The 107419-nt window shown below is 36.9% G+C and overlaps 8 protein-coding genes and 1 long non-coding RNA gene across 19 annotated transcripts; 3 read left to right on the top strand and 6 right to left on the bottom strand.

Annotated features, from left to right (window-relative positions):
- Positions 1-3138: 3138 nt before the first annotated feature.
- Positions 3139-15646, bottom strand: lin28a (lin-28 homolog A). The gene is made up of 4 exons (XM_005796047.2): positions 15572-15646; positions 14497-14669; positions 7234-7418; positions 3139-3487 (listed from the first exon to the last, which is right to left on the bottom strand). The coding sequence occupies exons 1-4, from the start codon at positions 15579-15581 to the stop codon at positions 3268-3270; spliced, it is 588 nt and encodes a 195-aa protein (XP_005796104.1). The 5' UTR covers positions 15582-15646; the 3' UTR covers positions 3139-3267.
- A 4490-nt stretch (positions 15647-20136) lies between these two features.
- Positions 20137-32127, top strand: LOC102228175 (glycoprotein endo-alpha-1,2-mannosidase-like protein). Its single transcript, XM_005795947.3, has 4 exons — positions 20137-21010; positions 23349-23458; positions 29605-29681; positions 30981-32127. Exons 1-4 carry the CDS (start codon positions 20497-20499, stop codon positions 31615-31617), a joined length of 1338 nt encoding a protein of 445 aa, XP_005796004.2. The 5' UTR covers positions 20137-20496; the 3' UTR covers positions 31618-32127.
- Positions 32128-34105: 1978 nt separating this feature from the next.
- Positions 34106-39174, bottom strand: LOC102230704 (yrdC domain-containing protein, mitochondrial). Its single transcript, XM_005796048.3, has 6 exons — positions 38934-39174; positions 37226-37421; positions 36969-37083; positions 36756-36875; positions 36549-36679; positions 34106-35529 (listed from the first exon to the last, which is right to left on the bottom strand). Exons 1-6 carry the CDS (start codon positions 39148-39150, stop codon positions 35460-35462), a joined length of 849 nt encoding a protein of 282 aa, XP_005796105.3. The 5' UTR covers positions 39151-39174; the 3' UTR covers positions 34106-35459.
- Positions 39175-40079: 905 nt separating this feature from the next.
- Positions 40080-40683, top strand: LOC111608163. Of its 2 annotated transcripts, none has more exons than XR_002752566.1 (4): positions 40080-40099; positions 40177-40220; positions 40408-40506; positions 40579-40683. It is a non-coding gene; the product is annotated as an uncharacterized LOC111608163 (long non-coding RNA). The 2 variants fall into 2 exon arrangements; XR_002752567.1 differs by having other exon boundaries at positions 40083-40099; positions 40174-40220.
- Positions 40684-40733: 50 nt separating this feature from the next.
- mtf1 (metal regulatory transcription factor 1) lies at positions 40734-58454 on the bottom strand. Of its 3 annotated transcripts, none has more exons than XM_023331367.1 (12): positions 58384-58454; positions 55179-55263; positions 54159-54685; positions 51595-51833; positions 49683-49814; positions 49365-49438; positions 48789-48922; positions 47972-48049; positions 47109-47211; positions 46393-47024; positions 45294-45363; positions 40734-44484 (listed from the first exon to the last, which is right to left on the bottom strand). In XM_023331367.1, exons 3-12 carry the CDS (start codon positions 54663-54665, stop codon positions 44003-44005), a joined length of 2451 nt encoding a protein of 816 aa, XP_023187135.1. In that variant the 5' UTR covers positions 54666-54685; positions 55179-55263; positions 58384-58454; the 3' UTR covers positions 40734-44002. The 3 variants fall into 3 exon arrangements, with proteins under 3 accessions (XP_023187135.1, XP_023187136.1, XP_005796106.1); XM_023331368.1 differs by lacking the exon at positions 58384-58454 and adding an exon at positions 57867-57901; XM_005796049.2 differs by lacking the exon at positions 55179-55263 and having other exon boundaries at positions 58384-58447.
- An 820-nt stretch (positions 58455-59274) lies between these two features.
- On the bottom strand, positions 59275-75020 carry inpp5b (inositol polyphosphate-5-phosphatase B). Of its 4 annotated transcripts, XM_014472227.2 has the most exons (22): positions 74943-75020; positions 74648-74745; positions 73663-73692; positions 73435-73545; positions 72901-73044; positions 68585-68675; positions 67381-67551; positions 65692-65793; positions 65316-65430; positions 64660-64776; positions 63691-63878; positions 63429-63540; positions 63229-63338; positions 62556-62691; positions 61986-62096; positions 61669-61834; positions 61330-61565; positions 61132-61239; positions 60408-60492; positions 59950-60077; positions 59745-59856; positions 59275-59650 (listed from the first exon to the last, which is right to left on the bottom strand). In XM_014472227.2, exons 2-22 carry the CDS (start codon positions 74718-74720, stop codon positions 59553-59555), a joined length of 2544 nt encoding a protein of 847 aa, XP_014327713.1. In that variant the 5' UTR covers positions 74721-74745; positions 74943-75020; the 3' UTR covers positions 59275-59552. The 4 variants fall into 4 exon arrangements, with proteins under 4 accessions (XP_014327713.1, XP_023186901.1, XP_023186900.1 ...); XM_023331133.1 differs by lacking the exons at positions 73435-73545; positions 73663-73692; positions 74648-74745; positions 74943-75020 and adding an exon at positions 71830-71962 and having other exon boundaries at positions 72901-72969; XM_023331132.1 differs by lacking the exons at positions 72901-73044; positions 73435-73545; positions 73663-73692; positions 74648-74745; positions 74943-75020 and adding an exon at positions 71830-72876.
- Positions 75021-77311: 2291 nt separating this feature from the next.
- On the bottom strand, positions 77312-85990 carry LOC111608075 (putative protein TPRXL). 4 transcript variants are annotated; one of them, XM_023330489.1, is made up of 10 exons: positions 85836-85990; positions 84155-84224; positions 82005-82592; positions 81819-81908; positions 80119-80171; positions 79921-80016; positions 79628-79790; positions 79426-79490; positions 79160-79255; positions 77312-78288 (listed from the first exon to the last, which is right to left on the bottom strand). In XM_023330489.1, the coding sequence occupies exons 2-10, from the start codon at positions 84183-84185 to the stop codon at positions 78040-78042; spliced, it is 1431 nt and encodes a 476-aa protein (XP_023186257.1). In that variant the 5' UTR covers positions 84186-84224; positions 85836-85990; the 3' UTR covers positions 77312-78039. The 4 variants fall into 4 exon arrangements, with proteins under 4 accessions (XP_023186257.1, XP_023186258.1, XP_023186256.1 ...); XM_023330490.1 differs by having other exon boundaries at positions 81819-81863; positions 82146-82592; XM_023330488.1 differs by having other exon boundaries at positions 81819-82592.
- A 4605-nt stretch (positions 85991-90595) lies between these two features.
- LOC111608170 (CAP-Gly domain-containing linker protein 1-like) lies at positions 90596-94579 on the top strand. Of its 2 annotated transcripts, XM_023331406.1 has the most exons (8): positions 90596-90682; positions 90770-90854; positions 91131-91315; positions 91386-91470; positions 91559-91694; positions 93428-93667; positions 93777-93866; positions 93963-94033. In XM_023331406.1, the coding sequence occupies exons 1-7, from the start codon at positions 90608-90610 to the stop codon at positions 93817-93819; spliced, it is 849 nt and encodes a 282-aa protein (XP_023187174.1). In that variant the 5' UTR covers positions 90596-90607; the 3' UTR covers positions 93820-93866; positions 93963-94033. The 2 variants fall into 2 exon arrangements, with proteins under 2 accessions (XP_023187174.1, XP_023187173.1); XM_023331405.1 differs by lacking the exons at positions 93777-93866; positions 93963-94033 and adding an exon at positions 94228-94579.
- A 300-nt stretch (positions 94580-94879) lies between these two features.
- LOC102231225 (endoribonuclease ZC3H12A) lies at positions 94880-103682 on the bottom strand. Its single transcript, XM_005796050.3, has 6 exons — positions 103579-103682; positions 101707-102153; positions 100236-100375; positions 98074-98308; positions 97819-97925; positions 94880-97427 (listed from the first exon to the last, which is right to left on the bottom strand). Exons 2-6 carry the CDS (start codon positions 102075-102077, stop codon positions 96406-96408), a joined length of 1875 nt encoding a protein of 624 aa, XP_005796107.2. The 5' UTR covers positions 102078-102153; positions 103579-103682; the 3' UTR covers positions 94880-96405.
- Between the last annotated feature and the right edge of the window lie 3737 nt (positions 103683-107419).

The following is a 107419-nucleotide window of genomic DNA, read 5'->3' as shown; positions in this document are numbered from 1 at the left end:
ACATGAATACAAAAAGAAAAACTATTAAAATGCCTTGATTTGCTTCAAACGTTACCCTGGGCTAGTCGTACAAGCTGATGCACTTTAAAGGAACCAAGTACTTGACAATAAATTTGTAGGTTTTTATAACTTCTGAGGTTCAATGTTATAATTTGAGATAGCAAAGTACAACTAATTAATTCCTAACCCTTAATAGCAGTTTAACTTACTCCAAATTTGAGAATTACATGTAAACATTGCCTAAGTCAGTTTAACAAATGAAGTTCAGTGCTCAGATAAGTGACAAATAAGGAAAAGAGAGTGAATTGCTAAAATTGATGTATATACTGGCACTGTAAATGAAAGATATTCACTTAATGTAAGGTCTTGCATTCCAATAATTCTTGAGTGAAATGATTCAACAACTAAATCATACTTTTGAATGATTTAACGTCACACATTCTGAATTTGTGGAAAATCCACTTGGAATCAAATAAGTTATTTGTGTGTTAAGTCATTTGTGGCACATTCTTTTTGTCATAAGCATTGATAGTCTGAAACACCAATTATCAACGTGTTGAGATGAGACAACGATTATATACTACTAGCCCCAGTCCCTTTAAAATATCCTACTTTTATCCCAATCTACAACGATTACAGAGGAAAGAATACAACAATAGTAGAACACTTTCTTCATATTAGGCAAAGGAGATGTAAAAAACACCATTACTCTGTGTTGATATACAATGTTAGGGCAAGATTGCTTTCCTGACCAAAAGTTTTAAAAATTTGCCAATAAATTTTCACCATGTTTAAAAAAACAAAATGAGCATCAAGACACTCACAAAGCCATTTTCAGTAGTTTGGCTTCTTTGTTACATTTTTCACATTTTGTTAAATGAGCATTTAATCCTAGCTTGTTCTGGAGTGAACACTGACTCCTCAAATTCAATCTAAAACCATCCCTGAGTTTTCAGATTAACAATTCCTGAGGTGAGCTTAAGAGGAGGTATTTTCATAGCATGTAAAAACATTAAAATCTTATATAAAAACATTAAACATGTCCAGGCGCAACAAAAATGAAATATAGAAAACATATTAATGCATCTTACACATGATTAGAGCAGAGTGGCATTGCATTGGGTTTGGCATAGATAGGAATAACAATGAGCTTTTCTCCTAAAAGGCTCATTGAGCATAAAAAATAATATACTAAAACAAAACAACAAAACAACAAGGATAAACAAGAAAAAGAAAATCCTCACAGTTTAGATCAGTCTTCATTATTCTATGTACCTGCACAGTATGTATTGCATATTCATATTCTTATGTTGCAATATAGTACTGTTACCTTGCATTCAGGCCAAATTAAATTAAGGGAATGATCTTTCAAGCACATATGTACACAGCAGCAAGAGTACCATGATGTTAAGATTGTAAACCAGATCTTTTTCAAGCTTTCACCGACCCATTTGTGTTTTATATGATGATCTCTACTCAAACATTCATTGCTGGCAGGCTTCAAAAGGAGCACAGGGTGAAGATGCACTGCTTTCGGATGAAAATAAATAAGTAGTATGCATTTCTTAAAAAGGCTCTAGAATAATTTTACATATATATTAATTGGGTGTTAAAGTATCAGTCAGCATCTCCTGTAAAATGGGAGTAATATGCTGTTTGACTAGCTAGGTCTACATGCTTCTCCTTGCAGGCTGGGTGCTCCTGAGTTAAAAGCCTACACAGTGTCTTAAATATCTACCTAGAAATAGATCAAACTGGACATAAAAAAATAACAGCAGCAGCTAGCTCACAAGAAACATCATGTCCGATTTTTGCCTCATTTCTGTTTTTAATTTTAAGCATCTAGAGTAAAGCTGGAGCCCTCACTCAGTAACTCAGTAGAAGCTCAAATATTTATGCTATGTACGTATAATTCAATCCTGAGAAAATTCAGTCAAATCCAACTTAAAATAGTCATAAAGCAACGGACTTTTACAGATCAGCCAGTAAAGACAGAAAGAGAGATGTTCAAAGAGAGATGAAAGTGTCTAAGAAAACTCAGAAATGAAGACTAACTGAATTCAAGCCAAACAGCAGCATTGTGCTGCCCTCTGTAGGCCAGGGATCATATAATTTTAAACATTGTCAGGACATCGGGGACTTTTCTGCAAGCTTCTGATGTTTGGACATCGTGACAGGAAACAAATCAACAGAATGAGACTCTGATGAGGTGAGAATATTGGTTTTGTGCTGTCAAGATTTGGCTGAAATGAAAAGAGTGCTGTAGAAGTCTATTGACCACATGGTTTTACCCAACAACCACAAGGTGGTTTTAATTTCTCAGGTCTTAAAATACACGCGAACAGTGCAGCAGAGTGTGAAATTGAATCGCTGCAGGTCAGGTTGATGAGTTACTCTTTATGATGGTATATGATGGATAGTTTTCATCCTGTATACATTCTGTAGTGCAAAAAGGATTTGATTTAATCCCAACTAAAATCAGATATCTATAAATATCAGACCTAACATGCACTAGTGAGGTAGACCAGAACAGCCAGCAAAATGCTGAGTACTAAAAAGATAAAAATCAAAGTATAAAAAAAAAAATAACTGACCAAAACCCAGAAAACACTTTTTGGTCTGACATTCATTTGGCCCCAGAAATCTGGATGGTCAACAGCAATATTGGCAAATCTCACAACAGTGCATTGCCTATACCTATACCCTTAAACCCGTTTTGTGTTTTTTTGTTTTTTTGTTTCCAAATCAACACCCCGTCCCTCCCTCCCCACACAACCCATTAGCTAACATTCATCACAGGGACACTGTCCGGTACATCTGTGCTTTGTCGACAGAAAGGTGTAACAGTCAGGAAGGATACTGAATAGTAAGGCAGCAAAAGTTTAGGTCTATTCTCAACACATTGAGTATAATGCAAACAAAATTGATTAATACAGCTCACAAGGGAAGTGCAGTTACATAAAAGAAATCTGCAAATGCCTGTGAATACCATTCAGTATTATCTCCATGTATTCCAATGTTTTTGGAATACCTTTCCTGGTAGCAAGAATTCATACATTTAAACTTCCTGAGTGCAACAATGAAGCATTATTCCTGAGTGTTACACCAAATAAAAAAATAATAAAGAAAACATTCTTCATGAGTGTTTTTAACCTGAGGGAATTCCAAAAACAGCTTCAACAGCTAGGGAGGAGAATTGTGTCCCCTCTCTCAACCGTCGAAGCAATTTGATTGGCTTCTGTGCTTCGGCGAGGCTCAATCTCCCATTTAATCAGAGGTTTCAGGAGGTGGCGCCGGCTGGCTGTGTTCCTCCTCGTCTCCTTTCAAGGGGGACGGTTTTCCCTGAGAAACCGGTGAGGACTGTTGTGCTTTTACTGGACAGCTGGCGACCATGTGCTCGATGCTCTGGCAGAAGTGGCACCTCTTGGGCTGGGGTGGTAACTTGCACTCTTTGGCGTGATGATCCAGGCCTCCGCAGTTATAACATCTACAAGAGAATGCATGAAGTTTACCTTTGACATAAACCTGAGAAAGAACAGATTGTGAGCATCCAATGGAATGAAATTGCTGTTTTGAGAAAGTATGGACACTATAAGATGCGAAACATGTCAGAACGTTTTGTTGGGTTTACATCATCATGACATGTAAGGGTTTTGCATGTTGGGTTAGCTGTGAATCTCTGCAACACCACTTTCTCAGCTTCTCTAACTAATGTTCTCCTCCTTAGCTCCATCTGTTTGGTTGGATGGCCATATCTTGGTAGCTTTGCAGGTGTAGGATTCTCTTTCTGTTTTTGGATAATGGGTTGGGAAGTCAACACTGAGATGCCCCAAGCTTGGGATATTGTTTTCATAACTCACTTCGGTGTGTTAAACGTCTCGACATTATCCCTGACCTTCATCATGCCATTTCTATATTTGCAGAACAGCTGTAATTAAACTTACAACAAATTACACAGAAATTACTTACAAGGTAAGTGACTTCTGAAGGCACTCGATTTTATTTAAGCATATCAGAGTAAAGCTGGATCAACAGCGGTGCACTTTGCACTTTTCAGATTTTTATGTTAAAGAAAAAATATGTATCTTGTTCCTTCAACTGTTATTATTACAACAAATCCAAGTACATACAATCTTGTGGTTAAATTTTGTGGTTGTAAATGGAAAAAATGCAAAAAAATCTGAAGAGGCGTGTATATTTGAGCCTTTTTCTTTGTAAAAGCAGATTTTTGCCAAGCTGGCCACAAAATTACAATAATATTTCAATAATGCAAACCAGCACCATAAGCTAATTTCACCAGTATCAGGGCCGAGTTAGCATATCTTGAAGTTGCTATTAATATAATATTTTAATGCAATAAATTATGCAATATTAATCATAGATGCCTCAAAGAGACATTTTACTTTTCTATTTGTGTGTTTTACAGAAAACATTATCGCAACTTTCCTTTAAAATCTCCCCCAAATTTTCTACTTTACTAAAAAAAAATTTTATTAAGTCAAAAAATACGTAAATCTTCCTGAAGAAACATTTCAATAAAGTAACTTGGGGCCGTTTTTACTCAAGGATTCTAAATTATACATTTCCGCCTCTAGATGGCAATATTCCACCTGCTAAACCCTAGCTTGAATTTTTACATAACTCACCAATTCAAAGGGCATTTGAGGGGATGGTGCAGAACTTCATGAGAACAAGATTTAAGAAAATTTCAAAACTGTTTGTCACTGAAATAATCGCAGGTTAGGAAACAACTGCAATTAAAGGCAATATTTTAGCAAGCAGTTTGGCGAAGTTACTGGAGGCTTTTCTTTAAGTTGTACAGTTTGTGCTATTTGTCAGCTTGTCACCCAGAGAAGCTTCCAGTTGAGGCCAGTTCAATCAAAGTGTGGCACAAGTGTCATCACCATTGAACTTTAGTTAGACTCTATGCATGGGGGTCAGCTGAAGGCATCAGGCTGCCATCGGCCACCGCTGTTTGGACATCATTTATAGAATGGCCACGCGTACAGGGGTGGAAGACAGATGGGTGGTAGGCGTGGGGCAGTTACTCGGTGCCTCCCTGGACCCCCCGGCCACCTTTGTGGCAGCAGATGAGGTTTGGACGGTGCGGCTGCTGAGGGGTCAGGTTGGCTTTGTGGCCCTGGCTGTTTGAGTGGTGTCAAGGTCTATACCGTCACCATCACAGAGGCTCCTCACATCAGCATCCATCAGGAGGAAAGTGGAAGTGGTCCCTTTGTCTAAAAAAGCTGCAGTAATGACCTCTGAACCCTGACCTCCAACCTCCCTCCAATCCCATCCAAGCCCCCAGCCCTCTTCCTTTTATTCATACACGGTTGCTATGACAACTATGACCCTTAACGCCCCTTTCCTGGGCTCCTGCATCTGTTATCAATTAAATGAACAGGAACTTTTCTCGTTTGCAAAGTGATATGTGAGTTTATCAGTGATCTGAACCAAGCTAGAACAGCGACTCTCTCTAAATAAGATACAAAGTCAGAACTGCTTCACAGATGCTTCACAGTGCTTCTATTTTATATACAAACAGACTGTTTTTTAATTAAAGGTCATCAGTTAATCACATCCCAATTCATGGAGTACAATCCAGTGTTGCATAACACAAAGTGATGAAGAGAAAACGCACCTTATCCATGAATCAGAGAGGTCTGTGGCGAAGTATTGAACCATGACGGCCTCCCAGGACTCTTTGAGGCCATAATGATCTCTGTTCTCACACTCACTTCGCTCTGGTTGTAATCACAACTGACATGTGGTGAAGTTGATACACCTCTAACCTTGCATCATACTGACGCTCGGAGTGATCTGCAAACACTGATCTCTTTAGCTCCTTCAGTTTCTCCTGATAAGAGCCACATAGTTACCTTGTAGTCCATCTTTGGATCTTAAGATAAAGCTACATTTTAATTCTGGCTTTGTAAATGAATCCCTTTATGCTATTTCTGCCTTTGCACCAGTTAGATTAAATCTTTCTTTTTACTCTCAAAACATGGATTTGGATAAAGTTACAGTGTGTGAGTTGTTTGCTGGATTATTGGATACCTCCATGTGTGCATCAAGTTAAATCCAAACAAAATCACCTATACTAATCAACAAACTTGCATCTTATCTTGAGAAAAGTAAAAGGGAAATCTAAAGTCTGTCTTTGCATGATTAATTTTGGATTTAGAGAAAAACTTCTGTGCATTGAGGAGGGTTGGTAGGAAGAGGGAGAAAGTGGGCAGATCTGAATTCACCAGGGACGAGCAGATTTAAACAGTTATTGATCCAGGTCACACGTCAGGCCCTGCTGATGTGACCCTCGGTAGAGCTCAAAGCGGGGGGTTGGGATCCAGGGAAAGCCACAAAAGTGAAGAGAAACTACAACACCATTGTACATCAGATCCAAGCAGAACACAAAAAAATCACTTTACACTTTACAACAACACAATTGTATGCGAATCTCAGTTCAAAAGACTATTTCGTCCCTGACTGAGGTCTTAGTATTGCATTATGCCTTAGCCAGTTATTGTCTTTAATGAAATTCTTCCAAGATTAGGACACATGAAGTAATTATTCATTGCAAAAAGACTAAATGTTTCACAGAAAGTCTGAAGTGAAATTGTGAGTCTAATTATTTAACTTAACAGGCTTTAAAGAAAAACAATGTTTTGCCCAAAGGGTTGTATTGAATGTACAACCCAATTTATAACATGTAGATACATCTTGATATCGGTGCCTTCAGGTAATAAAGGGTTAAAACTAGGAAACCACAATAAAAGGATGTGCAATCATTTTTGCCTTATTGTGGGAAATATTGCCGTTTTAATGGACTGTTTGGACATCGTATTATATTTCGAGATCAACAGATTCAAGCTCTGCCAATTGATGATATATGTAATCAGCAGGATATCAGCCATTAATGTCAACACTCAATGTGTATTTTTAATGGCTAAGGTGCTAAAGCTTATGGAGAGTGGTCAGCACACAGAAATGGTCAAGGAAAATGAGTCTGAAAAATGTGATTGATATTGTCACTGAAATTTTCAGGCATAGTATTTAGGAATATTTCTTTTCCTGTGCAGCATCTTTAAAACCCTCCCTTTGGGGTCATTTTCTCCATTTCTGAGGTTTGATGTAGTCCTTTTTTTTCAAATTACCCTCACTCTCTTTTATTCAAAACCTTGAAATAGTTAAAACCTCTGTTGTGTTAAAACCTCCCAGTTTGCCAGTACGTACCTGTCTCCCTTTGAGCGGCGCTTTTGGACCTTTTTGCCTTTGGGTCTCCGCTCGCTGCCCACACAGTGGATGCCACCCGGTCCAGTAACCCGCTGCGACTCGAGGCCCTTCGATGACTTCTTGAAGGTAAACTCGACCGCTTCGCCTTCCTTCAGGCTGCGGAAACCTTCCATGTGCAGCTTGCTCTGAAAGGCAACAAAACAGGAGCTCATTCAACTTTAACATCTTGTGGTTTGGGAAACTCCAGGTGTGGAAATCATTTATCTCACAGTAAATCTGAAAGAAGGGGTGCTTGATTTCTCTTCAACTCATTTGTGTGGGAAAAATTGAAGATGATTTTGCCCATATTGACTAGCTCACGGCTACCATTGGCTTGTACAAACTCTGACCACCAAACATTTATCCCAGTTTAAAATCAGAACCCAACCGCTCTTATCAAGTATCTGGTATGTTATGCCTATAACCAGATAAGCAAGCCATAAAAAGCTCATCATTCCTTCTCCACAGCTAGTTTTCACATCACCATGCACTACAAAAGTGATGGAGACCCAATGCTGAATTTCCGTATTATTTTTCTGCATTTAGGAGAAAAAACTGATGAGGATAATCTTCAATCACCCCCCTCTACTCTTCCTCATCCCCCATCCTCACCGGAGGAGCAGCATTCCACACTGCCGCCCCCACCCCCACCTTTTTTTCCCACCCACATCACAAAGCTCCACTAACACACTGACCACCACCACTAACCCTAAACTACAGGATGCAGGGGTTGGTGCTCGAGTTGGGGGTGGGGTGACACGGCAAGCAAGGCATCTCTCTATGAAGGCTGGGGGTCAGGGTGACATTCCTCGGATAGTTGTTTGGCAGAAAGATGTGAAAAGATATAAACTGACAAGGAGCACAAATGACTAATATCTCACTTTGATACCATCGTTTTCACTCAAGATCTTTGTGGAAAGGAGCTGATAACTTCACTTTGTTATAAGTTTGATGACATTAGGTGGATCTGCTTACTTAATAAACAATGGGCCTGCAGGCTTGAATGTTTAACTGCCTTTTTATTGATGCCACAGTCACCTGAAGAGAAAAGAGTCCTCTCCTTAACATGTGCAAAGAGCATTTCCACCTCCAAAACAAATGCATAAAAGATAAAACAGAAAAAAGGTGTGGCACAGGTTTGTGGATAAATACCTCAGACTGGTTAAAGCATCATGGGAAGCCCCTCAAAAAACAAATCCCTAGGTGGGATTGTAAGATTATATTGTCACGCAGGCCGCAAACTGTTGACATAAGAACAGCCAGCCGTAATTTAGCAAATCTGCTTTGATAAAACGGTAATCCTGTTTCTTTGATTTTATTTTGGAGCAAAGCTTCATCCTTTTGTGTCTTATAACTAAACGTCTGGATTCTTTGTAGGTCAAAACTCATTGGAACCCAACAAAACATTCAATTCATTGTAATGGGAGTCATTTTGGAAATGGGCTTCTAAAAGACAAGGATTAAATCTTTATACGCTGCTCTTGAAAAATACAATCAGAGGTTTTGGTGAACTGCAAACCCCTCACCCAGTCCCATTTGAAAAACAAGCTGTATGTCTGTATAATATTTTACATTTTGAACACTATTTGTGAGAAATGACATCTGATTGGCAACATGGACGTCCCAGTACCACTCTTCACCCGGTGACCGTTAATCCATTTCCTCTCTCAAACGTGTGAACATCCCCACCCCCATAACTCACCCTCAACCTACCACATGGCCACTCTCACACAGGTAAAGCATCAGGATGGGGGGTTTCTTTTCTTCTTTTTATCCTTCGAGGACCTGATGTGGAGGTGCTATTTGTGGGGTCTAGAGTAAACTACATTAGAATATGTCTGGAAGCGAAGCAAGGCAAAGAAAGACATCAGAGTGGAGAGGGACAATAGAAAGACTTCTGCTGGGACAAAGAGGGGCTCGGGGCACGGCTGAGGGGTGCTTGATTCGGATGCATGGCTCTATTGTCCACCAGCACAAAGGCCAGCGAACCGTGGGACTTAATTTTTCCTCGACGCGTGGCCACTAATTTTAGGATGCATGGCTTTACTTTTTGTCAGATTCTCTGCATCAATTTTCTCTAATGAAAAAAGTCAACATTACTACTTTTTCGATCAATGCAACTCACAAACCTGCGTTTAACTCAGCAGGTTATTTTTATTTATGGCTTATTAACCTTATAAACACCATCATTTTTGGATGCACATTGCTGAGGCTTCTGCCTCTTTAAAATGCTTTTACTTTGCCTTTCCTGCTGTATCACATTCCATTCTCATCTTCTAGCCTCTTATTGAAGACCAAAGTCCAAGATGGCCACATGTGACTTAACTGAAACAACAGTAGATATTTTAAAGAAATCTGTGATGAAAGTCTGCATATTACTTGTGATACCTTAGGTATTCAGGTGTATTTTAAAGGTCAGTGTAGTGAATCAGGTGCTTGTAGATACATTTGGTAAGGGAAAATGGGATGAATACACAATGAGAAAAGCTTAATGTATCAATCATGACATATTGAAATCAATTGCAAAAGCGGTTTTGTTAGAAGATTTAAATAATCTGTTCAGATTTTTAAGACTGCATTTTCTTATTTTTCATATCCTGCTTTTAATAACTTATGGTTAATAGAAATACATGGTCACCATTCTAAAAGCCAGTGAGCTGAAGCTGATGTGAGATGACCATTAAAAAAACCCAACCTGAGTAAAGTTTGCAGAAAAATAATTTTATTCCACCTTAAATATCTAATTTCTTTCAAGCTTGCCATTCAGTGTGAGACTTTACTCCATTAGACCAAATGCATGAATTTTGATGCACATATTTCTGCAAACTCTGCCTCTTGAACAAAGTTGCTACTGCTTTCAAAAAAATTGCTTTGTTACGTCTTGCATTTGTCTTCTACTCCCAGGTAGAAAATTTAAATCAATAATGGACACAAACATCTTTTAAGAAGAGGTTTTTGTGGAGTTAAAGGCCCTTTCAAATGCTTACAAGGAAATAAAATATTTAAAAAATGGATTACCAGTAAAAATTGTCTTTCATAATGTGGTATAATAAAAATTATAAGTTCTTTAGAAGGGAGTAGGGACCAGTGCATCAAATGTTTTTGTATTAGGTTTATGCTATTAAAAATATGCAATCCATGTCTTTTTGGTTGAGGAGGACACAATACATGATAATAACAAAATGCTGAATGTATCAATTATGATACAATAAAAAAAAATCCAGGTATTGTTTCATTTAAAACAATCCAATATAAAATGTTTAGCTTTTAAAAGGTTGAATGTCTGTGCTATTAATTATTTTTTCCAGTCTTTTTCCAGTTCCAACCCTTCAGTTCCCTCTGAAGGGTTAGTAAATTAAATTAGTAATACCAAAGCTTATAAATGGAAATTGATAAAGGATTGGATGCTGGCAAATGGGGACTTTGCAGAATAATATATTAATACAACTTCAAATGACTTTAACTCTCTAACTAGTGAAGATCTAAACGGCAGGTTCCTATCATCTGTTGTTTAAGAGTATGAGTAATGAAGTACCCAGCTTCCTGTAGCTTTCAATTAAAACTCACAACTATAATTCTGCAAGCATCATCATAGTCAGATGGTAGTAAGACTGAATCAGGGGCTGCATGTGAAATCATGCAAACTTCATGCAAGTGGCTGTTTTCACAGCCCAAGATAGATTGTTGGTACATAAACAAGAAAAGGCACCTAAAAATAGTCCTTTTCAAAGAAGGGTTTAGCAATAAATTGTAGTGTACCTCTATACTGCCAACACACACACAGACACGGGGAGGAGGGTGGAAGGGTTGACCAGACAGCAGAGACCCTTTAATCATTTTATGACAGGAACTCTGAGGTGAATGAGCAGCTTGTAGGGATTCCTCTCATTCACATGCTAAACGTCATCTTATCAGACAGAAGATGGAGGTGCCCTCTCACAGATGAGGCCAAGGCAGAAACTTGTTGCTGACAAAGTTTAAAGTAGTTGTCTTAACTTTTATAATCAAGTCAGACAGAAAAAAGTGTAAACAAGAAAAGTAGTGATATTTAACAGTCTATTCAAGGTGTTTCATGGATCACAAATCTAATCGGCAAACCATTATTCAATTCAGAAGAAAGGCACTGTCTTAAATTACATTAAAATATTTTTTAAAAAGATTATTTAGTTTTCATTGCCATAAATATGTTCACACATTTCTGGGAGGACAATAAAGATTATCATTTGTTCTCCGTTTTTGTGCAGCTTTGTTCTATGTCTGTTAGGTGTGTAAGCCAAGCCAGACTTAAGCAAGGGCTTACTGGGAAAGTACTTGAAGTTTTGGGAACCTCAAAAAATATAATTTTAAATAAGTGGATGTTATGTTAACAGTATTCCAGAAGTGTCCATGTGGAACACTTTTCTAATGGCAAAAAATCAGTTGTTAGATTTTTCTGCCGATAATTAATATGCAACTATTTGAAAACAGGTATCTCACAAACTAAAACTTTTGACCTTAGACACATCTTCATAATGGACATTTCACCCTTTTGGTTGTTTGGTACCTGACTGTTTGGGGTACAAATTGGAGCCACAGGAGTTAGTTTTTTTTTTCCTTTTTCTTCCCCAGTCAACCATGTACTTTTACAACCAATGATTTAATTCATTTTTAGATTTTACTCGTAATCTACTAAAGGGAAACTAAATCTAGCAGCAGGACAGATGGGTCATAATTTCTCACATTTTTGCAACCAGCTAAACCAAACAGCTATCAGAAAATGGAAATGGGAGTAGATTATGCAGTTAAATTATATGTAGTATTTTAGCATTTGTATGATCTTTAATCTTTGTAAAATAACCTCTGATTAGCAATGCTTAAACAACATACATACGCAATTGTAGTATTGGACAAAAATAAGAAAATCTGGGTTTGAAAAGTGGAATTCACCTGAAGCTGCTTTAAGCAAAAGCTCAATGTGTCTTCCTTTGTTTTTAGTGTATTTTAGTGAATTCATCACATTGTCATAAATAGGCCTGACACAGACAGTTGGACATTTTTGGATGATATTTCCTGACTTTTCTGGAAATAATGCCATACTTGTAGTAAACTATTTAAAAACAAGAAATGCAATGACTAAAAATCATTGTGGACAAGGCCAAAAAACTTTGAAGCTGATGTGCACCTTACTATCAATCTACTGTACTTTGCATGAGTAAAAGACACCTAAAGAAAAAGATAAAAAGTAACTTTGAACCAGTGTCCCTGCCTAATGTGTGTTCAGTCTCTTCCACAACCCAGTAGTAGCAGATGGATGATGATAATAATGACCATCTATCCATAATAATGAGGGTTTTCTCTGTTTAATACCATTAATTTCCACTCTTGCTCTGTTTCTGTAAAGTCTCAATGCAATGGGCCCAGCTTACTTAGCCTAACATTATATGATTAACTGACTTTGACTGTGCTGTATTATAATTAAGATCAAATAGGAATTTGATCAAACCATTCTAACACACACACTTTGATGTAAACCATTCTATTACAGCTTTATTTGTGTTTAGGGTTGTTGTCCTGCCCCAATATTTTGCAGCCTCTAGCAGGTTTTCTTCCAAGATTTTCCAGCTTTTCTCTAAAACTATCTTCTTATCAACTCAAACCGGCTCCCCTGTCCACGCTGAATAAAAGCATCTCCACAGCATAATGCTGCTACCATCCTGTTTCTCATTGGGAATGATGTGTTCAGTGCTGTGCACAATTTTACTTCTCCACCAAACTGGTTTTGCTGCTAAGCTGATGTTTGATTCTTGCGTGGCATCAGTCCCTGCTGCTCCTGATAAACTAACACAAATAAATGATCTTTTACAGTACCAAGTCTGAGTCGGGACAGAAGAACCTCTTTCATCAGAAGTTAGATCAAGACTCATGGAGACCAGCAGCCAATCAAAAGGCACCATGTTTAAAACTCCAGGGCTTTGTTTTTGCATTGATCCAATTCAAAATAACACTAAGCAACATTATTCAGAAAAAATGTCAGATTAATATTGGAGAAACACAAGCAATTTCAGTTCAGTTTATTTATATAGAACCAGGTCACAACACATCATCTCAAGACAATCAATCTTACCACTGTTTGTTTTTATGTCACTCATCACAGAGCTAAAGTAGATTTCTGACCTGCATTCATGCTGATGTTTTCCACTGATTTGATAAATGTAATTACCAACTAGTTTCTTTAACACTGTGTTATGTAAAGCATGCTGTAAATATTGCTCTTATCCCATTTTTTATGCTGCTGGTACTAGCGATCCATTGATTAGGGTTGTGTTCACAAACAACCCTCTTTTGTTTAAAAAAGAAACAAAGTAAATACATTATAGCAGCAATAAGGAGTCAAGAGTTTACAGGAATTAACAATCTGTTTTGTGTAGTCAAATTTTCTGCCCTACCATCCTCCACTAACATTGAAATAAAACATAAACTAGAGGGAGATGAGATGAGGCTCTGACTCAGATAATGGGTTGTAGAAAAAAGCAAACCATTTTTTTTAAAGAATCACTCTAGAACCAGCATTGGGACCAATTCAGTGAAAAAGTTCGCAAAGAGTTTTGCACATACATCAATTCCCATCTGTCAGCCTGACAACTGGACAAATTTCCAAATATATTCATGGATATAAAGTGGATCTTTTAGTCTTGTAAATTGCTTAGAGATGACATTGGTCGTTATTAGGATCTGTACAAAACACCTGAACCGAAACTTGTGAGTAGGGCACCAAAACTGCAGCCCAGAAACTCACATCCTGTTAAATCCGCCCCTGTGCCTCTTGTGATTCCATCGTGTTTTTTTTTTTCTTACTGCTCTAAAAAATTAACTAAAAAAAGCCAAGAGATGTTCTAATATTACAAAACATTTTTTTCCAAAAGAAAACTCCACGCCTTACAACAAACATCCATCTAAGTCAAGTAAATTAGTCTTTTCCTTTGATCAACCGCATGTTACACTGCAAAGCTGAGTCATTTTACAATCTATACATCTAAACGTGTCTCTTTTCAAAACTTTACAATCAATTGCTGCAAGAACTAAAAGAACAAAAATTAAGACACTCAAACTAACTGTGTTAAATTAGAAACGAGTAACGAGTGAGAAATAACGAATGATCAACGAGCTAAAAATGACCAGAAGAAAAGAAAAGAGGAGTCTGGAACTTCTTTGTTGGGATTCTGCAGGAAGAGCGGCCAGACCTACCTGATGGACAAACACATCAACCGGTTCATCCAGCGGCACTCCCTCTCTGTTGGTCATGGACAGGAACCCGAAGCCCATGCGGACGTTGAACCACTTGCACACCCCGACCCCGTGGAAGGACTGCGTGTCTTCCTCTGTGCTCGGTCCCTCATCTCCCTCAGTCTTGCACACTCCTGCAAATTCAACATTTGTTCACTCTTAAGTTCCAAATATAAAAATTACAACAACAACAACAACAACAAAAAAAAAAAAACTCTCCCGGCTTTAACCAACAAAAAGGAAAGCTGTAAATTTAAAAATGTTAATTTCTGCGGATCGGTAATCGATACGAATCAATGACTGAGCACGCCATGCTGAGGCTTCAGTAAATATGTTCGATTTAAAAACCAGCAGTTGCACAATATTGTTCAAGAAACACGCGCAAAACTTTTTAAAAAAAAAAAAAATATGCGTAAAACTTGCATTCAAATGTGCACAAAACTTTCAGAAAATGCAACTATTTAAAGGGTCAAATTTGAGTGCAATGCTCGTCACGTGTGCGAACAATGCCCTAAAACTCTCCTTTACAATCAGTGAGACAGTCGATCCGAAAACAGCTTAATTAACTCGGAACATTAACGTGCTGCTCATGAAGTTTACTCCACCTGGGAACTCCTGGTTAGAAACGGAACCCATGTCTTCTGCCTCAGCCTTGAGTCAAAAATTAGCACCCAAGATACAATATTTTCTTTCTTTTTTTTTTTATTTGTAGCCCTCAAGCTGGGTAATCCGCACAGACTGCCACTTTCATGCAAAATGCTGCGAAAAGCAGAAGCTGCGCAGCGAGAGGGAAAGCGGGAGAGGGAGGTAAACAAAAGGGGGCTGGCAACCTATCCCCCCCTCCTCTGCTCAACAATGAGAAGTGGGGAGGGGGAGAATTTTTGCTGAAGAATCTCCACCACCACCTCCACTTCCACTACCTCACACCCCAATAACATTCCAAACAATGCAACCAAAACCCTGCCCCTCCATAAGGCACTCCGAGCACGCTTTAAAGATAAAACTCTGCAAAAAGCATCCCGACGTTCAGGTTTACCTTCTGCCATGCCTGTGGGCCAGTTCGGTCCCAGTTCCCACTGCTGTTCTCTCCCGGATCGCTGCTTTTAGCTCCCCTGCAGTGGTCAGCACTGTTGGTCAATACAAATGACAATTTCTTATCCAACAAACCCCCCACGCACTCCCTCGGTCATGTCCACGTGATTCACGATTACAGTCCCCAAGGATGCATATGCATTGTGTGATGGAAGGACCAATCAACACAAAATGAATAAATTGATGTTCCATTCAGAGCTGGACTTGCAGCAGTGAGGTGGCTGTGGCAAACTGCAGCATCAGTTGGTCCACACATGCTGAATCCACTTTATTTTGTTCTTAAAGTGTCCTTTTGTGCAAAAAGGTCAGACATTTAACATTTAATATAGTTCAAAATACTTTCTCGGAATTTGTATTGTTTTATTTTATCCTAAATGTTTGCAACAAAAATGGCAATGTGATAAAATGACTGTGGATGAGCAGAGATTCTGAAAAATATCTTGTATTATTATTATCAAGTTTTATTCGATTTGTCTGAAACTGAAAATCGAACATTTATTAATGTTAGTACTATTATTATTTCACTCATATCTAATTCATTGTAGTACAAAAGCCCAAAAATTTGAGAAAATGCCTAATTTTACCTAATATGGGTGACATTATATTTAAAAATATATAAAAATATTAATGTTTCTACTGTTTTAAAATATTTTTTAATAATAATAATAATAATAATAATAATAATAATAATAATAATTATTATTATTATTATTATTATTATTGAATTTAGTGTCATTTAAATTTCATTTGACTGCTTTGAATTTAAAAGTCATATATTTGTGTGCTGATTTAAAAAAAAAGCCCAACTATGGCATTTATAAAGTAAACCCTTGTTCCTTTCCAGATGAAAAAGAAAAAAAAAACGTTTTGTAAAATCATCACGGTGCTGATTAAAACAAGCAAACGAATTCATGGATCAATAGTAATTGATCACATCAGCTTGAAACGTTGACTCTCGTCTTTTGTGGAGCGATGGACGCGTTAAAGAACGAGGATGTCAAAAACAAAAGAACTTCAAAATAAAATAGTACAAACTATCAAACGGAATTCGTTCAAATTGCATAAACACTTTACACACAGAAATGGAAAAGAGGGCAAAAATAATTCTCTAGTATAGTTTTCTTTTTCTTATTTAATCTTGTTCGTAAGGGGATATTTTGCAACAAAAGTAAAAAAGGAAACGTCCCCTGCACCGGGGATTTCTTTGAATTACTAGACCATTGTTAGGATACGAATAGAAATGTCACATGCGTTAAATACATCTAAAATGTCAAGTTATCACAAAAAGACTGAACAATATGTGAGTAAAGTTTATCATTGCGACCACAACGACCCCTTGTGGACCCGAAAAAACCGTAAGTGTTACATAATTGGCTTACACAGAAAATGAGAATGACACTAAAGATATGACAGAACAGAAAATCAGTTGGAATATACTTGTTTTCACGTTGAGCAGTGAAAAAAAGACACACAGAGAACAAATGATCGGAAATCTTATTTAAATCTAATTCAGTGAGGAAAAAAACTCCATGCTTATTACACAGAAAGTAATCATTTCACTTTGAATGAAGATGGCTTACAGCTGATGAAAACCCAAAGTTCTGTTTACCAGACAATTTGAACTTTACTCAAGATTAAATAAAAAAGGACATTTGTCATTTAATGATCTACACAACAATGTGGAAGATTGCTGACTTGGCAGTTTTCCAGCAGACATCCTGCATAAGGAGGGCATCCTACAAAATGCTAACGAAGCTGGCTGCTCTTCAGAGAGCTGCATCCAAACACCCAGTGTTATTTGAAATTTAAGTGGAAGGAAAAAGTGTGGCAAAATTTGGCCTTAAGCAATGGCTCCATCCTGAGCATTGCAAAATATCTCATATAATCTCATTATTATCACACTATTAATGCTTTTGCTTCATTGCAATACAGCAGTTGGAGTCAAATAATCACACAGACTGACATTCAAATTGACATCTTTGACAAAAATCATTTTTATGATGCACTATTAAAGTGTTTCCCAAACCTGGTCTTCAAGGAGGACTGTCCTGCATGTTTTAGTTCGACAATGGCTTGTTAATCAGCCATCAGTTAAAATGAGGGGTGCTGGAAGCATGAGTGTCCAGCTCCTGCCAGATTTAGATGAATCTCCTCCAACAAAGCTGACATAGTCCAACTAGATTCTGCAAATTATTATTTTTTTCCATAAATTATGCTATTCAAAACAACTTCAAAGAACTTGTCATAACTCCAGTAACATTGCAGTTCATAAATTAAATGTATTTCCAGTCTTTGCTTCATTTTAACTGTTTACTAATCACTTTTGACATTATAAAATATGATTCTGCTTTGATCTAATCCAATCCGTGCAGATCTGTATGCTCATGGTTTTCCTCTGGCGATTCTTGCTTGAATGAAATCATTATTCTGCTACCAAGAATTTGACAAGAAATTTAATTATTTAAACTTGTTTTTGAGACGGTCAAGTATCTTTATAGGGATGAAGATCAGTGAGGAATACCTCAAACCAGGTTTGAGTGATCTAAATAATGCAACTTTTGTGTTTGTCTCAATGGTAAAATTGAAAATATTTTTGGTTGTGTTTTCACAAGAAGACTAAAAGAATTCCTGCATCCCAAACCATGTTTTAGATTTTGACCGAGTAATCACATTCAATCCTGAATTGTAAAAAAACCCTGGAAAACCTCTTTAATTCAGTATAATTCAGATACCAACTTTATCATCTTTAGCTTACAGTGTTTACACTGTATAAAACACATATCCTCTATGAATGACAGGATCTGTCAGTAAGAATTTTAAAACTTGTTCAGTATTACCTTTTTCTTTTTTTGACTGTTTGTTCTGCCCCTAATGCAGCTGTGCTCTGGGTGAAGAACCATATTGCCTGTATAAGAAACTGCTGCTGGTTGTCCCACTGGAAGGTGAACCTCCTCCTCCTGAGATGCAAGTCTTGCAACCTCTAACACGTTTTCTTGCAGTATTTGCCCTTTATTGACCTTTATCATGGGATGGTATGTTTAGTGTGTTGTCAAGTGTTAATTTTTGCTCACATAGGCCAGAAAGTTAACTTTTAGAATAATCTCTCCAAAGCATCTTGTTTTGTATGATTACCAAGTCCTCTACATTGATTCTAGCAGATTTTAATCAAACTTTTAATTGCTTTCTTTCAACAACTTTCTTCTAGGCACCTTTTATTAGTAACCCAAAAGCTCATACGTCCTGTTTGTTTCCTAACAATTTCTGTTTCAACAACGTGAGCAATAATTATACACAACTATACTATGGAAGTGACTTTATATGCCCATGTACTGTCATTTCTAACTATAACATTTTTATTTTGTTTAATCTTATTGTCTGAGAAGCCAGTGAAATTAGATGATGGATTCAGTGCAGTGACAAATTAAAGCCTCCGGTGGTTTTATTTATTCTAAAGCGCTTATTGGATAAAAAAAATAATAAATTAATAGCATATCAGCATGTCAGCCCTTTCACACTGTGGTACATCAGTTCCTCTAAAATGCTGTCTAATGTCTCGGCCACAATCCAAGGCTTTCTGGACCACATAGCTAAATCTGAGCCAGCAGACAGAAAGGAACCACTTTGTTACATCACTTTATACACTATTAGGCCTTGCTGTTACCTATGCAATATCTCTCCGGGAACATTTTCATTTGAATGAAAAGTCTGTCGTCTCAATTGGAAAAAAACTCTGCTTTTGAACAAAAACAAACTCACACACACACAAATAGATCCAGTTCATTACTGAATGCGCCCTAAATGACATTCAACTTGGGGTTCTTCCAACTACTTTCAATCACTAAATATCCCAGCAGAATACAAAAAGAAATATCATCTTTACATTCTCCATTCTCCATTATATATCCACCATAATTATCATGACAATATAGTGATATTAGTTTCACGGTTTAGGTGATTATCCCATGAAAAGATGAGGAAAAAGGCTTCTTTTACAATGTTACCAAGCTGCTAATTTGCATATGACTAGAGTAGATTCTACTCACAGGACAGCATATTCCATCTCTGCTTATTATTATTATTTTTTTTTTATAACAACTAATACATTTAAACATATTAGGGTACCCCCAGTACACTAAAGTCGTCCATGGGGTACCCTAATAAGGTACTGGGGCGACTGTTCCATGAAATGACCACTAGATGGCAGTAAGAGGAAATGCCTAAAGTTTTAACACTGTAAAACTTATTTAATTTTACGAAAAAAAGTGTAACACACACACACACACGCCCGCACACACACAAAAAATTTTTTGTCAACAACTGCATATACTTTTAAACCTTTATCCTCAGCTGTTTTGTTTCCTTCTCGTCTTTAAATGCTGATGCGATGTCCTGGGTGTGCAGCAAAGGAGGCTGAGGCTAAAGCATGACGAGCCAGGCCACGCCCCTTTGGCGTCCAAAATAGAAACTGTAAACAAAAAGCAGCCAACCACAGAGGCTTTCAAACGCGACACTGTGCAGCATCACTGCTGCTGTGGGACACCGGTCATGTGTTGGATGTTAGGCGAATGGAGCCGCTGCTGCTGGAGCTCAGAGCAAGAGGAAACATGAGCGCTGTCTGTTTTTGAAGGGTGATTTTGTCTTCTTGTTATTATTTTTGACGCTCCTGATCCAGATTAGCAAAATGAGAGAGAAGGGGAGCAAAAGAAAGTTAAATATCTCCCAAACAAATGCGCCAGGCTGTCTGCTGCGATCGAACTGCAGCCATGCATAGTTCAGCAGAATTTCTATCGGGACACTTACAGAGAGTTGTTTGCAGATTCTTAGTTGTGCTTCACCTGAAAACTGGTATATTTGCGCCGTTTTCATCCCATGCAACCCTTACCAACCATGGCAAGGCTGCGGAGGAAGGCTTGCGTTGCCCTGTTTCTTTTCACCCTCTTCATTTTCGGGTCTCTGATGGGACTGAGGACCCTGAAACCTACTGACGGATTCTCAGATCTGGCTCCTGGCTTGGAGCTCTTGCCGATCTTAGGAGGGAGGATGTCCCGGGAAGCCACCGCGTCCCCAGTCCAAGCCCGCCCGCAAGGGGGAAACACAAAAGCAGTTCTGTCCAACTCTGGTCCAGAGGGGACAATATTCTACGATGTCCACATCTTTTACTACACTTGGTACGGCAGCCCTCATATGGACGGGAAATACATCCACTGGGACCACATCCTGGTCCCACACTGGGACCCCAAGGTCGCATCCAGCTACCCGAGAGGAAAACACATGCCGCCCGAGGACATCGCCTCCAGTTTCTACCCGGAGCTGAATTCGTACAGCTCCCGGGATCCGGACGTGTTGGAGTCCCACATGGAGCAGATCGGAGCCTCCGCGGCAGGTATGCAGCTCCGTGATGCTCCCTCGTTTGGTTTGGAGTTTCTCTTTACAAGTCTGATAGTACGCTGAACAGTTTTCAGCACCACAAATAGACTGGACAGCTCCGCAAACTCTCAGTCGATCTATTCCTGCGCTTATTGCTCTCAAGGATTTACAATGAAGTGCAAAAGTGTCCGTATTTCTTAACTGCTTCACTATTTTCGCCATGTTACATTCCAAAACATCAATGTATTTTATTGGGATTTTATTTTTTAGACATATACAACTCTTCTATAAAGACTTCAGAGGTTTGGTAGAGAACATTGAGGAGTAAACATCATTACAAGGAACATAAAAGGGACCAGAAAGGTCAAATATAAAAAATAGTTTGCTTAGAAAACTAACGACCAAACTTTGAAAATCTCAAATTGCTCACAGCTGGAACAAAATGCTGCAGCTCGGTTTTGACCAAGTCTCGTCCTCCACTGGCTTTTGAAATCTCATAACAGTTTGACTCCAGCAAGGTGGTAGGAGGCTTTTCTTCAGCAGAGCATAGCAGGTCAGAGTTGATGAGAAGATAAACCAAAAAACAGGGATATTCAGAAGACAACCTGTTAGAGACGTCAAAAAAGATACGGCAGAAATTTGTCTTCAAATAGGGGAACAATTTTAAACCAACAACCAGAGATACAATGAGATTTAGATGGAAGAATAGTCATGTTAGATGAGGACTAAGTTCAGACATAAATCCAGCTGAACCTGAGGCAGGACTTCAGTCGAACCGTAAAAGATAAAAAGCTCTAATCACAAAGGTGAGTCTACAAAGTATTGACTTTAGGGACTAAATACAAGTCCATGCCAAACGGAAAATTTCTATTAGTGAAAAACACATCGATCATTTTTTTTCAACATCACAACATTGTGTATTTTTGGCTGTCACAATAAATCCCAATAAAATGTCTTGAAGTTTGTGTTTGCACAGTGACAAAATGTGAAGCCCAATGCCTGCATGTTTTTACAAGGCACTGTAAATAGCCTCGCTTGAAAAGTAAAATAAAAAGAATCCATCAGCAGTAAAATGATACAAAGTATTAAATTATCAGCCAGATCCAGTGTCTCCAGTGTTGTGAACTTCAAGTACTTCTTGAAAAGTGTCATAAATTATAAATGCGTACATGTTGTTGCCTTTCCAAAAGCTTCTCCGACTCTAAAAGACATCTGAGGTCTGCTGCAGGGTGTCAAGTAACAGACTCGTGCGTTAGGCTACACGTGACAGACCCTGATGTTTCTGTCCCGCGGCTCACTGGGTTATTGTACACCATCCGGACTGATGAGCCCTTCATACAATCCTCTGAAAGCTCATCACTTTAACAGATGGACCAGTGGAGGGCTGGCTGCTAATGCTTAGTTAAAACAGCCCAATTAATTAGAAACATAAGTCAAACTATTAACACTTCCGCTTGAGCTGATAAATGATATTCTGCCACATCAATGTCGACAGCGAAAATGAATAGGAATAGCCACATTGCTTATACACATACATATGAGAGAGTGTTGTACTGTAATAACTTTAATTTATTATTATTTGCATATCTGACGTGCCAGTTCCTGTCTGACGCCAGTGACCAATGTAGTAGCTATAAAGTACCTTCCATTTTTCATATTAGAACTTCAATTTGTATTGTATTGGGGCATTTATAGGCAATAGTGACACCAAACTTTTATTTTCTTGCCATCTCTTTTTTTTGCTCACTGATGTGCATTGTTGTTGTTTTTTTCTATAATGATTAAGAATACTTTCTCTTTTGACTATGGTTTTCTTCCCATATATATTTTTTCATGACTAATAGTTGTTCAGCAAGATTCTCCAACCTGAGCTGAGGTTCTCTGCAGCTCCTCCAGAGTTACCGTTTAGCCTCTTACCTGCTTCTTTGATTTCTATTCTTCTTGAACTGATCTATTTAATGTGTTTCACTGAGCGAATGGAACAAGAAGAGGAACATAAAGAAAAGGAACATAAAAGATCTCTTCAATAATATTTTAAGTCATCGAGTGTGATATGGTTGTACATGGAAAAAAAAATCAGGAAAATTTGAAGAGGTACGAATACTTTTGCAAGGCTCGGCTAAGTCCTTTTTCTGCCAGCATCAATGAAGGATTCTGCATTATGCTTTTAAGTGCATGAGCTGTCAAAGCGCCTAAGTGTGCTGAGAGATTTCCTCCTAAACGCGACATGACAGGCTTAGATGAGAAATGCAGATGAGTAAATATAAATACCATGACTACTAGATGAGCAGGATGAAAACATGAAGACAGAAGCGCAGACAGATTTCCAGCCTGAATCATCTCTGTGTTTCCAGGGGTTCTGGTGCTGTCTTGGTATCCTCCCGGCCTCGCTGACGACAACGGGGAACCCGCTGAGGATTTGGTGCCAGCTGTACTGGATGCTGCATACAGACACAGCCTGAAGGTAAAATGCATCAGCACATTTTGTGAGAGCGGAAAAAGTGCTGAAAACTGGTGGAAGAGAAGCTCTGAGAGGAGCAATGTGCTGTAAAACACGGCATTCTTCTATATTTTTCACTGTGTATATCAAATTTGTTATTGCAAGAGTGAAGGTTTAATTTCTTTATTGATTGTGCTATTTAAAGTCGACACCTGCTGGTGGACAAGGTCATATTTCATCATTAATGCAGCTAAAGATTTTCCATCATGCTTAACCTTTAATCATGTGGATTCTTACTGAACAGAGCAAAAATAGGCCTATTTTTGCTTCTGTTCACATTTTAATTTGCTCTTTACCTCTGACACAGAAAAGATGAACCCCAAATCTGTTAAAAAATATGGTAATGCTGATACAAAAATGTCATTTTTAAAGATAAAACTTTTTAGTTTCTAGTAAAACTACACTGGTAATAAGAACAATGAGGCACTGGTTCAGATAATATATAATTTATAATATAATGTTATAATCCTGGACTTGATCAAATACAGTAACTGCATTGTGATCTTCCTTCTCCTCCACCCAATCAGCTTGTGAGCAGAAGAACAGGTTCAGTTTATTGTTGAGCAGGAAAAAATAAAAATAAACAAATTGCCCTTTGCAATTTTAATTTAAAAAATTATAATTAAAGCCTTGTGTCCCCCTGAATACGTTCAACTTGACATTATTTAAATAATTTATTTTTAACATTCTTTAACGTGTAACATTGTGTTAAGAAAAGATAACGATGGACCAACCTAAAAGTATCATAAACATGTCCATGGCTCTCAGAGCCTTCTCCTATTGAGTAACAGAGAATTGGACACTTACAGTTTATTTGCATTGATTTACAGAAGTGGACAAACCCCAACCAACTTCAGCAACACTACGGTCACATTTGGAATCATAGAAACTCCTTTTTGTCTTAATTCATATTTGGCCTAAAAAAAACCCCATAACTTTTATATTATGGTTCTAATTATTGCACTTTATTTTTATATTAGTAACTGATATGAACATAAATGAAAGCATGTCACGCCTACCTTCCTATCATTTTAAAATACTGTACTTGTTAATAATGTGCACTGTCTGACAAATAGACTAATATATTTGTTCCCACACGCAGTACGCCAAATGTGAAGATTCATAATTGGAAACCAGGTTTATGAAGCATTAGCAACCTGTGAACAGCTGCAAACTGTATCTGAATGGAGCTGTCGGTGATGAACTCCAGTTGGTAGAGCTGTGAAAATGAGGGTGGAAGTTGTTTTTAATCACACAGAAATTCTTACATAAGATTGGAAATGCCATATACAAATTGATGCTGGAAAGAGTTTCTCATAGTTCAAAGTGACTCTGAGAACATCATTAGACGTCAACAATTCCTGAAAAGCTTGAGCTGTTTTACTCTGATGTCCATTCTCCTCAACTTACACCTAAAGATGTTGTTTTTATGACATTTTTTTAATGTCATCCAGTTATTTTGGCTTATATAGACTAGAAAAATAAAGTTGAAACAAGACATTTACATGGGCTAAATAGAGAGACACACAGGCACAATCAAACATTACGGCCTTTATTTTCAGATGTCAGAAAAAATTAAATAGTCCTGAACTATTTTAGCTGCCTGCTTCCAGTTAGAGTATTGAATATTCACAGATAAACATTGACTTGTAAGGGTATAAAGTTCATGTGAGGAAATCGTTGAGAACAGAGGGAATGGAGGGAAAAGCTGTTGAAACATAAAAAATATAACAAAACCTATAGTTTACACATTACAGAATGTAATATAAAAAGGTACAGACACTTTGCAAGGAAGTGTGCATTTGCAGAGTTCCTTAATGTGATGATCTTTGATTGCAATTGTATCCCTTTTAGACAACTGTCATGAAGAAAATCTATACTACTTGAATTTCAAAAAACTAATTGTTTTTAAAAATTGGTGATATAATTATGAAGATGAATGATGGTGATGCAATCCCGGAAAATGACAGTTCATATCCTCACATGAGCATCCTGATAATTCATTTTTCAGCACAGATAAGAGTCCTCTCTATGCAGAGCTCTAGTGAGAAGCAATGGACTCAGGCCAGACTGTCAGATTTTATATCACATTTATGTCTTCAGTTATCTGGCTGGAGGCAAATAAATAAAGTAACTCCGGAGAGACAAGACAAGAACTACCAGAATAGACATGCAACAGTGGGCTTGTGAGGGTTTCACACATAATGCTGTCAGGAACAAAGCTAACAGATAGGGTTTATCACTACAATTTGCTGTCAGCTCTGCTCTGGTCAGTGTGGCATTTTCATTGAATGCAAGTGGAAAACAATAAGTGACATGCTTCAAAGCATTTTCATTCTGCAACATGTCAGCATCTTATTGAATCAGGAGATTTTTTCTTATAAGCTTGTGAATAAAAAAAAAAACATAGTGCAGTTTTTCTAAGTATCCTCCTACCAAGCTTCTTTCACTCTTTCTGCAGAGAGAAACATTTATTTTTGCACTGCTTCCTTTTGTGCAGTCTTAGAATTTCAGAGTGCAGAATGTTGGACTGAACCTTTTTTCCTGGGCTCAAAGAATCAAAAAAAAAAAAAAAAGACAAGTGAGGAGGGTGAATGCAACACTTTGGTGTGAGTTAGTATACTAACTCACACCAAAGTTGTAAGTTTCAGCATGAATGTTTTGATTTATAGAGTAGAGTAAATCCAAAGATAAATTAAAACATATGCACCTAATACTTAAAAAAATCACATATATTCATTCCACCTTATAGAAGAACATCTAAAATAAATCTTAGGATAGGATATCAATGCAGATGATGAGTGGGTGTAAACTTCTTTCAGAAAAAAGTGTGTTTTTGAAACTAAATATTGACATAAATGGCCAGGCACTGATGATTTGAAGGGACAAATATGCATTGCTCTCTGGCTTGCAATAACATTTTGCTGGACAAAAGAAAAGGAAAAACTTCTGTACACTCGACACCAATCATTCCAGCAATCCCACACTACACACCTAAAAAAAAACCTTCACCTATCTTTGGGTAACGTTACAAAAGAAACCAATGGAGTTTTCATTATATAAGGTGAAAGGTATTTTCAGCAGCTCCCACACACAGCTTGCGTGTTGTGCACAGTAGAGTTGGAAAGCTCTAAAGCACAACCACTGCTGCTGCTGATTCTCGACCTCAGCTCGAACCGGCGCCGAAATAGTCTCTCCGCCCCAGGGAGTGCATGGGGGTGGTTTGGTGGGGACAGGGTTTGTGGTGGTGGGGTGTCCTGGGAGCTGGGTGCAGGGAGGAAATGAGCAGAGGTGAAGTGAGCATCAAAGGTCCCATGAGTCAGTTTGTGCCTCTGAACAATCTGCACCCTGAGGGGCTATAAAAGTTCTGTCTCGTAAGTAGGCCATGTCAAGTGCACAGGGGAATACGGCCCCTGGGTGCCCTGTGATCAGACAGACTGTTTTATTTTTGTCTCTGGATGACAAAATTTTTTTCTTGTGTGACCCATTGTTATTGTGTCTGTCCACAGGGTGTGACCACAAAAGAAAGTGGCACTCTCAATTACAGAAATGTCCTAAGCTTAGTTGAAATGTATCTAATTATTGCAAAGATCTGTAGCTTTGTGTTTGCCCTAATCCCTCCCTTTGTGCTTTCTGCATGAGATGGCATTAAATTCCTCCCTGCTCAGCATAAATCATACTGCAGTTGTTCCAGGGTCATGCTGTCAGTGTTTATGAAGTATAATAATGCTTGAACTCATTTACTTAAAATTTACAGGAAATTTATTGGACAGTATTTGGGGAAATTAGTACTGTAGCGGGTCTACTCCTAGCTGCAGAGAAACAGATTTGTGTCTCCCCTTTGGGTGATAATCATGTGGCTTTATATCCTCAGCTTCTCAGAAGAGGTTCACACTAAAGGCTCACAAAGTCCAGAAAGTTATGGCTTCATAAACTTAGATTCAAAGCTATGATTTATACTTTCTAAGGTCTGCAGTTACAGAGAAATCAAAGCAACAGTTTTGTCGCCCATAAAGCCTGTCAGAATCCTGACAGATCATTCACAGGGTCTACAAAAGTCCTTCACACCATTTTTGTCACAATACAGCAGCAAATTTCATATTATTTCTATGTTTTATATTTTATATGATATTCCAACACAAAGTGTAAATGTCTGAAAACTCGGACATGCATTTTGGTTATGTACATTTTCCTCCATAAGTCAATACTTTGAAGAACAATATTCTCAGTTCACTGCAGTTCCTCCGGCTTTACTCCACTGCTCTTGGCTGCTTCTCTAATTAATGCTGGCTGAACGCTCTCTGTAAGTTAACATTTCTGTGGAAGCAAATATCCTGCTCCTTGCAGATTTCTCTTCTTGTGTCAAACGAACATGAGCCAGATCAACAAATGAATATTAATAGTTAAGCATGGACAATAATGAGGATTTTAAATGATGACCTTTTCATTAAGAGGAAAATGGCTATCAAAACAAAGCTGGCCCAGTTTGAAAAAGTAATTTGCCCCTGAAAGCAGCCAACTGCTATCAAGCATGCAGGATAACTGGCAATGAGTCTTCTACATCACTATGGGGTATTCTGACCCATCCTATCCAGACTTTAACAAGGCAACGTTTGGTTTGTTCTCTTTACATTCACTCAGACGGGACTTGCTGGTATGCTTTGGATCGTTGCTTTGCTACATGACCTAAATACGCTTGAGATTAAGGTCATAAACTAATGACTGGACATTGTCCTTCAGGATTAACAGAATTCATGATTCCAATAATGACCACATATTCATCAGGTTCAAAAGAAGCAATGAGGACTTGGACCATTATGCTATGTTTAATTATCTGTATTGATATTATTATTATTATTTACTGGAAAGTGTTAGCTTTGTGTCAGATGTAAAAGTTTAGCTTTTTTTCACAATACAGCCATGTCTTGACAGGTTGGCAGTTGGCCCAAATGATTTCCATTTTTAGATGAGATGCTTTGGTTTGTTTTAAAATGAACCACGCTTTATATTTCACAGATGGATCTATACTGGGACTAAACTGAACTCTACAAATTAAGTGACTGGGTTTTCTTTAGGGGCATCAGAGTAAATAGACTGAATGTAAATAAGCATCACACCTTTCATATTTCTTTTTGGTAAAGCAGCTTCAAAACTGGATATCATTTTGTGTGAAAGATACTTTTTAAGGCACTGTGCAAACATCCGCTTAGTTTCTTAGTGGACTTATGATGAATGCCATGTTGACAGTGGTTCCCAGAAGTGCTCCATATTTGTAATACAGTCTCCCACTGTGCCAAACAACAGTGATGTGCTTCAAAATCTAGCAAAGATTACATCTGATATAACACCAATGATGTACTAGACGCTCCACGGTACTTAAGGCTGAGCCCAGCTTTCTCACTGAGCTCCCTTCATGACATCCATTTAGTCGCTGCTGTCATTTTAAAAGGCCATTTTTCTCCTCACATTGTTCTCTGTGGATTTTCACTGCTTTTAAAGTGGTGTTTCAATCTGAATTATGCATCATCAAACTCACAGAATTTTCACTCCTCCTTTTAAAATATTCAGCTTTAGCACCTTTTGTGTACACGCCATGTCAGTTCTTTTGTAATATCACAGCTTTTTACTTTGCCATTAACTGAAAATTGATGTTTCTCTTAAAACACGGAAGTGTCTCAGAGGCCTTCCCAGGGGGTTCTGCACAGGATAAAAAAATAGATGTATACATTGTTGGGGAATTTGACATGAAAGCACAGGAGTTCAGTTAGTAGTTATTTTCTTTTTGGAATTATTGCCACAAAAATGCTATAATATGCTAGAAGGCAACATGAAGCGAATGTTCTTTATGCTTTTTTAACTTGGGGCAAAATCGTAACTTTGTTTTGAGGAAAAAGCAGTGGTAAAAGGATTTCTAAGTCTGATTACATTCAATAAAATTTGACTTTAAAAGCCTTGTACTGAGTTATTTCTGCTTAACCTCAGTAATACATTACTTTTAGCCCTATGCTCAAAAAGGTTAGCTATCTAAGGATCACTTAGATATTGGCAAAAGTTTGGACTGTGATATCAGTTAAAACACAATATGTATTCTCTCGTGTGCTTTTTTTCAGGTTGCATTTCAGATCCAACCCTACAGAGGAAGAAATGACCAGACTTTGCACGACAACATCAAGTACATAATTGACAGGTAGGTGCTTGTCTGGCTGCGCTTCATCACTGATGCAACTCAAACAGAAATCCATTAGATTTGCATGCATGGCTGAGGGAACAAGGGTCAAAACATAGAAAGACTTTTAGGTTGTTTTTCTAGATTATATAAGGCCAGGTTCATGACTTATAAATGGGTTCTTGATATGAAAGCAGTTTTCTTTTCAATCTTTTAGTATCAAAGAGGGCATAAGGAAAAGTGTGCATAAAGTACACTCTTAATTCAAAGCCCCCAACTTAAACCAAACTCTTACAGTTGTGCTGAAAATTGACATATTTTACCAAAGTTGGTGAGGATGTGTCAGGTAAAAAATGTACAACTTTCATTTGCTGGCAAACAAACTGTAAAGTAGTCTTTACTACTCTGTCACTGAAGGCGAATATTAATGTTTCAAATAACAGCAGACATTTCTATCATCTGACAATATAGCTCTTTGCATTAAAGCACTTAGAATCACTAAAAGCAATCCAAAGATTCATCACACTTCATCAGCATGGGGAACTGATGTAAAAGTTGTTCAGTAGATATTTAGTGACAGCCTTTACAAAGAGTTCAAGCCTCAAAAGATAATTGCTGAAGAAGTTAGTAATTCACAGAATTCTGTATTTAGGCAAACTACAGGAAAGTTGCATGGAAACAGAAGGTGTGGTATAGAAACAAAGGTGAGGTGCACATGCAAGGGAGATAATCAAAGCCTTTTGAGGAGGATGAAGGAAAACCCTTTCAAAAATTGTGGAGAATCACAAAGCGTGTTCTACTTGCTTCAAGAAGCACCTCAAACTGATAAAATCAATACATGGGCAAAAGTATCTGGCACCTTTCTACAATGCCATATGTACCAATATCTAGTTAAATGGCCACAATCTGCTTAATTTGCCCACAAAATCACTTTGCCTAAAATCCAGAGAATGAAGTATTCAACAGGGAGAGACAGCAGAGCCAATAATGCAGACGAACTGAAGGTCACTATTAAATAAACCTCAGCACAGCCAGTTTGATGATTTACCACACTGTTGCGGTAATTCATGCAAATGGAGCCCAGACTTAGCATTGAGTTGTAATAACAACATCGACGCGTTTTCATCGACGGCTGACAATTTAGAAAAATCATTTGTAATCTTATGTAATATTCTAACTGACCTCAGGGCTTTTATTTGCTGTAAACTGCAACAGAAATGCTTGAAATGTATCACTCTGTGCGTAATGTTTGACTTTTTGAATTAAATTACTGAAATAAATTGCCTTGCTGATGTTTTTGTCACATCCTCGTCTCTGAAGGTACGGTGATCATGGGGCCTTCTACAAGTTCACCTCCAGCACAGGGAAGAGTCTTCCTCTCTTCTACATCTATGACTCCTATCTGACTCCACCAGAGTCCTGGTCTGAATTTTTGACTCCCACCGGCTCCCACAGTGTGCGCGGCTCCCCATACGACTCCATGTTCATCGCTCTGATTGTTGAGGAGCGTCACAAGCATGACATCCTGGCAGGTGGCTTCGATGGAATGTACACTTACTTCGCCTCCAACGGCTTCTCCTTCGGCTCCTCCCACCAGAACTGGAAGGCCATTAAGGCCTTCTGTGACGGGAACAACCTCCTTTTCATCCCCAGCGTTGGGCCGGGTTACATCGACACCAGCATTCGACCTTGGAACAACCACAACACTCGCAACAGGGTGAACGGTCGCTACTATGAGACGGCTCTGCAGGCGGCACTCAACGTGAGGCCGGAGATCGTCACCATCACGTCTTTTAACGAATGGCATGAAGGGACGCAGATAGAGAGGGCCATGCCTAAGAAAACCGTGACCCGTGTGTACTTGGACTATCAGCCACATGGACCTGAACACTATCTGGAACTGACCCGCCGCTGGGCCGAGCAGTTCAATAAAGAGAAGCAGCAGTGGCTGATGTGAGCTTTAAACAGAATTATGCTCCACAGCATCAGAATGATCATGGTGGCAACAAATGCTCATTTTTGTGACTAAAACACAGTGTTCCGGGTCTTTTGGGAAAACGCTGAGAGAAAGTTTTGCTGAATACTCTAATAGTCCAGGACTCTGAAATGGGCATGTCGTATTTGTTCTCGCGCCTCTTAATCAAAAACAAAATGTGAAGTCCATCTCCACAGCGTACAGCTTTTCTCTTCATCACTAAAGGATTTTAATTGACTAGACTGAGATTATTTTTTTGTTTGTGCATGACTTGATTTGTATCACTTCTCTTAGACTAAGGTGTGGAGTTGAACATTTACTTGAAAACAATACAGAAGAAAATCACATTTATATATTAAACTGATGAAAAATCTAAATTAAGAGCATTCTTAGCCTTTATGTGGAATAACCATACAATATAAAACTTCAATAAATTTAAAAAAAAAACAAGAATCAGATTCACAAGCTTTGGTATATGTCAGCGTTTCCCAATTCCGGTCCTCAGTCCCCCCTGCTCTGCATGTTTTAGATGTGCCTCTATTCCAGAGCAGCTGATTCAAATGATTGCATGACCATCAAGTGCTGCAGAAACCTGTTGATCACCCATAGATTCAATCCAGGTGTGTAGCAGAAGGGAAACACCTAAAACATGCAGGGCAGGGAGGCCTGAGGACCGGAATTGGGAAACGCTGGTATATGTTAATTCACAAAGGATCAAATTGCCCCATAGCATCTCCATTATGTGCTTCATATAGCCATCAGGAAGGTTATTTAACCTGTGGCAGAAATTATTTAAATTGGTTGGTTTTCTGACATTGATCTAGCTATTGAGCCTAGTCCAGGTGCGCACAAAGCATGGCCTGAAAAATTATGTGCTGCTCTGAACCGCAACTGAAGAATGGTACAAATTGGGCCGGACAGCACAGATGATTAAAGTAGATTGGCATTTTTAAAAAAGTTTTAGGAGGAGATTTTCGCTGATAATAAGAAATCTTCTTTAAATTGAGAATGTTGAGTACAATACAAATTATTCATATTTTATCAAAAACGAGATTAGCATTTCTTATTACAAATATATAATTTCTGGCTCACGAGTCAGTATGAGGCTAGCCAGCATTTGAACAATGAACAAAGTGTTGAGAGGTGATATCATCATGGTGTGGGTTTTACTTCCAGAGACACATAGAAAAATGAAAGAGAGGAACTTCTTTCAAATTCTTGAATTTCACCTCAGCTTAGCAGATAGAAGATTGAAACTTGGACATAATGGGGTATCCCAACAGGGTAAATGATCCTGAATACACATAAAAACCTGCATTGGAAGGCATAAAGCAGGCTGACATTAAGAGAATAGCCATTTCAACAAGGACCTCAGTGTTGTTAAAAAAAATGTGCTGAGTTTGTGCCAGGAAACCAATCACATTAAATGAGCACGAATTCTGCCAAGAAAAGCGGCGAAACATGCCACCGCAGTTATGCCAAGAGAATGTTGATGACTACTAAGACTGTAAGATGGAGGGACAATGTTAGTGTGCATGTCTGAAAAAAATGTTTTTTATCTCTGAGTGAGTCACAGGTTATTGGAGACCATCTCTGCCATGACAGTAAAATAAATACAGCGCACTAGTAGCAAGTCAATGACAGGCCCAACACACAAATCTATTCACCATTTATATACGACGACTTAGAGGTAATTTACCTCAATACCACATCACTTCTGGTTTTTCTTCATCTGTTAGCAGAGGAACCTGCTGCCCTGCATTTACCTGATGTCTTTCTTTCCCTCCAAAACAGTTAAATAGGTGAATTCATCAGCATTGTCTGCTGAATGCAGAGTGACACTAATCAACCTGGATGGGAGGTGGCATAACACAAGAATATTGTCATCAGTTCAACTCAAATTTAAATTCAAAAACACTTCATTCATCACAAAGGGTAATTTAATTGTTCCTCAGGTAAGTAAAGCTCAGATAAAGTGTCTATAAATATTTTTATCTTCTATTCATTTTTTGTATAAGAAAAAGATGCACAAGACTAACAGTATCTTTTACTTAGCAAAAGAAGATTTAGTAGCTTATCAATGCTACAGTTTTTTTGGGTTTTTTACAATTAAAAAAAAGGACTTTGATATCTGTTAAAGCAAACCTTTCTGAATCAGTTGTTTGGGCTAACTTTAGTTTGGCTCTTTTGTGTATTGACTGATTTTCCACAAGGTCAGCATCAACAACTGATGTTGTTTGTAACACTTTCTTGTGAACTTTTAAAGTAATTATGAGCAATGTACCTCTAGATTGTCTAAAGGTCTTTCATACTTTTAGTTAACTTTTTTTTTTACTCAAACACTCCAGAAGGATAGGCTATTTATAGTTGAGACACTAAACTCTGTCCTAAAAATCCCCCTGGAATCAAATTTCTCTTAACACATTAACCACATTACTGTCAACTTATGAAATAGTCCATTTTTAAATACTGATTTTCAAGCAATTTATTAGTCATCAATAAAAAGATAATTGGTGAATACTTGGCGTACAGCAAATCATTGCCTCTGACATATTTTATAACAGGAACGATTTCACTAAATACCAGGATTAACACGGATATTTTAAAGCAATAGTACAACAGTAGTTGCATTTTTGCGTTATGTCACACACACAAAGTATCCAAAGATACCCCGTGACTGCTTGAAGAGTTACAGTATGTGTTCTGTTTTAACTCAAGTTTTAGGTTGGGTAAGCTGGTATGAACTAAGACTGCATTCAAATAAAATTCAACAAATTCTATATATATATATACAGTACAGACCAAAAGTTTGGACACACAGGTGTGTCTAAACTTTTGGTCTGTACTGTATATATATAATTCAGACCTGGAATATGAACAAATATATAACAATTAAAAGTTAGAAAGATGAACATAGTCATCACTGTCCACGTCAGGCTCACAGTCTGTCGTAGGAGTTTAACTTTGGCACAAAATACTTTAATCTTTCGGAAATCAAAATTAATAATCCTTCTTGTTTCATTTGACGTTAACAAAAAACGTAAACAACACTGGAATCATTTTTTTTGTGTGAAATCCATACGTTATGTGATTTTATTGTCCATGAATATTCGTCGAGAAATATGTACTTTATATATTCTTTAAAATGTTAGCAAAAATAATTTTAAAGGCTTATAAAGTTTTTAATATACAGTTAAAAGATAAATAAAGCTTTTATTATAGTAATATATTAAACAGATGATGAAATTAAGATACAAAAAAAAACGCAGGTCCAATTTAGGATGAAAGTAGACAAATGGAACAACAATTGGTACAAAAAAGAGGAACTGGAACAGCATCTAATAGATTATTAAACTTAATAACCATAGAGCGAATTTGAAACTGTCAGGTATAAAATATCTGTGGCTGAGTTACAATAAAACACAATTTATTGAAGTCTAATCCTTTCACTGTGCTACAAAGGATAATTTAGGCACACAGTAAAAACTTTCACAACATGAAGAGATTTAAAGAGAAAAATATTACAGAAGATTCAGCTTACTTCATTTATTGAATTCCTGAATAAAGAGACATGTTGAACCTCTACACCACATCATGATCAGAGGTTAAGCAAAAAATAAAAATAAAAAATAAAAAATTACAAAAAGAAAAAGCAACTCTCAGTTTAAGAGAGCCACCATTTGTGATGACAGACTTAGGTTTTCCCTACATGTTTTGTTTTCCATGGGAACGTCCAGCTCTTACATTCTTACTTCCCTGAGTACCTTTGGGTCAGAACAGGTTGTGCGTCTTAGCGTGCGTTTGGAGTGCGTAGAGTTTAAAGGTCATTCCTCCTTTGAGTTCTCTGACAGTCCGTATTTATGCTCCAACACGTCAAGCGTGGCAGAAAGGGCACTGAAAACAGAATTAGGGTCATTTGTCGTTTAACACACCAAGTCCACTTCAGAGGGAGCGTTGGAGGTTTTAGGAGAGGGGGACGGCGATGGAGCTCAGAGTCAGAGAGGCAAAAATAAACACAATGTGACGAGCTGACTCTGTGGTATTTAATCCAAGCTGGCAGGCATTTGTGGGGAGACTGTAGTAAGCTGAGGTTATGTTTTATCAGAGTAATTAATGTCAAACTGCTGATTAAAGTATGTCCTTAACTTTAATTGAAATTCCTATTCACAGCAGGATTTTTACTGAGTAGATTTTAACAATGTTGTAGTGAATTTTTATGAGAAAATAATATGAGCTCCTCTGTAAAATCCACACATCTGAAGCCAGTTTGCTTAGTTTAAAACTTTAAACACCTGTTTTAGAACATTAGACCACACTCTATTAATAGGAATTAATCTGCATAAATAAGAAAGGATGATGTGTTTGGAAATCCAGAAATGATTACTGCAGTTATTACCTAAAATAATACAGCAGAATTTCTACTAATTCTAGTGCTACTAATCATTGCTCAGGACATTTATTGGTACCCCTAGTAAAAATGCATAGAAAGTCTTAAATTCAAGTATAGCATTTTCTCACACATGTGAAATGGGAAAAAAAAATTGAGTATATTCATTCACAGAAAAAATAAATAAATTGTCATCAACAGTGGCACAATTATTATTATTATCCCTGTTGTCAATGTTGTACTGTCAACATTGAAGTTGACCATTTCACTTCATTCAATTTCTGCAGATCATCACTTCTGCTTCCCTGACTTCTGACTGTCTATGTATTATGTCTGTGATGGGCTAAATGTTAGCAGAGTGGGGAGCACTTGGTAAAAGGAAGCAAATATTAAGGGTGCCAATAAATGTGACAACCCTATCCCTCTACAGAAAAATCTAAACTTTGAGTAGAGAATGTGGTAGTAGTGAACAAAACTTCAAACAGCAATACTTAATCAAAAAACAACAACAACAACAAAAACTTACCAGCCTGATCTGATGACTCTGTATTTATCTAGTATCGACAGATCAATCACAGTTGACCCCTGCCGGGTCTGGTCTCCTATTGGTCCTCCATCCACCACCACAGCTAGTTTTGACCAGAGCTCCTGAAACTCCTTTAACAGGAAAACAGCCATATTCAGCTTACCAAATGCTGCACATGATTCAAAAAACAATGTTTCTGAGACTTACATGTACTTCCACTGTGCTGGTATTTGAGCTGATGTTGGCACTTGTCAGTGCCAATGGTTCCCCACACATCTGGCAGAGGCGCCTCATAAAGGCATGATCAGGAATACGAACGCCTACAAGCTAAAGGACAAAACAATAACAGCTGACAGCCTACAAGGACACATCACTTGGGATTTTATTTAAATGCTTGTCCAACTAAAGAAGAAGACTTACTGAAGTAAAAGGATTGAGATTTGTATTCAGCTTTTCAGATCTTTCAAACACAAGAGTGACGGGACCAGGCAGTAAATCACCTAGAAGATCCTCTTTCACCTTCACCTTACAGTACCTACTCAGGAAACAAGAGGTTAGTGGTTCCCTACTTCTTTAATAACTAAACAGAACATGCAGTGATTTCATGAGTCCAAAAGAGAGAATTAAAGGACTCTCCTAAGTCAGAGACTAATCAGAACTGAGATCAGCACACTCACTGATAGATATCCTGAATTTCTCCAACACAGATCGCCAGCGGCTTCTGTCCGTTCCGTTCTTTCACTTCGTAGATTTTTTTGACGGCCTCAGAGTTTTGGGCCAAACACGCCAGACCGTAGATAGTGTCTGTCGGCACTGCAACAATGTGACCGTCTTTCAGAGCTTTCACTGTGCAGCTCAGGATTTCAGAGTCATCTGAGAGGAAACAAAACCGTAAGCAGATATAATCAATAGCATGATCTACAGCTCTGATGAAAAGTTTACTTTTGTTTGTAACTGGCATTAATAAATACATTTTTTGGGCCTTTATGGGTGCATTGATCCATCTTTTGATCTTTTCTTCAGTAAAAGATGTATCATTATATTAACTGTCATTGAAAAATATATACATAACCACCCCTACAGTTTTTGATTAGTTATCCTATAGCAAGTTGCACCTACACTTTTTATAGCAATTCCCCTGCTACATCCAGTTTGGCCTGAATGGGAATCAGAACCAGTTCCAGTTTAATGGCCAAGATAGTGTGCACAAACAGAGAATTTGACTTCAGTTTCACACGTTCACAGCATACAGACATTAAAGATGAATATATAAACCTAAGAAGAGATAACAAGATGAAACAAACAATTACATACACATATGGGGATGTACAATGCAAAACTGCTGGAGCCATGAGTTTCTTCAAATAAGACTGGAAAATCACTTGTTCAGAGTTGCCTTTGATTGTAGATTAATTGTAGTTTTCTTTACAATATTCTATGATGATTTTTATGTCAACATTTAAGAAAATGTAAAGTTTCTTGTTTTATGTTTTCGTCCGGTAAAGCATCTTGAATTGCCTGTTACTGAAATGTACTTAAAGCAGATGGGTGACAGCAGCCGATCACATTGTGTAAAATTCACACAGACTCAACAAAATTAGACAACAGCGGATTGGAAAAACATGGACTCCTCTGATGATCAAATGATAGTCAAAGGTTGCCATAAAAACAACATGAAACCGCAGATCCAGCCTGCCTTGTGTCCATGGTTTATGCTGGTGGTTGCATAATTGTTTCGGGAGATTTTTCTTGGAACAATTTGAAACCCAAAGTTTAAAGGACATTACTATCCTTTAAGATACATTATGTATTCTATTTGAGCATTTCTGCTCACCATCTCCATCCCTACATGAGTCACAAAGCTCAAATCATAGCAAACCGGTTTCTTGAACGTGACAGTAGGTTCACAGTGTTCTGCAGTAGCTGTGCTGCCTATATATGCTAAACAGCAACAGAGTGATGACACCACACCAACAAGTAACTAACAAAGTGACCACTGAGTATATATTTTTGTCTAAAATGTTTGTGAATACTCTGACGCCGTGAAACCTTAGCAATATGGTCACCGTGAGAATGGCATAACATTCAAACTAAACTAAACATGGAAACAACAGACTGGACACAGTTATTGCTTAAAAAGTTATTTCCATTTTCCAATATTATGGTAAGACAGAGATTTCATCTTTAATTCACTTTGCCTTCGCAATGCTTGACTGAAAAGGGTCCATTAGATAAAAAAAAAATAAAATCAAAGTTAGCAACACTTTCAGAAAGCTAACGTGTTTTTTGGTCAAAAGTATGTGTGTTAGTTAAACTCTCCCCTGCTCAGCTACATCTACAATTTATATAAACTGACTGGGATACTCTTTTATTCCGAGTAGGTACCTGTTTGGGTCTCTCGATGAACCGTCGGCCCGTTGGAGGTTGGCGGGTACAAGCGGAGCAGTTTAGTCTTCGGTTCTTTACACATTTCGGTTCCGAGTCGACCAGCGACCGCTGAACAGTGAGATCCTCTATATTTGATCAACCCAGCAGCGACAAATCCAAACGAACGCATAAAATCAAGCTGAACTGAAACACACGCCGGATATTCCACTAACATGGAGCATGTTGATGCCTGATGCAATGACAGAGATTTTCCGGGTTACGCCTCTAAATTATGACGTCACTTTTTTTTAAAGGCACAACTGCCTATTTGACTAGAAACAAACTTGATAAGTCAGACAAGTTCTTTCATTACACTATTTTGTTCATGTTTTTTTAACAACACAAAAAGAACAAAATTAAAAAGAACATAAAAGTATTTTTCAAAGTCAGATAACTATTTAATTATTTATTACCCTAAAATTCACTTATTATCCATGCCAAGATATCCGCAGAACTGGAGAAGCAAAATTTGATAAGATTAAATTATTTATATCAAGGCCCAAAACTACAGAGCCCGCTTTTTTTCTCCTCCATGTCCCCTTATGCCGGGCTTCGAACAAAAGAGCTATAACCCACAAAATAAATAATTCCCAAAAAATATTTTGCATATACGATTATTTAATGTTGAAAATAAATAATAATAATAATAATAATAATAATAATAAATTATATTATGAATGTGTCAGTAAGTTACTAAAACAATTAACTAAATGCGGAAACCTTACATGAAAAAAACATTTTATATATCTGTAAAAATGTAACAGTATTTCTTTTAATATATAGTCCTCCATTTTTCTTTCTTAAACAGACCCTAACATTAACCTGCGCATAGTAGATTGACCGATCATGTACTAGTACTTTCCCCACCCACTGACCGACCCACAATATGCAGTTCAGTAATTTATGAAATGTGATTACTTAAATGTATTATTAAGTAATATTACTAGAAAACAAATACCTATATTAGCTATATATTTTTGCGTTTATTGGATTGTTTCACGTTTAGGCATTACGTCATCACGCGGTAGACCAATTAGGAAAATGTAAAGCACCTGTAACTGCTTTAATAAATACCGACGGACTAGGCCAGTGAGTTGTATGTACGGCCATGGATTCGGACACAGGTAAAATCAGTTTTCTTCGATAAACAAAATTAAAAACAGTAAGTAGTTTGTCATTGTAATTATGTTTACTTTAGCAGGTGTCTTAGAGGATGCTGTTGATCTCCTGGACTTGGTGCACCAGGTCAGTTCCAACATTAAGAGCTATCTGTCCAAACTGTTTCAGGAGGTGAAGGTAAATAAATGGGTTTAACTTTAAAACAACCGTTCTGGAGTCCAAGTGTTTAGTTATGATTATAGCTTGCAGGTGCTTTATAACCCAAAAATAATGCTTTCCATATACACAAACAAAATCTATCTCAATGCTGCAGGAAGTCAGTGAAATTTCTACCAGGATGGCTGCCCTGACAGACAGAGTAAATATGTGTAACGCTGTCTTGGATGACTTGAAAGCACTGAAGGTCTTACTGGTGAGTATTTATTTATTTTTAGCCCCCAATGTCTTTCTTGCATAACGTCTACTAATGCTGCTTTTTCTGCAGGACAAATCTCTACCAGATGCATACTTAAAGTCACAGCCAGAACCTGGAGAGCCACTTCCCAAAACGTCCCCATGAAATGTAACTGAATAAAAGTGGTCAATCCTGTTGGGTGTTGAGCAACAGTCAAAGCACACTGAATATGTAATGTGACATGAATAAGGTTTTATTAGTACTATATTGCTCTCAAGTCATAGGTATTTATCACTTTGTACGAAACAAGCAAAAGCAAACATTTTCACATTATACATTCTTTAAAAAATACATATCTGTAAGTTCTCTCTTTGGGTGTATGACATTCCTTTGGAAGCATATGGTTTCCTATGTTAAACTGGTCATTTGTGGGAGAACAAAATGAAACATTTTACACCCAGCATTCTGCTTCCAAATGTCAACAAATAAACCAATTTCTCATGTAGCTGTTAAACAAACCTGGGCTGTGAAACTATCGCTAATGTAAATATTGGCAGCATTAAGCTTTAGTTTGTAGGATAAAAGCTGACAAAGTATGTAGTCAAACGGATACGTTGACAAAATTCAAACACAGAGGACCGAAGAAGAGAAAGCTGTATGTTTGACTAATTCTTAAAACAGAATTCTTCTCTAAAGACCTCTTAAAATAAATCAATTTCTTTAATAAATCAAAGACAACTGCAAAATATATGGGCACTGTACCTGAAATACACTCTAAAGTCCATATTCACACTCTTCATGTCAATATGCACAAGTCTGCAGAAAACTCAGTTTTTGCCTAAGAACTGTATATGCAAATCATGTAGAAGGCAAAAAGAAGTCTTGAGTCAATATTTAAATTCCAAATGCCACCTTAAATTGCATAGTTTTGTACTATAAATTGACAGTACATGTAAAAATAAAAGTAATGGGTGCTTGGCTTTCTTGCAGTAGTTTTTAAGTGTGTCAGATTTTTTTCAGACATTTTCAAATGCAGGGAGTGATTTCAAGCACTATATCAGTGGGATTCTGAACACTGCAGTACAATATTAAAAAATGTAAGCCACACATTATTTGTATATTGCTTTAAATGAGTTTACTTCTGTTCAGGCCTTAAAGAACTGTTTAGCATGCTGGGGAGAAATGTTGCTTTGGGTTTGAGCCAACTACACTTAATATGCTTAAGGTAGAAGCAGATTCTTATTCAGCGCTCGACTAAAGTATAATTTGTGAAAGTAGGCACCTTTTAATGAACCGATACTAGGGGACAAAGTTGTTTGAAAGCCAAAACATTTAAATTTTTAAAAGTTACTTCCAAAGAGCTTTGAGCCAATACATCTTGTTTACACACCTGTTATAATTTAACATTTTTGACAACTATGTTGGATCTGTAATTTAATTTTCAAGCAGTTCTGATCACCAAAATGACTAGGACCAGCTTGAAAACAGTGAAAAGGCAACTTTTGAAAAACCTTTGCTTGAGTCCTTAAGCATGGTTACAAGAATATGTTCTGCTTTTACAAAAATACAAAAAAAGGGTGGCTTAACTTTTTCAGTACTACATTTAAATGAGTCCAGCATTGAGTTTACTGACTCAAGACAACATATCCTGATTATTGTGCCTCTCAAAGATGCTCTTAATTGATGTAAAATGGCCAAAAACTGCCAGATTTTCACATTTTAACTATGACCATGAATTAAAAGTCAGCTTTCTGTTCCATCATATAGCAATTCATTACATTCTTCCAAACATCCGTTGTAGAAAACAAAAACTAGACGTTGTGAAGAAACTTTTCCTGTTTTGGCCAAAGTGATCCATGCAAGAGATGAAAATCAATATTTTGACATGTTGAAGGAAAGATGATCAAGGCAAAGAGGCTTGTAGAATGGTTTGTTAGGCCAAGGAGCTTCCATATCAAAACCTGCTAGAAATAATGCCTTGGTTCTGTCATCATTGCATTGTGTCCCATGTGAAACAATACTTATTATTAAATTATACTCTTACCAAAAGGCTATAAGTTACATTTTTTGATACAAATGGTGACTGTACAGAAGCCCAGTTGGTTATAGAACAATTCAACTAAACAGCAAAAACTCTAAACTGCTCTACATAAATGTGATTGGGGTAGGGGGTGGGGAATGTAAAGATGCAGGATAGATTAGGTTCAAACTCTGAGCTCAAAATTCTATACAAAAATACAAATCCTGTAATCTACAAGGTTCTCAAAGAAGCTTACACTAAAATGTACTCTATCTACAGTTTCCAGACACCAGCTTTTAAATGCTACTTTACAGCAGTTGTATACAAAAAAGTCTGTAGTGGTGTCGCCTCAGCTAGCAAGCTGTGAAATTATTCTTTTTACAAGAAAGTGTGCAAAAAACAGGGAAGAGTGCAGCAAAACATAGGGCTACTGCAAGTGTGAGTCTTCTGAGAAAAAGAAACACGTCTAACGAACTCAGGGAACAGGGATCAGTTATGACTTGATGCATCCCTGAGAGGGTCACGGCCCTGAAAAAATGGGATGGTGACAGTAGTTGCAAACTAAGTGTGGTCATATCTTGGAGATCCTTGACAACAGTTTGCTTTACTGTGCATTAAACTAGAGGTTAATCTTTTCACAAACTTGCTTTCAGCAAAATTCGTTAAGCATGTCAGTAACCAAATAAGGAAAAAATAAAATAAAATTCAACTTAAAAGCAACCTGATTGAAATAAATTAGATTAATTTTCTACTCTAATAAAGTAGAATTTTACCTGTATATTAAAAGAATCAAGCATTTAAATAAATTAACATACAAAAAGTTAAGTTAGTTTAAGTTAGAGGCAACTTACAAATTGACTTAATGCCGTTTAAAAGACAGGCAGAACTAATCATAGGTTCTTCTCAATCAGTAATCACATTTTTCTGATTACATAAATTTTCCATTAAGAATGCTAAAGAAACCACTTCATACGAGCTATATGATGCTTTAAATCAAACATGATTAAAGTAAGAGCAAATTCCTCCAATATACAGTGCATTCTGGTCAGTTGCATACCAGTTTGAAGCGTTCGATACGGCCTACAGTACAGTACAAAGATATAGAAATATTTTTTTTCGTTCTGCTCAGTTACACAACCTTTTTATATTATCAGTGCTTTGACAACATTTCATCAGTTCATGAGTAGATATCAATAGGATTAATATATACAGGCAATGTTTTCCACAAAGGATCAACTGCTTCTTGTCAGAATTGATTTGCCTAAAGGCTGCTAAATCTCTGTGAGCAAACTAACTGCAACTACTGCAGAAATCGAAAACGTACTCCTAGTTTGTACAGGTTTGTATATATGCCACACAGTGCCATACAGAACAGAATGCACTGCACAGACAGAGGGTTGTACATGCACAAACTATACAGGGTGAAGGACGAGGCATCTGCTGGAAGAATCATTGGAGCTGTGGGTGGAAAAGTAAAACACGGTGGAAATTCTCCTAAGGACCGCTGTCAGTGGTCATGTTGAAGTCATCCGCAACCAGCAGCAGAGCTTCGATGTTAGCGGCTGTCTCGGGACTCTGCATGGACAGGAAGTCTGATACGTCCATATTGGCTAGCCCGTCTGATGTGGGTGGGTGGGTGGCAGTGTTGCTCACTATAGGGGAGAAACTCTGAGCTGCAGTGGAGGAGGAGGAAGAGGAAGAGGTGGGGGCTTCTGGTCTTGGCTCACCCACCTTGGAGGAAGACTTGGGAAGGCAGCAAGACGAAGATGAAGTGGTTGAGTGTGGTGGAGGCTCAGATGACAGCTGGGGAGTGGGCTCTACAGTTTGCTGCTGTGAAGGGGCTGAAATGACGGAGGAGGCACTCTTTGCAGTCTTGTCTTTCACAGAGTCCCTGCAGGCACACTGGCACTGGCAGGACTCCTCCTGTTTGATGATGATGACAGGCAGGCTGAGGCCAATCTGCTGGACAGAGTTACCTGAAAAAGAAACGGCTCCAACTCAGGCTGCTAATATAAACAAACAATTTACAAACTCAGTACCTTAGGGAGTCATTTAAAAATTCATTTTGGCAACTCCATTAAAAAGTAAAACTCTAAATCAGCCTTTTTAATTTGCTATCTTACTGTCACCAATTTATAGAACTCAAAGCAAAACTACATAAAATAGGTCCACATAAACCACATTTCTATTATTCAAAACTATCAAGACAGCATCTTGGTGGCCCACAGAATCAATACGTTGACTGACTATTTATTGATCCAGTATAAAAGATAGAGGTGGGTAGATTCATCCTAAATATTGATACCCTGTTGGTATAAGTGTTAATTCAATCCTAACTTGATAAGATCGATACATAAATTTCAGATTCCCTCTTAAAATATTTTTAGATTCGAATTGTAGTTTCTCAACTCTATCATACAAAAGATTTTGGTAAAAATTTGGCACTTAATTTAGAAAACAATGCATACAAATGTGTTTCATTTTTATATATCTGTCCTATACATATGTTATTAAAGTATTTTGTGGACACCTGTAAACGTTATCTAAATTCAGTTCTAGGTTTTAACAAAATAATCCAAAGGAAAAAACACAAAATGCCTGAAGGTCAGAAGTTTGATATGTAAATAGTAAGTATCAATATTTGTATCAATAACAGCAATACTGACCCTATTTTTTACTTAGTATCAGATTGACACATTCGCTACTGGATCACAAAACACATTCTTGATTTAATATTATTTTTAGCAGATGCCCCAAAATATACAGAACACATAAAAAGGCTTACCAGCAGTTCCTCCAACTGGTATGGCTGTAGTAAAGAAGACCTTTTCCACTTTTGGAGCTCCTTGGTGAGACTGTTAAACATCAAAACAGGGTTTTTCAAGATTTAATTTTTGGAAAATTTAGATTTTTTTCATCATGCACTATTTGTGTTTCTATCTTTCAGAGTAATGTCAGCAGACCCAGGGCTGCAATATTGTTTAAAAATCTTCTATTTATTTTCAGGTCAACTCTACGACATATTATGATATATTATTAGGGCCAGGCTAAGGTTTATTTATCTATTTTTTTAATTATGAGAGTAAAGTCATATTACAAGAATAGGATTATGGGACATTGTCAAAATAAAATGAGAATAAGTTTGTAATATTAGGAGAATAAAACAGCAATTTTATGAGAACTTCGCAACAAAAACCTAAAACACTAAAATGAAGAATGTTGAGCATCTTGTAAAGTTATAATTTGGTATTGGTTGTACAGATATGTTATTTAAATTTTAACACATCAGCATCAAATTATTACCAGTAGGAGAACTTTGAAACAATTGCGCAAACAAGCGAGTCTAATTTGAAGAAAAAGCCCACATGAACTAGGCCAGATCTCAGTAACTATAAGCTTTATTCCACTTTAACATTACTTTTTCTTGCAAGTTTAAGACTTCTGCTAAAAATTAACTTTGTTCTGTTCATTATATAACTATATTTTCATAATAAACAATTACACAAAAAAGTTGTATCCTGGCCCTAATACTTTGTTGTACAACTTTCAGAGGCGATGATAAAAGCCACTTTTTGAAAAATTTTTTGGTCATTTGTAATTTCTCTATAAGATAAGAAAGCAATTTAAAGAAAAAGTTAAAATCAAAAATCGGGTCTGGTATAAAAAAAATAAAATAAAACTGATTTTCTTTTTAGCCCATATCACCCAGAACTGGTCCAAGGTAAATGAGTGTCATAATAAAAAATTCCCAAAGACTTAGAGATGCTGAGCAGGCAACGTCTCTGTGGAAGCTAATCCTCAATGACTGCTACATTACTCTCAAAAAAGATTCAGCAAAAAAAGTGACATTTGTTATGTTAACCCTGGGTGTGTGCAGTACTCACTGCTTGCTCAGGGTTCTGCTGGCTGTTTGCAGCGCTGCTCAGGATCCATTGGAGGTTCTGGTCTGACATGACAAGGCTGGGCTGGAGCACGTTTGGGGTCGACGCTATGGTGATGGTGGCAGGAGCCGAAGCCTGGCCGGGGCCGGTGTTGGTGACAGCGCTGTTGGCCAAAGGCACAGGTTGAGGTGCAGCTGAAAGTCCATCAGCTGTGGAGGCTGCAGAAACTGGAGCTGCGGAGGTCAGAGCTGGAGAAGAGATGGGCTGCGGTAGAGGAGAAGTCTGAGTAGCACTTTCCGACTGGAGGAATGTAGGTGGCAGTGCCACATAGTGTTGAGAGGTGACATGGTTTGGTGCTTGGACAGGAGCCGGAGGCACATCTGAAATCTGCTGAGCCCCACTTTGCTGCATGAAAGGGGGGTTCTGTGTGGAGCTGACACTAGCAGTCACAGGGACAGGCGTGTGTGCCTGAGGGGAGGAGTTTTGAATATGTTGAGAAGAGGCCTCCAGGACAGCAGCGTTGTTGGAGCAGGATGATGAGGAGGTAGGATTGACAGAGAACGAGATTACAGACGAAACATCAGTCACGCGTGGTTGGATAGAGGTCTCTATGCAGAAGGTTTCACCTAAATTCTCTAAGGAAGAAAAAAAACCCAACTCAGCCATGACATCTATGTTTGTTACAGTTTAAACACACATTTTTGATTCTGAGATCTTACTGGTGGGATGTGGGTCATCTTGGCTGATGCTATTTTCAGGACTCTGGAACATGAGTTCAAAGATTTTTATAGGAGTCACGTTGTTGAGGTCCAGGTTTTGAGCCTGTAAAACAGATCCAGAAGCATCTCAACAAATTAAGAGGGTCATTCAAAGGTGTTTTTTCTCATAGTTATCAAATAAAAAAAATCAGACTCTTACAGTCATCACAAGTCTTCATTCTTGCTCATTGTAATATTTATCATTTACAGCTAATGAAAACCCAATATTTGGTTTCTCAGAAAATTTGAAGATTTTAAGACCAATAAACTCCATTGAAATAAAAATGCAATTTTCATCAAAGGTATATCTATGTTCTGTACAGCGTATGATTTAAATACTCAACATCAGACCTTGATATCTAAATGAAACTAAATTTACTTTCATCTGAACAGATGACTTTGGACCACTCGGCATCAATAATTTGTCAGCATAAGATGCTGACGTCTCTGGTTCAAGAGCAAACAAACGTAGTTCTGTGAAGAGCCAGCTTCTTTAGCAATGTCCTTATTATTGAATTGAATATTATAAGTAATATTCAAGTTATTTAAACTTATTTTTTAGATTTATTTACCTGTAAGCTAAATATTCAAAAAAATATAAAAGTGTATAATTCAAATACTGAAATAAAACAATTCTAGTTTGAGAAGAGCTTGCATCTACATATAATATCAATCAATAAATAAATCAGTAATTAATAGGAGAAAATCTAAGGTATCCAATTACCTGGCTCTGTAATACAGCCACTAATTTGTGATTATTTTGACAGATCCTCCATATTAATCCAAACTGCATTCAACAAAGATGAGACAACAGATCCACTTACATTATTGATGTTCTCTCGTAGCTCTGAGTCAGTAGAGATGAGACTTAAGTCACTGAGGCACAGTGAGTGATTTGCATCCTATAATAAAGGAATAAAGGGTCAATGAAAAAACAAAATCTGTTTTAAACCACATACTCTATTACATGATGATGCCACAATTTACATTTTACATCAGAAAACGTTTTTGAGAGACAAAAACTCAATTAGAATGGTGTTGCAATAACAGTGGAACTTTTAAGTACGATAAATCATTCATAAATCTGGGTCTTGTTGTACACTTCTTTTCTATTTTCAAAATCAGCCAACTGCCTCGACAAGATTATTTTCCCCCTACTATCAGACATTTGAACAAACATTTCTTTCCCCTTTCTCGAACCAGGAGAAGAGCTTACAGTTTCTAATTCTGTTTTAGTGACCATGACAAAATACTGTCAAAGTGAGAGATGTTAAGATAAAAATCTGAATCTGAATAAGCACTGGGTGACTGAGGACTTTGAGGGGACTGCATTGTGTAAGTAACTTTATTTATAAGTGTGGTACACCAGCTGGAAATAATAAATCAAATTAAAAGTGGTATAATGAAAAAAATTAATGATTCAAAAAAGGTTTTATTTAACCCCTAAAATACATCCCATTAAGTAATAAAGCTTCGCTTGTGAAATTCTTTATATTTGAAAATAAATTAACTCCATATTTACAGCTCATAAGCACACACACAATGATTTCAAACAGAGCCCAGCTAGATTCACACTTGTCCTGCACAACAAACTGCAAACAAGTGTTTCATATTCCAAGATGCTGCCGTGGAATGACTCACTTCAGAGTGTGGGTGTGTGAGGGTGACAGTGAACGGCTGTCCTTTGTCGTGGCCCCGGATGTGACTCTTCAGACTGTACTGAGTGCTAAACGTCTTTTCACAGCCATCACTGGGACAGTTGAAAGGCTTCTCGCCTAAAAAGAAAAACGTTTGAACAAGACAAAGGGTCTAATTATGTGCTCAGTAGGTTGTAAAGAATACACAGTGCCTTGCAAAATAATCCCTATGCTTTAAACATTTTTTTATTTATTCCATTGCAGATTTGACTACATTTTTCAGGTTTTAGATGAAACCTCTAGCAGTTTTTTTTTTCCAGGATTGTCCTTTATTTAGTACCAGTCATCTTCCTGTTATCTTGAACAACTTCCCTGTCTCTGCTATTTAAAACAATTTCCATAATATAATGTTGGGACCCCCATGTTTCATTGTGGGGATGATGTGTTCAGGTTTATATATTCCACCACTGGACTGTCCTGTCTTGTTACATTTACAATCATAGTTTACTCTTTCAGTTTCCACTTGATGGAGCTTCCATTGGACGTCCTGAGACGTCCAAAGTTTGGAATAAATATGTACCTGTGTGTGTTCGTACGTGTGTTTTGAGATGATGACTTGCAGCAAAGGCTTTCCCACATCCATCATGATCACACCTGTAAGAAATAACAGAAAATGACTCAGCACCTTAAAATAAACTATTGATTATTCATCCAGAATAGACCCAAGCCCATGTTGCCCATGTGTAAACATCAAAAACGTTCATTAAAAACAGTTTGTGAACACCAGCGAACAGTGATGCATCCTATCTCCACTGCCTTCGGGTGTCTATTAAAGCTTCAGTTCCCAAAGTTGTAGACAGAAAAGAAATAAAACTGTGGTTTTAATGGAGATTCTCACCGAAATGGCTTCTCCCCAGTGTGAGTACGAATGTGCTTCCTCAGGTCACTGAGTGTGGTAAAGTACTTTGTGCATCCCTCCGATTCGCAGTTGAATGTTTTGCCTGTGTGAAGTCTCTGGTGAGCTTTTAGCCTGCGAAAACAATCAAGTGTGACTTATTACACCTCTTTAATGGCAGACCTACAGAAAATAAATGAGGCAAAACATCAGTTTTATCCAGTATTTGTTTTTTTACCCAAAAACAGTTATTTTCACATATTAAATTTTTTTTACAATAGTTCAAATTTGGCAAACAAGAAAAGCATCAGTCCACACCCACTGACTGCAGTGTTACAGCATCTGGGTGGCAATAGGAGAAGACAGAGGAAATGAATGTCATTAAGGAGAGAATCCATCCAAGTGTTGCATGAGATGGTTCCCTGGGGTAACAGCCTCTGACACATAAGAGATGCTGACAACACATTGCCATCAAGAACAAGGCATTTATGCTACAGCATCTGGAGAAGCCAGGCGGCTATGGTGTGAGATGAGATGTACATCTCCAACTATTGGAATACAGTGAACCCTCGTTTTTCGTGGGGGTTGCATTCCAAAAAGAACCTGTGATAGGCGAAATCCGTGAAGTACCGGTAGTTACCTTTATTTTTTTACAATTATTATACAGCATAATTAAATATTCTACATTGAAACCAAAGAACAAAACCTGTTTTCAGGCCTAAGCATTTTTTTTAACAAATAGAACGCTTTCTTACAAATAACTACAGTAAAACAATCATTGTAATCATCAATACAAAGTACAGTAGGAGAAATTGTGACTCGTGTATTTCACTGTTCCTCTGACTGTGACGCTGTGGCCTGACTCTGCTCTCTAGTGTCTTTTTCTTCTGAAGCCTGAGGTGCAGGTGTGTTTTTTCAAGAAAAGAATATTGTTATCGGTAGTTGTTGTCGCTCTTTTTTCTTCTGGGCAAAAATATTTGCCAAAATTTGCCAAGCTGCATATTTAAATACCGTAACGTTATTGGCACACAGGTAGAAAAGAAGCGCGGAAACTGTTTAGCCAATCAGGACACAAAACACAAGGCACTGTGAAAAAAAAAAACTGCACAAAAAAACTCCACGAAGCAGAAAGGCCGTGAAAGGTGAACCGTGTTATAGCGAGGGTTCACTGTACTGTGAAAAATAGGTCTCTATTTTTTTCCAATCATTTCAGAAACTCACATCTTATATAGTCATTACATACAGTGAAATATTTCAAGCCTATTTTTCTAATAACTTTGATGGATATGGCAGACAAACTTATTTAATTCATTTGTAATGAATTAAAACACACAGGTGGACTGTTTATTAAATAGACGACTTCTGAAGGCAGTAAGTAAGGCTGCATATCAGAGTAAGGGGGGAAGGGAGTACAAATATGTTCTTTTCAGATTTTTACTTGCAAAAAAAAAATCAACAAACAAGTATAATGTTCCACTTCACAATTATCAGCCACTTTGTGCTGATAATTTATTCAAGAACATTTCAATAAAAGTTATTAAAGTTTCTTATTGTTACATAAGTAAAATGTGGTAAAGTTCAAGAGGTGTGACTATTTTTCCAAGACACTGCAAATACATTTAACCTATGATACATTTATTATATTATATAATATGATATACCGTATTTATTATATTGTAAAATCTTGGATATCATATCATATTTCTCAAACCTTTATATTTGTTTAAAAGGAAATAAAAATTGTATGTAATTCTGGATTAGGGATGTATACAAAAACATAGTGCAGTTATTCTTGCACGATGACTGGTTTGGCCTTTAAATGTAATGAGTTGCAAACAAAAAAGCAATGAACAAACAGCAGCAGGAAGAAGAACTAAACCTGGCACTAAAGAACTAAAGAAGGGTGGAAGCTCACCTGTATAGCGTGTTGAAGGCCTTTTCACAGCCCTGCACGTCACACTCGAAAGGTTTCTCCTTCGTGTGAACGCGGACATGGATTTTGAGACTATAAGAGGTGAGAAAGGCCTTTCCGCAGCCCTGCTGATTGCACACAAAAGTGTACTCGCCCCGGTGTGTTTTCTGGTGTGTCCGCAGGTTTCCTGCTGTGCTGTAGGTCCGAGTGCACCCTTCAAATGTGCACTGATAGCGTTTTACCTGAAGCAAAAAAGAGAAAAAAAGGCACAATATTCAAGCTTACTGAAATAACTGCCCAAGAAAGAGTCTGTGACTCATTTTTAAACTTCACTGAACAAAAAATAAAAGAAAAAAAACTGTAAACAGTTTGTTGACTCATCTCAAAAATACCAGACCATTATATAGGAAGTGACAATCTGTGACAGTGCGACCTTTCAGAGGAGACTTGAGCTGAATGATTCAGCCACATGTCAGTGTTCGAAGTGGTTGAGCGGAAAGGACAGCAAAGATGACCAACCTCCTATGCAACGCATCCATTCAATATTGTTTCACAGCACCAATGACCAGTGCAGCGCGGCAGTCTCATACAACTACCCCAGGGCCGCGTGAATAACAGCACTCTATTCACCGTTCAGAAAAACAAAACTACACTGTTGTGAACACAAAGCCAGGAAAAGAACCTTTACATTACAGATGGCCTCCCTGACAGAAAACTGACATCATCTCGTTTCATTTTCGTTCTCAAACTTATTTAAAGAGCTAAAACGTAACAACAGAACAATTACCACAAAAGCAGGACAAGAGAGGTTACTAAATGTGTAATGTGTCAAATGAGAAACTCACAATGCCGAGGCAACTTGTCCAGAACACAGAGTTATAGGGAAAAGAAAGTACACCCTTTGTTAGTTTTGAGGTTATAAAGTTAAATAATCAGGCAGATAAACAGATTTATAATATTGTTTCAATCAAGCCTAAGGTGCACAAAACCACACATCACAGACTCCACCATATTAAGGCTTCAACTAAAGATTATTTTACTAATTGATTATTCTGTTGATTATTCAGATGATTACTCAGAAAAAGAAAAAAGAAAAATTGGCACATTGTCCAGATTTTTTATGGAATCGTTTAAGCCTTTTTATACAATATTAGAAGTACATTAAAAATGCAAAAACAATGTTTTTAAATAAGAAAATAAACATTTTGTTGCCTAAAATGCAATAACAGCATTCCTTGGCCATTGTGGCAAAAGATCTGCATATGCAGCTAAAAAAATATACATATACATGTAACATCAACATGTGAAAAGATCTGCATTTCTGGTCAACTTAACATCAACACAGTGCAAGACTGATCTGTTGATTATTTATTAAGCAATTAATAAATGGACAGCAATAAAGGTGATTTCTATTTAAGAGAATCTGAACAAGGTGACGTTAAAACTAAGCCACTTGACTTTCTGGTTGCCCTTTTACTCTGTAAATCTGGGTATGGGTAAATCTGTAAATATTGGTAAAACATATTTACAAAGTTCTTTTTTAATTTTTTTACCTTAAATGTAATTTTTTTTTTCTACAGTTGGCTCTTTGAGCTACACTCTTTATCTTCACATGATTCACTGAAAAGTTTTCTGAGTAGTCCAAAACTCAGGGCATCATCTTGTAACCTAATCTTACTTCAAACTCCCCGATCTGTCTGTCGTGTTCCTTGGTTTTCACCACACTGTTTGTTCACGAATATTCTCTAACAAACTTCTTAACTTAACAGTACATAAAATACAGGTGCAATAATTACTCATTTAAGAGATAGTTGAAAAAAAATTGGTCACATTAAGACTACAAGTAACTGAGATTTTATATTCCGCCTGCTTGGATGATTAAAAGGTGAGACTACAAGTAAGATCTCCTTAATTTTGTTTTCAACCAAATCCAGACCTAAAATGTACGGGGATCTTATCTGGACTTAATGAATACCTGAGAGGATGAGGACAGCGCACCTGCTTAAGCTATTGTTGGAGTATTCACACTACAAGTATTGCAGCTTGTAGTTTGTTAATTAGACTTATATAATGTTTTTATGTCTCTGAGTCATTTCCTTTGAGATACGTGCCAAAACCATGGGGAGATTTACAGAGTAAATGAGCAACCAGGTTAGTTTCTGTCTTCCTGTTTGCTTCAAACCCTTCTTTGAGAAATTGCATTACAAACTCCAGGAGAACAAAAACAGCCTTGTATGTACTCATCCCACCTGCTATGTTATACGTATAATAAAATTAAGTGGGGAACACTCCCAGTTCACAACATGCATTTTTTTTGTTTGGAATTGAATTAAACCTGTCAGAAAAATCTTTAAGCCTTTCTAGTGGACCAATTAGCCACAAGTGCTGACAGATCTCATGCAAACAAAGAAAACCATTCCTTCAGCAAAAAACAACTAAAGCCATGTCCTACTTTAACAATAATCAATAAGAGACCCTACCCTAGTAAACATATCACACACAGGTTTGTCTGGAAACAACAGCGATACGTCCTTTACATTATAGAACATACATGTGTATCATCTTACCTCTCTCTGCTTGGTCTCTGGGCACTCAGAGTGCAAAGTGAGTGTAGCGCCCTCTATGTTGCGAGGCATCGGCGTGGAGCCTGGGTTTATGGTGAACTGGATCTGATCAGGAGAAATCGTGTGGTGCACATAACCCTGAGACATCCCGTCGGGGTCGGCCATGAAGACCAGAGATCCCTCCTCCTCGTCCGCATCGCCCTCCCCTTCAGTTAAAAAAGTGACTCCATCTTCATCGCCTCCACAATGCCCCTCCTCTTCGCCTTCCTCGTCGAGGCGGATGGGGTCTCGCTCGATGAGCACGGTGGTGCGGTCATAGACGCGCCCAGACGAGGATGACGGCTCGGCGATCAGGTCGTCGTCTTTGTCATAGTGGATCTTGTCGTCCTCTTCTTCGTCTTCCCGCTCCAGCTGGTCCACCTCCACCTTGAAGTACATTGGCGCCTCTGTTCGAGGGCCATTCTCACTCATGGTCCCTGTCGCCTTGCCTTCCTTTGCAAGAAGGACCATACAGTGGTTGAATGTGTTACCTGAAAAATGAGAGATAATTATATTTGGCCTTGATTAGTTGATAAGTTACTATAAGAAAAGGCGAGACCATAACATAATTAAAAAAAATATTGGATTTAATCAGAGTGACATTTCATTAAATAAAACTAAGTGTGTAACTATCATCAAGGCTGCAGGTGGCATTGACGGAGTATGTTACTTGCATGCCAATGTCTAGAAAATGCTCCATGTGTGCTATTTTAGGAATTTTCAATGAAAATGTAATGATACCAAGAACACATAACAACATAGTCAGAGATGACTGTTCATGTTTGATATGACTCTCAAACAGTGTTTGATTTGCACGAAGATGAGTACAACTATTTAAAATCAGCCAAATAATCTGTTAATTGATGGTGTCACCTGTAGGGCATACATCAAGAAAGTTGATACATAAACATATGCTTAGTTAGTTCACAAAAGATTTGGTTTCTTTTCAAAATTGCAAATAAATAATATTATTTTATGACTTGCCTGTAAAACTTTGTTTGGAATACAAATGCAAGCTGAAAATCTTTTAGTTTGACCACATAATATTCTCCATTCCACGTTAAAGAACCTTTAAAAGAAAATTACAAATATAATTGTTATTCTGTCCAGGAAAAACGTTTGATCATTTATTTAATGCTGCTAACCATTTCATGGCAACATATATTAAAAAAATCATTGGAGATGTAGATGTTTTTGTGATTTTTCAGCCCAACAATTGATAGGTCTCAAGTTATATTGAGGAGCAGAAATTACACAATATTTTTGGCTCTTTGGTGATCCTCATGTTTCAGGAAGACAATTCTGGTACTGAGAACATCCTTTGACACAAAATCTGTTCATCACATCCAGATTTGTAGATAAAATTCTTGCCAAGTTAACCTGCCAAGGTAAAGTCTCAGCCTGAACAGATGAAGCATTTTTCACATCCAAATTCACAGAAAGCACGCTTGTCATCTTACTGAACAAAGCCCAACAATGTGTTCTGTCTAAGAAAGAGGATGCACTAAGGCAACTTCAAGGATGCTATTTAGTGTTGTGTCCTTCCTGTAGTCCTGTTCTGAAATATTGTTAAAATATTTTGCACCATTTGTACAAAATACAATGAAATCCTATTGAAGGAGGAATTTGATCAAAATCAGGCAAAGATGGAAAAAAATAAAGAAAATCAACATATTCAAAATTGATATGAAAATAAATTGTTCTATGAAAAAATATATGATCCAAAAGAGCATTAAAAGAACTTGAAAGGACACCAGAATCATTAAAACCCAGCCAAAACACATGGCACTTGTAATAGCCCTTCTAAATGATCAAAATATCACATTTGTTACAGCTAAATATGACAATTTCACTACTAAAAACAGTGAGAGAGAACATTTGGCTTTGAGACAAAAATACATTTCATCTTTACCATTGGAAATACTTGAAACATGAAACAGTAAACATAGAAGTTGTTTTGGAAGAGACAGAGGAGCCGATTAAATAATTGCAATTCAAGTAGCAGGAGGCAGAAGCTCGCTGGTGGAAACACTGGGGTGTGAAAAAGTTTGTGTCCTTGTATTTTTCTGCTTTAGTTTTGAGTCACACTCAAATATTTTGGATCATATAGCAAATGTCAAAATCAGACAAAGATAATAAAAAAATAGACTTCAAATTGTGATAATTTATTATGGGCAAAAATGCTATCCAAACCAAATTATGTAGAAAGAAAAATTATAAATCCCCCCACTAACCTAGTAATTGTCTGTTATTAACTGTTTGCAATAACTTGCAATAGATTAGAAATTGCAAATTTTGGAACACTCTTCCCTACAGAATTGCTTAAGTTTAGATCAATTTCATCAAGATTCTTGAGAGGCTTCTCCAAAATATTATTTTTACTATCATTATTATTCATCTTTACTATTTTTTGAGCCATCCAGAAGTTAACTTGCTGCTATGCCTCGGATTGTTGTTCAACAGCGTCACAAAAAAAATATGCTGGAGCTTAAGGTCAGGATGTGATGGATAGAGATTCTCTACCTAGATTTCTGCTGAAAAGTAGAATTCATTCTGTCAATAATTGCAATTATACCACCGCACATAGTGGATCAATGCACAGTGGTTGGGTCACAGGTAAAATGTTGCAGCCCAACTTTTTAGCCGCAGATTATAATGAATGACATTTCAGTTAGTAGTATAAACAAAACAGCCAAATGCGACTCTAAACAACTGACTTTTTAGCCTTGATTAAAGTAACTCAGAGCACTGGCATTTTTTTTTTTTTTTGCAGATTTCTGGAAGTTTCTTCCAGATTAGTCAATCAATCAATCAATCAATCAAATTTTATTTGTATAGCACATTTCAGCAGCAAGGCATTTCAAAGTGATTAGTGGAGCATAAAAACTGAATGCTGCTTTTCCGTGTTTGGTTCTGTTTCATCCCGTGGTTTATAAACAAACTAAAGTATTTTGAAATCTTTTCTCTGAGCTACAATGAGCCAGTGTAATGACTTTAAAACTTGTTCTCCTTTTTAATAGTTTTAGTGAGAGCGTAAGCAGCAGCGCTGTGGATCAACTGCAGCTTGTCTGATTTTTTAGGCAGTCCTTTGAAGACACTGTAGCTGTAAGCAATTTACTAAAGATAAACACATGCATGAGTTTCTCAAGATCTTATTGAGACATTATTCTTTTAATCCTAGAAGTTTTCTCCAGCTGAGGTTGACTTTGTATATAGGTCAATGAAAGTTCAGGACTGAGTCCATCACAACACCTAAATTTGGAGCTGTCGTTTCTAGCTGTAATACCCAAAGCACTGTGCACTCTCGTGATATTGTTGTGTAATAATACAATTTCTTTTAAGAAATGAAACGTTGGAGAAACAGGAGAAATCTGTAAGGAGGCAAATGCATTTTCCCTACAGCATCTCTAGAGTGAGTTTAGCTGATTTTACAGAAACGTAGACAGTCAAATCAAAGTCTAGAACTTTCTAGAGCCAGTTGGGTAACAATTCAAACAGGGACTGGACACAACTAAAAACGATTTACAGTGTACTAAACCTCATTACAATCCCCAAAATGCAATTACTTTGAACCTTCGTTTCGATGTCCATTTCTCATGACAAGTAGAATCAACTATTTTCGCAAGCAAACGAGTAAAATGTTAGCTAAATATAAACATTTGGAAATCTCACCAGCAGCCACAACTGTTCAAAAGTTTGACAATGCAATTTCCTTGATTTCTCCAAATGTCAGAACTAAGGTTGTTAGCCAAACACCGTTAGTTAGCAAACTCTATAAGTAGCTAAGACAAACCTGATATCTCAATTTATTTACAGCGTTCCTCCGTTTTATTACTCAATTTAGCGCATTTGTGCGTTTTCCACGTGTAATAACTCCACTATAAACAAACACGATTCTAATTTTCTCGATAACTCGGGAGTTAAAAGTCAATTAATAGATGCTAGTATGTTAGCATTGCGCAAGCTGTGTCAACTACATATTTCACATCAGACATAGATGTGCTAGGCAGCAACTCTTTAGCTCACGGCTAAGCTAAAGTATTAGCTAGCATCGCTAATGTCGACAGTTGACATCTCGTACCGACCGTGCTGTGCAGATAAATGGTTAAATGATGTTAAAACGACAAGACGACACACCAATGGCAAAGTTTAGCTGGTACAAGGAAATGACAACAACATACATATTTACCTTTCAAAACGTGAGCCCTGTCCCTAAGCTCAGGATGGCAAGCACTTTCTTCCTATCTCCTCCCAGCACGGGGATGCCAAACAACGTCACAGATCATAGCTATTTGTGATGAATTATGGGAAACTACATATATAACTCGATCATAAAATAATTTCCAAAGAGCAAAAATAAAAAGTTATATCCTTCCCACACAGGATATGCCAGCAGAAATTAACTTTCACTATTAATTTGGCAACAAATTAAATGTTATTTTATGTAAGTGCAACAAAACCCTGCATATTCAGCGTGGATTTCATTGGATCAAATCATCTTTACATGTCATACACAAAAATACTTTATTAATCGTAGGAGGACATAAAATGTAACTCTTATGTTCTCCAGTGAGATGTAGATGCTGATGGCTGTGGGCAGCAGGCATCTCCTGCAGCAGTCTGTATTACAGCGGCTCCAGTGAAGACTGAAGAGACAGCTTTTGGGTTTTTTCATTAAATATTTTTCTTCTATTCATTTGACTCATAAATAATTATATTCTGTATATAACTTTAATTTATGCATAGTCCCATTTATTAACTACAATTTTTACAAAAGTGCATTAATTTTTTCTATTTATCTACACCATAATCAGTGTTTTTCCTTGCATGCCAAATGCTTATAGCCCCACTGTGTTGTCAACCAAGTACCCAGCTATTGGGTAGTTTGTGGTATTTTCAATTCTTTTCAATGGATGTGAAACTATGTTGCTATGTTGTTAAAAATGAGGGACTAATTTGTTAACAGTAATGTAAAGCTGAAAATGAATATACATTTTTTTCTAAAGTTGTGTATAATGTACTTATTTTCTAAAAGCATAAATAAAATGCAATGTAAAGAGAAAAGTAAAAGCAGATCACACATTTTTAAACAGTTTTATATACAAAGACATTAAAATACAAGCTTTTCTTTAAATAAAATATACATTTAAAATGTTTAGGCTTCTACAGATCTACAATAATCAGTGATAATTGGATCACAAAACATACTGAAATTACAATCATAATTTCTTTAATGTAAATACACTACTTTGCTGTACATAAATGTGGCAAAATAAATTTCTACAGTTTGTTTCAAATACTGTACTTCTTTTAGTGTTCCACTTCAGCAAAATAGACATTTTGTGCCTAAGAGGAATGTTAGGTTAGGAAATGCTGAAAGAACTCCTGTGTTTTCCTTTTTTCTGCAAAATCCTGCTTCGTAGGCGACCTCAGGAGCAAGGAGGCAAAAATAGTGGCTGTGAACAAAGAGAATTCATTATTTGTAGCACACAGAAGGATGATTCCTGTTAAACATAAAAAGAACCAAAATAATTGCATTCATTTTCTTACCCAAAATGGCAACTTCTAATCGATTGTTCGCAGAATTCTTTAAGAGCTCACGGAGAAAGGCTGCTAAATAGTTGAACACATTTTTATGGAACTGAGGTAGCATGGAAATAACCTGAACAAGGAAAAGAAAGTTAGTGTCAACGGAACATTTAGGTTTTTATTCCCCAACATCAGAAAAAAAGATTGCTGTGATGTTTTTCCTTACTTTCTCACACTGGCCTGCACTGGAGCTGCATTCAAGGCACTGCTGGTAAAAAGGAAAGGGAATCACAGGCTCTGGGAGGGCATCTAAGAAGAGAAGAAGGGCTTCTGCCACTGAATGGTTACTACCGGCTACAGGTTGACAAAGTCAAGGAAACAATTCTTGTGTGAAATATACTGAAGACTAACTATTTTTGTATCACAGAAACAACTCTGTGGTGTCTGCAATTTAAAAAAACAAAGGCAATGTGGTGACAGAGAGCTTCATGAACTTTCAGTAGTTTCAAAGAGTTTTATTTCACTCTGAAATAAATGTAATTAAAATTCAACACAGATATGGAGTATTTACATTTGTAAATCTTTAGTAAGAGTAGCAAAAGTATACAAAGACCATAACAAAGCTTTTCAAATATTTCAGTGTTTCACTTTTTTAAAACTAATCAATCTTTTTTGAAAGGATACGAAGAGAATCCGGCATTCCTGAATCAAGACAATCTCGTATTTCAGCAAATTCAGTCCGAAGTCCAGGTTGCTGAAATAAGTCTTCCTGTAAATGGAAAGACTACATTTGGTTTCCCTTAGGACCACATACATAAATGATTTATTGTGTCTGACCTAAATAAAAAAAAGTTTCTGAATGAAGGCTTAAAAAATGAAATATAGATGCAACTCCTTACTTAAATCTACTCCGACTTCCTACAAGCTGCAGGGCATAATTACTTAATCATATTAGCCTCTATGTAGCCTCAGGAGAAATCAAAAACTTAAACCTTTATTTTAATTTAAGGAAGGCCTTCTAATTTTAGAATTATATACTTTAAGATATACACTGTTATCTAATGAAATAATTTCAAACTAAACCCAATAATAAGAAAGAATATTAATAGTAAAAAAAAAGTAAAATCCATTCCAATATGGGTCAATGTGAAATCCTCTCTATACAAGCGCTTTATTTTTTACCCAATGAATATATTTTTTACAACTTTAATTGAAAAAACTAAGATTTTTCTTTTTTTTGTTAGGAAATTTTAAATGTGCAAAAACCTTCTATATTATGCAACTCAGGAGCAATGCTGAAAGCATGCACTTTATTCCCAGAAATTTTTAACCTTTGCAGATTTCTGCAGCTTGGATACACAGATGTCAAATCTAACAGCAAACTTTGTAAATCCAAATCTTTTCTCACCTGATCGACAGCATTGCGAAATAAGTGATCCACCATCATCCAGAGTTCTTTAGGAATGTCAAGAGGCTTTTCATCGGTTGCTGTATCATCGTTTGGAGACTTTTCTGCCTGATGTTCAGAAGAAAAAGACACGTTTGTTCGAAACTTTAAAAAAAGAGATGACAAGAAATGAAAGAAGATATTTCAAAAGTGGCTGACCAGCTCAAGAAGGGTCTCTTTCGGCATGTCTTGAATTGGTTCTTTCATGTGGCACAGTGAATAGATCGAAGTACCGTAGCAGCTTGGCAAATAGTTCCCTGTTACGGAGATGAAGTAGTCCTTGCCTCGCTCCAAATGAAGTACCAAAATATCTTCAATCTCCTGCTTGCCGCAGTTTAGATCTGGTGCCGTTGTGCGGTTTACAAAGACCTCCAGGTCAATGTCCATAGAAGCACCTAGAAAATAAGAGATGTATATACAACATTAGGAGATTTGTGGCAGCAGCCATGATGCAACGTTTGAGGATCCAAGTTAAGTTTCAATGTTCAGGATCCTCACCTTGTGCAATGAAGCCTTTGGATGGGTTGGCTGTGAGCCAGGGCTTGGAGTACGTGGATTCATTCGGCTTCTGGATGAATTCAAACTGACATGGGACCTGCCCATCATTGAAAAGGTTCAGGGTCTCAGCGTGGTGTTGCATGAACTTCACGTCCTTGAAGTGGAACTGAAGGAAAACAAAATCAGAGTCAAAATATAACATCGTTCTATGTTGTTTACACAAAGTGTGTTAAAACAAAAAGTATATTTAACTCTGAAAATGTATACAAATAAACCGATTTCTATTGAACTACAAATTACAGGATAGGAAATTTTACCTCCCGCTTGGACAAGCTTAAAGATGGAATACATTCATTCTCCATTTTGTCTATATTGCGCACAATCTCTTCAAAGGTCTTCTTATAAGCTTCAGGATTTACTCTCTTGATCTGATGAAGGGAAGGGAGACAAAGAAGAAGTTAAAAAAGTTAAATGTGTGGGATAGTAGCATTAAAGGGCAGCCTTAGTAATTAAGAAAAATATTAAAGATTAAAGAGAATAATAAGCGATCCAAGCAGGTCAGTACTTGTGAAACTTTTATTATATGACTCTCCCTAAAATGTAATTGTAATAACTGCATTTGTGCATCATAGGATTTATGAACTGCTGCCTCTTAACCTTAACTTTCTTTGGTACTTTTCAGCTGAGTCATGTCTTTTTTTTAATAAATCTATTTCTCATCTTCAGAAAGAAGCTGAATTCAAATATAAGAGTTTGAAGGACAAGGCAAAATCTTAAAGTAATTTTACATATCTAACATGCCTGTCAAATATTGAGGTTAGTGGATCTTGTCCAAACCAAAGACAATGAATTAAACATGAGATTTGTTAGAAGACTGAAGCATTTACCCCGATGATGAGCAAAGAGCTGACAGGTTTGTGGTCACTGGTCCTTACATCCATATGGCTCTTGTAATGGTTCTGCTGAATGTTCTTGCCTTTCCACAAGATACGGTCACACCATGCAGGGATGCGGCATTTTTCACTGAAATCAGAGGAATAAAATGGACAATATTTGCAAATTGGTCTATCTTATTACTTGTGGTAAAACACAGAAATCAGGAATTTCATTTTACAATTTGTTATTGTTAAATAAGCACTGAAATGTTAGTGTTAGTGATACTTGGTGATGCCTAGTCATCAAGGCATATTTATACATATTTTTTATAAACAGTGTAATCCAGGAGGTCAAATGAATATAACAAGGACATCAGAGCAAATTGGACTTTACCGGTTTTCTGATAAAATAATAATGCTGAATAAACAATGGATCAACAAGTGGATCTCTTTTTGTGAACACTCAAAACCACATGGAGATGCTGCATAAACTAGGATGATGTAAGAAACCTCTAAAGACTAAAACGTTCAAAGAATCAAATGAAATGTATGTGAGACATGTTTCCAGGATAAATTGAATAGTTTGTGTTCTACTAATCTCTCTGCAAGTCTTCAATCTTTTATTACAAACAGTGTGGATCTATTAAAAATATAGATTCATAAAGAAAAAAGCAGTTAGAAATACCTTGTATCCCATTTATCGGAGCCGGTGTCATATTTGTAGGTGGGCTGGAAATCAATTTCTCCTTCCTTAAAGCCGACAAACACAGCCTCCACATCGATCTGCCTCTTGAGCTGAGGGTCACATGAAGCAAATGAATATCTCCACTCATAAACACAAATGATAAGTCAGGAACATTAAGATAATAGATTGTCAGTAATTACCTGATCATAAGAGTGAAGCGTCTCAAAATCATTCTTAGAGATTAGATCTTTCACACTGTCGACGTCCAGGTCACTGATTCTGTAGTTGAGGTCCCCGATCCACAAAACAACACTGATCCAAGAAGCACAGACATATTTATAACAAAGACATGATCGCACATCAGACTATCATTCCATATTCATAATGATAAACCTGTTTGATGCACCAACATTCTAATTACAGTACAGTGTAACAATGTAGAATCATAAAGGAAGTACACACTTGTGCTTCAAGATGGTGAGTGGAGGCTGTGTAGGATCGAGCTGCCGAAACTGGAGACGACTACAAATGTCCTTGAAGTCCTGATTACGTCTTTCGTACTCTTCAACATGCGCAGCGAGGTGAGAGTTGACTACGCAGATATCAGAGTTGTGGAAGCGAAAACGGATCGAAACAGCCCCTTTGTTTCCCTGTGAAGGATAAAAGATTAATACAAGGAAAAAGAATTTGGCAGTCTAAAATAAAATGAAAAAATCTTTTTGATGAGAACGATCTGAACTACTGCCTCATTTAACATGTTAACTACATTATTTGTAGTGATTAGAAGAGTATTTGGCTGCATTTCCTCATTCTTCAGTTTGGTCACACTTATTTTGATGACATCACATGAAATTGCTTTCAACAGGAAATTTAGTTCCTTAACTTGTCAAACTATCTAACATCTAAAATCACAACATAATTGACCGCAACAGCATATTTTTGTTATCATTATGTTTTAAAGTCTCTTACCATGTCACGTCCAATACATAGAATGCAGTATATAGATTTAACATCTGATAATGAAATGATCATTCTGATACTTACTGTATATGTAATTATCAGTATTGACAAAATAAAACAGCTTCAAAAACTGCAGCAGTACAGCCATTAGTACTTACAGTATGTAGTTTGTAGCTTACATAACACTTGTGTCAGGATTGAAACTAAATGTTTAAGTAAAAGTTCTGGATCAGTGCCAATAAAGGCAGATATTTAAATTTAGATCAAGCGATTGCATTGAAACCCTTGCATATTCTTGTCCCTTGCGAATAAGGGACAAGAATTAACAACAACAATAATCTAGAGCTAGTGCACTCCAAATGAGTGAGAGAAGACCAATTTAACAGACTAGTTGTTTTTTTTACCTGCAGTAACAAGCACTATTTTAAAGTCCTGTTTTTCTGAGCAGAGCATTGCAGAAGTCATCCTTACCATCCTTCCCATTATGCCTGTGCCCACAGTCTCTGCCTCCACATCAGAGATGAATTCTGCATGCTCCTTCTTCACATAGAAGATCAGCATGATGCCCACCAAACGGATCAACTTCACCTGAAGCAACAAATCATATGTTAACATATACAATTAAATATGAATACTTATTTAACTCTGTTTATGACTAAAATAAAATACAAAAGTATTAAGCTTTAAGCCATTTAGTTCCATCAGCATCTTATTTGAAGAAAACTTTAAGCAGATGTGCAAAAAAAAGCACAGAAACTCCCATTGAGTCCAGCATAAATCACAAATCAAAAATATGTTTATTTTATAGCTGAATTTAACTGTCAGGAGCAGATCAGCCAAGTGCACAGGGAGAAATAACACCTCATTATAATGTCTCTTGAGCTCTGACTAATAAACTAGTGGTGCAAACAAATGAGGAAGTTAACAAGACAGAGTCAGCACTCTGAGAAAGGGGAAATGAGGAAATAATAACTAAAATGAACTAAAACTTATAAGTGGGCTGACTTGGCGAATAAAACCAAAAAAGGATAGATGCTGAGAGACTGGCTCCAACATGTAAACAGAGCTAAAACCTTCTGAATTCATGATGATATAAAAACCAGCTCTGTAAATAAAAACCTACTTACCAAGGCATAATTAGCTTCTTCATGCAAAGCCTCAAACACGGCCTTCATCCATTCCAGTTCCTTGGGGGTGTCACTAAAGAAGAAAGCCTCTTTGCTGAGATCTAGCTCCTGAAAACTACAAAAAAAAAAAAGAGCAAAAAAAAAAAAAGTTTCAAAGCTGCTCGTGTTCAGAAAACTTTTTCACCCCTTCACAGCAAAGCAGTAAATAGAAACGTAAGCAGGATCAGTATGCATGGCTGGAATCTGTGGGTGAGAATGTGGTTTACTTAAACAGGTTCGATAGTTGCAAGCATCTGTCAGAGGAAGGAGCAGGAAATGTCGGTCTTTGCAACGGGATTAAGCAGAGCTCTTCTCCAGCAGGATGAATATGACTTACCCTAAGCAATAAATGTCAGGAGGATCTGGAGTGCAGCTCAGCCACGGACGGAGGCTCTCCTTTGGTGTCTGACCATTCACATTGTATGTGCCAAGAAAGAATCTGTAAGAGAAAAAATAATAATCATCATAACTTAATCTGATCAATCTGACTGGGAATTTTTACGTCTATGGGAAAATCTAGTGGATTTCTGAGCCTGATTTCCAGATGAGGAAGCTAAAATTGTGAAACAAAATTCATTACATATTATCCAGAGCGTATTGTTTCAATGTAATACAGTGGTTCATGACGAAAAACTTTGAAATTCTTTCTAACCAACTATAGGATGCATAAGAGAAACTGTCATAACATTTTGTTTTTAAAAAGTTGCCATTTCTAAATTTCCAAAATGTTCTTACATCATATTTCTGTGGCTTAATCAAAGCCCCTTTATTGAGAGCCGAGAGAAATAAAAGTGTCTGCATAAGTTCTCTACAACTGTGTGGATCAGAAAACTGCAGCATTGCCTGTCAGCTGGCTGAAAGAAGACCCCCATCTATGCTTTTCATCACAAGAAAGACAAATTCAAAAGTTTGAAAATGTTCTCAAACTAAGAAAAATAAAACAGAACCAAAAAGGTTAGACACAAATTAAGCAGTTTAAAAAATAGATGGAAAAAACAATAAAAATATATATTATATACGACAGTGATTTAACTGTTATACTAAATGTCATACTATTTTAGCAGCAGTTAGGATTCTTGTTGAAATTACATACTAATTTCACCATAAAGCTGTGGTATTTTTAATCAAGTTTTCCTATTGTCACAGCTTCATTTTGGCCAATCCCAACATGACTATCAACTTTATAGCATCCCACACAAGCTAATATCAGCGGACTATCAATAAAAAAAGCAAGGGTTTGTGCAATCCAGTTACAACATGGCTAATTGTACATGCAAACAGCAGTATTTTCATTTTCTCAAAACTTCTAAGACACCAAACGGAAACTGTAAGTATGAAACTAGAAACTTAAACTTAAACAGAAACCTTGAAAGCGGAAAAAAATGCATCTGGTTACAAAACCAGAAGTATTACATAGAGGACACCAGCAATGTCTGCTGACACTTTGATTGTAACACACACAGTAGCAGAGTCTTTCCATTTAGATCTCCACTGAGATTTGCTCTTCAGGTCCAGATTTAAGATAGGTTTCCTTCCATTCAACAGTCTACAATGCTCCTAGCAGATCACTTGTGTCTAAAAAAATAGTTAGACAGGTCTACCACTAGGTGGCAGTAGGGTAATTGTACAAATCAATGTGCCCAGTGTAAAAAAAAAAAAATCCTTCAGTTACATAAAACGCATGGAAAAACTAACTCAATTAAATGCAACTCATAATGAGTTGATGCTGCATACCAAGCCACAGGATAGTAAAATAGTCAGCTAGTGCTTTTAATAAAGCCTTGCTCTTCTTTGGTAAATAGCAATGCAAACCCACAAAGCCTCTGTCATTTTTTATAGCTTCTAAAAATGGAAATTCCACACACCATACTTTTAGAAACAAAATATAAATGTAGATGCAAAAGACTTAGAATGTGAAAACTGCAATCAGTTACATATTTAGCTTTCTTAATATTAAAATTCAAAATCCTTTCACCTGGAAAAGCCGACAAACAAATGCAGGATGTGACTGAAACGAGGATCATACCTGAAATTCTCCAGATAGGTGTACGAGTCCTCACTTTTCAGCAGCTCACACCTGATGAGATTGTCGCGCAGGCCGAACTGCGGCATGGCCAGAATCTGAGCTTTGTTGGAGGCGGTGTGGCTGGAGGAGCGCACCAGATCATCCCGCTCCTCTCGACTAGAAATGCTCTGGCTGCACCACACAAGTTAAAAACGGACCGTTAAGGAGCAACAGGGTAGATGTGTTTTCACAAACAGATGAATGGCTAGTCTGACCAGAAAATGCACAGTTGCATTTAAAACACTTGTTTAGCGGTAAGCAAAGCCCCTGGTCAGGCTTTAACAGGAACAACTCTTTTTCTAACAAAGACATTCTATTTTACATTAAAAAAAACAGATAATTTATAAGTACTATTTCATTGTACTATATATACATACATTACATCAGAACTGTGTGATTTTCCAGGAATTTATTGTAAACAAACACTACCTTCATGCAAGGTAGTGTTTCCAAAGAGTCAGCAGTACTGTTGAACACCTTGTTAGATCACATTAACTGACAAGAAGTACAATTACAAATACCTAAGAGCTAAACTATAAACTTATACTCACATTTGCATTAAATAAAGCTGCAAACAAACTTGAACTGCTCATAAAAAGAGTGCTATTGTCATGGCTGGCCCTTTGATCCGTTTTGTGCTGCACTGGCTTTTTAATAACAGGGCAGTGGCACACCTGTGCAGCTGTACAGAAAAGGTTGCTCTAATTTAAAGCATACAACAAAGCTTTTTTGGTTTCTCTCTCATTTTGTTATGAAACAGAACATGTAGGTTTCAAGTTGATTTATTTCAGTAATTCAATCCAAAAAGGGGATGGAATGGTTATATTGCACTGATAAATTAGTTGATTATGGCTTACTGCTAATCAAAACCAACAATTCTGTTCTTCACAAAGTTTTAACACAACAGAAGACCAACAACAAGAGCAAGATTTGAGTAAAAACACGTTTTGTACACAGATGCTAGCTTACTGAAAAGTATGCCATATATGCATGTATTCTGTGTACGGTGAATTGGTATACGTTTCACTTTGCAGTACTTCAATTTATTAAAAATATAGCTAATAAGAGTTACATTCACTGCAGGAGGGATTTGTTTTTCAAACTTCAACCATCACTTTGAAAGAAACTCATAATAATAAAAATAATAATTAAAAACCCAACTTACTTATCTTGGCTGGAATTCCCTTTGGACTTTTGTGAGATACTGTTAGAACTTTTCACCTTTTCTAACGATCCCTTTTTGTCCGACACTTTCTCTGCGAGTAAAGAAGACAAAACAGAAAAAATGTTAAATGTAATGCATTTTAGCTTATTAACTAAAACGAAGCTTAGGATTTATAGTCACGGAACAAATAAACTTAAATCTCTATATTGTAAAGACAGGGCCTAGCCGAGGGCTTCAGATGCCTGTGGCCATCTTTTGCAGTCAGTTACAGTTACTGCATTCTAAGTAGCTGGATTTAATGGCTGAGTGTGAAGTATGAGACAGCATGGGCCCTGTCTCCTGCTGCTTGGCAGCCAGCTCCCCTGAGAGAGAAAGCCAAGCACTTTGAGAAGGAAATTAAACTTTAAGACATAACCAGAATACATTAGGAATGCATCTAACTGACAATATAGCATAATGATCTGAAGGACAACATTAAATATGATTTTGAGGTGGACAACGAAACCATATCAAGTCGTGTCAAATAGGAATAATCTAGAGTGAGGATGAACAATGACTATAGTTTTAGTCTCACTAAACTATATCTGATATGTATAACCTCCTAATCTACTCCCATCTTAAGCCTACAATTTTTAGGAAGTTATTAAATTATAGTCATATGTTGGAGGCATCCAATTTTTTATTAGCTACAACTGCACATGTATGATTATAAAATAAATGTAAAAATCAGAAATGTTACTACTAAAGCTGGGATTGCATTTTTACATCTTCAATAAGAAAATGTGCTTATTGCATTAGTTTTATTAGGGAAATGTGTGGTGACATATGACCCAGACTTCTCAAGAATCTCAGCATGTTCCATATGGTCAAGTGACTTCTAAAACCTTCAAAAAGAAACCACAAGAACCACGAAAATCTGGAACAATGCAAGGAGGTAAAAAATAGTAATTGTAATGAATTCCAGAAGAGATCCTTCAACGTTTATTTATAAATCTTTATTAACAGCTAACAATGCTAGTTGGGTCACCAACATACCAAATGATATTAGATTCAAAACTAACATTTTCTGTGATACTTTTACTAAGGTAAAGTCTTTTTACCATCAGAAGTGAATGAGTGATTCAGCTTTCCTAGGCTGTACAGACCTGACAAACTGCTGTCTCACCTATTGCTACTCACTGCCGGTCAGCAGGCTAAAATTATGCCACTACACCTGCCCAAAAAACAAATGCAACTATGCAAATATATTCCTGGTCATAAAGATATGGAACTCACTGTGTTAAAAACGAAGGATCACTACTCACTCTTATTAAGACAACATGGTTAATAAATTGCAGTTGGCAATCATTAGCAATATATTTGAATATGGACTGCAGGACCTACCTGAAAAGACACTAAACTACTTAATTAGATATTAAGATGTATATTGGAAAAAGAAAGGCAAACATAGGATAAAATGTGGCACAAAGGTTAAGCCCTTGAAAGCAAGATTAAATGTAGCAAAATCAAAAAATGTAATGTTCTTGATAAATCACGGTATCTGTAAGGAATGTTTAATTTTGCTTTACAATTGACCCTCCTCTTATAAATACAAACAATTAAATAAACCATTCTGTTTTTGCTAAAATAGTTTATTTCACAAAAATTGTTTATAAGCGGTAGTACCGTAGTTAAATGCAATGCTTTTTATCATTCTTCTATTTAATGAATAATATCGAGTATAATAAGATGCTATTTGCTTGAGATATCTGCTCAGGAAGACAGTTGGCAGTGGCTGGCTTATCAGATATGTTGTTCGAACAACATGTCTTTCACAACAGCAAAACACATCTTATCTGCAACCAGACATGTAGATTTCTTAATTCGGTAAGCTCACGGGCAGAGCACAGCAAAAAAAGATTGAGGGGCAAAGATGCATTTCCAGAATTCCCCGAACTCATGAAAAGTGCAATATTTCCTGTACGTTTAAAGGTCTCTGAATAAAATAACGTTTGAGGTAGTAACTTTTTAAAAGCTGGCTATTAATGACATTTAGATTACAAATTATTAGTACTTAAAAGACAAATAACCTTATGCGACTGCAAAGATATTGCAACAGCAACTGTGATAAAATAATTCATGCAGCTGTATTGACATGCAGTATATTAGCCATTAGTTGGACAAAAGCAATGGTAAAGCAAATAAAAACAGCTCAACTGCTTGTGAATTATGCTACACCTGCTTTTAAAACAAACTGCAAAATGCATTCAAGCAGCAGTTAGTTATCAGAAATAATCTATTAAATCCAACATATTTCTGAATTGGTTTTGTAACAATAATTCACATTATGCGTATTAGTAGCTCTTAAGTTATAAGGATTTTTTTAGATGCCTTAGCGTTTGTAGGAAGAGCTTACACTTCCAGATATGGAGATAAGAAACTGCACCGCTCATGTGCCTTTATCAGCGGGTCAATCTTTACTCAGCATACATGTCAGCTCGTTTTTAACACTCTTCATTATCTTCCGTATTAAAACATTAACGCCTTTTTGTCACTACAACTGCACAAAGTTCAAAATTACATAACTTCCCCGTCATACCTTGCTGCATCAACAACGAGACTTCACCTAAACATGGGTTAAGCAAGATTTTTTTGTTTTTAATGCAATATATTTTCAGCTTCAGGTATGACTGACATGTTTTAATACTACTTAAAGTCAGGTGACAGGCTGGAAGCTGAGCTATTATTTTTAAAGCAGAATTTCTAAAGGGAAAGGCACTCTGAGCTCAACAAAGTTTCGGCTTTAAGCTAAAAGGCAGAGAAAGAAAAAGACAAAAGAAGAGTAGACAGACAGTGAAAAGACAGGAAATGTAACAGGTTGACCGCAATTCAAATGTATGAACGGACACGAATATTCCACCACTAAAACACGTTGAGCTACATCAGCCACAACAGGTGCCCCACCATCGACATCATTTAAATACTGCTGCTAGCGTTAGCCGCGACCTTTTAATATCCACGTCTTCAAGTCAACAAAAGCAGACAAGTTGATAACATTAGCGTTACGAAAGGGACGTAAAATAAGCGATACATTTCCGCATAATGAGAACGCTGTAACTAATTAGCAACACTAATTCTGTTCGAATTACTGTTGGTTAGCATTAGCTAGAAAGAGTTAGCCAATCTCAGCTCCCTGACAGCTCCTCCTGTGTTTTCTCTCGCCTCCTCAGAATAAACAATCAATGCTTTGGGAATGATTTTCATACCAGAGTCTCTCGTCATCCCAGACATGTCCTTGTGCCGCTCCCACGCATTCTGTGCAGAGGATCAATGTACATTGTGTTTCAGACCTGCCCATGCTAACGTTGTAGTAGGAGGAGGGGTTTTTGCATTTCCTTGCTGCAGTGAAAAGACAAAACACGCAGAACAAGCTGCAAAAATGCAACTGGGAAATACTTCATGCCCTGCTTAGAGTGTGGTTGGGAATTCAACGCTCAAAAAAGTTTACGTTTGTTTTGTACCAACACCAAGTAGCAAACAAGGTCAGAAATGTTTCACTCAGCTTGCAGAGATCTGTCTTAGTGTTTGTGCATTTGATTTTGTTTTGCATGCGTGTCTACAGGAGCACACAAAACACAGATGTAACATAGGCTATATTCTGCAAGAAATGAAATATTGTACAAAAATAAAATGCAACTCACAAGATGTTGTGCTTACATTAAGAATAACAAGTACATTTTGTCTTAGGGTGGCAATAGTGACCTAAGATACTGAGACGATTTAAGATCGCCGTTTTTAAAATACTCTCTTCTGCATTTGATATAGGCCTAATGAAACGCAAATTTTTGCTATTCATGGAGGGTTGTGTTTCCTTACCCCGTGAATACCAGTGGCCCATTGTATAGTTTCAATCCTATATTGGTGTGTGCAATATTCATACTGCAAAGAACTGTTGAGGTACAATATTCAGACTCCTTTTTTTTTTCTCAGTGAGAAATTATGCTACAGCATTAAAAGATTAATTTATTTTCAAACATTTTCTATATCTTTGCCAGGTGTGCTACCAAATTTGTCTGCCTCAGCAATTGTCCCGTTATTCATGGTGTTGTTTCACCAGTGATAAGGTACTGCAATATACGCTATGAAGAATGACAGAGTTTCGTCCAAAGGAAGTGGTGTTTTTGAAATCGCTATGATGCAATTCTCCAAAGCATAAAATTGTCGACCAAAGACACAGAAACAAGCGTCTGCTTCATCCCTCTCTGCTCTGACACTGTCAGGAGTTCAATAGGTTACACAGACCCCAGCTTTTTATAAATAAAACAGAGATGACAAACCGATTTTCTGGTGCTGGTTATTTTTAGTAGATAACACCTCCAATGGTGCAATGGCTTGCTTCGTAGCTTCCTGTCTTTTGATAGATTTCTTGTACTTCTTGGTCCACTCGAACTTGGGTACTTGTGTGGGCAACCTGCACACATCTAATGGACGAACGGACAGTGACAGCAAGAATAATAGATTAAGAGAAAACAATGTGATATCTTTCACAGCAAAGCATTAACAGCTCTACTTTGAGTACAACAACAACAAAAGGGACATTTTGTTCATGTGATGCTTCCAATGTGAAAGTGAGCTTGTGGTGAATGTGACCATCCCTAGCAACAGAGACCTCCTTCTAACTAAAGGCTTGTCTAATTCTTATGTCATTGTTCAGACATGATGACGTATGTTTTTGCAATACATCTGTGCAACTTGTCTAACAAACATATTATAGAATTTGGTTATATTTTGCTCCTTAAAATGTTCAAAAGCTTTGGAAGATTTTGTCAAATGCTGGCTGTTGCAAACAGATCACAAACAGTTCACCCTACCACTCCATGCCTTGTTGACTTCACCGAGAAAGAAGCGAGAGTGGGACCCAAACGGAAGCCTGAGCTCTAATTTTTCATTCTTGTAGCTCATTCTCACTCTGGTGTCTGCACCTACAATAAGATAATAAGTGTGGCAGGGGAAAAACATTGCAAGGTTCATTTTCTGTGCGGTAGATCAGTTATGTATGATATGATATTTGAGACTTCAAATAAACGAGGGCAACTTACCCACAACCACAAGCTGTTCTGGAGAAGAAACTATAGAGAAAGCAGCATGAGAAATATGTCAGGGTGCTTCATACTGTACTTTATTTGCTTTTCAGTTTAGAGGCAATAACAATTTTATTAAAAAGTGCCAGCAAATATACAGGTCTTGCAAAAGTATTCATACCCGTTGAACCCACCGACTGCAAGACAAACTCCTACCACCATTCTCCCATGGTTTTCAAAGTTTGTGTTACAAAAAATCAGAAAAGTGATCTGCATTTTATTCAGCCCCTTTTACTCTCATATTTCCAATAAAATCTAGTGAAACCAACTCCCTTCAGCAATTTGTGAATAGTCTATCTACATATAATGTATTAAATGAGGTTAGTTAGAGGAACATAGTGATCAAACAGCACCAGACACACACCCAATAGAGCAGAGATAAAGCTGTGAATAAATCTAAAACAATGTTGTGTTATAAAACAATATCACAAGCTTCTACAACTTAATTTTGTGCTGTTAAAGCCACTGTTTGGCAAAAAGAGCAATAATCAAGAGCAGTGCTTGATTATTGCTTAAGCAGGAGCTGAAAAGATCCAGTTAATATTGGACATTCTGTTAATGGTCACGGAAAAACTATTATTTATGCGCTCCCCAAATATAACCTTTATGAAAAAGTATCAATAATAAATCAGCTATTGAAAGAAAATAAATCCAGCTTAATGCTTGCCACAAGCAATGTATGGGACACAGCGGACATGTGGAAGGACGTGTCCTGGTCAAATGACGCCAAGTCTGAAACATTTTTGCATTATATGCAAACTCATTTGTGGAGCGAAACTAACAACAAACATCACCTTGAATTTATCAACCCAACAGTGACACATGGTGGTGGCAACATCATGATGTGAGGATGCTTTGGTTGACAGGGTAAAAGTGAAGATTGACAGAGCTAAACAGAATAGTTTTGCAAGACACTGTATATTTAATGTCAGAAGAAAATTACCTTCAACAACAGCAAAGTCAAGGGTGATGGGTATAATGTCTTCAAGTGACACATCATCAGCAGTAATGGCCATTCTCCGATGGGTATAAATAAAGATTCTGCAAATAATTTTACATAATTGCAACAAGTATTAGACAAATACCAATGATAGAGTCAGTTTTAGTTAAGTTTGTGATTCAGAAGGAAATAAAGATTTAAAAATCAAAAGGCAGGATGAGGTTTTTGTTGCACAAATATAACAAACAATATCAAGGTTAAAAGCCATGTAAAGCTTCCTTAATTTGTTTGAACTTACGCATGCTCTTTTGCACACTCTACCAGTCCAAGAAGTCTGCTTTCTGAGCAATCCTCAAGTAAGATGTCACATTGTGCAGCATGTTAGCAGTTTAGTTAAGGAAAGTGTAATTTAAATATATTTACTCATCTATTCAGCCAAAAACATAAAAATATGTAATAAAACATTTGCATAGACATTTCAAGAGCTGTATCCTTAATTCAAATCTATTTTATGTATGCAAATTATTTCATGTTTACATGCTATCAAACCTCCTTAACCACTCCCAACAAGAAGAAATCATGAGCTGTTGATACAATGTCGCCATCTTGTGGATGACATGCGCAACTGCAGTTCTATGGAAAAGGCTATTTTGGGGAACTAATTTAAGACAAAACCCGTTTTTCCTGCTCAAAACTGCGCAAACTGTTCAGGCTGACTCTGGTTCGAAATCACAAACCAAATGACGCAGTTAGTGATAAAAACCCGATCAACTCCCACAGCTTAATCTTACAGGCCTCAACCTGGGTTGTATCTCCAGAATCTGTCGGTCCAGTTAGTGAGTTTGAAGCAGGAGGTCCTTATTTTGAATCTTGGATCATTTAGAAACCATGCGCGGCTCAAAGGATACTACAATGCAGTTTTCTTCTTTTCCCAAAGTTTCCTGAATTGCAACGGACTGATCCATAGTGAAGAACTGAGACAACTTCGGCAGCACGTTTTCTTTTTTTTTCCTCCAATGTGAATCCGCGGAGGAGTTTCGAGTGACCCAGTTATTCCCCCTCCATGAGGGAATCACCGACCGAATAGGCAGCTGAAAGAGACACGGCCCAGCAGCAGCGGTAGCAGCTCAGCGCGGTCCGACATCCTTTTTTGACTCCTTTACGATCCAGATGTTTTCTCCGCTGCTGGTTCAGCCCGAACCCCAGCGCGCGCGCGCACTCACGGTGCCACGCACTCGTCAGGATCAGTCTTGACGTCACATATGGGCTGTCATCAGCACAATCAGAAAGGGTGGAAGGATTTTGGGATTGGTTTGAATTAAGCTTCAAGTCAGTGACCCAAATGGGACTAGAGCCTTCAAAGGACACGCAACTCGAGAAGGGGGGAGCGGAACTTACGAAATGTTCATGATGGAAAATGTGATTTCAAAATGTAGGGGAAGGAAATTGAAAAACAGATGAAACTGTAACCCTCACCAAGTGTCTTAATAAGAAATTTATTTTACAGGAATCTCAATAATAATAATAATAATAATAAATAAAATATAAGATTTTAAGTTCTGATGATTATGGTATACAGCTAATTACAACCCCCCAAACACAGGGTACTTCCTAGAGGTTATTGCTAAACACATTTGATATTGCTATGCTCAAAAGCACTGAAGAAAAGCCATGAGAAAAAAAAAATCATCGTGTTTTTAAGACTTTATGCTTACTGTCTTTTATGCAATGATATATTTTACTAAATGTTTTTATTTAGAATTAGAAATTATTGTATAGTCAGATACCCAGAAGTTGAATCCAATGGAAGGTATGCGTGTGAATATGTACGTGAATGTGGTGTAAAGCCCTTTGAGGTCCTCTGGACTTAATAAAGTGTTATACAAATACAGGCTGTTCACCATTTTACCTCCCAACATACCACCATGTTTGACTGTGAGTGTGATGTTATGTTGTTGTGTTACTTTATGTTAATTATAAGATGCAAATCCTCACAAAAAATTTTTTATGTGTCCTGTCAGACCACAAAATCATAGGGGTCAAGGAGATTCCTTTAGCCAAATGTGAAACATGTCTTTGTGTTTGAGTTACTTTTGATCAGCAATTGTTTTTACCTTGAAACTCACCTGTTGATGCCATTTTTGCCCCTTCTCATTCAAACAGTTGAATGATGAACACAAACTTCATCCAAGGCAGCTGAGGGGTAAAGTGTTTTAAATTTGGTTCTGGGTTCTTTTGTGACTTGCTAGATAAATTGTGGATTAGTTCTTGAAGTCATTTTGATAAGCTAGCCATTCCTAGAAAGGTTCTCCATTTTACCATATTTGCTCTTGGCAAATGACTCTCACTATTGTGCCATGTTGGTAATGCAAAACCTACTTATATCCAAACAGCTTTGTACTTTTCAGACTAACAGATGACTTTGTGTATTGTCTGTTGTTAAAGATCTTTATTTTTTTTTTGCATACTTCAAGATACTGTTAAACAAGCTCTGTTTAAATAGTATTTTGATTTTATGGATTTAGGATTAATCAGTGATAGGCTAGCTAATAAATTTTTAGCAAATGTTAGTAATTTAAAAGCATGGAAAATGTCAAATGATTTAGACTTTTGAGATATATAGATTGCATTTATTTCATTTTAAGCACAATCAAAATTATTCTGTACACAAAGCTAAAATAAATTGACACATTTCTGATTTCCTTTAGCCTTTACATGTCACCATTTGAAAATAAGATATATCTAATTGGTAATCCCCCACATTACATATATTTAAGTCAAAAATCAGAAAACTATAAGACAAAACTTGCTGCATATTAAATTGCACACTTCAAGAAGGACATGTGTAAAAGAATTGCCTTAACAACTTCCTGTGACAGCCCAACTTTTGGGTTTCATAAAGTGCAAATAAAGTTAAAGCTGCATTATTCCAAAAATAACTTTTTATATCATAAATCATCTGTGCTGTACCTACTTTAGGGTCACTCACTGACCAAAATATATTTCCCCTTTAAGCAGTTGAAGTGTGGCAGTGCAAATATTTCACTTCCAATTAATGGACAAAGTACAAATGACAGGATAGGTCATATAAATACTAAAAGTCATTACTCATAATTTACTCAAATTTGTCTTTATTATATAATTTATATTAATATATATGAGATTGAAATATGAGAATTAGGATTAGGTTGAAGTTCCCTGTGGTGGATGCTCTCAATTAAGTTCAAAGCCATGCTTAAACAAAAAGGAATGTGAACTGGAAGTGCAAAACACAGGACACACAATCAACATTGAAACTGAGACTTTTTCATAGTTTCATATTCATACAATTACAGATGAACCCCAACGAGATACGCATAAAGAAATGCGAGGACAGCAAATGCATGCTCACTCACTCACAGAAGCAGAGTGATTGCAAGCAGGCAAACCAAGGAAGCAATCAACTCAATATGAAGATAGGGACCTCTTGTGGCGAAAGACGGAACATTCAGTGTGCCGTTCAAAATCAGGCAGGAGGTTGTGGTGGCAGTGCAGCACTCCAGGTTACATGGGGGGTTTGTGGTTCCAGTACAGGCAGCATATCCAGTGCAATTGGTGCACCCTGCTGTCCAAACAACGCCGGAGCTAGCAGTCTCTTTTTTTAACTGAAAAAGACAATATATAATATAAAAAAAATAGTATCAAAATAAAAATGTAGGTGCTTGAACTTCAACAAGTTTTTAACTCTTTAAATGTGAAGCCCAGTGAATAAAATTGTGCTAAGCAACATAAAGTTAGTCTATTTTCATTTATGCTTCAGAAATAAAAAAGGAAAAAAGAGAAAGACTTAAAGCGGTTTTAAAATCTTAATGCAACCTTTCAATATTCCTGACTTTTTTGTGATATATTATGTCATATGTCATTTTATTTTATTTTTTAATTCTCATGTAGCACTAGATACCTTGCAAACCTCTTCACACTTCTGCACACTCCATAAAAGACATGCAAAAAGCCTTGGAGTAAATGCATATTTTATCCCAGTAGCCTCATCTCATGTTGAAAGATACAGAAAAAAAATCACCCTTTAATGTGATCTAACAAATATATATTTTAATAAATTAATCAAAAATAAATTATTGCTGTTGTTAAAAACAACAACAACAACAACGGTAGTAATAATGTAGTAAATAAATAAAAACAATTCTATGTACTTTAAGATCTTCTGTGTGAGAGCATGAACATACTTGCAAAACTTATCTTGTACTGTTTTACAAAAGTGGAACTGACAAACAAGTTTCTCTTGCCACAACACACAGTGCAATTTAAGTAGGTACAAGAACATTGATCAATCCCTCTCTTATTAGAGAAAATATTTTTTTCGAATGAGGTAATTGTACTTCAAACAGAAAAAAAATACTGTAGTTATTTTAGACTTTTACTTAGACTGTTTTACTTTACACCTACTGTTGAGTGTTGGGTTTATGTCACATAGACAAATAAAAGAAAAGCTATAAAAAATCCTTTCACAGATCATACCTGACAGTGTGGGTTTGTAGAAGAACAGGTTTCAAGATCCTTGAAATTTTTATAACAGTTTTCACCAGTACAGCTACCCTTGTGACATTTGTTTCCCTGTAAAAAAAAAAAAAAACACAACACAGAAAACAGGGTGATTATGTCAGAACATTCAAGTTCTGATAGTTAATTGAAAGTCTTAAGTACAAAGCAAATAGTAAACTTATAGATATTAACAAGTAAGGAGAAGGGAAATGCTAAGGTCATTCACAGATTTTGGCCTTTACTTTGTTTGCTGTTGTTGAGGTTGTTCTTGTTGTTGGCGGAGCGTTTGTTGTCGTGGTTGCAGCTACTAAAATTATGTAAGAAAAGCATACGGTATGTAAGAGTGCAAGATCACACACATAAACAAGTACTTTTAAATATACCTGTAAAGAGAAAGACAAGCAAGACAAGATGAAATATGCAAATGCAATTTCTGTATTTTACCTGTGGTTGTCATCATCATCATCATAGATGCAAAAATGTCTTTAACGCATCTAGTGGAATTACAGCAATTCACAGAACAGTTACGCTGAGAGGTGTTGTTCCAATCTTCCACACAAGAGGCACTGCAGCTCACATTGTACCACATGTCCATTGATTTCAGCAGCTGATCCATTGCAAAATTACACAAACATGCTTTTGTAAATGTTTATTTTTTCACAATCCTTCTACACTAATAATCTGATCATTTAATTGACTTGATTAGCAGAGTATAAAATAATTATTTACTTCCTTACCTGACATGATTCTCCAGCAGAACAATAAGATTTATTCTGACTGTTGTACTTTGAGTAGCAATCAGAGCAATAGCAGGAGAAGGAAGGGCAATTTATCTGTTTTAGACAGATTGAGTGACACACGATTAAGGTCAATATAGTACAAATAAAAAACATGGTGATAATATTATATTTTTAATAATAATAAAATTGACTTGCCATTTCCATTGAAGAATTTGATGTGGTGTTTTTATTTTCCTCAGTCATATTACCTGAAATAGAGAAATGGCGTCATATTTGGGAAATTTTAAAGCAGGTATATTGTAATTGTTCACAATCAGTATATTCTAAGAATTCACTAAAAACTATCAGGTTATCCAGACATCTTCAACAAGTTATGAAGAACTGCAAGAGACATGGTCTTTCTCTAATTTAAGCCTTGGACTCTCCTTCTGCTTTCCTGGTAATCATATCTCTCCACCTCATCTTAAAGAACTCATGGTTCCATATATTCCCAACAGGATGCTCTCCGCTGAGACTCCAAGCTTGCCTGTGGTTCCAATTAGAGATACCCTCATCGTAGATTTGTGGTTGATAACCATTCTCAGACTTTTGGTGCACCACAACAAGACAACACAAGAGCTTAACAATAATGTTAGAAAAACTAAAAATCCAATATTTAATGTTTTCAATAATTATATTTGATTGGCTGACTGAATTTCAAGGTGGTTCTGTTTCTAAAAAGCATTGAAAATGAAAAGGTTGAAGAAATTTGAAATTGTTTTAAAGGTACCCCATTTATTCTATAATCAGGGTCAGGTTTGATCCATCTAAGTGTTTTAGATTTTGAAGTGGAGATCAAGTGTAATGTAGATTGTTTTAAAGTGTAGAAAGGGAAATGAGAGGTAAATCAAATCTCAGGATCATTTTGGGGCTACTAGTTAGCTAGTCTGTTATCTCTTTAGTATTTCTTTATTTCTTGGCAAAGTACAATGATGAAGGGTTTATAAGTTGACACTATCACAAAACTCAAGACCGACTTCAGGCCTTTCTCCCAAATGAGAATTTCAAACCTAATATAGGCCATCAATGTTAAACTTTATATATAGGGTTTCATAATAACATCTTGGACTATAACTGCAACTAGAAAATACATTACAAGACAGAATTTTATTGCTTGAGGTTCCATAGCATACTGTGATTGAAAGTTTAATAGAATAAAACAGAGTATGAGGCAACATGTGCAGGGCTTCTTGAAAGCTCAGTGCACTCCTTTGCCAATTTGATGAAAGGTTCCCAAAGTAGATACCAATTGACATCTTGTGGCAGATGGGCAATTTTAGCACCCCAAAACATCAGGTACAAAACAACCAAAACTGTAAGAGATCTGAATGGTCAGAGTGAAATAACTAGCACCTGTCCAAAGTCTGTTGTAACAGACTGGCCGAACAGCTGACATGCCATCCTAGAAAATACAGTGGATGATTAAAAACCTTCTTACAGCTACTGCACTTCCCTGACAACATTTTTGAAACACCTTAGTATTACTAAAAACACTAATATGACTTTGAGTCTATATAGACTCATAGGCTAGTCAAGCGGATTCTCTTAACCCAAAATTTGTCAGCGCATCACTAGTTCCTAAAGAATCTAAAAGTCAGATGGGATGCAATCCTTTTTGTAGAAACCAGCTGCCAGCTGAAAAACATACATCTTTCACAAAAAAGTTATAGTCAGAATCTTCCCAAGTTCTATTTCACAATTCTTTGCTATAAAAGGAGGACTACTTGTGTACTTACAAGTATATGTATAGAGGTATACATATAAGTTGAGAAAGCAAAGTTGGTATTCTGGTTGTCTACCTGCATTTACCCTGACTTATAACATGTGAGGCATTTGAGAGCAGCTAAATACCGTGCCTTCTGAGGTGGCTGAAATTGAATGGGTGCCGGATGATGAGGAACCTCCGGAGGTGCTTGAGGCAGAGTGGGTACTATGTGATGATGGACCTCCAGAGGTGGTTGAAGGAGAGTGGGTGCTGGATGATGAGGAACCTCCGGAGGTGCTTGAGGCAGAGTGATGAGTGATGATATGTGATGATGGACCTCCAGAGGTGGTTGAAGGAGAGTGGGTGCTGGATGATGAGGAACCTCCGGAGGTGCTTGAGGCAGAGTGATGAGTGATGATATGTGATGATGGACCTCCAGAGGTGGTTGAAGGAGAGTGGGTGCTGAATGATGAGGAACCTCCGGAGGTGCTTGAGGCAGAGTGGGTACTATGTGATGATGGACCTCCAGAGGTGGTTGAAGGAGAGTGGGTGCTTACTGATGTTGGGCCTCCAGAGGTGGTTGATGTAGAGTGGGTGTTTTGAGATACTGAATCTGAGTTGGTTGTGGGAGACTGGATGGCAGTAGACATTACAGTACCTCCATAAGTGGTGGACATGGTGCTCTGAGTAAGGGTAGCTGCTGAACTGCTACTAGTCATGCTAGCAGCCTGGTTGGTATTTGAGGTTGCTGTTGAAATGGTCATGGTGAGGTTTGCTGCAGAAGTGGTGGTATTCATGGTGGAGGCAGTTGTCGTTGTTGCTGGGTCAGTAGGGGAAGAAGTTGTGCTCATGTCTGCAGCTGTGGTTTGCCCAGACATAAATACTGAAGGCAGCAGAAATCCTGATAGGAGGAGGCAAAAAATACCTGCACAAACAGACATTATGGGAAAGATACCAGATATAAAGTTTACTGCAGAGTTACAAACATATGTCTTGGAAGATTATAAAGCCCAGCCTGCAGGACTTTGCAATAAACATATAGTGCAGGACATTAAGAATTGTGGTTGTAAACTGTTGACTGTTTGCCAGGGTTCAGTAATTACCTCCCTACAGGTGAGGTACTGTATTGTATGAACCCATCTTATTAAGGAAACTGCTGGTAAAGTTGATTTTAAAAACAGCTCTTGCAAGAATATACAACAGTGTCCACTGAACGATTAATGATTAAATCTAATTTTTAATCTCCAAATTAAAAAAAAAATGGCTTGAATTTGGAGCCATTGTGCTATCCAATTAGCACTGTGCTAATTGGATAAAAATTTCAGGAGAAAAATTATTGCTTTTTACTTTTTCAAGCTAGTAAACTGGCTTTAGGCCAGGGCAGTAGTTATGAAGTCTTCCCCTTTAACATCAGCAGAGCTACTGACATTAAGTGTAAATCTGTTTAATTTGGCTTGTCTGACTTTTGCTTTGAATTTCACATTTAGTAGTTTTGTAAAATATCTTTTTTTTTACTTGCATTTATCTTTTGTGCTCACATTTATGCTGCCTACAGGAATGGCTTTAATAATTAATAATAATTTCATAAATAATGCAATAATAACTTGGAAAGGATTACTTGTTTATATCTCCATTATGTTGTTTTTTTCTATGGTTATATGTCATTTAAAACTACAGAACAAACAATCCAGTAAGATTAGATGTACTTTTGCCTGTTGTTAACACAGTTATTCATATAATTTTTCATCCACATGAAAAAGCATTTTTTTTTTTTATTTGCACTTTGGGGTTTCTGTTCATGACATTTTCTTTTAACATTTTAACAAACAGAATCTATTTAGAAATGTCAGACTGATCCAGAGTCAAATTCAGAGTGAGCATTTAATTTTCAAGGTATGTTTTTACTTCACCTTAGGGGTCAGAAGAAAATTATGAAGGGCTGTTAAAGTGCAAAGGATCACTCTTGTAGAGTTATAAAAGCACCTGGATGTATCAGGTACAGCTTTTCCATAAAGAAAATTGTGAATGAAGTCAACTGTCAGGGGCTTCATGTGAACTCAGTGACTAAAGCTTCATCACTAAAGAAAAAGACTGTTGGAGCAAAGATTACTACATGGAAAATCTAAGGAAATGCTAAAAGGAAATAGAATGATCAGATAAGATGTTTGAAGAAGTGACACTGCATGGCCTCTAAAAACACTGACAGTCAAGTTCAGAGAATGGGACAAGATAGGATTTTAGAATTTGGTGCACAATTTTTTTTTCTTACTCATAATCCACAATATAATTTTCTAAATTATTTTAATATCTTTTCCTGTGTTTTTCTGTCTTTTTGAGAATAAAATAAAAATTCAGTTTGTTTGACCCTGTTCTGTGCTTATCCTATACTTTTCAGGATTTAGAAATTAGTAAGTGATTAAAACCACAAGGATTACCATGTTTATAAATCTCAACAAAAGTTTTAAATTCACAGAAATTGACCCATACCTGTGTCCTTTTTAAAAACGACTGAAGCCATTATGCTACTGGAAGAAACGGAGACAGCTCTGTGCCCAACCTACAAAAACAAAAATAAAATAGAATAGAAATAACCTTTATTGTCCCACAGAGGGGAAATTCAGATGTAGCATGTAATATCTAAAACTGAACTTCCATAATTAAACCAAAGTAATTTGTTTGTTCTGCTTTGAAAGTCAACAAACTTAATGACAAACGATACCTGTCTGGCAGCAAAATAAACTGAGCATTAATGAACAGATAAAAGGTCTATGTGACAGACAGCGATGCGATTTCAACTTAGACTGATTACCAATGATAATAGGTTTCTGAATAACAACCATACTCATTCATTGTAACCCACCTGCCCAGTTCTTTTGATGTGAGATCTTCTCATTTTACAATCCTCTCACTGTTCTGAGGAAAAGTGAGCTCATAATTGTTTGGTGAAGCCGGTCACAGAGCAAGAAACTTCTACTTTTACATATGAAATTGTTACTTTTTAAAAAATATTTTAAAAGTTTGTTTTAGTTATTTTCGTTTGTTTACATCGTCCGCAGTGACGTGTACTGCTGCCTTTTTTGGTCAGGTCACCTTGTGAAAGATGTCTTTGTCTCAATGTCTTTGCGATTCTACTAAATAAAGATTTAGTAGAAGAAAAAAACAGTTTCACTGATGTCTTTTTAAAGATTAATTAAAAATTAAGTCCATAGAGAAATATCTATGAACCTCCCACTTCTCCCAAAAACACAATGCAAACTCAAAATGCAGTGAATGCTGCAAATGCTGTAAAATATGAGCCTGCTCCCTCTATGAAGTAACTTCTGCAAAAATTAGTTCAGCATTGGGTCACGCAATTACACCTCAAGTGTCTTGGTTTGCGGCAGTTTATCATTGAGCACAATTAAAATGTGTTTGTTCCCTGATCAGTCCCATTGGGAGAGCTGCTATAGTGGCATGACTTGTTTTGTTCCTTTCTTCCCTGGATCCCAGTTTGAGCTCCTGTGGGTGCTACACCCTGGAAACTGATGACAACATCGGTCACTTCAGCTTCCATCTCAACAAGGAATCCCAAAATGTTGTATTTGTAAGGAGAGTTTAACCTTGATTTTTTTTTTAAATGTTATGAAAGTGGAAATTTTCCAATAAAAGTTGGAGTTTATATTACATTTTAAAGAAGTCTCTTCTGTAACCTGCTGAGAATGTTACAGAGGTTTGAGAAACACTAGTTTTATTTTTTAGTGATGCAGCCTCAAAGGTAGGATGGTTGAGTTCAAGGTAAAATGCACAAGATCCAACTCTGACATTTGGACATGTTGGCTATCAGAATCCTAGAAATTACATAATTTTAAAGATAGTAATTGTTTTAAAGGAAAGACGACATACATCGTAGACATTTGTGAAGGCAGAGCATAGTTTGGGATTTTTAAAAAATAAAGAATGTTTGATATGAAAGACAAAAGCAGTGATATGTTTACACATAAGAAACATATGAGTTTCTTTAACTGAAATGTTTACTTGGAAAAGAAAATACAGGACAACATATGCTCTCCAAATAACAAATTTTCCAGTTACATGATCCTGTTTTTCCCAACCTGCACTTTATTATTTTCCTTTTTTTTTGACTTCGGAGACTTGGTTAGCCGAAAACAATTGAATAAAATCCACTTACCTGTGATACACTCTGGATGCCTTTATCTCAACTTAGGTTGAAGTTAAGTAAGCTTTTTCTCTCTCTGGAGTTCCCTTTCTTTGTTGCTCTCTGTTACCTCCTCCTCCCCCAGTTTTCTTCCTCCTGACTCCACCACAGTGTAACAAGTGGAAACTCTCACCTGCACCATGTCGGAGGAGGGGACTGGAGGCACACTGCCGTTGCTGGGTGGGTCTTAAAAATGATGTGGTAATAAGTACAGGTAAACACTTTCTAGGGGGGGAAGTGGGGATTTCCAAAGCACCCAGAACTGTAGATGAAAATTCTTTAATGTCTGGTTATAGTTCTGATTAAGCCCCAAATGTGGTCAACCTTAGGGATGACTTTAAATGCCTCTTTTAAGCGCTTATTCAGAGCAAAGGCATCAAATAAATTCTTTACAAAGCAAGAATTAAATTCTATCTGTTCTCAAAATGCCACTTCATCCCAGTTTTGTGAGCATAATACCCAGAAAAGAAGATAGCATTATAGTTGTTTGAAGTGTTAGGTTCCTATCATAAGTGTGCTCTGAAGTCGTCTAGCTAGCAATTCAAGTTTTATAAAAAAAAGGAATAAAAAAACAGTGAATAAGGTCTTCGAAAAGTCTATAAGAATAAAGGTGAGATTTCAGAGCCCTGCAGTGTGATTGTATAGGGAGTCTTCTGGTTTCTGCTGAACACAATGTGAAATCAGATCCCCTCTTTCTCTCCGAACCATAAAACCCTTCCACACAACAAATACCTCTTTGTGGCCTAAAGAACATAGAATTCTTGGGCACAACACTAAAAGAGCTTCTCCACTCCAGATGACAGAACTGCTTCAACTTTTCATCAAAACTTTGCACTACATGATGGGGAAACTGTCCCATAAAAACATCAAGGGATTTGTGGATTGTTTATTTAATGTAAAATTTTAACCCTGTCAGAATTGTTATTAGAATTTTTCAAGCTTTGTGGCACTTTGATGCATTTATCATTTGCATCAAAATTTTGTTTTGTTTATTGGTTTATTTCCAACATATTCACATTTACATTCACACACCACACGGTACATATTTACATAGCCATTTGTTTGAAAAGGAGGTAGGCAGAAGTAAAAAGGTTTTTGACCCTGCCCTCTTATGTATCTTACTTTACACATTATTTCCAATTTAAAGGAAGACAATATTAATAAGAAAAAACAATGAAATAGACAGAACACTATTTCTTTCACAAGAGATATAACGTACCCAAACACAATTTCTTTCAATCACTTTTAAATTGACTGCATGCATATGTGAGCCTTAACCTTGTGTGGATTTGAAAAATGAAATTCAAACTTACACACACAAATCTTGTCTATGGAGTTCACTGGTGTCATTTTTCACGTCCATGTTTCTACAAATCATAAAAACGTCAAAATTACACTCTAAAAAGTGTTGAGTCATTTCCTTTTACCAAAATTCAGATTTTATGCTTTTGGAATAAAATTTCCAAAAGCATAATTTTATTATGTAAGTTTATTGGAAGCATAAAAACAAAAGGTTTTGTGGCATAACAACCAAACCGTTTTTTTTACTGGAATTATTTATGTTATTATCTATGACATAATTATAACGTTAATTACTGTAGTTCATACTAACAAACACTAACAATCACTTAAGATAACACAAGCTTTTCATCTTTTAAGTACAAAGTACATTAAGTACATTTGTGTTGAATCCAAATGTAATTAGTCTTCAAGTAAATAAATAGAGGTAACATTCCATAAAGTATAACAGTTAATTCCAAAATTATTGATACCCCTGGCAGATTTAGTTTTAAATTACTCTTTAAGTGTTTTAACATGTTGACAAATATGTTGGAGTAACAACATTTTGGAGAGATCCAGTTATTCTGCCAACTTGAATTTGAAAGAGAATCTGTGGAGGACGCAAAAGATTAGAGAGACCTTCCTAACCTCTTTGGAAGGAGGTTAGGAACTCCACTTGTTTTGAAAGTCAGTAATATTGAGATAGGCAATAATTGTATTGTTTGTGTGTTCCTTTTACATGGAGGGTGTTTAAATAAATTCCTAGAGATAATAGAGAAAAGCAATTATTAAAACTTTCTAAATCTCCCTTAAGGTTTCCCCAAATTCACAGTTGTGTACAATTAAAAGAAATGTAAGCGCATTATGAAGCTGAGCACTGGTAACCAAAACTCTCTGAAATAACATGTGTGCTGCAAAGCAAAAAAGGATCCCAAGGAAACTTCTGGAACTTGTATTGAAGTACTTAGTATCAATGTTCAAAAATCCATTGTCAAAAGCTGAACAACAATGGTGATGGGTGTGACAGGGATCTGTTTTCAGTTTGCTAAAAACATGAGAAGCACATACACTTCATTAATACACATTGCTTGAAGGAGGTTGGAAATCTTTTTGTTTTCATACTGCCTTCAGTCTTTGTAGCTGATGAGATCTAACAAGATGTTTGAAGCATTTTGCAGAGATTTTGGTTTATATTGACATGTTTACCTGACACGGATGCTGCTTGTTTGTCTGCTGCACATCCATGATGTAAATTTCCTGTTTTGATCATATTCCAAATGTATATACATATTAACATTAATATATTAACTACAAGTAATTGTAAACAGTCAGAATGGATTTTTCAGTAACAAATACACAGTAAATAGTAGCATGTGATTTGCATAAAGTTTGTCTGAGATTATTCTGTCTAAAGACAGACGATGTTCACTCACATTCATAGTGTCTGCAATAAGCTGATTAAAACCCATTATTGTCTGCTTTCAAAACCATGAAAGGAGCTTTGCTGTTTGCTTGTTGCCTATATGTTCAGTTTGTGTGACTGATTATAAGCATGCATGAGGACATGACCCACAATTTGAGATGAGTGCTATTCTTTGTCTCTGAATGAATACCTAAATTGAATAAGGCTTAAAATTATACACCTATTCATCTCCAACAATTACCTTGCGTACGTGGCCAGTTGACTCACATTTCACCTCAATGCCAAGCTTTTAGTTTGAAGCCGAAGGCACCTGCATTGTCAAAGATGGAAAAAAAACATTTCCTGTTTTATTTGCAAACAATGAGCTCTGTGGCACAGTACTTTAGGCTGAACATATATAAATGACCCTACTTATACAGGAAAATAATTAAATATAAAAATTAATCTAGTAAAATGTGTTATATAAACCAATAATGAACGACAAACAAAAAAGAAGCTTAGTCTAAGCTGTAAAATATTGTATACCATAGATACAGGTACTTCTTCATACAGTGAAATGTTGTTGACAGATTACTTCAGAATTTCCACTGAAAGTTTAAGTTTTCTCTGGTAAATAATGGGTTTATTGTGGACACCATCATATATTTCGACCATTTATTTATGCTAACTAAGATAACTAAGGCTTGCAGCTAGTAAAACACCACATTGCTAAGACAACTTAATTATACAAAACCAAAAAATTCTTATGCAACATGTAATCATAGCAAAGACTGCTAACTTAACAGCTGTCCAACATATGGTCGTTGGCACCCTTCATATGTTGGATAAGGCACAAAAAATCTCTGCTAAACTAATTGTTTACAGAGTGACTTATTTTATGAAAAATGGCAGAATAAAGTGTGTTAGAATTACACCAGTCCACAAATTACTGCACTGACTCTCTGCTTATTGATACTCTATAACAACTGCTTAGTTGTGCTGAGAATGCACAAATAATTTTTCACAAGGAATTCTGCTCACACACTCCTAAAATGTCAATTCACTTCGAGAACTTAACAACATAACCTACTTGACTTTAAATATTGTTTAGTTATTCTATAAGTAATACAGAGCTATCATATCAAAATGACTGATGCAGAGAATGGTAATTATCTCTGATTTGATGTTGTTCACCCTCCTTTCCCATTTCATTTATGAAAGTATGTTGTAGTTTTATTGTTTCCTGTCAATAAAGAACATTTATGCTAACTAGATTAACTAACTAAGATAACTCAATTTGGAGGTAATCTAGTAAATGAGAAGCCTTCACAATTTGACATTTAGAATATACTAGTCAATAATGTGTCAATATTTGTAGAGTAGACTTCACATTGCTTAATGTTGCAGGTCTGAAAATCCTCTCCACAAAAATAGTCTGTGCTTTGAGTTGCTCAGTATGCCAAAGAACAGAACGGATGTAGATGGACACTGGTTGCACCGGAGGGTTTCCTCTCACTGTTTTATATACACTATTAGGCTCAGCAGACCAAATTAAGAAGCCAGGCTGCAACCGGACTGTGTAATTGCATGACTAAGAAGATTAGGTGAGATTTACCTACCCAGCAGTCGTCAAGTGCTGTTCATGCAAAGCTGGCACATAGCAACAGGTCAGTGAGCCTTATGCACCACATTAATGTTTATCAGAGACCTGAAATAGAAGCTTATTGATCAGAAATGAAAGATATTATCTACATGTGACCTCACTTTGGATTCTTTTTTCAATATACAGATGAACCACTGAAAAAGGTGAGTGTTGTGTACATTTTCAAAAGGCAAATTTGTTATTACTGTAGAGTAGAACCACGTCATAATGTGATGCTACAACAGAGGAACAAACCTACTTGGTTTAGTACAATCTTGTAAAGTTACAAAATCCTTAAACAGGGTGTACTTTATCCCCTTAGGAGTTTTGTTTGATAAACAAAATTAATATGAAAAATAAGTATAAACAGTTGATTTGTTTATTATCTGATTAGAACAGAATGATGTGAGTGGAAAAAAAATGACAGCGTACATCCTACAGACATTCTTTATATGGACATACAAGGGAATACTCTGCACATGCCGGTTTCTGTGGGTAAGTTGTTGTATAGATCTATTGGTAGTTTATAATGACATCTTTTCACAGTACTTGCATAATGCATGGTACGCATATGCTCTGCAGATCTGTCCATACAATGCAATCAAATTCCTACCAAGGGAAACACACATCACAGAGGAGAAAAGCAGACAGGTGACACGACATGTGGGTAAGGATTTGATGAGGTAAAACACTTTTAACTAACACGCAAGAACAAGTCTTCACTGTTAACAGTATTTTATTTGATAATGCCACCAGAGTTTGAATTCCATGTTAAAAGCTGTCTATTTAAAAAAAGGCAAGGTAATATTACAACCTCAATATTTCCTTAAATGTGCTTAATTATTTCTAAAAGTTACTGCAAAAATAGTGTTTGATCTGTAGATCATCTTTTCATCTGTCAGACTCATGGAACTACATTTTATCATCTGTTGTCCTTTAATAGCTTATGAAAGCAAGATGACTGCAGCCATCCCAGGAAGCCCCGACCGCGTTAACGCACTCCACAAGCGAGTGACCAAAATCGAGAGAGAGATTCTGTCGATCAAGACCAGGATCGCCTGTGAGAGAGCATCGTGGGAAAAGAGATTTTCAGAGCTGCAAAGGCAACAGGAGGAACTGCGTAATCAGGTGTGTTTGCTAAAATGTTTGCAGGGGTTGTTAAGTTTGTGGCGATGATTCTGATTGTGGTTTTCCTCAGGTTTTCTCTGAGGCTGAGATACTGCTGAAGGTGGGAACTTGTGAGGAGCAGAGAGACAATGGAAATGATTTGAATGAGCAGTCAAGTAAATCAGAGCAATCACATTAAAGCAACTAAGCAATTGAGACAATTGTTAGTAGGAAATGACACCGACAACTATCTCTGATGAGCAGGTGGTTTCTGCCAACACAGAAGATCCAAAGTGTCATCAAGAAGTGGCAGCCATTCATGCAGCTTATCAGGGAGCCATGGATCATTGTCAACCCCACAGAGCTCAAGATCATCTTCTTCTTTATCGTCAGCCTCAAGGTACAGTCATTAATTGAGTAGGCCAGCATGTCAGTAAAAGAAAACCTTTATGACTGAGTTGCCTATGTTACAAATCCTGAGAGACATTAACCTATTTCACTTCCACTTGATCATAGATTCAGAAAGTTCTTAGATGTAGTTGTTCTACTGGGCTTCCTTCTGCATCAAGTCTTCACACCAACTTCTGGGAAAAAAAACAGACTCTATGATTTAAGGGAGTCAATTGAACGTTTGGATTGTTTGGTGTAATAAGACAGGTGATCTAGTAACACCCAATATTACCAGGCATTTTAAAACAAGAAGACAAAAAACTTGGACCTTATCAGTTTTTCTGACTTTCTTAAACATAAAATTAGGCTCTTATCCTTGACACAGCATGTTTATCTGGGGAATGTGATTAAATTGTGCTTTTCATGTCTACTCAGCAGTAATTACCATATTTCAAGTTGGATAAATTAGCAGGAAGATCAACTAAAGTAAAAATTTTAATTGGAAAACTCAAGGCTGTTTCACAAAACATTTCTGTCACAAGCTTGGGAAGATGAGCTGCCTCAGAGCTCCTGCTACCAGTTCATAAGTCACATGTGGGAATCTCATTATCCAGCACAGCTGTACATTTACAAAAAATACCACAAAGGCAGTACGAGACAACAGGGGGTTTGGTGCAGTAGCAACGTCAGCAGTATGCATTAAATCTGCTTTGGGAATTTCTCCATACTATTCTTTTCAAAACAATAATAGTGGAGAAACTCAGAGTAGCAACCCTGTTGTTGACTGAGCAAATGCTGCCATTTTTAGTTATACATCTAATCTTCTTACTCTTCTACTTGTAAATAATTTTGTAATAAATTTGAGTCATAATTATCCTTCTAAATCTGGTTATACTTGGTGGTCTACCAATCCACATGTCAATCTCATATCCCTCACTAAACTAAACCTGAATATCCAGCTTACCCTTTTGCAAGTCAGATTTCTTTGCATTGGCCTTTAGAATCCTCTGGGAGAGGTGCAATCCACAATTTTAGCTCCAAATCAGCCTCCTTTTCCTTAGGATAATTTTTGCATTTTCCCCACTTCAGCGTGATGCTGCCTTTGAACATCAAGCCAACACACCTCAGTGTAGCTTAGTGAAATTCCTTACAATTGACATTGACTAATACATTTCATAGTGAGACTTGATTGACCAGCAACTATCAATCAACAATGATGTCATATTTGACAGAATGTAGACATTTCACAATAAATCAACTAATGAAATGAGAGCAAGAACATGATATTTTAATAAAATTAATAAGTTTGTGGTTTTCTGCCATACAATGACAAACAATTTAATAGAATTTTCAAATGTTGTGAAAAGTTCCCCAAATGTTAACAACCCACCTAAAGTTGTTTTTCCCAGCCCAAAAGAAGCCACTGGGAGGTTACCCACCCCATCTGTCAACACTGATTGGGACAACTGAACTCTGTTTAAACACCACTGATGACCTGAGTACTTTTTTTTATCCATTCCCATTCAATGTCTTCTTCATTTAGGACACTTAGCAGAATGTCAACAACACATGGAAAATACTATATTGAAGTATTTCATAGATTACCAAACGTTCCTAAAAATAATGCAGACATCAGCCTACAAATTTAGCCCCCCCCAAGAAAACAAAAAACAACAACAAATGAACCATGATATGATACTTCAGTTTTTGCTGTAGAACTAACTTATTTTTCCCCTTCTGAAGTGTGCGATCCTGGAAAACGTCTCACGGCCCACATCGGGTTTTTGTCCCCCACTCACCCATGGACTTGCAACTGGGTCATCGGGTTAGGATCATGCTGCCATCTGGCCGGATCAGCACGGGAACAGTTCGTTTCTTGGGGAACCTGCAGGGGGAGCCAGAGCTCCACCTGGGTGTGGAGCTGCAGAGCCATGATGCATCACTGTGTGACGGCAGTCATAATGGACATACCTACTTTGAATGGTAACTAATATCAATTTCCCCATACATTGATACCTTGTGGATATATTTTGTGCATATAGTCTGAAGAATTTAAGTGCTACACTGCAGTTCTGTTTTTTCCAACTCGAAGGTTCTCAGCTGTGCTTTACATAATCATATTACAACTTCTTTGAAAGTAAATCCACCACTTTTAAACAAATATGCCTTGGTTCATTTGACGGTTAGTATTCTATTGTTTCCTAATACTAAAACAAAAATAGTTAGAGGAAAACAGTACCTTTACACACCTTCTTTTTCCCTAACTTGTTGACCTCAGTTAGCAGTCCTAAAGCCTGCTGAGCAGGTTCAGACTACAGCGCTTAAAAGGTGAGGCATGGGCATGTCTGATTTGAGTGACAAAGATAGCAAAAAGGTATTTCTGAAGATATTTTCTCTATGATCACTCAGATAATTTAAACAGAAGTAGCTCAGTATATATGCAAAAGGCTAAACATGTGTATGAGAGGTTGTCATGTGTTTTTGCTTTTGAAACTAGTAAATTTCCAGTCATGTATCTAAATATAATTTCATTTTTTTGGCAGCAAACCGGGACATGGTGCCTTTGTGCCATTCCACAAGTTGTTGATGGCCTGGGAATAAAAGAATCCTGTGGACCAGGCAGAACATTAGACAGAACAGTAAACCTGCTACATGAAGAAAATTCATGTCATAAATAATGCAAAATATCTCTCTCAAATTACCAAGTATGACTTATACCCCATGTATGACAGCTAATGTGTGACTTTTTTGTGTATCAAAGGACAAACATGACATCAATGATTTTTCATGTAAAGCAACTTTCTTATAGAAATAAAGTTTCAAGGCAATATGTACAGTGTCCCCTAAGGTACAAGGGGGAATTTGAAAGGTTGAGATGTAAATAAAATGTCTATACAACAAGTAATTTCTATTTTTTCTACAGATTAATATGTCTTAGAGATTATTTGCAAAGCAAGCAAAACAAAATAAAAACAACTTTACCAAAAAGAGTCTTTAATGTCATGCTCAGTCTCTTAATGACCGAGACCACACTAAATCTACAGATGTATAACGGCATGTCTTTTAAACCAATTTGTATCTGAAAATATTCTTTGTTGTGAATATTTGCCCAGGTAAAAGCAATACAAGTAAACATATTTATTTGAACAAAAGACAATCACTGTAGTTTTAAATGACCAAGTACTGCTTATTTATTCAAATTCATTGTAATATGTAAGACACTGACACATATTAAGAAGTGTTAAGAAATGAAGTCTCTTTCAAGTGCTGCTGGCAAACTGCCATATATTTAATGGCAGCTCAGAATATCATATTGTTGGTGATTGGTCACATTTTCTTTCTTTATGTCTTGTTTTGACTCTAGAGTACACAAGAAAAGCATTAGTTGCAAAAAACACTTTTGAAAATTGCATTACTACATTAACTACATTTGGTCAAAGTTGTATGCTGGTAAGGTTGTAATTGCACTGATAATAGACACTCATTATGATTACCTCTGGGTGGTGCATGTTTCAAACCTCTGAGACAGTCAAAACAGATATGACAAGACAATTAAAAGATGTTGACATGATATAAGCTAGGGAAATGTGATTTCTGGCATGACATATGAGACCACTGTGGCTCAGTCCAAGTCCAGAAATATTAATTTCAAGGAAATTGGTGAAAGCAGCTAAATGTAGTTGAAAGGTAAGATTTGTTAAAGCTTGTTTACCTTACTATTTTTTCCAAGACAGCCACAATCACTAATTCAAACGTATATTTGAGAGGACTCATTTACAATTTTTATTTCTATCTTTATTAAAATATTCACTTAAAAACATACATAATTTACATTTTAGCCAGTATGCGTTTCAAGGAAATGATGCACATTTACAGGAAAGGGAAAAGCACACTTGGTAAATTCCTTTAATTCAGGTAGTGTTTTTAATAGCCACCTCTGATTAGCTTCCTTGTGAGATCAGCCAGATCAAAGATAATACTGAAAGAGCAGACTGTTACAGAGAACTACAGCGAAAGCAAAAGCATAAAACCTTTAATACAGCATGAGAACTTAAAATAATATTTGACACAATATGCATCAACAGTCAAAACTCCTGAAACTCAGTGATCTTTGGTCTAGGCATATTCCATCCAAACTTTGAATGGCAAAGTAACATTTGACAACTATGTCATACATATAATACAGTAATAGCTCAAATTCCATAAATATTTCAGTAGCATAATAGAAAGCAGATATAATGAGGCATTGCTGCAATATCTTTTACATTAGTTCCCTGAAAAACACATTTTTTAATACTCTCTGAATGACACACAGCTGCAACTACTAATTATTTTGGTACGAGATTAACGTATTGATGGTTTTTCTATTTTAGTTAATTTACTTAATCTATCTCTGTGGGCGTTCATCAGTTCTCAGTATCAGTACACGTGTCCAGCGTTTTACATCATTATGATGTGAAACCCTAAAAATCTAGAGGTTCAAATCAATCAACGTGTTTTTGTGTTTAACCCTGACACACCTCAATGTGATGGTTTTAGTGTGCAAGAACTAACACACCTGTAATGTATTGTTGCTATAAAAAACATTGATGTGGTTCTATGTGGGCATGACGACACTAAAATTTCGGACCACATTTTTTTTGCTGTTAACTTTGCTGCAGCCCTCACTGAAATTGTCCTAAATATTTTGATATTCCAGATCAAAGAGAACAGAACCATGATCAGAATATCATCCCCTGAGCTTTCATGTTCAGTATCTCTGCAGCCAAAACTTCAGCATCCATCAGGTGCGGGAACATCTCCATGACCCTATCCACTTGGTTTGGGTTGAAGATGGCATGCAGTTTCTTGCGCGTTTCTGATCTATTTTGCTTGAATGCAGCAGGAGCCGGAGGCAGCGGCGGTTGTTGTTGCTGGCCCCAGGTTTGGTACTGGTGATTCTCATAGGAGCAACAGGAGCTGTGGCAATGTGAAGGATAAGCCAAGGAGGGGGTGGGGCATGAGGATCTGGCTGGCGGCACACCCTGAAAGGGATCTGACCAGTAATTATGATGGAGTTGGGGGGTTGCAGTGTTATGGAAATGGGCAGGCAGGCTCCGTTGCTGATGTACACCATGTGGGAACATATTTGGATTGTAGGTGTCATAGATGGGTAGACTGCAGCAGTCGATGTTGCTGTGATGCTGCTGCTGAGGATAGGAACAGCATTTGCCACAATAACTGGTATTACAGTTCTCCATGTGAACTGGGGAATGTTGGAGCCTGGGGAGGGTGCTTTGATGCTGAGAACCAAGTCTGTGGGTGCTGCTGCGGGATGGTGGCAAGTCGGAGTAGTAGCTCTCAGTCGAACCAAAACCGGAATCAAAATATTCCCGAGACATATTGGGATGATGATTCGGTATGTAGTGTGACGCGGGATATTCTTCTTGACACTTTCCTCCATTTGTTGAAGACAGCATTTGGTTGGGGCTTTTTCTGAAGTTTTCCCAGAGCAGTAGTTTATTTTCACTAATGTGACCAAGAACTGAGGAAATCTGCTGATCCCAAGGGAGATGTGTGTGTCGAGGATGAGAAGGCTCAGGTTCAGATTGAGGATAGTTGACAGATGATCTTGCCTTTTTTTCTTCTTTTACAAAAGAAATTTGTGCTTTCTCTCTCAGTTCATCAGCCAAGGACAGATAGGAGTGGTTTGCCCGCTCAGGATGGTAGTACTTGCACTTGATGCCATAAGTGCACTTTTTATCTGAAAGACAATGCATGTAAACACAATCGAATTATCACCATATTCTTCTGTCAGAAAGTGGAAACTGCAGAACCAGAACAGACTATATTTGAAGCTATCAGCTGGACATCCCTGTCAGCCTCACAGTAGACATTTACAATTGATAGATTGTTGTTGTTTTGCCAATTTATTCTAAATTATATATAGGATTTATTTATCTTATTTATAAAAATTTTACTTTTATGAATAAAATGAATAAGGTGCTTTTTCATCAAAGCAAAATAAATTTGAAACCCCTGCCTAATTATCCAGTTGTGTTTCCATTGTTTGTCTAAATTTGAGAGCGAAAACACTAATCAAGGGATTCCTTTATGAAATAAAATATCTGTTCTGTGAGGTAGTAACTCCTTACCATATGGACAGGGCAGTTTTTTCTGCTCAACAGGCAGGGGCTTTTTCCGGAGAAAATTGTCGAGGTTAGGTCCATGTCGACCTAAAGGATCATCTGGAGGCATGAACCTGTTAAAAGAGACGAGAATAAAGACAAAGCTACTTCAAAGAAGGTCCTTCACAAAATTTCAATAAGCTAGACGGTGTGCCTCTAATGCAGCAGCAGCCCTTTATTAAACAGTGGTACTGTAAAAAAGAAGTGGGATGTTCTCCTTACTTGTCATTCACAAATGAGTACATGAGGAGCCTCTCCTCAATGCATTTCTTCCACTCAGGTTTTTCTCCTTGAAGATCACGGTAGGTGTCGTTGGACACAATTATGCCATCTAAATCATGCGCCAGTTTGACAATGAAGCGGTCATCATAACAAACCACTCGCTTGCCACCAACCCGGCGGGAAGGGGTGAAGGCCACTATTTTCCGTTTTTCAAGCTCCAACAGAATATGTTGATCTGAAAAGAGTAAAGGTCACAAGTTAGTCAAATGTGTTTTTAGTCCTTTTTACAGTATTGGTCAGAATTTTACATTTTACACTTTTTTAGTCAGATTTTAAAACATGAATTAGAACTGTATTTATTGTGTCAAAATTTACATACATATAGACTCAGATACAGAAACTGCAGCTAATATTACTGTCAATGTATTACTACTCTTTAAGTTATGTCTTAAAGTTGTGACATCAAACCAACTAATTTAAATGAATTCAAGCATTTTTTGAAATATGCCATATGGTTAAATACTTTATTTGTGCAGTCTCTCCGCAACTTGCTAAGAGCGATTAAACCTAATATTAGAAGAGTGAATGTATAGATTTGAGTCCGTTTGTATTTTTTGACCTTGTGCTGAATAAAGACAAATACACATTGAATTCAAACTTCTGCACCATGTTATTGTTTCCAAAATTCATGGAAGAGGTTGCCACAAAAACACGGCTTTAAAAATGCAATAAGCATTCGACAAATGTGCAGTAGTTTACAGAAACTAAATGCTATCAAGAAAAGTATATTTCATATCCAAAACTAATATAGTTCCCACAATTCCCATAATATATTGTATTATTGACTCCCACAGTAGGCAAATTAAACATTAATACAATCACAGAAACTGATTAAACAAGTTAGAAAGTCAAGTGCAATGACATGTGAACCTAACCAACGAACCAGGAAACTGGTTGAGTAATGTTTAGCCAATTGGCCCTTTTTCATGCAGGTGTTTTTGTAGATCCAGGTGACTGTTTTCACTTGACCTATTGCTGTGGATGATTGTTGACACTCTATAAACAAACTACAGTAGGTGTGGAGGAAAAAGAAAATGCATAAAGTTCCTGATGGGACTTTCCCAGGGGTGGCTGTGAGCCGATTTTTACTTCCTTATTCTTAGTCTGAAATAAAACCTTTGGATTGCTCCACCCCAGATGAGCAGATACCAAAATCACAAGAGTCTTCAAGTGAAGCAATATCATCAAGAAGCTTGCTCAGTTTCATGGAAACAAAGATATTAAATCAAGCTAGATTATGTCACCAATACAGATTTGTGACATAAAAGCTTTGTGAGTCAATAATTAGATTTTATATGTAGTTGAACTATGTAATGTAAAACAAATTATCCTAAAAGAGTAAGCAACATTGCTTTTACCAAATCTATCGTTTTAGCTTATTATTACAAAAGACAGTCTTGTCTCATTGCATATCACATGAGTGATGAGAAGCTGTATGTCCAGCATACCAATAAAGAATGATGCAATACCTATAGCTACAATAAAGGAACAAACTGAAGTGGATGTCATATTCAAATAGCTACGTAAAAATAACCCCATTTTACCACACCTCCTATTTCCTTCCCATTATTTTTTGTTGCCTTATGCGGCAGCTACATTCTGTGCTTTGCTTGTCTGGGATAAATATTTTATTTTTTTTTAAACTGACGACTGAAGACAATGACCTGAGTATTTCTTTTTTTTCTCTCTTCACATCTCACACAATCCCACTGAGGAAAAAAAAGCTTGTTAAAACATGTTGAGGCCCAAACTCTAAGGCTAAAGTGAAAACATCTTAAACTGAACCACACAGAAAAAGGTGCACTTTCATTCATTTTTTTGTAATCTTTCAAGTTATTTCTGTTTTGATTGTAGTAGAAAATGTAATGTTACACAAAACAAATTGGATGGACAATTTAGATTATATGTTGTGTACTAGAAAGAGATTATATCTTCTTTGCTTTGCTAAGTCATACTGACTAATAGCTGCTGAAGAATGTCTCAAGGGTTAAAAATGTAACCAGTGTAATTGCTAACAGCTACAGGCTTTAGCAATTCCTAGATGGTAGAGAAGGGTTAACTAACTCTGGTCTTCCTGACGGGAACCAGCTGCCTGTCCTCACCTGTTATAGGGGCATCAGCTCGGGGCAACTCTTTGCGCCAAGACGGAACAAACACAGTGATGTTATTATGACCTCTGTCCAGGAAGAAATCCACTGCCAACTCTATGCCCCTGCATGAGAACACTTCCTTGTTGCTGTGACTGTAAAAGAAAACAACAGAAAGGGTGTGGGGGAGAGGATCAGTTAAAGCGTTTTCAGTGGAAAGAATCTTGAAGGAAGTAGCTAAGATTCAGTTGATTCGTGTCAAAACAGCATGCCTTTGAATGATCTCACTGAAGGAGCTTGTGTGCTATCCCTTCCCTATTCATTCAGGACAATATGCATTATGTTTCACATGAAGGGGTGGGGCTCCTGAGTTTTCATCTTGTATCAGTGGCCTTTTGCCAAAACAAGCTCAGGCAGTGTGGCTAACACCAGCCAGTGTCATATCATTAACTCAATTTATTCCTAACTCAGATGTCTTAAACAATTCCATTTTTTGCTGTGACACCAGTTGATTATATTCTACGTTTTTTTCTTTGTCTTAAATGCATCCATTTTAATTTGTATTTTTTTTGTCTTTGTTGTTAGTTCTCTTTGCTTATCTACATAGTTATTTTGTAGAGCAGTACTTCTGTTTGGTAGTCTGCACTGTTTTTGAAGTTCAAACTAAGCATCAGAAAGATAATTAAACAAGGGTTTTAATTGACTTTAATGTAGTATCACTGTTGGGGCCAGATGCCTCGGTCTAAGTATTTTTAGACACTGACAATCTGGAATTTTCCCTTGACAATCTCTAAGGTTCATGAGTCAAGAAGAAGAAAATACCACTGACAACTGTGTGAACAATAATGTCCTGCATTTCAATGAGGAGACTCGCTGAAACTTGAAGTAGATGGGCTATAGCAGCAGAAGATCACTGGGTGACTTACTGTAGAATGAGTGAAACTGAGGATACACTTTCTACATGTTCACCAGAACCAACGACAGGTTGGAAAAAAATTGCCTGGCCTGATGAGCCTTGATTTTTCTCACCACACTTTGCAGACCGGGGTACCAACTGAGGAACATTTAAATGCCAAAGCCAACCTTAGTATTGCTTATCTCTATGTTTATCTCTTTATGATTATACAGTACCTATCTTTTGATAGCTACTTCCATCAGGTAATTCACCTTATCACAAAGCTCAAATAATATCAAATTGGTTTCTTGAACATGAAAATTATTCTAATATACTTAATTGTAATGGTTTTTCATTACAAGGGCTTAATCCAACAGAGATTGGAACAGGCCTACAAATCTCCAGCAACTACAGTATGCAGTATGTGAAGCCAAAATATTAGGAATGTTTAAGACACCTTGTTGGATCTACGCATTAAAAACTTAGACAGCTCTAAAGGCAAAAGTGAATACAACCTGATACTAGCAATATGACCTTATCAACGTGATCAGTGAGTGTTTAATCTAGATAAAATTAAGAGTTTTGTTTTACCTCATAGCAACATTGCTGCCGTCAATAACAATAGGTCTCAGCTCCGAATCTGCACTTTTTTGCTCCCCGAGTTGTGGCATGATTCTGCAGGTTCCAACGTCCCAACTGGGAGGCAGCAGCGGGTCTTTCAGATCTGCGCTCCTCTCATCGCTCTCGGAAAAACAGGGTGACGTGTTGGTGGTTCTGTTTCTCACAAGCTCCTCGAGCATTGCGTTGGTGTCTGTGCTTAGGCCCAGCTTTCTCAGAGCGGCTTTCACCTCTGCTGTGGAGTACCCCAGCTTTCTGAAGAAGTCCACTTTAAGCCGGAGTTCCTCACTTTCTGTCTCCAGCAGATCTGAGTCAAAAACATCACTGGGAAGTACCGGGTCCATCCTGAAGCCCCTGAACTCCGTTTTAGCAATGTGTAAGGCAAGGCACTGCTCCTTCAGTGTGATATTCTTCAACCGACTGATGGAGAAAGATAAATTTTATTAGCACTATGCATAAAGATTAACACAACAAACTAAATATTCAGAAAGTCTGGAGTGATTTGTTTCAGTTGTTTACTAAGGCGTGATAACATCGACACCAAAACACCACAAAATCAAAAATTAGACATTTTAATATTCCCACAGTGTTACTACAGTATTGATTATAAAGTCTTAAAACAGAAGCTAATTAAATCATGGTAAATTCACATTGAATCTATTTATAAATAGCCTGTGCAGACCTGAATAGCACAGGTTTGGAAGACATTTCCTTTACAAAATCACAAGTTTATAAAACTATAAAAGTTTTACATAGCGGAGACGACTGATGTCAGGTTCTGAAAGAGATTAAACTTTTGATTAGACCTGCACAAACTCTGTGCATTGTCTGGCAATGTAATTTTTGCAAAATAGCATGTGCTAATAAGTATGTCAATGCTGTTTTTGAGAGAATATATATTTCTGTTGCCATTCACTGATGCTTAAATAATAATAAAAAGTATTATGTAAAACAGTTACTTAAGTACTGAGTAACTGATTAATATTCATCATACCATATAATTGAAATTGATGTCATTAGATAAAAAATATAAAGTTTTGAGGAAATTCTGGTAGTTTAAAGACCAAAAAGGAAACAAACAAACAACAACAAAAATAGATAACATAATTACAAAACAACAAATGTAGGCAGAACATTTTTTTTTCAAACCTTTATTCAATATAAAACTTCTGAAACTAGGTAGTCAATATATGTTAAAACAGGATAAAGTACTTCTAGTGTTAACTGTATCTTCTTGATTTACACGTGACAGATCAGATTCAACAGACAGAAAACAACATTAAAAGAACAGCGTTTTCGTACAAAAAAAGAAAAAACTCACTTGAAAACTGTTTGTGTCTAACTGGACTTTTGGTTAAGACGTGTTTCTTCCAATGAAGTTTCTCACAGTGGGCAGATAGAGTGTACCTAGGTTACAGTCGCGATAGTTTAGAATAGTAATTGTTAAGTAAAACTAAAAAGTAGGTATACAAGTTTTTTTTTTTTCATCAAAAAGCTACTCAAGTAAATTTGATTAAGTAAATACAGTTAAGTGGCAGTGCATTTTCTGTTACTGGTGATATTTGCCTTCTGATTTGATAAACGGGATCATATACAAAACAGCAGGCTATCCTGTGGTTCCTCTGGCGCAACGTATGTGGCATATCAACATAACATGCTACCCTGTTTGAATGAAAAGCTGATATTTGAAGCCAGGTATTTGCGCAACAAAGGCCCCTTTTCAAAGGCTTGTATTGGGTGTATGTACCTTTACCAAACACAGGTGACAACACGGGACGTTTTCAGCCGTTAATATACCTAAAGGTGAACTAGTACTGGTAGTGAAGACTGAAAACAGTCTCTTACCTGCTTTGGTTGTTTCTGTGTGTCTTCGTACTCCATTTACGAACAGATTAAAGTAAATCCTGTTGCTAGTCGGAGTACAGTGAAGTTTAACACTTTTCATAGCACCGCCCACTTCGGTTTTTTTTCTCCTCTTCTAAGCGGAGACATGCAAAGCCAGGAAGTATTTGCATATTAGACAGAAAAGAAGACTTCCTCTTTCCTCCCACCTTCCAGTTACACTTTGATTTTTTTCCAGGAGGTTTGTTTCCATGATGTTTCCCCCAGGTAGTTCATTAACCAGGTCTACAGGAAAATAGACCTTTGCTTCTGCAAATTCATTTAGGTGAACACAAAACAACATATTCCAATTGAAGAACAATCTAGTTGGAAAATATGCAACAACAACAATGATAATAATAATAATAATAATAATAATAATAATAATAATAATAATAATAATAATAATAATAATAATAAAGCTTTATCATTAAGGTTATTCTTTTAACACCTTATCTTGTCCTGTCAGAAACAGATTGTGTTATGAAGTTTATGGATGGACTGTGTCACCTAGTGGTTGAAACTCGACACAACAATCCACGGACAGCAAAGTAAAAACTAAGCTCCTGTAGGAAATATTTCGAAATACACACACTGCTCTAAAGTAAATTAAGTGTAAAATGTATAAATATGCAACTCTAGACCTTTTCATCATTTATTTTTGGCTATATTTGTCTTCGTGATATAGTCATTTTATCTCTATTAATAATTTATAAAATGCAGTGTATGCCTCACTCTGGTAAAAGTTATGTGTTGTAATGCATTTTGCATTTACATATTTACAAACTAATAATAATCACTCATTTTAAAAATCGATGTACCTGACCGCATTTTGCATTGCATAATACTCTTTGAAGTTTATTCAAAATAATTTTAAAACTTTACTTTGATTCATTAAAATTAGATTTTGCAATTTGCCAGTGGCCATTGATCAATGGATTTTATAGATTGTGCTGCCTTTTGTAAGTTAAACTGGACCAGCAAGGTTGAAAACCGCACTAGAACGCCCCCTGGTGGATATTTTGTTATGTTTTGGTGACGCTAAAAAAGAAAATAGATCCAAGATGGTGGAACGCAACACCGAACAGTTCATGATTTAAGCTGATTATTATCCTTATACGTTGTGTTTCAGACAAGATTTGTTCGTAAGTATTGGTTAATTGTGAAAGCAATAATTGTCTCTATGTTTTATGTAACTGTGGTGTAAATAATTGTACGCTGGAGTACATTTAGGAAAATGTTTTTTTTTTTATTTTTTGTTCGCAGCAAAACTGGCTAATTTGCGATGTTCGTTGGCTAATACTCAGTCTTGTATGTTTCAGTTTACGATGGCTAAAGTGATGGCAGTGGTCAGGGACCACTCTTCAATAAACAAGTAGAAAAGAAACAAGTTTGGTTATTGGAGCGTCGTTGTCCGGCGTTGTCAGGGCGAGGACAGCACATAGATCAGTAATACATTTCAACTTCCCTTCAGGTAAAATAACAACATCAATAAAATACACAACACTGTTACAATTTAAAATGACAAATTTGAAAATAGAAATAAGGATTAATTAGATAAAGTCTAAAAAAGAAGGCAATTTTCTCGTATTAATTATTGCAGTAGCAGTAGTCGCTGTTACTGCATTACGCTTTAACAGCTCATATTCTTCTATTATAGTAATTGCCCAGTAGATGCCAGCCTTGCTTCATGGCATTGCACTACAATCCTCTATGCTCTTACTTTTAAAACAATAAACAGTGCTTGCCTGCAAGCAGCTCGGTATCTCGAACACTGATGGATAAATTGTGAAGTGTTCTGCGCTGTGTGTGTGAGTGTGTGTTCTGTAAACCACCCTTTGTGTGCAGGGTTAATGGCATGGTTGAGTTGGACTTGCACTGCGCGGAGCTGGTTAATGGCACACACCGAGTTGAGTTCCGGAGAGTGGAGAAAGTAATCAGGGCCAGTTGCCAGGCTGTTGCCTTCTCCGAGGCCTCAAACTGCTGGTCCCAGGTGTCTGTGAGGCCTGATATTACCACGGGGCAATGAGCTGCAGACAGCAGCCAGGAATTGGAGCTTGCACAAATGCACGCTCAAACAGATGTGTTTCCATCACCTCAAGAGTAAAAACAGCTCTGACTTACATTCTTTACCTGAAGGCCTAACCTAATCATAACCCCTCAGAGCCTAGTCCTAACCTTAAACTAATTTACACCACAATACAGCCTAGAGTGAATAAAATAATATAATAGATAAATGCTCTGCTTTCTGGAAATTGATCGCATATGGCCATACATGTGGGAGACCTTCCAACAGCATTACAGTATGAAGAAACATCTGTTCTGTGACATTTGGTGGCAAGGACACTTGTTTACCATTTTATTGAATTCAATCTCTAAAAGCATTGCGTAGATGTGGTAGAGTGCATTGTTTTGTAATTTATGTCTAGATTGCACTGGGAATTATTGGCATCAGGAAAACTATTGTCCAGAAATGCAAATCTTGAACCTTGCTCAGAATCCTGGAGCCCAGAATTGGATGAGCTTCGCACAGATTGGGCTTTGTGAACATTAAACACTTTTTTCCTTAACATCTTGAGGGAAGCAATGCCCTGCTCCAATGCATATCTTTTCCTCCCAGGCAGGTGTTGTTTGGCAAGGCTTGTTAAACCTGAGACCGTTGATCAAATATTCAGCCAGACTCATTGTGCTGCTGAGAGCTTTTGGATGCGGCTGGGATAACGCCATGGAGATATAAAAAAAAAGCAGCTTTGTAGTTCCTCAGAGCTGGAGTCTCTTTGCTTTTCCTTTTAAAGCCTGCCCAGGTCAGCCGTCTGTCAGAAAAATTAATTTTTGTATGATTTCTTTAAAAAGATCTAAAGTAAAGAAAGCCAGCCTTTAACTGAAGTAATCCATCTTGCACCAATAGTGTCAGAGTGATTCACGGTTTCCAATTTAGCCGCAGTTTGAATCTAAAGTAAATCAGGCAGGACGGCTCTACCCTTTGTGCTGCCGGACGACAAACTCTCAGTGACAAGAGCTTTCAAATGAACACATCCCCCACATTCATCTTACTCATTTATTACCAAAGACAGCTGGTTACTTGTCCTACATAGAACTGCGAGTAAAGAGCTCCTGTCTTTGTGTGTAAGTGTAGAAAAAGTGAGGCTTTTCCTCTGACTAGGTGGCTTCAGTGCTGAAGGAAAATTGGAAAAAAGAGCAGCAGATCTGAGAGGACTGAGGCTTCGACTCTAGGATTAATTAGATTTGCTTTGACTAGTGACAACTAAATTCTCAGAGCAGCATGGGAGCAGACAATTGTAGAGAAGAAGTTGCTTAATGGACAACTGCCAAGAAAAGGATGGAAAGTATTAGATTAACTTCAAGTTCATAAATTAGTTGAAGTTTTCTGTTTTAAAGTTTGCTAACCATGTAGTTGGTTAATAATTGATTATTCTTTTAAGCTATCTTTCTACAAATTCGGTCTCAGACTTCATAGAGAAGATCTGTTGAGTTTATTTAGTTATATTTTATACAGCTGGTTGCTATCATGTCAGCTCAAATCCATTTTTATCAATTTACAGGAAAAACATAAAAATAAGAAGCAATATTTTAGATTTTAAAGTTGTTGCCTTCAAGATGTATGAGTATCTTTTTTAGCTTGTTTCATCTGCCTCCTAGTGGTACAAATCAGTTATGGCAGGTTATTAATGAAATTAACCTAAGTTTCTTTTCATTAATTTCCTGTCTTATCAGAAAATTACACACAGCAAAGCACACATTTTGTTATGGAGATAGCTATGGCAATTTACACAAATAAATGAAG

Source organism: Xiphophorus maculatus, chromosome 3 (assembly GCF_002775205.1).
Source record: "Xiphophorus maculatus strain JP 163 A chromosome 3, X_maculatus-5.0-male, whole genome shotgun sequence".
Taxonomy (NCBI): Eukaryota; Metazoa; Chordata; class Actinopteri; order Cyprinodontiformes; family Poeciliidae; genus Xiphophorus; species Xiphophorus maculatus.
The sequence above is the reverse complement of the archived record's forward strand: the minus strand, read 5'-3'. Positions and strand labels throughout refer to the sequence as shown.

Coding starts and splice junctions, on each gene's coding strand:
- lin28a (XM_005796047.2), bottom strand. Junction 7,419..14,496: donor TTGATGTGTTTGTCCATCAG/GTAGGTCTGGCC, acceptor GTTGCCTTTCAG/AGCAAGCTGCACATGGAAGG. Junction 3,488..7,233: donor CGCCGCTCAAAGGGAGACAG/GTACGTACTGGC, acceptor ATTCTCTTGTAG/ATGTTATAACTGCGGAGGCC.
- LOC102228175 (XM_005795947.3), top strand. CDS start 20,497: ATGCAACCCTTACCAACCATGGCAAGGCTGCGGAGGAAGGCTTGCGTT. Junction 23,459..29,604: donor CATACAGACACAGCCTGAAG/GTAAAATGCATC, acceptor GCTTTTTTTCAG/GTTGCATTTCAGATCCAACC. Junction 29,682..30,980: donor ATCAAGTACATAATTGACAG/GTAGGTGCTTGT, acceptor TCGTCTCTGAAG/GTACGGTGATCATGGGGCCT.
- LOC102230704 (XM_005796048.3), bottom strand. CDS start 39,150: ATGTTAGTGGAATATCCGGCGTGTGTTTCAGTTCAGCTTGATTTTATG. Junction 36,876..36,968: donor ATCTCAATCCTTTTACTTCA/GTAAGTCTTCTT, acceptor TTTGTCCTTTAG/CTTGTAGGCGTTCGTATTCC. Junction 35,530..36,548: donor AGAGTCATCAGATCAGGCTG/GTAAGTTTTTGT, acceptor TTCTGTTTTCAG/TGCCCTTTCTGCCACGCTTG.
- mtf1 (XM_023331367.1), bottom strand. CDS start 54,665: ATGGTCCTTCTTGCAAAGGAAGGCAAGGCGACAGGGACCATGAGTGAG. Junction 49,815..51,594: donor GCCTTCAACACGCTATACAG/GTGAGCTTCCAC, acceptor TTGTTTTCGCAG/GCTAAAAGCTCACCAGAGAC. Junction 47,212..47,971: donor TACGAGAGAACATCAATAAT/GTAAGTGGATCT, acceptor TCTGTTTTACAG/GCTCAAAACCTGGACCTCAA.
- inpp5b (XM_014472227.2), bottom strand. CDS start 74,720: ATGGCCATTACTGCTGATGATGTGTCACTTGAAGACATTATACCCATC. Junction 62,692..63,228: donor TCCGATAAATGGGATACAAG/GTATTTCTAACT, acceptor CTCTGATTTCAG/TGAAAAATGCCGCATCCCTG. Junction 59,857..59,949: donor GTGCAGGCCAGTGTGAGAAA/GTAAGGAAAAAC, acceptor TTCCTTGTTCAG/GTTATTTCCATGCTACCTCA.
- LOC111608075 (XM_023330488.1), bottom strand. CDS start 84,185: ATGGCTTCAGTCGTTTTTAAAAAGGACACAG. Junction 80,172..81,818: donor AATTTCAGCCACCTCAGAAG/GCACGGTATTTA, acceptor TCTCTATTTCAG/GTAATATGACTGAGGAAAAT. Junction 80,017..80,118: donor CAAATTCTTCAATGGAAATG/GCAAGTCAATTT, acceptor TGTCTAAAACAG/ATAAATTGCCCTTCCTTCTC.
- LOC111608170 (XM_023331405.1), top strand. CDS start 90,608: ATGACAGCGTACATCCTACAGACATTCTTTATATGGACATACAAGGGA. Junction 91,316..91,385: donor AGGAGGAACTGCGTAATCAG/GTGTGTTTGCTA, acceptor GGTTTTCCTCAG/GTTTTCTCTGAGGCTGAGAT. Junction 91,695..93,427: donor TCTTTATCGTCAGCCTCAAG/GTACAGTCATTA, acceptor CCCCTTCTGAAG/TGTGCGATCCTGGAAAACGT.
- LOC102231225 (XM_005796050.3), bottom strand. CDS start 102,077: ATGGACCCGGTACTTCCCAGTGATGTTTTTGACTCAGATCTGCTGGAG. Junction 100,376..101,706: donor GGCAGCAATGTTGCTATGAG/GTAAAACAAAAC, acceptor TTTCTTTTACAG/TCACAGCAACAAGGAAGTGT. Junction 98,309..100,235: donor AGCTGATGCCCCTATAACAG/GTGAGGACAGGC, acceptor TACTCTTTTCAG/ATCAACATATTCTGTTGGAG.